The sequence below is a fragment of the Gavia stellata genome, chromosome 20 (assembly GCF_030936135.1).
Source record: "Gavia stellata isolate bGavSte3 chromosome 20, bGavSte3.hap2, whole genome shotgun sequence".
Lineage (NCBI taxonomy): Eukaryota > Metazoa > Chordata > Aves > Gaviiformes > Gaviidae > Gavia > Gavia stellata.
In genome coordinates this window covers 13,384,792-13,526,075 of record NC_082613.1, presented here as the reverse complement: position 1 = coordinate 13,526,075, position 141,284 = coordinate 13,384,792, and the positions used below count along the sequence as shown (strand labels likewise).

At 50.2% G+C, this 141,284-nt stretch overlaps 5 protein-coding genes across 7 annotated transcripts; 1 reads left to right on the top strand and 4 right to left on the bottom strand.

Annotated features, from left to right (window-relative positions):
- Positions 1-42,518: 42,518 nt before the first annotated feature.
- Positions 42,519-57,658, bottom strand: MYBL2 (MYB proto-oncogene like 2). Its single transcript, XM_059827074.1, has 14 exons — positions 57,639-57,658; positions 56,819-56,912; positions 55,593-55,664; positions 55,124-55,216; positions 53,149-53,369; positions 52,832-52,988; positions 51,798-52,067; positions 50,135-50,521; positions 48,352-48,491; positions 47,226-47,325; positions 46,486-46,599; positions 45,809-45,925; positions 45,432-45,578; positions 42,519-43,254 (listed from the first exon to the last, which is right to left on the bottom strand). The coding sequence occupies exons 1-14, from the start codon at positions 57,656-57,658 to the stop codon at positions 43,126-43,128; spliced, it is 2,061 nt and encodes a 686-aa protein (XP_059683057.1). The 3' UTR covers positions 42,519-43,125.
- A 1,148-nt stretch (positions 57,659-58,806) lies between these two features.
- LOC132318813 (uncharacterized) lies at positions 58,807-60,561 on the top strand. Its single transcript, XM_059827425.1, has one exon. The coding sequence runs from the start codon at positions 59,809-59,811 to the stop codon at positions 60,559-60,561; it is 753 nt and encodes a 250-aa protein (XP_059683408.1). The 5' UTR covers positions 58,807-59,808.
- Positions 60,562-63,819: 3,258 nt separating this feature from the next.
- Positions 63,820-74,199, bottom strand: IFT52 (intraflagellar transport 52). 2 transcript variants are annotated; one of them, XM_059827164.1, is made up of 14 exons: positions 73,972-74,199; positions 72,990-73,077; positions 72,596-72,725; positions 71,678-71,753; positions 71,525-71,590; positions 70,523-70,649; positions 69,341-69,427; positions 68,733-68,774; positions 68,571-68,639; positions 67,655-67,809; positions 66,534-66,621; positions 65,338-65,446; positions 64,677-64,822; positions 63,820-64,094 (listed from the first exon to the last, which is right to left on the bottom strand). In XM_059827164.1, the coding sequence occupies exons 1-14, from the start codon at positions 74,088-74,090 to the stop codon at positions 64,047-64,049; spliced, it is 1,350 nt and encodes a 449-aa protein (XP_059683147.1). In that variant the 5' UTR covers positions 74,091-74,199; the 3' UTR covers positions 63,820-64,046. The 2 variants fall into 2 exon arrangements, with proteins under 2 accessions (XP_059683147.1, XP_059683148.1); XM_059827165.1 differs by lacking the exon at positions 68,733-68,774.
- A 1,904-nt stretch (positions 74,200-76,103) lies between these two features.
- Positions 76,104-90,534, bottom strand: SGK2 (serum/glucocorticoid regulated kinase 2). 2 transcript variants are annotated; one of them, XM_059827140.1, is made up of 14 exons: positions 90,483-90,534; positions 85,139-85,208; positions 83,792-83,849; positions 82,899-82,948; positions 82,240-82,297; positions 81,550-81,633; positions 81,094-81,225; positions 80,152-80,264; positions 79,568-79,604; positions 78,907-78,993; positions 77,423-77,518; positions 76,978-77,133; positions 76,486-76,575; positions 76,104-76,259 (listed from the first exon to the last, which is right to left on the bottom strand). In XM_059827140.1, exons 1-14 carry the CDS (start codon positions 90,532-90,534, stop codon positions 76,104-76,106), a joined length of 1,239 nt encoding a protein of 412 aa, XP_059683123.1. The 2 variants fall into 2 exon arrangements, with proteins under 2 accessions (XP_059683123.1, XP_059683122.1); XM_059827139.1 differs by lacking the exon at positions 90,483-90,534 and adding an exon at positions 88,729-88,915.
- A 9,929-nt stretch (positions 90,535-100,463) lies between these two features.
- On the bottom strand, positions 100,464-102,909 carry SLC32A1 (solute carrier family 32 member 1). The gene is made up of 2 exons (XM_059827304.1): positions 102,532-102,909; positions 100,464-101,668 (listed from the first exon to the last, which is right to left on the bottom strand). The coding sequence occupies exons 1-2, from the start codon at positions 102,907-102,909 to the stop codon at positions 100,481-100,483; spliced, it is 1,566 nt and encodes a 521-aa protein (XP_059683287.1). The 3' UTR covers positions 100,464-100,480.
- Positions 102,910-141,284: the final 38,375 nt, after the last annotated feature.

The following is a 141,284-nucleotide window of genomic DNA, read 5'->3' as shown; positions in this document are numbered from 1 at the left end:
ATGAAAAGATTTTTGCTTAGAGATATGCCCCTGTGGCTAATCAAGAAAAACTATATTCTGAATTCTTCCATACCAAAATATCCAGCTTCAGTACTTATTGGCAAAAAAAAGAAAAACTCAAACTAAATAAAAATGCTGGCATTATAATATCAAAAAGACAGTCACCCCCAAACTGAGCAGACTCAACAAGGACATTCAAAATTTTAGTTATCCTTCAACAAAACGACGGAACTAAAACTTAAGCAAAAAAAAAAAAAAAAAAAAGATCCTGAAGAGGTGAAAAATAAATCAAGGGTTTCTTTTGTCTTCAGAGGGAAGACATACAACTGGGATAAATTTACACAAGTAACCTGAAACTTCAACTGAGAGCTGAAAAAAAGAAAAAAGGCAAGCAGGGAAAAGGTACGTGTAGGTGCTGAAGGCACACACTACTTCAAGGCTCTGCCTCCTATTTCCAAGTGAGAGAAACCTGCCGGGGTGGTAGGAGGGTGAGACCTTGTCCCTGTCCCCCGGCACAGCACTGGCTGCACTCTCGCTTGCAGGTGCCAGGGGGTTTTGCCCAATTCCTGGGCTCACCTTCCCACACAGATGTGCCATGCACAGGACTTCTTGCTCCTGATAGCTGCCTACAGCTATCCAAACGGCAGTTTCGAAGATGATTCTTCACTGTAGTGACAGACTGTAAATATTGATACACAAAATATAATGTCAGGCTAGATACTAGGGAAAAAAGGTCCCTGGAGACTGGCATAGCTCTGGGACAGGTCACCAGAGGTGGTGAAGTCTCCACTCTTGGAGTTTTCCAGGACATGGCCACACAAAACCACATCTGACCAGATCTAGTGGTGGTAATCGTCCTTCTTCGAGCAGGAGATTGGGCTAGAGACTTCCAGGTGAGGCTTTATAGAATCATAGAACAGAATCACAGAATCATTTAGGTTGGAAAAGACCTTCAAGATCATCAAGTCCAACCATAAAGCTAACACTGCCAAGTCCACCACTAAACCATGTCCCTAAGCACCACGTCTACACGTCTTTTAAATCCCTCCAGGGATGGTGACTCAATCACCTCCCTGGGCAGCCTGCTCCAATGCTTGATAACCCTTTCAGTGAAGAAATTTTTCCTAATATCCAGCCTGAACCTCCCCTGGCGCAACTTGAGGCCATTTCCTCTTGTCCTGTCACTTGTCACTTGGGAGAAGAGACCAACACCCACCTCACCACAACCCCCTTTCAGGTAGTTGTAGAGAGCGATGAGGTCTCCCCTCAGCCTCCTCTTCTCCAGACTGAACAACCCCAGCTCCCTCAGCCGCTCCTCATTAGACTTGTGCTCCAGACCCCTCACCAACTTCGTTACTCTTCTTTCAACAAAATTGTAGTTATTTTTGCTTTATCTTTTTTCTTTATCTTTTTTTTTATCTTTCACCCAACACATCCATGAAATAAGTCAACCAGGAGATTGGTTAAAAAGTCTGAAAAAATTCATTTGCTGCAGTATTTAAACCAAGTGATACCAAGAGGTATCTCAGAGATGCGGCACTTCATGCAGTGCTTACGCCATGCTTTGGTAACTCCACTATGGATAACTTATGAGTTTAGGAAAATAAGGCAGGCGTGTAGCAAAAAGAAGATAACTTGTAAGAGATACCTGCTCCTTCTTCCTTGCAAATAAACTGGAGATGCCAGAAGTAGAAGCTCCCCCAGACCTCCCAGGGAGCCGAACGCACTGGGAACCAACGAGGGGACAGCGGAGGTCCCGGCCACCTCGGGGTGCAGAGCCGTGGCTCCGGGGTTGCTCGGGTCCCTCCAGGACTGCTCAGTTGCAGAGCTGAGCATCCCCAAAAGCAGGCTGCGGCAGGAGGATCTGTAAAGAGCAAATCGCTACTGTATGAAGTGAGAAATATTACATAAATTACCACCAATTTAATGTAATTTAGAGGACAACCTTGTCCAAGGAGACAATTACTCACTCCTCAAAACAAAAAGGGAGGTAAACAGCCTAAACAATAGATTCTCAAAGCTGATGAGAGTGTGAAATCCCTCTTTTTATTAGCAGTATCATAGTATTGCAATTAAAATAATTGCCTGAAGCAAGGAAAGGGAAGTTTTAACCCAGGCTGTTGGATGACCCCACCACAGCTCTGGCAGTACACAGGGTCTCGCTGGAAATCCAGATCCTCAAAAAGGCACCGAGGGACCCAAGTGATGGTGATTTCCATGGTGACCACAGGCAAGCTGGCCAAGGCGGTTACAGAAAACGCCAGGAGAAGCAGCCTGTGATGGCCACGGACACCTCAGCCCTTCCCGACAGCAGGCAGCCAGGGACCAGCTAGGGACCTGCAAGTATGAACCAGAGCATGAACACCGGAGATAAAGGGGTGCTTTGGCTGACCAAGGACGTGCTAGTTACCTGAACCCCCCATCTCTCAGCTGATTAGCTCATTTGAGAGGATGGGAGCTTCTCCTTGCCTCGTCCTCCCCCTGCATCCTCGCAGGAAGCAAACCCTCTTTGCCATAATTGATGGACACAATTCACTGCAATTAGTATTTCAGCAGCAGGTAGTTAACCCTCAGGGCAGAGCGTGGTTGTCTCTATTTGGCATGCTCTGCCTGGCTGTGAATTTAGAGCAAGCTCTTTAGATTAATGTTTGCTTGCTGAGCCATCAGAGCAGGCAGCCCTCTCTGCTCCGCCGTCCAAAGAAAGCTCACTGGTCAGGGCAGCAAAACGCTCCCTCAATCCCCCTTGGCCACCAAGCCAGCCCAGCAAAAATCCGGGGCGACGATTGCCTGCCTGCTCTGGTAACGAGGCTGATTTCCTTTCCCTGCTAAAAGGAACCGATACAGGTCATAAATGCAGGCACTAATGCAAAACACCTTAATGGCCCCAGCACCCAGACTGATATTTAAACAAAAAACGATTTGTTTGTCCTTTAAGTTCCCAATAATCTGCATTTATTTTAATTGGCACTCATGGCAAAAGCATTTACAGACAGCAGCTGGGAAGGTATAATTATGTTACTATCTTAGGCATACGTACAACCTGAGGGTTTTCTGCTCATAGACGGGAAAAAAAAAAAAAAAAAAAAGACAAAGCAAAGGGACAGCCATGAAGCCGTGGACTTCTTGGGATCTGGACCAGACCCAGGCCAACATAGAGGCCTTTGCACATCGCAAAGACAATGCACCCAGTGCTGGAAAGAGATTGACGTCTACCGAAACTCCAAAAGCAGTACTGCTGATGGGGCAGTACCATCCATGAAACTCTGCAAGGGAGGTGAAAACGCGGCAGAGAACCTTGTGGGGATTAAGAAATGCAGGGATTTCCCTGGAAATAGTAAATGTCCGGGGGGCCTCTCGGGGAATTTGGAACAGAAACAAAAGTTGTGGAGAGCTCGATCACATGTTGCAGAATTACAGCAAGGAAGCAAAGTTTTGGAGACAAAGGGTTGGGTTTGGGGGACTCTGCACTCCCCTCTCTGCCACGCACCCCCGCCCGCATGATGCTGTCCTAAAAGATTTGTCACTCACTGAGACCAGGAACACGGCACCTACTCACACACCAGCTGGCTCTGGGAAAGAGCGGTGGTCAAGGCAGAAAATCCTCTAGCCATGCATTCCCAGATGCAGCTAACTCCCCCACCATCGTTTTGAACACTAGTCCTGTTCTCCAAGACCCCTGCAGCCCTCCCCAGCTTTGTCTTTCCTGCACACTTAGCTGTAAGTCCTTCTGCCCACACTACCCACAGGCTACCTGCAATGCTTAAGCACGGACACAAAGCCCAGGCTGGTGCTGCTTGCCTGCAATTACAGGAGCTGCACAGGCTGTTCAAAAGCTGGGATGAAAGAATCAGCACGACGCCCAGCCTCATGGCCACCCTCTCCATGCACAGGGCACAAAACCAGCCCTGTTCCTCTGCCAGCAATGCAGGAAAATACCAATATCTCCAATTTCTACCTCTATATTGTGGCTTGCTGGGTAGCGATCCTTCCACTCTCCAACGCAAACCACACAAGCCATGGTCCCCCCCACCACATAGACACTGTTCTTGCATCAAAGAAAAACTGCCCATAGGGAACATGACAGCGGCTGACAGACGCTGTTGCGTATCACCATCCCACACTGCTCGCTGCAGAGGTGGGCTGGGTACCCATCGGGTTTTTTCCAATTGTTTGAAAAAAATCTTCAAGCTTTCCAACTCATATTTTCCAAGACCTTCTGCGTTGGGTGGATGCGTGACAACATGCAAACACGTTATGGCATTTCAATGGGCTGCTATTTGTCAGTCGAGTGCTCTTGCTCCAAATGCAAGGTAAAGCATGTTGACTTTAAACTTCAGGGAAGGCAACTTAAGCCAATACCTTTGTTTTTTGCAGTTGGGTCAGTCTAAGAGCGCGCACAGAGCCCATGTGGCAGCTCAGCACCATGAGTGGCAGCTCATTGAGTTGCTGTTATCCAAACCACATTTAATCATGTTCACACCTTTCATATTTTAATAAGAGCTTGGTTTTCTTTTCCCCCCTCTCAGAAAAATAAATGGCCTGTCTTTACCAGCTTAACTCTGCCCTAGAAAACTTTTTGCCTGCAAATAATTTATATCCACAGATTGTTTTTAACAATATCACAACATACCTCGACAGCTGTCTTAAATCCTCTCTGTCCTGGATATATTAACGATGCAGCTGAAAGCCAGTCTGGCCAGGATATTTAAAACTCAAGTGGAAAAAAGCCCCAGGTTAATAATCAGTAACAGAACGATCACCCCGGACAAAAGCCATGGACCAAGAATAAACGATCACTTGCCCAAATAAATGAGAAGCAAATGCCAGCATACAAATGGGAGGGATTACCTGCACAAATGGCCTCAGCCCCGGCATAACAGGGCAGAGACAGCCCTGAGGCTTGCGGCCAGCACGGTGCAGCACCGAATACTGGGGCCAGCCTGCTCCGGGGGGTCAGAGGAGATGCCCCCCGCTCCCGGCCTCTCCTCCCCACCCAGCTCAGGCATCCTTGTGCTGCCATCGCGATGTCAGCCAGGCTCAATGGAGCTGACTTTCAAAGTGTAATTTGTTATTCTGTTACGGTCATTTTCTTTATTAATTTTATGCAGCATCAAAAGCCCTTTCATATGTTAAACTCTAATTCATATGCTAATACCCAATTTATGGCAAGGTAATTATTTTTTGTCAAATTTATTATTCAGCATTCATTGAGGAAGGGCGAGACGGGCAGCGGATGAATTTTGGCACTCCGCAGTGTGGATGGGCAGGACTGAGCCAGGTAACACCCTCCCGCTTCCCGAGTGTAAACCGGAGCAGGCACAACACTGCTGCCTCCTGCCAAAACCCACTCCTGTCTGATACGGGCATCCCAGTGCCATCTATTTAGCTCCTTACTTGGTGGTGCCTCTGGCAGAGAGCTTGGAAAAGTCTACTCCAAAGCTTTGAAATGGCACCACTCAGCCCGCCAGAGCTGTCCCCCCAAGGGCTTGGGCTAGGGACTTGTCTCACCACCCCGGAGCATGTGCCAGGGAAGTAGGGATGGGAGGTTTGCTGGGAGGATGGGATTTTCAAAAGATAAACTGAGGAGTAACAGAGCGATCCAGGCAGAAATCAGACAAAAATTAAACAGGCACCCACCTCAGCTCACATCACCCACATTTTTTGCACCATGCTGCTTTGTACAATAACCACGGAATAGCGGCTGCAGTTTCCCCGGAACAGCTGGCTCTCAGCTGCCTGTGACAGGCAGGAGGGGATGGGGACAGCCAAGGATGCCCCAGTCCCTGACCTGAGCACACAGCCCAAGTGCAGCACATTGCTTTACCCTCTCTCCCACTCCAGGAAGAGTTTTGTGTATCAGCAAGAGCACCCACACCTCCGCTACGGGCATGTGATCAGAGCTGCCTTCAACTGGACACACGGGAGAGAGTTCCCTTTCCAGCTTGCCCCCGTTTCGCAGCCTGCCACCGCCGTCCCCTGCCCCGGGTGGCACCATCCAGCCCGGCACCACTCCGAGGGGCTCGGCGAGAGCCAAGCGAGGAGACGTGCGGAGGGGGCAGCGGAGCAGGGATGGGGAGCATATGCTAAACATAAAAACCACGATAGCAGTTTAGCCTCCACCAATTTTTTTTAACAGTCTATTTTCTGCTTGAGGAAGCAGGTGCATTTCCCATCCTTGCAGCATCAACAGCCGACAGGCTGTCGGAGGTGTGATGGCTCTGAGACAGTTACACTGCCTCGATTTCACATTCCTGACACATCCGATAATTATGCCAAATGAGCTCACCTCATCTTCAGCCTTCTGAGCTGCACATATTAAATTAAGTGAAAGCCGTTAGCATCGCAGTCGAGAAAGGCAGGAGGGGAGAGGAGCCGACCCGCCGTGCAGCTGGGATGGGGCTCACGGGGCCCCCACCACCACTGCCTCGGCAGATGACCCACCTAAAAGAGTGAAGACCAAGCCTCTTCTTCCCCCAGTTCAAACTGCCACCTAATATCTACCAACACTGCCCATGGGAGAGGCGGTGCAAGCTCCAAGAGGCACCGCACTGCCGCTCTCCCCCTTCCCCAGGAGCCAGGCAGCGGCTTCTCCCCATCTCTCTTTTCAATTAACCCTTTTTCTCAAAGCCTGCACTTAATACCCCACCCCATCCGGGGGATTTTGCACGTATGTATTTTTGGTTCTCCATCTTACATTTTTAGCATAAAAACCCCCTACGATTTATTCCAATGATATAAACGAACTCCACTAGGCAAAATGAAGCTGTAACTCCCTCAAGCTAAACTCCAAATTCATTTCATAATCCTTAGATAAAAGCTTAGAAGCCACAATATTCATTACCAACCGGGGCTCCATGAGCAGCCAGGGTAGTAATGGAATGGAGCAGATTTGACACAGGGGATGTTACTACAGAAATTAGCCTGTCATAAGATTACAGGGACTAAGTGTTATTGGGTGATAAGGTGTGATGTGTTAATATTAAATTATCTCAACAGTTAAAAAAAAAAAAAGAAAAATAAAAAAAGGCACTGATGAAGCTCACATTTATTAAAAGCCCTGAATATGATATTAAAAGATCTCAGATAAGCCAGTTTATTTCTGTGCTGGAGACCAAATTGAAAGAATTCTCCAGGAGGGATTTCTTTGAATGGAGCATTACAACAATAAAACAAAAAAAGAGCCTTTAATAAATGTTGCGGGACTAAAGAAGACTTAAAAATTCCAGACTAATCTCTCCGGGGAGGGTTCATTAACCCTTCATTCCCTTTCTCATTGCATCAAAACAGGGATTAACTAGAGAGTGTTTCCATACGAAAGCAAGCTCTGTACATCCCGAATTCTCTCTCTCTAGCAAGAGGAGATTAACTCTGCCACTCTGTGTGACACAAGGCTGGGATAGGATGGTAACAAAGGTTTCTGGCAAAAAAAACCCAAACATACAAACCACAAACACAAAGGCTAAGTGATTTCTCCAAGTCACCGGGACCAGTGAGATAACAACAGGGCTATGTAGTATCTGGATTTTGCTTAAAAATTTGATTTGTTGCCACCAGACAGCAACAAATAACACTGACACCCAAGGCACATTTGTTCTGAAGCCGCACTGTTATATCCATCACGTACCGTCCGTACTCGTGCGCTCACCGGTTTAAGCCAACACGGTGAAGCCCGGAGTGAAAGGATTAGAGCTAAAGCACGGCAGAATTAATGGGGGCATTAGGATCGGGAGGGATTTACGAGGCAGCCAGGGAGCAGACGGGCTGCTGCGAGGGGACGGCGGCAGCAAGCCGGGATGGTGCTCCGGGGAGCGCAGCCTCGGTAGCAGGGTTTAACCCAGATAACCCATACGTATACACTGCAGTGAGTGCTGACGGGCTCTGCATGGGGACCCCCTGCCCTGCAGCTCATGCAGGGAGCTCCCGCGAGTGTCAACGGGGCACCAGCTCTTGCCTTGCTGGGGGGATTCGGCTGAAGTTACGTCTAGGTCGGAAATTAGAAGAGGTTCTCTAATCTCTTGGAGCAATAGAGCGAGAAATATAATTAGCTTTAAAAGGCTGCTAAGTTCATTAAAATAAAACATGAGCCAGTATGTTCAAGTAGGAGAGATGGAAGCTCCGCTGGCGAGGTCCCCTGGCCCCAGGTCCCCGGTGCCCACGGGCACTTCCCTGTCTCTCCTGCTAACAGCGAGTTGTTGTCCCCCAGGGCTCCCCCCGCTCTGGGGAGGGGTCTGTAAAGGGGGGTCTATAGTCCTAGACCCCCTAGATCCCTAAAGGGACCTCTAGGAAGGGGTCTATAAAGTCTTAAATGACCACTTGTGGTGTTTTCTCAAATCCCAGTCATTTTTCTTTTTCCCCTTAAAAAAAAAAAGCACTGTTTTCACACGATGCTTGAGCTGTCACCACCACCTGGTCTCTCCGTCCCATCATGTTGCCCTCTCTTCTTGTTTAATCCCTTGCCATTGTGCAGAGTTGAACCCAAGGCAGAGAACCCTCTCTCCTGAGAACTACAACCACCTTGGGTGGCTCCTCTCCTCCCGCCCATGCCCACTGCAAGCTGGCAACGGGGACCGCGTGTGCCAGCATCCCTCTCCGCAGCCAAAGGAAAGCCAAGGACCTTCCCCCACCTTCTGCCCTGGGGTGAATCGCAGCCCTTGGGCAATAACACAGCTTCAGAGGTACCACAAGTGGCATGTTCTGCCCATGACCCAGCCAACTAAATTATTCAAATCTTTTAAAATCCGGTTGCGTTACATCTCACTTCTCTTTGCTCTGATGCACTCAGCACAGCTCCGGCTTCATGTGAAGCAGAGGAGCTGCAGAAATGAACTCGCACTACTCCTGTACCGACTTCTGACCCGCAGATTATGCCATCCTGAGCTGGCTGAGAGCTGTCCTGAAATCAAACCGCTAGGAAAAAGAAGAGAATTTTTCTCTCTGGTTACAGCAAATTTTACAGCAGTGGGATGTTTCTGTTCTTTCTGTACAAAGGATTACACTTTTTTTAAATATTCTTTCTGTGAAATCTTTTGTGACCTATGAACAGTATAAAAATGCAACTCAGGGATGTCGAACAAGGCTATACATGCATTGGGGGATTTAGAAGCGAACACAGTGTCGGCACTTAACAAATAATAAATAACCTTCATTAATTATTGATCACAACCCCAGCTAATCAGATCTCACCCCTGTGGTTACCATGATATCAACAGACCCCTTTGATACAGCCTGCGAACGGCCTTGCAGTGCGCACTCGCCCGGCACGCAGCTCTCCCCCCCTCCACCCTGGGAGCCCACCGGCCGCTGAGCGGGGATTCGGGCAGGGGGTGGGAGCTGATCCCACACACACACAGCCCATCCGCCGCCGGGCTCCCAGAGGATGTCTGCACATCCAGAGCATGCAGAGATTCCAGGGAAGCGGAGCCACCTGCGACAGCATCCCGGGGCACAGCAGGGCTGTAATGGGGTGGGAAAGTCTGGAATTACAGCGGATGGTCTGCACTGCCAGGCTAGGCACCAAGCCAGCGCCAGCTTCAGCTGTGCTGGGGGGTTTTGGTTGTGCAGCCTGGGAACGGGTCCGAGAGCATCCCCATGAGAGCATCCCCATGACCTCGAGGATGCACAGCCCAGACTTGGCAAGCCTCTGCTCCAAAGCCAGACCCCACCACGGAGCCCCAGCCCCAGCCCCAGCAGCCACCACGCTGCTTTTGAGTCAGGACAATTTCCACAACGGGGCCAGACAGGGACTTGGCCCCCCCGCCGCCTGCCGCAGCCAGGCAAAGCCTCCGCTTGCTCTCTGCACATCAGCAGCAGTGGGTCCTGCTCCAGCCGGGAAGCAGGAAGGGACGGCATCTTGCTCCACCACTGCCTGACCTTATTTCACAAGCAATTTGTGAAAGTGTAATACAAGAAAACTCTACCTCGCGGTTCTGACAACAGATGACTGCCTGCTCCCTTTACGGGGACATTAAATCCTGTTATTAAATGCAAGCCATTATCAGGATGTCACCGGTGTCTCTTGATGAAGCTATATACCTGTGTAGACAGCTAGCCCATGTTTGCTTATTTACTATTCATTATAAATGCTCTGGATTGATTTTCCTCTTCTTTATCTCTCTGTGGCTGGAGGATTCGTTTTCTCTGTGTGAGTCCAGGGCACTAGAGCTTGCTCCCTCCTCCCCAGGGGACATGTAGGAATGCAAAGGTCTGCCATTGCCATCCTGCCCCAAAAACTGCCAAATATTTGGGCGGGTTGGCAAACCCACTGCTTCTGCTGTTTTTCTGATCCCTTGGCTGTGCAGGATTATGAGATCGTAGATCACTGGTTACTTCCAACCAGTATTTAAGGGCACTTCTCACACCCTGTCCTGCAAGTAACTAAGCAGCTGCCGCCTTGTCAGGGGAGTGGTGGGACCACCCAGAGGACACTCACCATTTGGGGTGACAAGAAAAAAAAAATCTCTTTTTTTGCTCCGGGAACCTCATGTTCACGTGTTTTTCTCCAGAGAGGAGAAAAGCCTTGCAAAAACGTTCAGGGCTGGAAGTCAGGAGAACAAACAGGGTCCTGCCAGGACCAGAACAGGGACCTGAGCTCCATATTCCTGCAGCAGGACATGCAGCAAACCCACCAACTATTTAGCAAATAAGAAGAAAAGCCAGAAACATTTGCTGAAGGAAGAGTTAAATTCATACCGCAAGTCCTAAAAGCAACATTTCTGGAAGCTTTGATAACTTTGCAAATAGAAGATAGTGCGAATGTTTTACCCACATTCGTATTTCCCAGTAGATGCACCCACCCCCCAGACAATTTATGAGCCTTCATCCAAACCAAACATCCATCTTTCTTTCCATGACATTATGACCCTTCCCAAAATCTCCTTGAAAACGTGCATTTCAGTGATTCTTCCTTGCTGGAAGCAACAATGTCAATTCCAGGAGCTAAGAACCCATCAATCAGACCTTCCCACAGTGCGTGGGATGGGGTTCAAAACCAGGAGGCTTTCACATAACTTTCACGAGTCTTCCTCTTCGGGACACCATGGGTTTGGTAGCAAGCCATTCCCAAGCGAGAGTTTAAGTTAAATAAATGCCCCTGCCACCCCAACCGCGGGCTCCCCTCCCGCGGGAGCGGCCGGGGCCCCTCTCGCCCCGAGCCCTGCCCCATCCTTCCTGCAGCGCTGGCAGGAGGCAGCAGGGCTGGTGCAAGGGCAGTGTCGGCTGCGGGTACCCGCTGGGGAGATGGGAACGTGCCAGTCCACATCCTTCCCTCTTACAGGAAAGGGCAAAGGCATCTTGCAAGCCTCATGTAGTTTTTAAGCCTCCCCTACTGATTTTTAAGCACCCACCGCTGCTTCTTACACTGGGGAGCACTCCCGACACAACACCAACCACAAGTGTGGCCACAGGTTTAAATTTGCTTTTTCCCTGGCTGTTTTGGGGAAGTGGCTTCAGGGGCACATCCCAGTGAGGGACCCAGACACAGTGACACATCCATCTCCAAGAAATCGGGACAGCGAGGACAGCAGTCCCTGGGAGAAAAGCTGCCTTCTGCATTATACAAGTTTTCCAACCAAATTGTATTCCCTCCCGCTCAGGCAACACGCAGTTGCTAATTTGTGCTGGAAAGAAGGGAATTAAGTATTCCCCTCCCTCGCTGCATGGGGAATAGCCCCAATTTCCCAGAAATCTCCCCTGACTTGTCCTTTAAATAAAGCTTAAATAAAGCCATGCTGTCCTTTAGGCAGCTTATGGCAGAATATTAGGAAATACAAACAACTATATACTCATATACAGACAAATATACATACAATACTCTCCTTCAAGCTGCCCAGCAAGCATAGTAGGCAATCGCACCGGTTTTCAAATACCTACAAATGAATACTGTGGGACAGGCCATTAACCCTTCTTTACCCCCACAGGATCCCAGACGGACCCTTTGGGCTCCATTGCAACGCTCCGGCCCTGAGCAGCCCCATCCCCACTCTCCCTCTCCACACATTATTAGCCACAAGGTCAGGCAAAACGCTATCGAAAATGTTCTAATTATTTTCTAGGAGGGACCATAAGCAGCCTTTCAGGCTGTGTGACCTATGAGCCTTATCTTCCATCAGATAGGTAATCTTTCCTAGCCGGAAGGAGGCAGCGAGGGGCTGAGACCCTCCCGCTCCATGGAGGGGGCCCTGGTCTACCCCACCTGGCTCCGGCTTTGCAGCCACGACCCTCCTTTCTGATAGACATCATCTGTTAAAGTTCCTGCAGCACCCCATACCTCTGAGTCTCTTCATAAAGTCTTCCCCAGTGTCTAACCCCACGGTGGGAAGAGCGCACCCCGGTCCCCGCAGGGGAGGAGCAGGGTGCTGGGGGCATGGATGCTGCAGGGAGGGGACGGGACGGGGATGCGCAGGGACCAGGCACCTTTTGCAATCCCCCTTCCTACCCAAGCCAGAGCATTTTACCCTCCACAGCAAGCCAAGCAGGAACGGGGATTTTTCCCTCTCCTCATGCCTTTTGTCCATGGTGCATCCCCAGGCTCCACAGATCTCACGTTGCTCCAGAGTTTAAGGCAGATTCTTGCTGCCTGACTCAAGGGATGTGGAAATAAGCATAAAAACGGATTTAGAGAGCAAAGCTGTTACTAGGGATAACCAAGAGCAGAACAAGGGATGCATGCCTCTTGAAGCCGAGGACCCTGCCCGGGTGCACAATGTGCCGCCGCCTTCTCGTGCAGGGGATTTCACATCAGTGCAACAAGGACACGGGGAAGGAAGAGGGCACCCAGGAGGGCATTTTCCCCAACCCACGGGCCAGCACCCTCCTGCCCCGGTGTCCCCGCTCAGCTCACACCAGGGGACGGGTGCCCACCAAGCCCTGGCTCCTGCAGGAGATGAGCAGGGAAGAGCCTGGTGTGAGCAGGCTCTTTTCTCTCAATGGCATTGATTATTTCTGTAATCAGCACCTTGCTGCCGAAAATGAACATCCATTATTACAGGATTCCAAAACAAAAGTAATCCAAGGGAGGGAAAAAGATTAAATTCAGAAGCTGTCCTGCTCCCAAACCATGCGCGTTGGGTCAGTGCCATCTAGAGGCAGCAAACCAGCCAAAAGCACCCAAAGCACCCAAAAGCACCCACAGCCTGGGATTGGCCGCGTGGCCCCAGCATGTCAGAGAGGGAGACCCGAGAGGGGATGCTGCATCTCGCCCCGGCGATGCAGAGCCACCGGACCCTCTGGCCACTGCCCCATGGGACACACGGGCGGGGAGCCACGCCACAGCCTGGCAGCCCTGCAGAGCAGGCAGCACCGCATCCCGTATCCCTGCTCCTCACGGCATGGCAGCGAGGGCAGCCACTGCCCCACGCCACCGAGAGTGAACCGAGGCGTAGCTGAACACGCTCCCCGCTCACAAGCAGCCCGGCTATTAATATGCATGCAGCTGTATTAATAGAGCTGGCTAAACACCGCCTCAGGCCAGAGGAATATTTCAGCATTTCGTTTTCATCCCAAATTAGACTGAAACAGCTAAACAGGAACATTTATTATTTTTTTTTCCACTGATGGAAAGTTCAGGAAAAATATCAAATGAGAAAATGAGATGAGCAAATATCGCATCTTTCCCATCGGTGGGGTCCAAGCTGGGGGTGTATCTGCTCATGCCACCCTGCCCCATGGGCACCATCGGCTCCTGCCTCGTGCTCACACACCTTTATGGCTGGTGCCCTTATTTTGGTGTGACAAACCTACCCATGGGACCAAACTGTCTCCCCCAGCCTGGCAATCCCCCCCGAGATGGCTGCAGCCACCCCTGGGGTTTACAGCCAGTCTGTAGATAAGGCCGGGACAAAGCTCGCAACAAACCCAGCTGCAGCCAGGGAGGGTGACACCAGCTCCAAAACTGGGACCAAACCCTGTGCCGTCACCAAGCCCAAAGGAGCCTCCGGCACAGCCCCGTGCTCCCTGCCTCCGTCCCCCCAGGAGTAGTGAGGGTCTCCAAAAGCATCTCCGCGGTACAAACCCTTCCATTCACTTCTTTCAAAAAATACAAATTTCTCTTCAACATATTTTAAGAGTGAGGAGCCTGCATAAAGAAAGAATAAAATTGCCTTCTATCCCTGGAAACCCTGCCCTATTTTGCAATGATTAACTAACTGTATTTGCATACTGTCCATTCCTGGTTAAAGACTCAGGGGAACCATTTCCAAACACTTTCTAATCTTGCACAGAGCCTGCACGCAATGTTGTCATTTCCTGACAAGCCCCAGCGTGGCTGCATCTGGCAAGCCCTGCTTTTGCTTCCTTTTATTAACATTATTTCATATTTCCATTGCTGGCTTGCCCACAGCCAGGGCCTGCTGTGCTGGGTGCTGGACTAATGAGAAGGATGATGCCTTCCTCACCATGGAACATTGCTACATAAATCAAACAGCGTTTGCACGAGCAGCAGGCTGCTAAGACCTGCGCCCACACAGGCACATTGGAGCATCGTGGGGTTTGCTGAGTTTTTATGCCCTTGCTCCCAGCTGGGGTATTGGGGTTACTGGGAATTGCTGCTGCTTTTCTCCCGCTGGGATTTGCACGCAAAGGTTTCCCAGGTCTCCCCACATGCACCGATGCCAATGGGCTCTTCAGACCATCCAAACATCCCAAGACGGTACCTATCTACTGGTACGTGTCAATGAAGCAGCAATGGGTCAGCCCGTACAACCCCAAATTACGCAACATAAACCCCAGACAGTCCCTCAAGGGAAATGCAGAAACTCTGGTGACTTTGGGGCTGGGAATGCAATCGGAAATCAAAAGGTTTGGGGACTCACTAATCACCATAGCAGGGTTTTATTAAGCAAATTATTACTGAGCAAGTAAATAAAGCAGCGGGAATCAAAGCGGTGATCGATAGCACAGTTCGATCCAGGGCAGCCTGAGCACAGCCTCACGCGTGATCCCACCAAAGCCGGGTGCCACAGCCAGCGCCGAGGCAGGGGACACCCCCATCACACAGGTGCTTGAGTGGGAGCTGAGTGGAGATTAAAACAATAAACACCCCAAAAACCAGCTAGACAAGCGCAGGCTGGGAAAGGAGGGGCTCAGGGGTCTTTGCTCTCTTTTATATCCCCCGTTATAGCCTGGCCCCATCGCTGCCTTTCCCACAACACAGCCCCCTCGTCGTGGCAGTAACACGGGGCAGCACCTGCACGCCGCAAGCCCTTTTTCTGCTCACAAAATCACCAGCAGCACCGATTAGCTGTCCTCTGCTGCAGCCCCCCTCGGCACAGGGCCATTCCCTCCCAGCATAAAGGGAAGGAGCCACGCTGCAATTTGCAGAGCTTCTAATCTCCCACAAAGGCTCATGTGTAGCACTTTCTCCCCCGTGCAGGCGCAGCGGCCAGCACAAAGCCCTGAGAAAGCCTCCCACCATGAAGGAAAGCACCCCACGGGCACCCGAGGGAAAGTTTCCCATCTCCGCACTGAGCCATGGTCAAATTGCAGCATCCTTGCAAATACCCCTTACAGTGCACGTACAGACCACAGCATGGGGTCAGGCACGGGGCTTTGCTTCCCCATGTGAAGAAAAAGCATCCCGCGAGCAAAAAGCATCCCACAGTCCCAGCCCGCTCCTGCCCAGTGGCCTCAGGGCTGACCCAAAACCCTCCGCAGAGGACATCACTAATGCAACTCCCCTTGGCATTTATTTATGGGACTGAAGGTGATCAAACCCCCAACATCTGTTAATAAAGCACGACAGAAGTGAGAGACGCCTCTCTGCCCCAGCGGGGATACATCATCGCTCCCTCTGACGCCTGGAATTTATGTTCTTGATTTGCACAGGCTGCATTACTCATTGGGGGCAACACAGAAGTGCGGCCAAGCCCAAGAAGATAACTCTGAGCTCAAGAAGGCTGTGCAGGACTGATCTGCGCCCACGGAGAGCAGCCCCGGACGGGGACTTTGTCACGGCAGGGGAACGTGAGCGCTGGCTGTGGACACGTTCACCCTTACAGCCACGTACCCACCGCCAGCCCAGCGAGGTTTTTTTTCCTATCTCCGTTTTTCTTTTGCCCAGCCTCCTTTGGCAAAGGAGACCAGCAGCCATGATCTCAAAGGGAAAGGGTCACTATTTGTCCCAGAACTATGCAAACATGGAGGAGAGTCCCCCTCGGCCCCCGACATGCACAGACGGCCCCAAGCTGCTTGATGCTGCTGGAAAGTGTCAGTGTCCAATATGTCCCGAATTTCCTGCTGCACCAGCCCAGCTGTAATCTGCTTTGGATTACCATAGTCTTCTAAAGTACCAGACTCTGAAAATAGCCCTTCTGTTACTGACTCTCTAAATCTCCCCAGTGACGCAGATGGTTTCCCTCCAGCAACCCAGCACCAATTACCAGGAAGTGAAAAGAACCCCAAAATAAATTTTAAAAAAGTTAATAATCAGGTAAAAGCCAGACGCTGTTGCAATGAGCAGCTGGTAGCTGTTTTTTTGCAGCAGCATGAAGACGAGAGGATATCGAGTGAAATCAGTCAGGAGTGGATTTAAAACTGACCACTTTCCCCTAATGTATCATTAACCTCTGGAAGACGCTGCCGCAAATTGTCTCTGAGGTTTCAGCAGTACAGGGCTCGAGCTGATCGGACGTTCAGATTGATGGCGAGAAGAGCCACGGCCACCTGAAACACAAGAGAAAAAATATCAAATGGGTTACAGAGGTTTATCCTTCAGGACATAGTCCAAGTCTTGTCTGAGCACATGAAGAATTTCCCTTTTATCAACAGCCACCATTTTTTCCCATCCTTCCCTTGAAGCCGCCAGCGTGCGTGGCAGTGAGAACATCCTCCGCAGCGGCTGGTCCTGCCCCAGTGTTTAGAGCTGCCTGGCGTGTACTTCTCATCTCTGCTTTTCCAGCAAGTCCCCAGAGGCTCCTCACCTGAGCTCCTTCTTCTACATCAGGATGCCCTTTGGTCTCCAGCTTCCCAGAAGGTGTCATTTTCTAAGCAGGGACGTGCTTTGGTGAGGAGCTGCACCTACACCAGCACAGCCCACGCGCCCGCAGGGTCACGGCACGCCGGGGCTGGCTCTTCTCCCCATCACGTATTGGAAAGTGGAGATCCTGAAAATCAGAGATCGCTGCTTTTCAACAGTTCTCCTCATTCCACTTAATTTGGGGTTTAAACAACCTTGCAGAAGGGTTTTCATCAGTCCAGTTGCCTCCAGTTGTAAAATTTAGGTCATGCAAGAAGGAGACAAGGTCCAAATATAACAGCAACAGTCAGAAAACAGAAATAGGTTAATGAACATTTTTTTAAAGTCTCTTTCTTCCTGCCAGCGTGATGCCCGGGGTGCATCCCACACTGTGGCCGGGGGTATAGGGCAGCTCTGCGCCACAGCAGCCGCCGGGGCAAACAGCCCAGGCGACAGAGTGGCACGAAAGCAAAGCCTGCCATCTCCCACTGACCTGGGACGAGGGCAGTGACAACTGTCCCCAGCGACCACGTTTTGCAGCACTAGCTGGTATTTAAAAGCCCTCATGTGCCTGAATCCCACTGCAATGCTTTGGGAGACCAGATCCTCGAGATGCTGGTACGGCTCGTCTCCTTAGCAGAATACAGTCACACGGGGACATTTTGGTACCCAGTGCTGTAGAAAAGCTTCACCTCCGGGGTCACATCAGTGCCCATGCAGCTCACAGCGAGCACCGCAGCCTTTGGGGGAGGGACACGTGGCAGGGCGACCGCTAACAAAGCGTGGGGCATCCCGGGAAGGCTCCTCCGGTGACCCTGCACTGGCCATTTGGCATCCTCGCTGCACACCGAGGGCAGAGGGCAGCCAGGAACAAAGACGACTTAACAGCCCAGCCAAGTGCAAAGGAAATAAAGGAGAAAAAAAAAAAAAAAAAAAAGAGTTGACAGAGTGTGGAGAGAGAAACTTTACAGGTTCTCGCTTTTATCTCTTTCCTCTTGCTGTACAGTGAATGGGAAAGGAGAAAGAGAAAAGCCCGGCGCCTCTGCGGGGACGCTGTGTGCTGCCTCTTGCCGTGACACATAGGCATCGGCATTGCCACTGCACATCATTTTCCTCCAGGTAAGTCAGCCAGTGGTTTTAAACTCTTTAACATTTTCAAAAGACCGATGCAGTAAATCCTCCAGGTCCCAAGCAAGGCTCCCACTGGACCCCACAGGAGTTTTGCCTGAATAATGCAGGAATATTATAACTGAAATATTTCTGTGGATTCAAATCTGAGCCTTTTCATATACAGCCTGTAGCTGCAAGTTTTTTCAGTGAATGGCCCTGATAAAGCCTTCCTGATTTTACCCCCATTTTAATATAATTGGTAATTCTCTCCCTGTAGTCCAGACAACTCCTTTTCTATGCCATTTCACACCAGTCCTAAGGATTTACTTTTTTCCTCACAAAAGGGAAAAATCAGTCTCTATACCCTGTGCCCCAAATGCTCCTTTTCCACCTGAACAAGCTCTGCTGCTCTTAAGGTGCCAAGACAGACCCAGAAACCCCAAAGCTGAGGTGGGGAGAGACCGGAGACCCGAGTCCCACTGCAGCCCACCCGCCTGCCCCGCTCCCAACGGGCTGGGAAACGCAGCTGGAAAAACAGGAGGGAGTTTTGTAGACACCGTCCACGTGTCAAATTGCTGCCCGACAGAGTCTGGCCATGTTGAGGTGTAGGAGCAGCCCTAGATGGGTTTGGGGGGCTGGGGTGACCCCAGGAGCTGCGGTGCTGGGTGAAGGACCCTGCCCCACGGGCTCGGGGCTGGGCAGTGACAAGGCAGTCCTGCCTGGGAGGTCGGTGCTGGGGACAGGGGCTCACCCCAGGCAGCGGTCACACTCTGCCCCGGCTGCTGTGGGTTTTCCAGCCAGTAGAATTGTGTCTATCCATTCAGCTTAGTGCCCTGAGCTGCTCAGTGGCTGTGCCAGCTCCTTCTGCAGGGCAAGGGGTGAGGACCGGAGGGATTACTGCCCTGCAAGAGATGCTGAAGCAGCGTCTGGAGGAAGCAACTTCTTCTTCGTAGCCTCTTTCATGTCATCGGCATTCACGACACCCCCTCTTAGTGATGTCCTGAGACATGCCATCACCCAGCTAAGAGGGGGAGCTTGGAAGTTTCCTTAAAAAATTGCCGTCCCCTTCAAATCCTTGCTTTCCCTGTGTCTGATTGCAAGGTGACACTATGGGGAGGTTGCAGCGGGTGTTCTCTTTCTCCTACGGATTGCCACAGTGGAAAATTGAGCCTGGAAGAAGGAAAATAAATTTCTTTGCTGTGCCGCACCAGGCTCTGGGAACAACCTTCACCCTGAAGGTGTAAGCCCGGCCCGGGGGGACCGTACTGTAGCTGTGCCAGCGCTACCCCGCTCCCCTTCCCGGGGCAACGAGGGAATAGCTCCTGTCAATACGTGCCAGCAGAGCCCCAAAGCAAACGGAAAGGAAGAGGAGTGAGACTGCAAACCCCAGGTAAATGTCTAAATCAATAGCACAGCAGCTCAATAGCATTTCCTTACAAATCCAGCGAGCCACACTTACAAATGCCTCCAATTTAAAGGCAGATTTCTCATCAACTCAGCTACCACCAATCCTCAAGGCACAGGCTCCTACTGAGTGGCCTGTCCCTGCCTGGGCTGGGAGAGAAATAGCAGCTGTAGTCGCAGAGATGAAGTCCCAGCAGTCCCCAAAGCTACCCAAGCACAAAACTGGAGGCAACCCTAATGTTCCTGCCCATCTGTATTTTGGTGCCCGACCCTACCTGGTGCCTCTTAGCCAGGAACTGTGTGGACCTGCTTCTGCCCACATTGCACAGGGCCATGTAGGGACTACCTACATTAATGCTGGAGGGGAGCGGAAAAAAGAGTATCCATAGAGGAAACGGCAGTTTTGCTAGCAAGTTGTTGTGGCCAGGCTGCTGCTCAGCAGGGTGTATTAGCCCAGACACGCTGGGCTGCACAGCATCCGATCCCCAAACTTGGTTTGAAGCTGGATAAGGTACTGCCCAGCATCGCAGCGAGCAGGATAGCACATCCCAAGGAGGGGGGATCGACTCTGGGTCTGACAGTCAGGTCCCTTGCGTGTGTGGAAAGGGGAGTCGGGGCTAGTCCCTGCTCCCGGAGGCCAGGCTGAAACGGGAGGCTGGTGCTCACCTCCCCAGACAGACGGCATCCCCCTGCTCCCCTCCCACTAACCATCCCTCCTTGCCATCTCTTCCCAGCTTGTTAAAACCAGATTAAGCTCTGGATTCAATTTAGTTTCAGTCCTTTGGTGACTAGTGGCAAAAAGTACAATGCTTCCCTTCCACCTGTAAAAATCAAACTCCAGCTATCACTTAAAACTTTATATTCCTCCGCGTTTCAGCAATTATGAAACACAGCCACTTGCGTGCTGATCCCCATGGCTGTGGGTGCCACACTGGCCACAACAGCATTCCTCTGCCCGCAAGGAGCATTTACTTCCACTGCACAGGGAGCCACGGCCATGAACAAGAGCTCCTTGAACACAGCAACACATTTCAGCCTTACACTTATTACTGCCGTACTTTTCAGCAAAGAGATGCTACAGAAACAAAGTGCTGTGTGCTCCAGGGCTCTGCCTCTATGCCTGAGATCCTGTGCCCCTGGTCTTTGCCCATGTCCCCCAGGGCATACCTACAGACTCCTTTCCACTACCTATGTTTGCACCGGAGTGAAGAGCCTCCCAAAAAGATGTATGGGATTTGATGTGGAAGAGTAGGGAAAAAACATTTGGAAAATTGGAAAACACAATGGGTGCTTCAAAGGGCTGCAGACCCCAGTGTGCTCCGGAGGCTGTGCATGGCCAGCAGACCGCTGAGTCCCTCCTCAGTGGGCAAATTTCCACCCTAGAGATGAGCTGTGACCACCAAAACAGTTGAGCCCATAAGATCTAGAAGGGTTGTTTATGGGCCACAAAATTACTCCACACTTGTCCAAAGAGGCTATACACAACTTTGATTTTCCTCAGCAGGGTGGAAAAACTGGGGTTAATGACACCCTGCAGCAAAAGGTCCTTCAATTAATTTGTCCTAAAATTGCCCACTTGCTCACTCAGTCGAGGGATTGCACATGTGCCCGCTGGAAGGGACCAAACAAGAAGAACTGGGGAGCTCCACCAAGCATCATCTCCTTCCTGGCAGGCGGACAGGAGGGGAACAGATGCTGATATTTGCTATGTCCATGAATGCACCTCTAGGCCACGGGATCAGGGACGCCATGCACAGAGCACTGAGCAACACAATCCCACCCCAAGGAGATCGCTGGCACGTCATCAGTGACCCTCTCTGCTGAACGGAATTCATTTTTTATTTGGTTTTATTAACCTTCACATGTCTAGCCACAAGGGCTACGATTTATAGCTCACACACAGTAAAATATGAAATCGCCACATCTCCCTGTTTAAGATGTTTGCAATCACGATGTGCGATCTGCCCCATTATTAAACGCCGGTCCCAAATCCACCGATACAAGGGAAGCAATTTCCTAGAAGGTGGGAGAGCCCAGCTAAGCCTCCACCCTTGCATCCAGTACACCACCCTCGGCCTGTTTGCAAAACCTCTGCACATCACCCTGCTTTGCTGTCTCACCAGTTTGGGCCATGATCTTATTCCTGATACAGGAAGCCATCGCAGCTGATTTATTGCACTCAATAAGGAGAAGGAATTTAAAACAGAAGGTCTATCCGGAGGTAAGCTTTTGAAATATTTCTGCATCTCTACCTTTGTCCCCGCCATCCCAAAAGCCTGTGACTTGTTTTGAGTGGAAGAGGTAATTTGGGGCAGTTTGCAGCTATCCCTGGGGTGCAGCAGGAGCCAAGAAACTGAGCTAAAGCGCACATTGTCGATGCGGCCTCACGCATCCTTTCCAAACACCTGCATCTTAATTACTTCAGACAACAAATTTCTGACACTGGAAATGCAGCTAAACTAGCTGGGGTGTCTCCTGTGCCTTCCTAGTTCATTTTGCCACTGGTTCCTTCAAAGCAAACTATGAAGCCAAAAACATTTCCTTTAATGCACTTGATAGGGGTTTGATGTGAGTGGTGGGCTCTTTCATCTGCTGCTTCTTCAAAAAAGGATGTAGATAAAAAGATGAAAAAAAAAAAAAAGGAAACCTCACGTACCCAAGTATTGCACTGAGAGACCGACTCGCTCTGCGCTTGCTCCTTTAGCACGGCCCACGGGCTCACGCGTCACGGTTTCACCTCACTGCTCCGCGCTGGGGGAGGCAGCACCCTGCCCGTCCTGGTGGCCTCTGCCGTGGGACACGGCTCCTCTGTCACGGCCACCTGGAACATCAAAGGTACAGCCAGGCTGGGGACAAGGCCAGCCAACTCGTCCTGCTGGGACAGGTCCCCAAGCATCTCTCTGCTGCAGCAGAGATACCAGGGGCTCTTGGGCACCGTGGCCGCACCCCGAGCCAGCTCGGGCATTTCCATGGCCCTTCAGCAGCTCGGCCATGCCAGCGCAGCCCTGCTCCCCCGAGAGCATGCCTCGCTGGCAGCCCAGGGCAGGGACCCCCGGTCCCTCACCCCCTCGGCCTTCCCCCGCAGCCTCTCAGGGACTCGTTCGCAGTTTTTCCCCACTTCTTTCCTCCAGGTCTAAAGGGTCAGCCTTACTGGCAGGAGAGGGCAGCCAGGAGGTGAAAGGAGGTTCTTTCATCCCCCTCCCGCTACTGAGCCGAGCGAGCGGGGCCAAACAGCACGAGGAGGCAGGTCGGGCCAGAGCAGGGCACCATCCCTGCCCCAAAGTCTCGTCTCACGCTGTTCCTGTCCGTGAGGGCTCACGGGACCCTCCCGTGCCTCCCTGCGTGCCCGGGGACAGCTTTCCCCGCCTCGCCACCGTGCACGCTGCCTGCACCGGGCAGGATTTCAAGCGTGCAGGCAGCAAATTCACCCTCGCCGTGGCTTTCGAGCAACAGCCTGGGCTGTGTGCGCACTATCTGAGCCCAGCAAAGGTCACAGGAAAAGGGGCTGCTTGTTTTCTCTGGCCTGTCCGAGCAGTGCCCAGCATCAGAGAGCTGCCACCCTTCCCACTAACCCTCCTGGGTACCCACCTGCTGCAAAGAGAGCATCAGCCCGGGCCAGGTATGCCCGTCTCCTTCCTAGGAACAGAACAGGGGAGGGAGAGGAACAAATAGGAGAGGAAAGATCAGGATGAGAAGATATGAGAGTTGACAGCACTCTCATCTATCACTGCAGGTCTTGGCCTCAGTGCTCATTAAAGCCCTGGGTCTTCAAGTCATGCGAAATAGAAGTGGTAAAAAAAAAACCCAAAAAACCAAAACAACCTCTAATGGAATGGTTTCTTGTAGAACAAAGAAACAGCACTTCTGTTGTAAAGTGAAGAAAATCTGTTTTGACTTGAAAATCTTTTGCTATTGTAAGTGAAACGGAGAGGTAAATACATTTCATTTAGGTTTTATCACTACAACTCATTTTGACATTTACATTGTATTAAAGTTTTAATATTAATACTGTGCTGCTATATAATATTTAATACAAAAATTAAATATATATATTTTAGTTAATATTTCATATGCTAAAATCCAAATGGCAAAATCCCTTTGCTCCATCAAAGATAAAAGTAGACAGCACTAATTAAAAGTTATCTGATGCTACTGAGGCTCAGGACCAAGAGCTGCACCAAATAAATCCCCTGGAAACACATCACAATGATGCCAGGAACGTTTGCAAGAGCATCTCAAGGGCTCTTCACCGACCTGTACTGATGTGGGCACCAGGTAGAAAATGACCCTACTTGCTCTTCACACCTTTGTGCATCACACACCGTGAAAGCAGAGCGGGAGTGGCACTGACAGACGTGGAGAAGTGGGACAAGGAGGGATGGTCGACGGTATTTTGCAGGGAAAACATTAGCTGCGTAAGCAAGTCACCTCCAGCCAAGGCTTAGCAGCTCTGGGGTATCCATTGCGCAGGGTCAGGGCCCCAGAGAAGGGAGTGCTGCCTTGGGGCAGCGGGTTTGGACCAGACACCACTGCTGTCCCCATTGTCTCCCCCAGGCCATCACCGAGATGTATTTCTTAACCATGCCCGTTAATAAGGTGAGCGGCCATGAAGACCACACAAGAAATCAAGAGGAAGTCTGCAATCCTACAGAAAAACCACTACCGGCTCCCAGGCCGGCCGGTCTGCCCTACGCACCATCGTGGCAAGCAGAAAAGGGAGGCTGGTGCTGAGAGTGGACATCTCAAACACCCACAACACAGACACCAAGCCATGCAAGGCTCTTTGGGTCTTAGAAGACAGGCGAGTGCCCACATTTTCTTGTAATCCACAGCTTGTTGGACACCCAAATGGCTTGGGGCTATCCAGGACTTACCTCCCCATGTACACAGCCACCCAACCTACAGCACAGCTCTCGGTCCTACCCAAGTCCAAAGAGTTCAGATGTTACAGCCCACAGACACATCTCTGAAAGTCAGAGAAAACTGAGGGGGACACAGGGTACCCTTTCATTCCCCCAATTTCTCAAGCCCCTGATCCAGTCAGCAATATTCTCCTCGTCCCCAGTTGTTCCAGTGAGCGTCACCTCCAAATCTCTCCTGAAGCCTCAAGCCCCTGGTCTCCGCCAGCCTGGAGACCACCCTGGCTTCCTTCGTGCTGAAGAATTGATCTGGGGTAATTCGCGGCGTGCAGGCAGGACCGTGAGCATCCTTGCCCAGGGCTGGCCAGAGGCTCGTTCCCACCAGGGAGGAACTGCAGATGCACAGAGCTGCTCCACAGGTCCCCCTCTTCCCACAAGCTCCCGTTCTCCAATCGCCTCTGCTTAATTGGAGGCCAGCTTTGAACTGCCTGTGTTTAAGAGGACCTAATCTTGAAACTGAATATATTTAACGGGGCCTGATCTTCATAATGGCTGTGTCTGAGGCCCTGGATTTCAAAGCAGCTCCACTTAACAGGGCTTTGTCTGGAAGCTGCAACCATATAATAGGGCCTGGTTTTAAACCAGGAGTGTTTAATAGGATCTGATGTTCAAAGTGCACGTATCTAATTGGACCTAATCTTTATAATCCTCCTTTCCTTCCTCCCCCTTTTCTGGCATTTATTCTCCTTCTCCAGCACCGAGACCCCCATCCCTGCCTCTGCCGGGAGCCCTGCCAGGGCCCCCAGCTGCTCTCGCAGGGACCGTCCCAAAGCATTTCAAAACCCTCCAGGGTTTCCCAGACCAGCTCCTAATTCCAGTGCACTCCCACTGCTCTCACCATCTCCTCCTCGGGGGCTTGCCCAGACCTGGCTGATCCCGGGGGTACGGGCACAAGCCCATCAGTAAAAGCTTGCTTTAACAGGAATATGAATGGTAGCAAAAAAACCAAACACCTGATTTGGTGAATGGAAAACATGTGGGGTTTTTCCATCCTGCTCTGCAAGAATCACCAGCCTCAGACTATTTTATTTCTGTACTGCCTTCCCCATTGCTATGAGACAAGTTGCACATTTTGGAAGGAAACTCCTCTCCCAGGAGTAGCCAAGATGGTCCGTTTCGGAGAGTTGTAACTAAAAAGCTGAAGCAACAATTTCTTTTGCCACCTCGTTTGTCAAACGGGAAAATATTATTTTAATTTTTTTTTAAATCAACGCTATTTCATGAAGTTCAGGCATGAGGAATCAGCACCTCTTCCTAAGAAGCCATAAATACACAGGCAGTGTTTCTACAACAGCTTTGAATAGTCCCATGCCCATCTACATCCAACTCTTGGAAGTGCCCACCTGTAAGGACAGCAAAGCCCCTCTGCTCACACTGCCAGAAACGCCGCACCTGCCGGGGCTTCGAGGCACACAAGTCATCCCATGTCCCTGCATGTAGTTTCTCTCACATACAGATATTTCAGGAGACATTTTTTCCTACGTGCTTAGAGTCCAAGCCTTCAAAATAACACAAACCAGGGGGGCACACTGCAATTTTTTCCACACTGACAGATATGAGAGGCTGTGCTCTTGGTCGGTACAAACCGAAGGAAGGGTCACAGGGACTGTGCCAGCAGCTGCTGTGCCCTACCCTCACATCACCTTTCTGCTGCTGCCATCCATTTCCAAAATACCTCTGAGGTTACAAAAGCTTCAATAGTCAATTTTAATACCTGCGTTGACTGTGCTTTAAATTGTACTGCCCACAGGTCAAGTATTTTTTCAGCACATCTCACATCTAAGGAAGGACACGGTAACCAAATCATAAAGTTTACCGTCCCCAGAGCTTTCAGCCGGCTGTGGATCACGGAGCACAAGGAACGAAGTTCGATGGGTTTCGTTCCCTGCCCAGCCTGATCTCTGCCACTAACACAACCCCTCTCTGTAAAGACTTATTTATTTCCTGAAGAGCCGCTTCAGGTCCCACGGCGCAGAGGGAAGATGTGCTCTTGAGCTCACCCCAAGGCTGCTCGTGGGTCACAGCAACCCACCCTGCACCTCGGCGGTTATCTGGCAGCTCATTAGGGATCACAGAGTTAAACGAGCCTATGTCCAGCACAGCCTCCTTATCTGACGGTCCCTGGAACTTGCACTTTCGCCCAGAGACCACAGACTGTCCCCGTGAAGTATTGCCCACGAGCAGAGGCAGGGATGCGGCCATGCACGAGCCCTGCGGGAGGTGGGACCCTAGGGAAGAGACCTGTGCCTCAGTTTCCATCGCCCACCCTCCCTGCAGCACTGGGAGGGAACAAGCCACAGAAGGACCTTGTACTTCACAGCCCATTGCCGTAGGACCTTTCAGCAATGCTCCTCAGAGCCATCTACCTGCAACGAGGAGGAAACAAAGAGAAAAATACTCCTGACCCCAGCTGACCAAGAGAAATTAAAGCAGAGAGAGACCAGGGTGTGGTTCGAAGGCCAAGGAAGGATGGTGTGTGCAGCAGAGCCAACACGGGGCAGCTCTCCTCCAGCACCTGCACAGTCTGAGCATGAGGACATCTCACATCTCCAGTCCCTCAGATGACCAATGAACCCTTCCCTGGAAATACGCACCCCTCCCACCTCCCATTGCCGACCCCAGCACCTCTCCGGATGGGGCAGCTCAGCTCAAGCCACGCCACGGGGTTAGGCACCCAGTCTGCCCCGTGCTCGCTCCTCCACCGTCATTCACTGCCCGCTAGGGACTCCTGCAGAATTAATTCGCCACGTTTTATTTGCAGTTGAATTGAGCTCTGGCACCGCCCTAAGATTTATGCTCCATGCAAGACTTATTGACAGACAGCAGGGTTGGGAGGTTAGAGAAGCAGTATTTCCAGAATTTGCATAAAACAAGGGCATTTCATAATTTAGCTGATGCAGATTTGGATTAGATGAAATTGGTGGCCATTTTATAATTAGATGGCTAATCATAAAATAACCTTTGCAAGTCATCAAAAACTGCTATTATACAAATGAATTCCTGCTTGGTACTAACTTTACCCTCGTCCTTGAGCATCAGAGACAGTAAAAGAAGACCTTTTCAGTAGAATTCATCCTGCAGCCAGCCCCACGTTGTTACTATGTTTTATGGATCACAAATGTTTAATCAATAATGCAGCACTTTCGGGAATTATGTTCTTTCTCATGTCTTTCTGTAGCTGGAATTGTTTGTCTGGCTGCTCACAGATCTTCTGACATGGATTCATTGTTTTGGAGATACCCTTCTCTGCATCTCAGGGCAGATTCATCAGCTGAGGTAGGAGGGGGAAACTTTATTGGGGTAAAAAGAGATGTCCTGGCAAGCAGCTAGAATCATTGCTCTGGGTTCGCTGGTCGACTTGTCAGGTTAATGAATGGCCCTAGGAAGCCATTAAGTATGCAACGCCTAGAAGATCCCTCCTTCAGCAAATAAAAACAAAGCCGAAGCACCTCTTCCCACATGCCAGTACTGCTTTTCTCAGACAGCCAGGCCAGGAAAGGTGATTCCTGCGAACGGACCGTCTCTATGCCCAGGACCCCTGTGCGCCCCTCGCTCCCTGCCCATCCCACCAGTGGTGCCGCTTCCCCCGCAGCGGACATCCCTGCCTGCCCCAGGACAGACCCTGCATCAGCACCTGCATGTGGAGATGGTGTTTTGCAGAAATTCAAGTTTTCCTCCACGGGGTTTTCCCTACTCTCAATTTTCTGCCCCGTTACAGAGTGGCAGACGTGTTGCTCCATGGTTAGAGCTGAAGACCAGCGCAGACCCCCACAGACCTCATCTCCCCTCATATTATAGTATTTCTCTGCCTTATAGGCTCGTTGTGAGAACAACTCCATTAAGTGGCTCGCAAAAAAACCCTGTGCCAACACTGGGGACTTAGCTCAACCCCAGGCGAGTCCTGACCCAAAACTCACACCAAGCTTCAGCAGCATCCAGACCTTGGGGTCCCGTTGCCACAGTCCTGCATGCCAACACCTTCTACAACTCAGTCTTTGCTGCAGGATCAAAGCTTGAGGGAAGGAGGCACTTTGAGCAAGCACAACTGCTTGGAGGGGGAAAAAGGAAAAGAGCAGCTGGTTGGACATTTATATGTCTGCAGGCAAAGCAACAGCCATGGTCTGCAGGGCAGCCCCGGCCCAGCAAAGGTGGTAAGAAACTTCCTTGGGAATAATCTCTGGAAAATAGAGAGCTGTCTAATTCCTGCCTTCTCTGTTTAATTTCCCATGCTCATTGTAAGAGGAATTATCCATTGTCATTCACCCTTAATTTGTGTGCCAGTCTGTTTAACAGGTGTACTGACCATGTTTGACTTTGCCACCTGAGTAAATGTTGAATCTGCTCAGACCTCATGGAAGGGCAAGAATGAGAGAAGAGCGAACTGGGGTCTGGCTCATTATACAAACCACCTACAACTACATTTTTCCCTCCAATGATCCCAAAGTACTTTGGCAAACAGTGATTAAGCCGAAGCCCCCCACACCTCCGGCATGCAGCTGGGGGCGAGCAAATAGCCAGCTTACAGCAGGTACTGAGGGACTGGAGTCACCGAGGAGCACGAGAGGCTGCAGCTCCCCGGCCACCTCTTTGCCACTGCTAGCTCACACCCTGATCTCCGCCCCACGGAGTGGCTGGGTCAGCCTACTCCTCCTGGATATCGCACCCAGCACCTTTAAGCACAATGTCAGTATAAACTGAACTGAAAGCTTATCTGCAGCTCTGCTGCAAGGGCTGTAGCCGCTGGGATGAACCCAGGTAGGAGTGGGACTTCCTTCACAGCGGCACAAGGACCACCAGCGCTGCAGGTCGGGGAGCCAGCGGCAGCGGGGCAGGCCCACGGGTTCCCGTATGTGCAGCACAGAGTTACTGTAGAAGCATTAACTCTCTCTCATCAGCTATGCAAACAGTGCATTTCAAGGTCCATTGCACAAGCACCTTCTCACTGCAGTATACTTATATTTTAATTAGCAGCTTATGCACTGATTACCCCATTGGTATCCAGCACACTATGCAACGTGGCTGGCTCGCTCCCAGCAGGCAGGCAGGCTGCCCGCGCTCACTGCCTGGCAATCGTGGCAGGGTGCTAACAGCACCCCTTGCCATGCGTCACTCGGTGCTCCGGGGTCTTCTTCCCCGAGGGTGACGGAAAGTTGTGGCATGAGACAGGCAGACGGTCTCCACTGGGGATGCAGGAAGGAGCTTTCTCAGAGGGGCTGAGCTGGCCGAGCTCCTGTCTGAGGATTACCCTTATGCTGCTGAGGTTAACGGCATTCAGAGGAAAAGAGAGAAGCAGTTGGTAAGGATAGGGGAAAGGAAGAAGTGATGAAGATGACCAGGAGATGAAGGGGGTGGGAAAGGTCCCCATGGCAAAGACTTGATGATACAGCTATGCAGAGAAGGAGGCAGGGTCTTGCCATCTCTCTCTTCTGCCAAGCAGCTTGAAGAGCAGCAAGGCGAGGGGACTTCTTGCCCTCCACCCACAGCCCACCAAGGGAGCAGTGGCTTGTGTTAGACACGTCAGCCCGGGCAGCAGGATGAGAGCAATTATCCATGTCCAGGATAGGTTGGCAAACCTTTGCAGTGTAGGGAAATGATCGGATAAGTCAGGCTGGAGGTGTCTCATCCAACCTCCTGCTCAACACAGCATTAGCACTGGCTTCAGACGAGGCCAGGCTAGTATAAGCATCAAACATGTCAGGAAGGTGCTGTGCCAGCCTCAAGGTACTTTACCCTTACACAAACACCATCGGCAGAGCCCAGCACCCACAGCAAGCCTCTTGCTGTGTACTACAAGACAGGAGGAAGACGTACGCCCTGGTTCAGCAATTAGATGCAGAGTCCTGGCCAGCTCATCCAGACGATTCGTCTCCACATCAAACTACTTTCAGAAAAGACAATACATTTAAAACCAATCCTGCTCCATCACTTCCCTACAAAAAAGCCACCTGAGACCAAGGGGCTCACCAGGCATGACTCTGCAGGCAGAGCTGGCCCTTCTCTCAGCCTTCAACATGGCAGATATTCCAGTCGTCTCTTCTGTGGCTGCTACAGGGCTGGGACCCCGGGTTGAAAAGCAAACTGAGGGGTGCCATCTCCGGTGAGTCCTCTGTTATTTGGAGCTGTATGGTCTTATTCTAAGTTCATGGAGAGCGAAAGACTTTGAGGGCCTTCCTTTCCTTTGACCCCCAAGTGAGGTCACTGCAAAATAGCCTTTAGGTACCAACCACGACAGGAGCTGGAGCTCAAGATGGGCCAGTGTCCACAAGAGTGTCACAGCTGCCCTTGCAAACCAGCACATCAGCACTGCCCAACCCTCTGCTTACATTGTCTTCTGAGAGGAGCAGACCTGAAAAGGCAGATAGCACCTCTACAAAGGAGGGACTTCAGTGCAGACTGCTTTTTTTCTAGCAGTAGGTTACATCTGTAGAAATGAAAGCCTTTAGAAAGCATCTAACACCAAACAGCAGAGTTTTTAAGCTGAAGTGTGAAGACTTGCACCAGAGCAGAGTCCACAGCTTGTCCAACCCAGGATCTGCCCCACGACGAAGCCACCAGGACATCACAGGTTTCCCGAACTACAGCTCGCACGTGGAGCTCCACTGATTTCTGAGTCTCAGCAACCCTCTGTTGGGACATGAGATGCCACCAACACCTCAGCTGCCCATTTGCCCTTGCAACACATCAAGGAGGCAATTCCTAAAATAATGTGAAGTTTAGGAGACTGGGTCATCTCACCCAAAACCCATCATTTACCTGATAAAGCAATAGTCTTTGTTTTGTCCTAAATAAGAGGGATTAAATAAGCTGGGGCAGGTGGGAAAGAAGAGGATTAACTCTGTAACCTTCATATCCAAGAAATAAATGCTTTTTTAAAAAAACTTCAAAATGTGGGTCATATCATTTACTGCAACCTATCTGCCTACATCTGCACACTGCAGCTCAGACATGCATGTGATCCTCTTCTAAACCTGGTGTTAATCCTTAAAGCCTAAAAACTGTTGACCCATCATTATTAATTAGCTTGCTGGTACCAAAACACACAAGAAAGATGATTAATTTCTGTGCAACCTGCTGTGATGCTGTCTTGGGCAAGCGGAGCTTGACAGAAAGACTGCGAAAGGATTTCCCTCCCACACCCTGGCAGCACCCCGGGAATCAGCTGCTCGCCTGGAGCAGAATTCCAGCTTGGCTGCAGTCTCATCCACAGTGCAGCACTGTGTGTCACCACAGCAAGTGTGCAATAAACATAATTATGGAAGAAACTTATGATTATTCAGACGCATATGTGGGCAGAAGCAAGCACTACGTGATGTAAAAACATTTGAGTAACTGCAGCAGCGCTTTCAAAATCTCCCAATTCCATATTTTGTCAGAAGAACAGGGGGACACATGGGCAGAGGATCTAACAGACCTTCCTCTTTAACCTCGATACTGCCACCAAAAGCCCAGGCTAAGCAGGGTTTACTCCCACCTCCTGCTACGGATGGCTGTCCGAGCATCACACAGTCGATGGCATTCAGCTGTTCACTCCCAGGTTTGCTTCCAGAAACTGTATTACTTCTGAGAAGAAGATGCACTGATCCCTTTCCACTTTGCTTTGCCTCTCCCGCCACCCAAGGGAGAAGCTCCAATGGAGAGCAGGGCAAGCAGCAGCATGTCCTAGCAAAGCTCGTCTGGGAGGGTCTCCTGCCTGCGAGGACACCAGCCTGTCACACAGCCCTTCCCTGGGAGCCCATCTGGGCACACTGGACCACTTTTTGGCCCATGGTTTGAGCCTGCCTATGAGCCCCGGCAGGCTGATGGTGCGTTTGATTCACATTATTTACGGCTTGGGTGCTACAAAGCGTTACCAGACATATACTCTGTGACACCAAGAGCTGATGTGCAATGCCTGGGGCATGTTTCCTAACAGAGCTATTGTGGATTTAAATGATAGCATTTTCCAAGCACTTGCACCAAGATGCTTTCAAAAGCCCCATGTGCTAAGCCTTAGCTGAATAGCTGAATGATCTCTTGCAGAGATGGCGACACAGAAACGAGGAATTTAGTTGATTCTTTATCAGTAATACCCAAAATGGCTTTTTTTTTTTTTTTCCTTTTTCAAGAGAAGGACCAGGACTCCACTTATCCTCAGAAACAGTGGCTTTGCCTTCCTCACCTTTGCTGGCTGATACACAGTTGGAGTTCTTTGTTCTTATTAAGTTATTCTGCTGTGTGCTCACCAGCTTCCCACCCCAACCGGGCTCCTGGTCATCTCCACCTCCCAAAGTCATTCTGATGTCCTGGCATTACCCTTGTGCCAGGGACATGGCCCCAGGGGCAGGAGGGGCGAGCAGCCAGCCCAGAGCCAGATGGGCACCGGTAAACCCCCCAACTAGAACCTTAAACAAGATAAGGGAGAGAGGTGGGGAAAGTTTCATATATCATTGTGAGTTGTACCTGATAACAGAGGAAACTTAGAAGGTCTCCAGCCAGCCACAGAATACTCCAACACACCCACAACAGACACAGCGTGGCCTTTTATCAAGCAGAAAGAGAGTTCATCTCCCTTCGCTTTATCTTGAAAGACACCTCTGGAGGTCACTTACCCAGAAAAAACAACAGAAGGAATAACACAAACATTTTACACTTAAGTGTGTCTTTTCTAACACAAATACCACTCATTAATCCCCTGCCTCTGATGCAAAAGCAGGGCAAATTGCTTGGGGATGATCAGCAGAGAACATCTCCCGGGCCACTGATATTTGCAGCCCAAAATCTCAAGGCAAACCAAAATCAGCACGTGGGCAGTCGATTAGCCAGCTGCCCTGGCACAACCCATCCTCCCCGGGGTCACGGACTGCTCAGGCAGACCAAGAGCCAGCGCGGTGCCGGATCAGGCCCTTCTCAGGATTTCACAGTCCTCCCTCCTATCGCCTGTGGGTGGGAGGAGGAGGACAGGGAAGAAATAGGATCTCACTGCCTTCTCCTATGTATCACACAAAATAAATCCATGATGGATTGGTGACCTACTTTGTCTGAGAGGCAGTAAATAATACGTAGCGCAACTGATTGCCTTTCAGACCCACCAGCCACGTGTAACAGATAAATCTACCTGGACAAAGGAAGCTTTCCCACAGCACACCGCTGCCAGAGCACAGCCCTGGTCTCAGAAAGCCCCAAGGAATGGACTGATGAGAGGTACGTGCCAGAGACAGGCAAAGCTGGAGATGCTCAGCAGGTCCAGGCTCTGCCAACAGGAACCGGGAGAAGCAGGAGGTGGGCTAGATGGAGGTATCTGCCACGCAGGCACAGCTGATCCGAGGTGTTGGTGTCGGGACTGCTGTGCTTGTGCATAATTGCCTGACTTCTAAATAAGGTCTGTCAACACAAAAGAGCTTTCAGTAGAGGATGTAGGGTATCAATGTGTACCACAGCTCACGCTGTCTGGGTAACGCACAAGGCGGCACCAACACAAAGCTGCTCTTGGCTTCACTGGGCCACCAAAAAGGCTCTATGTGATACACTCACAAGGGTCTGGGAAAGACAAAGGCAGTTCTTAGCGAGATTTCCTCAGCGTCTCCTTTCCTGAAATGCCAGCAACGTTCCCAAATCACTCTATGGCCAACAGCCAGACATGACCAAGCCAGGTAGCCAAGACACAGAGGGGCTCGAGAGTGATCCACAGGTACAAAGCCTCTCCAGGGAGCTCACCCCACTGCCACCAGCCAAAGTGGGGCCCTACAAAACCCAGCAGGTCCCAGCAGAGCATAGCACCCTCAGCCACAGCACCATCCCTGGTCTTCCACCTCCCGCAGCGAGGGAGTCACTACCCCAGCTCACGCCAGCCCAACCTGCTGCGTACCACATCATGCAGCTCCATCACGGGGGCTGCCCTGAGCCCCATGCCCCAGCACACTGACCGGAGGTCTGCCAAAGCCAACCAAAGCCTTTTTGGGTGAAATCAGCCCCTTGCCATCTGCACGATGCTGCTCCGTGACTGGAGCTGCAGGGACTGGCTACGCCTCCCACCTGTGGCCAGGAACTGGGCCTTGAACATCTGAACTAAGGTTATCCCAGGTCCCAAACCTGTGCTTGGGTAATGCTCTGATCTCTGGCTGCCTCTCCTGCCTATCTAGTGCAAACACACAGGAGCTGCGGCTGTCCTCCCGCTCAGACCCATCACATCTGCACTGAATTGCAGGTCCTGCCGTTTTTTGTGGGGATGCGTGGATGTGTGTGCATAGCAGGGGGAGATTTGGTCTCCAAAGCAGAACAAACACAATTCAGCCATTGTTTCACAGTCTGGGAGAGACAGAGCATGCAGGGAGGGCCCCGGACCCTCAGCAGACCGGCCAGGGCTGCCACCGAGCCCCAACAAGCAAAACCTCTGGGGCTGGAGGAGATCCCTGCTGCGGGACGGGAGGTGCTGGGCTACAGGACTCTCCTCAACTTGCAAGGCAAAATCCTTGTGTATAAATGGGTGGGTGCCCTCGCCAAGTAGCCTCACACCTTCCACAAACACCTTTCTTTGGCTAAGCTCAAGGCAAACAGTGCTGGAGCAGGAGCAGATTACTAAACAAGCCTATGGGGCCAGGACCGAGGACTCCTCCGGGGGAGGCACGGCTGCTCCGCCACGGGAGAGGGGGTTTGGATGCCAAAGTGTGGGAGCGCTGGGGTCTGGCTGGGTTTGACCTGGAAAATACTGGTAATAGCAATCTGGAGGACTGTGTTTTACAAGAATATTGTTGATGAGAGCCATAGATGCCAGCCCAGACACAGGACAAGGGTTGGAAGCGATCAGACCCAGGTCTTTGGCCCATAACCCAGTGGGTCCCCGGGTAGTGTGAAGGGGGATGCGAGCCAGAGCCCGGCCAGACCTGCTCACCACCTCACAGCTGTTAAAAAGCCCCTGGGTGCTCAGACCCAAAAGCAAGCCAGATGCAACAAGCCAACCCATAAACACCAGCAGCCCCGGGGCAAAACCCAACCGCTGCTGAGGACTCTGATTCACACAGGGCAGCGGGGACCATTGTAGCCCTTCGTTTTACACCAGCATCAAAAGCAGCAGAAGGTTGTGCTTGAAGGCAGCATGGGATTACACCTCTTTCTCCCTCTCCCTCCTCCTCCTCCTCACCTCACCTACCCCAGGAACTGGAGGTTTCTGCCGGTGCCACCGCTCACACGTGCCAGCTTTGAAACAACCCGTGGCAGAGCTCGCCTGTCCAGTTTACACACAGAGGAAGCAGCAGAAACGCGTTTCACAAAGAGCTGGCAGATTTTCTAACCTGCTGTATTTTCCTGCCCTCGGGCTCTGCTCCCACTTTCCCGCTTGCGACACAGATATGGCAGCTCCTTCCCGCACAGAGCACCCGGCACAGTGGGAAGAGCTCTCGGTTTCATGGACAAGTATTTATAAGATGTTTGCGGTGGAGCCTGTGCTTCACCTACCTGTTTTATTTTTAAACTTCATTTCATAGAGCTCAGACAATTCTTTCAAGGTTCGCGTGAATGATCTTTATCCCTTCGGCAGCTCATTCCAGTTCTGTGAATAAAACCCCTGGGTGGCCCTGGAAGAAGAAGAGAAAAAGGATGACATTTGAAATGAAGTAAGAAACTGAAAACAGAACATACTTTTAAAGAAAACTCACAACTCTAACCCCAGCAAGCCATAAACAAGCATGTTTGGCATCTGTAGATCCCAATAGCCTTTGTAGGGAGAGGTAAAAAAGTTACATGAACGGGGTTATCTGCATTTCATAGGCAAAGGGACTGGGGTCCTAACGAGGGAAAGGGTTGAATACATATACATCTCTACTGTATCTCACAGGGCAGAGGAATAACTTTGAGGTCAACTGGAGCACGTAAGTTATGACATGAGCATCAGACCGTATGAAAGTGCCCAAAAGCAGTGATCCTCAAACTGCCCTACCCTAATGAGTCACTAAGCCCCGTTTTTAACTCTCTTCTCCAGGTGGGGAGGGACCGCTTCCACCACAGGCTTTGGAGCATTTCTCCTTGTCTTGATCACAGGATCACTAAGGTTGGAAAAGACCTGTAAGATCATCAAGTCCAACCATCAACCAACAAACCCCACCATGCCCATTAAACCATGTCCCACAATGCCTCGTCCACACGTTCCTTGAACACCTCCAGGGATGGTGACTCCACCACCTCCCTGGGCAGCTTCTTCCAGTGTCTCACCACTCTCTCAGGAAAGAAATTTTTCCTAATATCCAGCCTGAACCTCCCCTGGCACAACTTGAGGCCATTTCCTCTTGTCCTGTTGCTAGTCACTTGGGAGAAGAGACCAACACCCACCTCACCACAATCCCCTTTCAGGTAGTTGTAGAGAGCGATGAGGTCTCCCCTCAGCCTCCTCTTCTCCAGACTGAACTCGTTCCTGTAGCAGGAAAGCCCGTTTCACCAGACTGCCAAGTGTTCATCCACCCGCCTGCATCCTCATCATGCTCTCCCACCTCTTCATCAGCATCTATCCTCCTTGGGCCTCAAAAGGCTTCCTGGGTCAACCAGTCTCTCTTGGTCCATGTTGGCAAACCCAGCTGGTTGCAAGGGAAGGGTGATACATGCCCTTATTGTACAAGAAGGGTCTGAAATTCAGGTCACTCCCCTCTTTGATATCAAACAGGAGGGTATTTACCCTGCCCTGGGGGATGCTGTGGTGAGCCCTTTGCTTCTGCCTCTCCCACCGCTCCCGGAGGAAGAAGCGGCTGTGAGTTGGGAAGGGGACCCGGCTGCTTCGGCCACGTCCCGGCCGTGGGCTCTGCGGCGTGGCAACACTCCCCCTTAGTGGCAGGAGCTGAGAAAAAGCCTTCACAGACCAGAAATAACTCTAATAAGGGACAAAATGATCTATCCCCTGGCTCAACATGGGTCCGGTGTGCGAATCTGGGTATGAAACCAGCTGCGTTTCCACAGCGTGGTACTTACCACCGCCTGCTGAAAAAAGATGCCTGACCGAGAAAGGGAAAAAAAAAAAAAAGATTTTCTTCCTTGCAGGGGAAGGATGCTGGGCGCTCCCCAGAAGGCAGAGCAGGGCTTTTTTTGCAGGAGAGAGTCAAGCAGCGGCCCCGGTCCTGGGGGTAAGGCAGGCTTTTCGCAGCTTCTCCCTGCCCCGGCAGCCCAGGATTGCCAACCAGGAGGGAGCCGCGGGGCAGGATACGGCCCCGTGGCAGGGAAGGCTCCAGAGACCCACGGCTGCAGGGATTATTAAGCAGAAATTAATCTGTAAAGAAAACTTAGCAACAGTTAGAGAAAATATTGATTTTGTGTTTGCTTCTGCAGGGCCTGAGAAATGGCAGATTTAGACATTAACTGGGGCTGTTTTGGCTTAATTCAAACCTCAATTTACACTAACCCTGGGAACAGACAAGTATGTCAGTGAAACTGAATCTAAAATTACTACTTCCCCCCCCCCCCCCCTAGTCCTTTTGAGCAGATCTGACACCAATTTTGTGCAGCAGGTAACGGGTGCCAATTACAGATAACGGGCTTTATTTTTACAGGGCTGCAGATTCTAATGTGATAGCGGAGTTTTTAGACCAGCAGTCTCCCTGAATGGAGGCACGTGGCAGCGCTGTCCCCAGCCGCTCACGCCAGCGCCGATGCCGTGACATCTTCGCAAACGTAGGATGGTAAAAGCACAGCTTTATGCCCCAGAATTTGCATTCAAGCTCCGGCTGTCGTAGCGAGGAGGGGAGCAGCGGGCAGGGAGGCAGCTTTGCTCGCCTGCGGGGTGATGGTGAACATCAGCGCAACGCTGGAGCATCTCCTCGTTCAAAGCGAGATGCTGCCCTGGGTCCTTGCCCGAAACACAGCCGGGCACTGGGCTCTCCTTTCCTCGCTGGATGGATGCGGGTGCTTTCAGCAGCACAGTGCCCCTGGCTAAACTCAGGGCAGGACACACTGCATTTGCACTAAAAAAGGAGAAAAAATAAAAAAAGAAGGAAAAAAAAAAAAAAAAAATCACACCTTAGGAGGCATCACTGTACAACAGCGATGCAAAGCAACCCTTCCCCTGGGCTGGCTGCCTCACTCAAAGCCAAAGCTTTGGGTGAGATTTCCAAAACCAAACAAAAAAAAAATCCCTAGGGGAATTCGGAATGCAATTCCTATTTATTTTCCTACAAGATCTGTCTAGTGTTTTGGAAAAAAATTAATAAATAGAACTAATGCATTTACAAATAAAACCCCTATAAAAGCATTAAATTTGCCTTTCACTAGCTATTAGATCACTAGGTCACATACGAGCCAGGTGACGCTTTTGACCTCTGCCAGCTACTGTGACAAGGGGAGGTGAGCCTGCGCTCGCCCCTCGGGCAGCTCTGCTGAGCCTTGGCACAGCGGGGGTTTTAACTCCCCGAAATGTCTCTTTTCTAATGTTCTCCAAATGGAAACATTCATTTCCTCACTCTGAACCCTTCAGTTTCCACAGCAAACCGTTTTCCCTGACCTCATACTGTATTTTAATCTTTTATTATTCTGTACTGCTGGAGATGAAGAATTGCAGTTTCCTCACTCCAGGAACGAGGGAGGAGGAATTTTAAGGTTTCCAAAGCATAATTTGTTTCCTGTCCAGCTGCAGCCAGCTCTTAACACGAGTGGTCTCCATCTCTCACAAAATCCAGGAGCTGCTCAGCTAATCCTCAGCACGTATCTACCAGGCTAAAATTGTCCTTTTAATTTCCTAAGCCTCTAAACCCGCAGGTTAAAGAGTCAAAAAAAGCGCATGGGAAATTTCCCAAGGTTTTTGCTTCGCAACTGCTCAATAAACACCATAAGCAAAGGTGGGAGAGGAGGCACTTTGCTGCTTTGAACAATCCCCAGGGTCAAAACATTGTTTGGCAAAGCAGAAGCCCCGGCCATCCACCCTGACCTCAGCAGCCCCTTGCCCCCACCGCAGGGTCCAACGCGGGGTCTAAGGCAGCCTCCCTTCCTGCACCGAGCCGCGATAAAGCTCATGAAGCATCGTCAAGGGGCAACCAACTCAAATTTAGCCACCAATGGGAAATTTACTTTTTTTTGCCCCCAAGGCAGCATGCCTGCAGCCCCAAAGGATGCACAGCCCAGGTAAATCCTGCTACCCGGGCAGGAAGGCAGGAGAGCAGGGATGGAGCAGCATGCCTGCACATCTTCCGTGGAGCAGATGGCTCCCAAACAGGAGTCTTTGGAAATCTTGGGGGCTGAGATGTTCCCGGTATAGCCAACAGCCCTGCTGTAACACAGGACCACATTGCTGCTCCGGGAGGACAACCCCACCGGACACACTCCATGCACACCGCAGCCTCACCGCGCTTTTGTGAAAACGTCAGGCAGCAACAGGTTATGCTCAGACGCAAACCTCCGTATCACCGCTAAGCAATTATTCACCGTTTCATGCTCTGCAATTCACTTTGCTCTACGCCATCACATTAGTTACTAAGTACCGCGCATCAGCAAGGTCAACAGGGCAAGTTTGGGTTGCGCCGGTAATTGCAGCCAGGTTAGCAGCTTCTGCGGCCGCAGCTGCGGTGCTCGGCCCTGCGACCCCGGCCAGCGCAGCGGCACCGGCAGAAAGCCTCTGCCTGGGAGCAGGCAAAGCACTTGCTTTACCAGGGCTGGTTTTGTGAGCGAGCTGGGAACGGGGTGCATCACTTCAGTTGCCTTTTTATTTCCTTTAGTTACAGGAAATGCCTGGATTAGGAAAAAATATTTTATTCACTGTTTGCATCCCTCCGCGGCTGCATGCAGGGACGGCTCTCCCCACGGGTGCTGTGCCAACAAGCCCCCTGTGAGCAACCTGCTGTTTGCACAGCGCTTTAGCAGAATTAGCTGTGAAAACAAGATAAAAAGGCTGGGAAATCCCTCCAACCAAAAGGAACAAGCCCAGCAGCAGAGAGCCCTTTGAGGGACACGCAGCAGCTTCCGCACTGGCAGCCGTGGAGCTTTGCGAGCTCAGGACCACTCCGCTCCACCAGGCACCACCCAGCTCCATCCTCAAACAAGCCTGCCAATAAAAACCCTGGGTGTCCTCTCTTTTTTTCCTCCTTACCCCAGTATTTTTGCTCTTGCCAGCTTTTCCAGGGCTTATCCCGGCTGGAAGCAATGTCCCACTTGCAGTCTGGGCACTGCCATGACCCAGGAGCTCCAGCTGTGCTCTTCCCTTCTCATCCCTGCTAAAAATCAATCCTTTTTCCATGTCTGGATTCAAACAAGGGGTCATCTGCTCTGTTGAGGAATGCAAAATACCAAAAGCAAATCCCAAGTTTAAAATCAAGCAGCAGCCTGGGGTTTCTGCAGCTTTCCAGCAAGCCAGGCCACGGGAGGGGATTCGTCCCCCACACGGCAGAGGCTCCTGGGACTCTTTCATCCTGGTCTTTCATTTAAAGCTGAATTCAATTTCCAGGTTTCTCTTTGTGAATGAGGGTTGTGCAGCCTGAGAGGGCTGTGTTACTGCAGAGGCTTCAAAGGGACAACAGCCAGGGACACCGCGGGGACACGGAGCTCCGGATGAGAGGAGTTTCCAGCAAAACTCCCTCCCGGGGTCTCCAGCTCCAGCCCAGGGACTCTGGAACCAGTGGGAAGTTCAACTTCTACGAGGTTTTTACTGGAAATAAAGCAGAGCATCCAAATTAACAGAAAAACAAAGCAAGTGGGGCCTTTTTTCCCCACCTGCGGAGCAGTGCCAATTCCCAAGCCCGGGGACAGCCAAGCTGTGCTAGTAATGTCCACACCAGAAGCAGCTCTATTTTCCAATTAAAAGCTAATTGTCTTTTTACTCATTAACCATGCTGGGCCATACGAATTTCCCTCAGTATTTTTCTGCCCTTCAATCTTTCTTAATAAGCACTCCGCAATGCGGGACACCCGGCGCTATCTGGATTTACAGCAGGAGAGCAGCAGTTAATACTTCTCAACCTCATAATCCCTTACTTTGGGGGCAGCTCCCAAACATACACGCTGGGCTCCCGCACCAGTTTATTCTCCAGCAGACACTGCCTGCTCAGGACTCGCAGCTCACGTCGGCTCCGGGAAGGAAATGCAATTCTGGACTTGGTTTTGTAAAGTCACCCTGCACAGGAACGGCCGAGCCCGCCAAAGCCCAAGTGGAGAGGGATGGTTTTATGATGATTTCTCTTAAAATAACAACAGAATGGAAGCAGCTAGAGCCAAGCTTTCAGACAAGTGGTCCCAGCCGTCTTTCCAAAGCAAACATTGCAGCACTGAGAAACAGAAATAAAAATGACTTCATGGATTTGCTTTGGCCCTGAGCTTGTAGAAATGAAAAATGAGCCGGGTTGCAAAAACTCCCTTGTTTCCCAGGATCCAAGGTTTTATTAACAAGTTTGTCAGTAAGGATTTTTTGACTATTTCCATTCTAAGCCACAACCTGAAAAAACAGTATTTATGCAGCCCTGTTCTGTTTCTCCACCCCGCAAAGGGACAGCAGTAACTCTTAAGAGGCACAGGGGTGACCATGACCAGACCCTCTCATTTGCACCTTGCTGGGCTGCCACCCAGACAGAGGCAGATCTGCCACGATGGCTTTGGTGGCTTACAAAGGATGGCAGACTGCAGCCCCGAACAGAGCTCACCCAAAGAGCTGTTCATGTGCTGGTCTAACCGGTGAGTTGCTATTTGTTTTTTCCAGCACCTTTCCAAGTGCAAACAGCTAATATATTGCTAAAATCGCCACATTTCATCCTTGGCTATGTCAAAACAGGACACCATACTACTGTTACTGCACTGGAACAGCTACATGGATGCAGCTTTGGCCTCTGAAGGAAGGACAGAAGAGGCTCTGCTACATCATGTGCTCCTGGTGCTATTCTCCAGCCCACCGCTCTCTGCAGCCTCCATCCACTCCTGCAGCTTTGCAGAGATCCCAGCCACGCGAAGCTCAGGCACACTCTGACACCTTCCCACAAAGTAGCCAAACCCATTTCTGAACAGCTGATGAAACTACTAAGGGTGGGGGGGAACCACCCCTTCCCCCCCATACTGAGAGGCTAACAGGAATTCAGCAACTTGCCGGGAAAGAACAGATCCCACATGAAAAGCGGTGCTTTGCTGCATCTCGCCACCCCGGCACAGCGCTGCCTCCCTCCCAGCGTTGTGAGGCCCCAGGCAGAGTCAGAGTCCAAGTGACAGGGTGATGTTAGCACCATGGTTTATTTGAAGAGGGAGCACAGCCCTGGGGAGAGGCGCCTGCTGCTCCCCTTCCGCAGCACAGCAGTACAGAACAGCCCCGCCGGGAGCAAGGGGCCAGCTCCGAACACGGGTCACCCCAAAGCATGTCTCCCACGAGTGCACAACACCCTCCCTCCTCCTAGAGCAAGGAGAAACCACTTCATCCCCCAGGGAAAGCCAGGAGAGACACAAGACATGCAGGAACCTTTGCAAAAGCCGTTCCCAAGGTACCAGAGCAGCCAGCACAAGATCCAGGCCCATCTCCACCACCTGCTGCACACACTGCTCCAAGACGGAACACGGCTATGTGCTTCTACTTTTGCAGAACCCAGGTCTTGCAGGGAGAGGTCTTGCTGTTAGCTCTCCAACCCTCCCTCGTTTGCCTTTCCACAACGATCCCCAAACTTGCATTCCACACATTAGCCAGCAGTTAGCCCAATTTATTACAATATAGATCTACCTGGGAACAGAAGGAAAAAATCCACCCACACAGAGGATATTTTCTCCTGTGGTTCCCCCTCCCCTCTGCTTATAAAAAAATTAAAAAAATAAAATAAAAAAAAGCAGAACAATCCTTCATGATAAGATTAAGGTCCTTGATGTGTGACTCTGTTTCAACATGCCCAAAAACTGTCGCGCTTTCTCCTGCATGAAGAGTTGGTCTCGGGTTCCACCACAGGCCACCGCTTTCCAAGCCCTGGTCATCTACGGAGGGAAAAGAAAGCATGTGTACAACACAGTCAAGGGACAGGACAAACACAATATCAACATCCTGTTTTAAAAGACTGCAAAAAATAAGTAAAACTAACAACTATTTGCTACCCAAGGGACATAGAACTTCGGACTTTGGAGCATCCATCTTGCAACCAGGAGGAACTTGCACACCGCCAGTTACTCATCACAGCTGAGATGGTCATTTCTAGCAAAGGGGGGTTACATTCAGCAACTTCCCAGGCGAGTGTTCCATTTCAGGACGACCCACGTGCCCTTTCAGGGCTTTCCCTTACTTGGCTTCAAACAAAAACCCCAAAGCACAAACCCACTAAGGCTCCTTGTGCTAAAGAAGTTACAGAGGGATGGAAAGAGTTCAAGAACAGCTTTGGGGTTTACTCCCAACCAGTTCAACTCCTACATGAGCTGCTCAGCCCCAGGTCAAGATTGGTCAAAGACCATCCTTAACAGCAGTTTGGTGCCTGTAGTTTCAGCAGGGCCCTGCAGCACACAGGAAGAGCTGGAAATCAGGTGTGCTTCAGTCACTGTGTGCAGAAAGGGCTCCCATGAGGTGTTTTTGCACTCCAGGAAAACCCCTGTGAATCCTCTGACAAATTCAGCCAAGAGATACACAGTGCCCTGAACCGGAAATACCCGTTTACATGCATTGGAAAGAACCAGAGCTTGAGCTTCAGTGTTTGCTTACAGTAACAACGCCCCATGCAGCCACAGCATGGCTTTGGGACCAATTTAGGTTCAGCCCACAGTTAGGTGAGCTTCCTTAATAAATAACTGCCTCTGCTAGCAACACCAGCCTGCCACACTAAATCCTGAGAGCCCAGCAACACTGCAGACAGCTCTGCTGTCTTTGGGCAATGGGATTTCACTGCACACCTGTACTCTGTCACCACGCAAGCTGCCTTATGTTACCTTCAAGTCACTCGCAAAGCTTTATTTATACGGATCTGTTAGCTCTCAGAGCAATACGACCCTGCTTAGGACAGAAGGAGAAATGGAGGTGTTTAAGTAGGGTTTATTTTGAGAAGGGGAAGGAATTACTCTACCTGAGGAGTACTTATTTGTCAGAAGAAAGAGCTTTCACAGCAGACATCTCTAATCCAGGGACAGATGATACCCTCCTTGCTGCAGCATTTTGTGAAGACTGAGCCAAGGCTGCTCAGTGAAGACAGCACTGTACCTGGACTCTTCCTGGGATCTGAAAACACCCCCACACTAGCCCCCAGCTGCATTTTCCACCCCCTGCCAAGGACAGCATGTATTTCCATCCTCATTCAAGCTACTAGAGAGCTCCCATGATCTGGCCCAAGCAAATATCTGCAAAATCATGGTCCAAATCCCCTTCTCTAAGCCACACTGCCTAACAAAGCAGAGATACCCCCCTACTAGTGCACTCCGCCTGCAAACATACCAAATAGTGAAGTTTAAGGAGAGCACAAGAAACCATTTATGCCCCAGAATGCATTTGTAGGCTACTGTGACTCCAGCACAGCCCAGATGTGCTCCAGAGTGTGCAGCTGAGGAACAGGGTAGTTGTAACACCAACCTCAGCACAAGCTACAAAGGTACACTGTCAGCTGGAGCTCTGCACTGCCACGGGTTCAGGTGAACAGCAGGATAAAGCCAGCCTATGCTGCCTATGGCACACAGCCTTCATCACAATCTAGAAACACCCTAAAAATCACAGGGGTGGGAAACATCTTTTTGTTTAGCATTTATACAGTACTTCACAGACTTGCTATGCCCAGAGAAACAAAAAAGATAAGCCTACTGTTGCCCCCTCAAGGAGTGCTCGCTGGAAAGTTTACTTCACTGCTGGGTCAATCCTCTAAATTCCCTGATGGATTAGGAGAGGATATGGATTCCCATGAGGAAATCTGGGGCCAAACAAGCAGGCTACAGCTCTGATCAGCCACGGGGCTTTGAGTAACAGCAGAAGGGCAGGTTTGCAAAGAGACAGGAGGGAGCTGTAGCATGACACTGCTGGCTCAGCATCTCCAAACCTCGGTGCAAAGACAGCCCTGACAGCATACAGGTGCCTGTGTAGGAGTGCACAGAGCTTTGTCCCCTCGCTCCTCCTCCTGAGGAGGTAAAAGGGCTGCACTACCACCAGCTATCCTCTTGACTGGGAGGGCAGTGGCTGCAGGGCTTACTGGTGCTGGTGGTCTGAAATGGCTCGGCATTTTCCTGTAGGACATCTTCTCTGGCTGCACTTGCACAAAGGCTCTGTTGAGCAAACCACTGTCGTTCTTCCTGCTCGAGGAGGAAAGGTTCAGGGACCTTGACAGGAAATTCACAGGCTGCAAAGGGGGGAAAAAAGAGAAGTATAAAGGAAACAAGTTAATTTGCCCTAACAGTGCTGATACTTGGGCTGGCCAAAAGGCCAGCTAACAAATCCAGCCCTTCATCCACATTCACATGTACTGTTCAAAGGCAGCTGCAGGTAGCAAAGCTCCCACTGCTACCTTGCACAGGGTTTCTCTGGAGCAGAAGCCAGCTCCACCCCTGCTCTGAGCACAGCATCTCTCACCTGGGCTCTTTTGAAACAGACAGTCTTGGGGAGGGCAGGCATATTTTGCGTCATATCTTCATCCACAATATCCAGGGCCAGAGACTTCCGCACCTTCTTGATAGGACTCCTGCGCAACTGGGAGACATAGAAAAACCAAGTGTCAGCATGAATCAAGCCAGTGATTGCCACGTTAAGGGCCCAGGGTGCACACCAAGCCCATGTCACCCCAGGTCTGCATTGCACCAGCACCTCAGGAAGAAGGCGTGCAGAGCCTTCCCCACCACAGGGCATAGCAGCTTCCAGTGCTCTCCTCCTGGTACCAAGAGCCACTGATTTAGAAGAGGAAACTCCTTTCAGTAGAAAAGGAAAGCCACCAGGGCAACTGAGCCAAGAGACTTTGCATACCAGCCCACAGCCTTCTGGGAGCCCAACTTGCCACAGATGCTCCAAGTGTGCCATGGGTCTCTCCTGTAGGTTAGGGACACAGCATCTCCTAGCATGCCCCGAGTTCACCATGAACCAGGACACAGCTGGCCATATTTTAAGCAGGCCTTAACCTCTTGCTGATTAAAAGGCAGCAGCCACAGGCCAAAAACTTTTTGGCATCTGCAGCAGGATGAACAGAACCAGCCAAAACACCCATCAACAGCACAGGGCAGCTCAGCAGCAGGTACTGGATGCAAAAATCAACTCACCCCCTGTTTCCTTTTCTGTTTCTCAGGCTTCACATCATCCTCTATGATAAGTTCAATGCCAGCTTCACTTCGGAGCACCTCTTTCAAGTCTTCTTCCAGGTGAGGAGTCTGGGGCTGGTGTGAAAAGGCAAAGAGAGAGCACAGGAGAGTCAAAATCTGTATGCTGGGCAGACTCATGAGCATTTCCCTCAAGGGATAATGGGGTCAAGAGAGCCCACAGTGGGAGGACAAACAACAAAGACTACTTATTTACTTCCTAGCTGGAAAAGATATGAGAAGATTTCTGCTAGCTTGACAGATTTACAGGATCTCCAGGCATGAGACACTCTTATCAGCTGAACCCCAATGTGCCGTCAAAAGACCAGTATGCACAGAAGGCCTGGGATACTGGAAACTGCCATCCCCACAACACCTGCACTGAGAGACGCAGTTCCTCAGGGATGCCTAGGTATATCGTTCCCTTGCTTTTCCTCAAGGACATCAGTAGCCAAGCACTGCAGCCTAATTCAAGGGAAATTTTTGGCATTTTTAGCTGGTTTACAGAGGAGCTAAAAGTCCTGTGGCTACTTACCATGACAAGATCCCCTTCATCCCTCCCATCTCAGCCTGGCACTACCAAACTGTACCTCGTTACGGCACAGATAATGGCTGTCTCACAGCTCCACTGCACCTACCCCACATCCCGTTGGTATTCATGATGTTTCTGCCATCGGCAAGTAGCAGACCTGCCCAATACTTACCAGAGGCCTAATTGGTCCATATTTCTCCAGGGCGTTTTTGAAAGGTGTGGGGGTGTGAGGAGTGTTGTCCACCACATACTTCTGATCTGGTGTGACAAACCTGGCAGCAGAGAGTGGGAAAGACGAAGAATCAGACATGCTGTAACCCACACAAAGTAACCTCCGTCCTTCTGAGCCCTCTCATTACACGAGCCACCTGCAGAATCTCACATGGTGGCAGCAGAAGCCACCTGCCTGGCTGGACTGCTCCCGGGGTGCAAGCAGGGCAAACAGGCACAGAAGAGCCTTTAGCAGGGAAAACATCTTTCAGACATGCCAGCTATGCTGCTCCACCCTGCCAGCTGCCAAGCACCCTTGTCAGAAATCGGTACAGCACTTCGGACACAGGCGACACGCAGCTCTGCAGGCCAGCACTACTCTGCAATGCTTCTGCTGGCGGATCTGCCCAGGCCCAGCCTGGGCTTGTGACAGTCACAGCTGGACCAGCAGAAGTCCTGGGTGCAAATGCACTTAGAGCAGCCAAGCCAGCTTGCACTGCCTGGACAGGGGAGCTGCTCTGGACCATGCCAGCAACAGAGTGGTTTTACTAGCGCAGCCAGCACCCCCAAACACTGCTGCTTCAGTGCAGCGACAGGTCTGCCAGCAAAACACCCCCTGTGCAGACCACCCTCTCTCACCTGCCTGGTACAGTGCCTTGGGTAATCATTGCCCTGCACTGCCCCTCAGTTCACAGAGTGTGAAGCAGAGAGTGCAAAGCTAAAGGGATGGATCTGAACAGCTCTTGCTGAGAAAATCGAATCCTTTCCCTGCTGGCACACGGCTTACAGCACAGCAACATTTCCCAAAGACATGCACAGAAGGCAACAGCCCACCCAGCAGCTGAGCACAATGGTGGTCACTTGGCTGCAGCCCCAATCAGATGGGATACTTGTTCCCTGCAGCTCAGAGAGCAGCTGTCTTTGGGGGGAAAACACTTATTTAAGGAAATCCCCAGCCTGCCCTGTCCCTCTCTCAGTAGTGCCAGTACAAGTACCGGGGGAGGTATGTTTGAATTGCACCAGACTCCTGCTTGGAAAAAGACACTGCTCAGGTGGGGATGGGGGAGGAGAAGGAAGAAAGGACTTACGCTGAGTTCTTCTGAAGCAGAGGGGTCTTGTCCCTGTGCAGAGGGGTGGTAACAATCACCTTCTGACTGCACACAGGCGTGGAGGTCAGAGACGGGTTCTCCAGTTCTAGGGTATCCTGTTTGGTCCAAAAGTTTAAGAACTGCACAGCACACGAAAGAAAGAGAAGACACTCAGTCTCAAGCATCCCAGCATAGTATTGTAAGTCATTACTTTTTCCTAAATACGAGGGAAAACATGAAGTAGGGACAATCTTCCCATAGTGAGTTGCACAAGAGGGATCTGTCCCAGTATGTAAAAGTCATGCTGGTTTAGACTCATACAGTCCTTGACACGGACACACACGTGAAAGTTGCCAGAAGGTGCCTCACACTTATAAAAGTTATTCACTTCTGATAAGGGACTAGCTGATATGACTACAAGCAGCTACAGGGTGGGAGAGGTGTCTCTCCTTGCACTGATCCAAATAAGAACAAGCAAAATGATGAGGGAGGGGTAATGCCAGCCCACCAAAGGTCTATTCCAATCTCAGGTTGGCAAACACGAGGGAAGTTCACGTAACACAACAGCGTACAAGTTAACAGATTTTGCACTTGAGGTGTCTTCAGCCTAAACTGTGAGAAAACCACATATCGCCTCATCTCTGCTAGGATTTTCCTTCACAACAGCTAATAAGTGACAACTTTACTCCCATAAGGAACAAGGTTTGTACTCAAGAACCTATCGGGAGAGAAGAGGGGTGTGTGTTACATTCACTGATAGTTGAAGAGAGGCAGGACATGCCATTTGCCTTCTCAGATTCACTCCAGGCCTTCCGGCCTTTCACACTCTGCAGAGCTGTACATTTCAGGTGCCACTCTGAATTCCAAGTTCTTGCTGGCCTTGCACTCGCAGTCCACTTGAACCTAGGTATCACGCTGTCCTGTGGTGCCCTCCCTTGTGCCTCCCAGGGCTGCAGAAACAGCAAAAATAAAGGCCTGGAAGGCACGGGTAGACATGGTCTGAACAACAGAGCAGCTGTAGGAACTGTGCTGGAGAACACAGCAGCCTTTATTCTGTTTTATAGACAGAACTCCACCACATCAATATACGAGACACCAGTGGGTTTGAACACCACAGTGCTCCAAGATGATTATGTTGGAAACCATGTGTGCACACCTGTGTGGACACTGTAGGAGTCATGACAAAGGCTGAAAGATCCTGAGTCCCTTTTGCAAAGATGACAAGCCCAGGAGCATTTTCCTAAGCACAGCAACTCAGAGATCTGCACAAGGTATGTGCTGATGAGCCTGCCTGCGTGACTTAGCTGGAAACGAACAGGGAAAGCCACTTTTCACTATTGCCATGCTGCTACCCACAGCTGGGGCAGCAATGCCATGGGGACAGAAGCACTGTGTTCTTCAGCAATCCTGGAGTGGGCAGGCATGTAGATCCGCACAGTGGTGCTCCTCCCTCATAGCAGGCACATGCCCTACCCATCACAGAGGGCAGCTGGGCTTTACCAACACTGCAAGCACTCGCAGAGGCAGACACAGGCTGCTGCTCCCACAGGAAGGGCAGCACTGAAGACAAGCAGTGCCAGAATCCAGCTCTGCACCTTGTTTTAGCGAAGAGACACACCTTGTGCACTGGCACTGCCTCATTCAAGGGAGGAGAAACACAAAGTTGGCAGAGCTGATGGGAGTACATGGCATTAAGGCAAGCAGATAGAGCACAAACATGCTTATTAGCTCATGACCAAGCCCAAGCAGGGGAGCACAGACTGGGCTCTGCATTGCTCTGTACCTGAGATGGAGAGAAGGGCAGCGTCTTGACAGGGGTGCTCTTGGGCGTCATGCTGTTGCAGGAGTCAAGGAAGGAAAGGCTGGTGCTGGTGGCATTCTCCGTGACAGGGGAGAGGGAGATCTTCCTCTTCTTCTGCCTCTTCAGCACAGAGGGCGGTGTGCCAAAGCTCACCTCTGCATGCGGAGAGATGGGGATGAGCTCCCCCTTGCTGCTCTTGCTGAGGTCGGAGATGGTGTGGCCGTCCAGGCGGTACTCGGTCACATTGGGCAGGGATGGTGTTGGCTTGCTGGGCGTTTGCCTCACGGGGCTGTTGCTGCTACTGCTGCTGTCAGCAGAGGGTTCCTCAGGCAGGTCAAACTGGGTCAGATCACACCACCCGTCGGGGTCCTACACACAAGGAAAACCATCAGAAGCAGCCCAGGAAGGAAAGCTGAGCAACCCACTGGTGCAGATGCAGAGATGAACTGGGAGGTGAAATATGTGGGTGCGTGAAATTGCACTGGCTTTTGCAAGGAGCCTGGCTAGAGGAGAGCTCAAGCGTTCATCCCCTCTGCTGCCAGCACAGCTGAGAACCAGACCAGGGAACTGACCCAGCTGAAAGCTGCTGCTTGTGCATAGGGCAGATTTTTCTTCTATTTACGCAAGGCTGGTTTCCCAGTTCGGTTCACAGCACAGCTGCACAAACACCTGCACCCCCACACAGAGGGGACAAAAAAAAAGCAGCTGGGGATGGGTCTGTGGACCAGGGCTGAATGAAATGACTGTCACCCAACACCAAACCACAGCCTTGGCCACATCAATACAGCTGGATACAGGGCTCTGCTGTAACACGCACTGCTGAAAGCAGATTAAAAATAAGCAGACCAGTTCAGAGATCAGCTGCTTCACAGCTCAACCCCACCAATACCCAAAGTACCACACAAGCAGGCCCCTAAGGACCCACAGATGGGCCATTAAGCCTTGGGCACAGACTCTCTGTCCTCCTATACACATGCAAAGTGGATGCTTCAGAGATGATCAGCTCATAAGCTCCTCAGCCAGGCTGGGGACTGCAGAGACATTTCCCTCTGATGGCAGCAAAGTGCTCTGTTGATTCTAGCCAGCCTCCCGCCCTGGCATGCCTCACCCTGGGGACCTCAGCACGGCTTGACTGGCCCAAAATTACTAGTTTCAGTGATGTTACCTCCACTGAAAGCAAATAGTGGCATCATCCCAGCGTGAAGGGGTCTGTCCTGCATACTACAAGCGGGCCTGGCCTATTCCCAGTCTGTCCTATCCTATCCCATCCCATAACAAGAGGGAAAGGAAAGCCCATGAGCATGGGCCTGAACCCTTATGAAAGGAAGAGCTGGGGACACTCTGGATGATAAAGGAGGGCTTGAGATCAGGTTTGCCAGCATCTACAGCCTCCCACATCAGCAGAGCCCATGCAGAAGGACACCCACCTACAAGAATTTGCAAACCTAGAGCAATACTGGCAGAGTTGGAAAGGCCTAATCCAGCCCTTGAAAAGAGACGGTAGGAAACTGCAAGCCAAATGACAGACCCAGCCCTCCTCAGGATGCCCATGGTGATGAGCAAGGGGACCCAGTAAGTTCACTCAAGGGAAAAGCAGGGATCAGTCTCCCTACATTAGCTGGAGGAGCAAGGGTCTGTTACTTACGGATTCAATCATGTCCAGAGCTTCATTGAAGGCTGGCACAGATGTTGGGTACAAATAGTTGGCAGCTTCGACAACCCATTTGTAAGGGGATGTGACAAATGAAGAGGTATCCTCAGGCACTGCATCATCTGGGGTCCCCTCAGCATTATGCTCTGCCAGTTCAGCAGCTGGCAGCTCCGAGGCTAACTCCTGCACACCCGTCACTTCCTCATCACTGACATCCTCTTCCTTTATTTCAGAGATATCAACTGGCCAGTTCGGCAGGACGTTCTTTGCACAAACAAAGAAAGTCCAGCCGTTAGTAGAAACCAAGGGAACAATGTCAAGTCCTGGGGACAAAGAGCAAGGCTCCCTGGACACATTGAGCTCTACCTGCCATTCAGTTTGTTTCACATCCCCGTTCTTCCTCACTGCTCTGTCCCATACACCATCTAAGCAGGAGGCCATGCAACATAATGAGCACAGGACCATTTAACTGAAGATTTCACTTAACAGTATCCCAGGAGAAAGGCTGAACGAAGGCTGAGCAGGTAGCACTAATTCTGCATTTCCTACTTTTCGAGAGCCTGCCTTTGAAAACTACATGCTTTCTTCATGAAAAAATAACTGGGTGTACTTCCCCTGCTTCGTTTTTTAGAGAAAAGGAACGCAATACCTCTTCACCATGCCCCCCACACTGTCTGGAGCAGCCTCCTTCTCCCACCAGCAACAGCACAAAGGAGCCAAAAAAATCTTCAGTCTCCAAGACAGACTTGATGCTGGGATTGGCACGATAACAGCACTAGCAGACTGCTGTCCTCCGCCTGGATAACACACTCTGACTCACGTTACATCTCTAGCTCCTGGAGGGAGAGATCTCCCAAGAGTCAGTGTCTTAGAGAAGGCTGGGGGATGGCACAGACTGTCTATGTAGACACCACGCTGTGGCAAAGGCAGCGTGAGAGGCAGCAGAAGGGTGGATGAACAGCTCTGATACGCATTAGCAGAGCAGGGGACTGACCCAGCTGCCTGCTGCAAATGTGCTGGTGCAGTACCTGGCTCCCAGCTCTCGTTCGACTTTGGCTCTCCTTGTCATCCACCTCCACGAGCAAGTACAGTGACTTGGACTCCTTAGTTTCATTGAGGAAGCCTCCTGTGTCCACCTTCCGCTTGATGGTGGAGTTCCAGTGATTCTTCACAGCATTGTCGGTCCTGCAGAGAAAGAAGAAAGAAACAGAAATCACCATTTACAGTAGCTTTAAAGCACAGCTAATAGCTCTGACACACTCTCCAGCCCCATCCTGCAAGCCCAATACATGGATCTCCACGGGCCACCCAGCTGTGAAGGCACCAGTGAGCAAAGAGGTCCTACCTCCCAGGCAGCAGCTTAGCAATCTCCGCCCAACGATTCCCCAGGACCTTGTGGGCCTCAAAAATGATGCGATCTTCCTCCTCTGTCCACGAGGACTTCTTCACCTCAGGGTTCAAGTGGTTATGCCAGCGTTCCCGGCACTGCTTCCCTAACCGCCCTTTCAGGTGCTTGGCTATCAGGGTCCATTGTTTGGTGCCATATTTTTTAACCAGTTCAATTACCTTTGAAGAGAGCAGGAGGGAAATAAGGAAATGGAATAAAGGAGGGGAAGGTCAATACAGTCATCTTCAGGCTTTGCTCTTCACCTCTCTTGGGACCAGATAAGGGCAGACACAGAAAGGCCCCTTGGGAGAAAAAGCTGGAGGGGTTCAGCACTGACAATCAGGTGTACAAACACTTGTGAGAGCAAGGATTCAGACAAATTTCTGAAAGAGGCTGTTTCCATGCAGACATTTTGCCACATGGCACCTGTGAATGCAGACGACCACTCACAGAAGATGAAGTGGAGACTGGCAGGTGCACCAGGGGCAGAAGGGCCCAGATTTCAAAACACATGCCCATTTCTGAGCAAGGGCCAAGTCCCACATGCTCCAAGGCTCCTCTGCCCTCACTCCCACCAAAGACCTGGCCATATGACAACAGTTCCCATCAGCTCTGTGCTGGTCTGCCTGCTGGGACAGAGGGGCCCAGCCTCCCTTTAACAGAGGGTGCTACATCCAGGACACGCCAGGGCCTGCAGCTTCATGCCCCGCTAGCACCAGGATGCGCAGTGAAAAGTCCCAAGCAAAAATGAACAATATTCACTTAAAAGCCATCCACTCTGCCACTTGCCCTTCACCCAGGGCTTTGTCACTTCTGCCTGAGGCTCAATGCAAATGCTCCTGGGCAGGGAATCTGTTCTGAGCCCCTGTGATACGTCCACAGCACAGTCAAGATGAAAGTCTACTGCCTGCAATGTTCAGCCAAATCTTAAGAGGCTGAAGGGTTCTCAAGGAGCATTTCTGCCCTGGCCAGCTGCACTCAGCTGAAAGGTTCGGGTAGCCAGGTGATGCTCACGCTGCTCTTGGCCCATAACAAAGTCCCTACCGCAGACTCCTGCCTATCAAGCACAGACAAATGGACCAAAGACACCAAACAGGTCAAGGAGCTGGAGTGCTTGCAGGGCAAAGTGCAGTGTCAGGAAGAGAAAGCTGGAGCCCAGCCTGGCAAGGATGGCAGTGGGGATCATCACTGGGTAGGCTGGCAGAGTCAGGACATGCAAAAGGGGAAAGCAAGCAGCAACTGCTCTGCTGTAAGAAGGTGGAAGGACATCACGAGAAGCTTCCTTAGGACGTGCTTGATATAACACACAGATGGGAGACAAAAGGGACTGTTAACAGCCTGTAATGGAACCAAAAGGGAAAGAAATGGGGGAGCAGAAGTGTTACAAACTAGGAACTTTTGCAGCAGAAAACCTTGGAAGAAAAGTTGGAATGAATTCCAACTTCTAAAGTACATCAAGCTGATGAGTCTATCTGAGCTGGCCCCTCTCAGCTCACTCTGGAATCAGCAGAGAAACAGGTTTGCAGAAATCATGGTTCACCTAGCCAACCTCAGATATCCACTTTAGGCTGTCTACTGTGGCACAGGAAATGCCAGTTTTATTTTCTCTTGGGTCCAACATGGCCAGGTCAGGTGGAGATCTGCCAGCACACAGATGAATCAATTCCCTTTTCTGCTCTCTCCCTTGGCACCCTACTATAGCAGTACTGCGTGAAAGGGAGAAGGTGTTTAGCTGAAGAGGCCTAGACCTGCTTCTGCTCGTCGTGACCACAGATGCATTAGGCATCAGAACAGGTCAGAGTGCTGCTCTTGCGGATATCCACCATTGGAAAGAATTACCCACAGTTTACAAAAAGACCTGAGGGTCTGACACCTCCATCCTCTCCGCAGAGAGTCCCAGTTCAACGCTCAGATCCTCTTGGCCCTGACTTACCTTTTGGTCCTCCTCTTTGGTCCAAGGGCCCTTAACCAAGTCTGGATTCAACACTCTCAGCCACCGGTACTGACACTGCTGATCGCTGCGGTTCTAGAAAAAGGAATGAGAGTAGCCGTGTGTTAGACCGGAGGCTCCAGAAGCCCCTGTAGCAACAGCAGTCCCCCCACACACAGGCTGTCCCACGGAAAACCTGCAGAAGCACATACAGAATACATACTATGACTAGGGCACGGGGCACAGAGACAGGAACCTCAATTTCTCACCCCAGCTCCAACAGACTCGCCCTTGAAAGTCCTCTATACAAGCAGGATGTCTCCCTGAAGGAGCACTGTTGCACAGCCTGGAGCTGCAGTCACAGAACAGAGTCCCACTGTGCAAGGTGCTGCACGAACAGAGAACCAGCGCAATGAGCACAAGAAGCAACATGCAAACACTACAATTCCCATCTGGGCAAGAGGTCACTTACAGGAAAGTGACTGGCCAGGAACTTCCAGTCATTCTGCCCGTAATGTCTTACTAACATCTTCAGCTGCTCATCCTGCAAAGAACAAAGACATTCACTTTCACATACACTGAGGTAACACACACCACAGGCACCCCTGGGCTGATGGCATCAAGAGAACAAGCTAGACGTTTTGAACTGTCAGGGAGGTTTTTTTGGCATTCTGCATTCAGGAAAGGTAGCTCACACCATCCTTTAGCAGTGCTCCAGTAAGTGGAGCCCAACTGGAACAGACCATTTGGTTCTGGGCTCTGTACTAGGGTGAGTGTACAGTGAGTACAAACCAAGAGCTGAGCTCTGCTCCAGTATGGTCTGGTTCAAACCCTGTGGCCAAGGCTACCTGCTTATCCAGCCCCAGTACACCCCTGACCAGACAGTCTGTCTCCCAGCTCAGCCACTGCTTTTGCCTGGCCAAGAAAGCTGACTGGTTTAGGTCTATCACCACTAGCCCAGTGGGCTACTGTCTTTCAGTGCTACTGGGCTCTACAGCATTTCTTTCATGAACCTGCTATAGCCCAGGTTTGCTGACTCTTACAGCTCACAAAAAGCCTGTTTTAGGCGTCCTTGCCTGGGTGCTCTGGCTGGGCAAACAGAAGCATGAAATAATTCCCTGCCCAACACGAGCCTGAGGCTTTGATCTCTGCACAAAGACCACCTTACTTGGTGTTCAGACCCCAGGGGAGACAGGATATCTTGTAGTTTTTAAACAGAACAAAGATGATGGAGGAACTGGGAGGAGGGAAAAGAATATCCCAACTAATTTCAGACTCTCAGCCAGGATGACTAAGCCATGATCCCAACAGTCTCAACACTCCCTGCTTTTACTACAGAAAAGGAAGGACATTTCCACTGCACAATTCAGCTTGCCAGAGGACTCAGCCATCCTCTGGAACCCCTCTTTGCTCACAAGAGTGCTGCAGGCAGCAGATGCCTTGCTCAGGGCTCACATGCTTAAGCTAAAGTGGTTAGAGCTCCTGCTCTCCAGACTATACTTCAAGCTCCCCTGAACCTCCTAGCCTCATTAAGACCTCAGCAAAACAGGGACAAGGTCTTCTCCAGTAGCAAGACAGCAGGAGGTGGTGTCGTGGCCAGTGGGAGACGACTGGGGTGGAGGCACCCAAGCCCCGGGTGCCATGCCAGAGGCCTACCCCAGAGCACCTGCTGTCAGCAAATGCCGGGCTCTCACTCACCTCTTCTTGCGTCCACTTGACTTTGCACCTGCCATCCCGCTGCTCCGGCACATCCGAGTCGGTATCCTGGTAATGCAGCTCATCCTGGTCCTCACTAGAGATGAATAAACGAAGATTATAATTTCTACCTCTGATAAAAAATGCAGCAGAAGGATCAACCTGCACCATGCAGAGCAGAGCTCCAGATCTACTCTATTCCAGCACTGAATGCTGACACCTCAGACATTCACCCAGACACCCCAGGTTTAAAGGGGTCCCTCAGCTTTGGGCTCCCGATGCACACTAGCAATTTTTATGCTGCCGAGAGCAAGGCAAGGAGCATTACTCTTGATTTCTGCTCCCTTTTTCCCCCTGGGAGGACTTCGTGTCTAGGGACTGGCACCATTTCCCCTTCTTACAGCTCACCACTCTCCCGGGCTGCCGGAGTAAAGAGAAGGGAGGGGAGAAGCAGCCAGAATCCAGCCAGCGCGGCCCCCGAGGGCTCGGCACAGCACCCGCCCGGCCCCCCCCCGCCTGCCCTGTCACCCCCCTGCTCCCGAGCAGGCAAAGCCAGCCCCGCGCCCAGCCGCCGGGCAGAGTCAAGGCGAGCCTTTAGAGCGGAGCCCGCGGAACACGGAGCCCGGGGCCGCGGCCCTGCCTGCAGCCCGCCGCCCCGCTGCCCGGCCGGAGAGCGGGAACGGGCCGTGCGGGGCGGGGGGGGGGCTGCGCGGCGGAGAAGAGCCTCCAGGAGGTCCCCGGGGCTGCACTGCACCGCCCCATCCCGGCGGGAAGGCGCGGGGCCGGTAGACGAAGCCCCCGTGGCCGTGGGCTCCGCACTCACCCGCGGCTGCGGCGCGCCATGGCGGGGCCGGGCGGCGGCGGCGGCACTTTCCTATCTCGCGCCAACGGCGCCCCCACCCCGCGCGGGGCCGGGCCGCGCATGCGCGCTGCCGCCTCCCGCCCGCACAAAGAGGCGCGCGCGGGAGGGCGCCCGCCCGCCCCGCCCCCGGGGCCCCGAGAGCCCCCCCCCGCACCCCCCTAACGCAACCGCGGCCCCCCCCGGGAAGGCGGCTCCGGGCGGGTTTGGGGTGTGCCGAGGACCCCTCAGGGCACGGCTCCGCCGAGCTCCGGGCAGGGGCTCGCTCCTGCGGTCACCTCAGGCCACAGCCAGCCAGCCACGGGACACGGGACCCCGGCAGCCGCCTCCCATCGAAAGGGGCCAAAACCAAAAAAGCCGATTAAAATCAACCACCTTCCCAACGTCGCTTTTCCAGAGCCTCCCGCTCCAGGGGTGCACTATGGGGTCCCCTGAGGACAGCACAGGCCTGGTGCTTCCTAGGAGAGAAAAGAGGCGGTCAGCATGGCAAAGCGCAGCTCCTCCCCGCATCCCGGGGCTGGGCAGCATCACCGTCACACCGCCGGCGGGAGAGGGAGAGCGGTGGGAGCAGCCACCCCGTGACGGCGGGTCCCCAAGGCTCCCGGCCTCCCCACACGTGCATCGGGGCCTCCCGAGGTTTTCGGGCTGCCTGGGCACACCTGCTAGCGCCCATACGTTACCTATACTGTCCGTGCTCAGCCTGTGCACGTGGATGCTCCCGGTCAGCGCTTTGGAGCAAACCACACAAAACTGAAGAGAGATGTCACCTTGCTGGGGACCCTCCCTGAGTGTCGTGTGCGGGCAGGAAGGCTCCATGTGTCCTCCTCTTCCTCCTCCGGCAGTGGAGCATGGCTCCTGTGAACACCCCGCTGCTCTCCGGGGCGGCCCGCTGACAGGCTACGAACACAACCCAGCCCTTGCGGGACTCAGTTTACCTGCAGCAGTCAGCCACAGCCACTACCACTGCCCCCGTGCTTCAAAAGAAGCAAACAAAAACCCCTCCCTCTCCCAAACTAGCTTAATTAGGAAATTAGCCTGTTAGTTAATTACCAGAACTATAAAAGCGCTATAAGCAACACTGACAAAAAAGGATCAAGATCTTGAAAGTAGCCTCTATAGAAGCTGAAGGTAAGTAGGGCTTTTTAGTCTACCCTTTTACCATGTACTTTTTATTTCTCACATACTAATTTATTTAATTTATCTTCAAGGAAAAAGTATTTTAATCTCTTAAAGAAACCTTTCCCTCTAGACTGACCATCCAGCCCCCCCTTTACAGTAAATTCAGGAGCTTTTTATCTCCGCTTTTAAGGCATTTAGCATAAGAAACAGTTTCAGACCATAGTAGTTGCCTTCCCCTTCCCTGACCTGCCTGGTTCCCTCTGCGGTGGCTGGAAGGCAGCTGCTGATGGGAGCTGGTGGAGAGAACTTCTCCCCCAGGCAGAGGGGGAAGCACAAAAGCAGCTCCTGCCCAGGGAGCAGAAGGCAGGGGCGTGCAGCACGAGAGCAGCCAGGATGGCCTGTCCCTGAGGACCTCCCTCGGTGCCCTGTGTGGGCTGTGGGACCCCCCAGGTCTGCGGGTGGGGGCTACTATGTGTGGGACGAAAGGTAAGAGCAAGAGCTGCTCCTCAACCTCTCCCATCCTAATTACAGCTCAGTTTTAGTGCCTCCATCTCAATGGGACTCAACTCTAACAGGTTAATGGTCCTCTGACTCAAGGAGCAAGGATAAAGTGTCTCTTATCTCTGGGGAAAACCAGCTCCATCTTTGTACTGTTAGCAGATGGGAGGTTTACTGAGACTCTTTACACCCAGGGGTACAAAGCTAAGAGTAGTGGTATACAGGCTGAATAAATACTACTCTAGGGAGGCTCCATGATGACCTCTGAGCAACAAACAGGCCATGGTGCAATTGTGTTGCTCTGGGAGACAAGAGCAGGCTGGATGCCCACCCACCTGTCCTGGATCCTGCTCAGCTCCTTGCTCTCCTACGTGAGACTGAGATAGGATTTTGCAGCAGATCAGTGCTGCTACTCTAAGTTTGCAAGTCGTTAGTGAACAGTAATGAACAATAACATCTTTATTCTAACAGGGACATCCTGGTCTCTATAAGCCTGACAGTGGTGGGATTCTGCACCATGCTGTCCACCAAGAGGCACAGTACCAGCATTCTGACCATAAAGGAAATCCTGGAAAAGGGGTTTGTGGCTGGGGCTTCCAGCCATACCCCTTCTTCTCCTGTCCACAGTTATTACATGGACAATAGCAGTGCCTCCAAACCAGACACCTGGGAGCTTCTCATGGACTTGGACAATGCAACAAAAGGCAGTTCTCTGTGTGTTGTCAAGCAGTCAGAGTCTCTGAGTAGCTGTGTGAAGACTGACCTGCACAGCCTGACCCAGGGCATCTCTGACCTCAGTCTTGTCTGCTTCTGCAAGACCCACCATGGTCAGGCCACCTTCGACCTGTCCGGTTTGCCTTGTGAGCACCCCAGCAGAGCCGGCTGCCTGATGGATGTGGCATCGCAGAACACCTCAACACCGTGCAAGAAAGAAAAGCACCCCAAACTGCTGGAGAACCTGCTCTCCAAGAGCTCTGAGCTCGCTGGTGACCTCTCAACCCTTGGGAAGACGCCAGCACCCAGATGGGAGATCTCGGCAATAAAAGCCCCCCTGGATACCAGCCTGTCCCTTGATGTGAGCACTGAGGAGTTAAGGTTACTGGGGTGCTCCAAACCAGACACACCATCCCTGGAGACCTCTGTAGTAGTTCCTCTGGCTTGGCCTGGTGCTTTCAAGAGGCACCCTACACTGATCCACAGGTCTGCCACCCCTGAGGCCCAGCTGAGCGACCTTGAGCCTGTCCCCGTGTTTCTGCAGCAGGCTCTGTGACGCTGCTGCCCTGGCTCCACGCCGGAGTCCCACCGGAGCGCGGTGGGCTGCGGGGTGCCAGCCCGGGGACCTTCTGTGCTGCAGAGGAGCGCGGTGCCCAGGGCCACCATCCACGCTGCAGCACAGAAGATGACGGAACCCCCTGCCCTGCACGAGCCAGGGGCTGGCTTGCTGAAGGCATCATCTGGAGAAAGGCTGCATCTCCCAGCCCGGGTGATGGAAATGGCAAGCTGCTGGGGACGCTGCTGGCTGGGGGAAGCTTGGGCTGCTGACGGCGGCCCCTGAAAGCTAGCAGCGGCCCTACTGGCTCCCCCCTCCTCCCCGATCGCTGTCTTTTGTACTAATGCAATAAAGATACAAATTTCACTCTCTGTGTGGTCTCTGGTGCTCTCTGCCTGGCCAGCCCTGACCGCCCGCCTGGGCTGCGGCTCAGCTCTGCTGAACACGGCCGTAAGGCCGGTCGGGGCCCGCGGACGGGCCCGGGGCTCCAGGCGGGCTGAGGCCGGCTGCCGGCAAAGCCCCCGCCGAGAGCAGCCACCTCCAGCACTTCCCCACCCGCGATGGGAGCCCCGAGCCCGTCCGCGCCTCCTGCGGGGCCGCCACGGAGCTCCGCGGCCCGTGGGAGGGGGGCTCGTCCGCGGCCGCCTCCACCCGCCTTCCACCGCGGCCGGCCGAGGAGGGGCGAGACGCCGCGACAAGATGGCCGGGCCCTGCCGAGCCCCGGGCGGGGAGCCCCGCGGCAGCCACCACGCCGGCCCGGCCCCGCTCCCAGGTGCGCGGCCCGGGGCCGCCCCGCCCGCCCCCGTTACCTGGCAGCCGGGCCCGGGGAGGTCTCGGTGAAGGAGGCACGCCGGAGCGCGGCCCTGGCCCTCGCCGCCGGGCCATGGCGGGGCTGCCGGGGCCCGCCGCTGCCCACGGGGAGCGCGGGCAGGGAGGCGGCGGCCGGGCGGGAGGCGCCGCCGGGGCTGGGGATCCCTCTTCTGGCACAGCGGGAGAAAGACAGCCTGGGAGCGGCGGGCCCGGGCCGGGCGCTGCTTGTCGCGGGCAGCGGGAAGAAAGCGGCTTCCCCCGAGCGCCCGCAGGCCGGCCGAGCCACGTCCCTGCCGCCGCTGGTTTTCGGCAGGGTTTTAATCGTCCTCCCAGCTGGAGGAATCCAGCACCGCGAGCATTTGCCGACCCAGCGAGCTGCAGGGACAGCTCACTCCGTAACTCCCCAGCCTGGACCGAGGGAAAGAAACGAGCCCACCCCCATCACACCCCACCCCTGTCACAGAGTTTCTTGCTCTGCTGTTAGAGCTTCCACCTGCCACAGCCACTCGCTCTCCTTCCTTTTTTGCTATTCCCCTCACTACTAACAACGACACAAAGACGTGGAGATTTACTTGTTAAAACCACTTTCCAGGGCATTTACAGTTTGCTGAAGAACTAATATACACTCCCCCCTCTTCTTTCAGGGATAGATTAAGGGATGTGAAGTCATGGTGCATGAGAGGACAGAGAGAAAAAAGGGAAAGCATTGTGAATTGCAGCAATAATTTCCTTACTATATAAACTCCATGGATAGCTGTGTGCCTAACCTTCCCGTGGCCCAGCCTCACTTTTTGAAAGCCCTCACCCACTTGTACTCCTTCAAAATTCTGTCAATCAGCCGTAAACTTTACATGTATCATGCTCCCAGGACCAAAGCAAGCACTTCTGTTTACCAAATAAGTTTAAATACTTCCAGAGGGCCAAAGGGCCAGCTTTGAAAGAGAGATGCAAGCTATTGCCTCCACCTGTATTTCACACTAGAGCTTCTGGGCAAAAAACCAGCCATTCAGGGAAAAAAAATCTGATTTTTTACTTTAGCTGTCAGAGTAGCACTACAGACAAACAGTAAACAGGGAGCTGCTTGTATTCTCTGGCTGCTCAGGTGACTTTTTTTCTAAACCATGTTACAACATCAGGAACAGGTGACTAAAGAACTCAGAAAAGGGGCCTGGAAAGTATTTACAGTTTGAAGTATAAACACCACAGAACAGTACAAACCAGATCCATAATTAGGAAGAGGATCACACAGTTGTTTGGTCCAACTGAAGTCTGTGCCGGTTGACTGATTGGTATTGATACTGCAGAGGAAAGATTAAGCTTATTGTGTAAATCTGTAGCTGGAATGTACAAAGTACTCTGTGTGACAAACACAACCATGCCATTAAACAAAATACATGAAAGAGGAAGAAATGAAAAATTTCAAACATGCTGCTGTGAAAAAGGCAGGTCTGCAGCACAAGCAGAGATACAACCGCTCTGCTAACATCATATCAGTGCATCTCAACTGGTCAGTAACTCAGCAGGCACTTTGGGGCACCTCCTTCAGAAAAACCTGCACCACGCTGGCATCCAAAGCACAAAGCAATGTAAAATGAACTGACTTTTTGTGGGATAAATGATGAACGGATCTTTTGCAAAAAGCAGCTCTGACATTAAAAAACATGGCAGAGCAAGATGAAGCACAGGTGTCACAACTGCTGCAAAGAAGGCTTGAGTGGGGGAAGAATTCAAGTTTCACAGTTTGGGTGTCAGATTAAATACAAGATTTTTTGGATGTCAAAGTGCAATGTCAGTGTTGATATAAAAAAAAGTCCTTGCAACATAGACACGCAGTGTTAATGATGTTGACAAATCTTTTCTTCTCACCACTCATATCCTTGGCTCTATTTTTGCTGTGCATTGAGCTTCAACATTTCATGGTCAATGAATTTCACTTGAATTTCCATTCTTGTGGTTTATCTAGCTCACTATCTCTGGGAACAGGCTAGATAGCAAATAACTGTAAGTAAAAAATATTCCTGAGTTTCTGCACAGTATCACATTTTCTTAACAATGATCCATTAAATCTTAAAGTCTTTTTCATCCAAATGCTGTCCCTTCTTTTCAAAATGATGTGTTTCCAGTCTTATATGAGGCAGCGATCTGCATCAATGTCGTTACTGCTTAATTTTGAATCTTCCTCTCCCTTGGAAGAAATGTTTTCCTTCTACAGTAACAAACCCTCCTCTCCTTGGTTCACTTTGGCATAGAGACAAAAGGAGACTGCCTCAGGGTGACATTCTAGCATATTTTCAGCAGCTCCTGTATTTTCTTTTCCACAGTTCACAAACCAAAATAACAGTCTTTCCCACAGTGCAATTAAGGACTACATATACACCAGGAGAACCCACAGTAAGCCTTACTACAAGAAAATAAATACTGGAGCCAGAAAGAAGGACCCAAACCACATTTTCTTAGTACAAGATTTTTTTTTTCATATATTACAAAATTACAGTTTCAATAAAGAAGTAGAAAAATAGGAAATCATTTGGAAAGTGCTTGCAAAATACAAGCACTTCCACAAAAGGCATTAATTATCCAAACTACCACACATACGTAATCTGAACATTCAGTGAACTACATGGAAAAGTATGTTTTTACTATAAGGTCTGTCTCAAACTGGGGAAAGCCAGGTCTCAGTTACCATTCTGGAATCCAGCTTCACTTGTGTCAGTATCATGTTCCTTAGGTAAGGGAAGAGGAGAAAGGAAAAAAAAAAAAGAAAAAACTTTTAACTATAGGGTAGAAATGTCAAATTTTTGTCTTAACTAGACTATTTGAGAAACAGGGAATACTTGTTAGTAGAAACAGCTGATCTGCCAATATGCTCCAAAGAGACTTTGAAGCACCAAATTTACTATGAAGAATTATTTCAACACAGTACTGCTTGTGAGTAACAATGCTGGTTTCACACCTACACTGTAGCATGAGCAAGCGCTGTGAACATTCATGAGGGCACACTGCCATTACACAGTGCACCAGTAATGAACTGTATTTAGCTGAAATTACCGAAACTACAGTTACACATATTAATCCCCCAATTAAAATAAATGAGAGACTTCATAAATGGAGCACTACACATTCTATACAGATGAACAGTCGTAAGTATTCTGGACCATACTTCACTGGTCTAATTTATTGTACAACAAACATCTTAACACATCACTGTACTTCTTGCCTGTGACAAGTGTACCCGCTACAAAGATATACCAGCCTCAGTGCTGATAATACCAACTATTCACTTGTAATTCTGTTATTAAAAATACCTGATTCAGTTTCTTAAACTCAACCACTTGGAAGAAGATGTGCTCCAGGATATGTTTGGCGTCTTGCTTCTCCTTCGGGAGTTTACTTGTTACTCCTAAGATATCGCCGCATTTTCGTACATAAAACTCCAGGTCATCATCAGTACCTAAACAAGCATCCCAAGGAAGAAGGCAGTGGAGTATCACACATATCCGTATCAGCTGGGCAAAAACGTACTACGAATCTCATTTGTTGTTGGCATTCTGGAAGGTTAAGTCCTGTAACTAAGTTCAGTGGACTAGCCATGATCTATTCTTGCAGCTAGTACTTTCTCATCTTTTTTTAGATTTAAGGCGTGTTTAGAAGAACCTTAACATTTTAACTTCAAAGCATAAAAAGACGTGAAATAAATCAGCAAGAGTGCGCAAAGCAATTTATGCACGATATAGGAAACAGCAGTCAGAAACATAATAAAATACCATGTAACAAACAAAATAAAATGTCATGGTACATAAAGTCACGTTATCAATTTCCAAGGCCTTCCAATTTCTTAGCCCAGGATGACAGCAGTGGATTTTCATAAATGAGGACCATGTTTTAAAATTAAATATAACAACAATTTTCCTCCAAAAACTTGGACTTTATATACAAATGTGTAAACAACCAGTCTGCTCTGCTTACATTTGTTTGTAATCTCTGCAAGACGAGCTTTCTCAGAGGAAAAAGTTTCATCCAGGTCAAACAGCTCCAGAGGGGGAGGAGGCAATTCTCTGAAAGCAGGTGGAAAAACCTTGAAGAGAAGAATTACCATGGTTTATTGCCAAATATTTTTCTTATACTTTACAGATTTCTAAGACAATAGTTTTGGACTTAGATTGGACTTGAAGAAACCTTTTATAAAGTCAAAATCAACTCTAAAGCCCACAGTACAAAGGTACACCTTTTTAAAAGTTCTATTTATATTTTGCAAAAATAACTGAATATTCCAAAAGAGTTTAGTCACAAGTATGCCAGAATTATCACCTACCATCACAACTAGACATACTGCATTCGCAGTTTGTTTTTAGTTTTGCTCCACGAGATCCAGGTGATAGCTGAGATAGCTGCGGTACTAAGCTCACCATTAACAGCTCCCCTTGGAAACCTATTCACACTAATTCTGGTAAGAGTATTTTCTTTTTCATGCAGTCACCACTTATGCCACAAATTGGACTGTGTTTTTAAAGAGCAGAGCATGAGACACTACTTTTGGTTGCACCTTGCAGCTACAAGGATCCCCGTAAGGTTTCCTCAGTGGCCAAGGTAAAGAAGGATGGAGCCATGATGGCAAAACTCAGAGATACTCAAAGATACCTGCTTTTCAAAGTAAGTTTGACAGCACTGTAGCTCGTGTTGTTGCTGCCCACCCAAACCTCTGCTGGTAAAAGTCTGGCCAGCCCATGCTGTAAAAGGCCGACTCTCCACTTTCTACTTCCCCAAAGGACATGGGAGATGGAAGAAGAGTGGGACAGACTGGCTCCTCCCCTGGCAGCAGTCAGTGTATTATGCACACCACCACCGCTTTCTGAAATACCACATTCTGTTTTCACAGCGAAGGCTGAACCCAGGACTGGGAGCAGCTACTCAGCTGAAGGCTTACATACGCAAGGCATTCTGCTGTGGTACCAGATGCTACATTTTCAAGCTCTGTTGATAAAAATTAGAAGCATAAGTAAGTGTTCTTTCCTCCCTGCAATGTATTCAAATCCCAAGTGATTAATTACTACAACAGCATTTCTCACTTTTTTTTTCTCTCAAAAGAACTATGGAAATGACACACAGAGGTTTTACATGAAACAGGACCCTCCATGTGCTGTATTAGCAAGGAGATTACTCACAGCTGGCTGGAGGACAGGTAGTGGAGTCTCAAATTGAGGCTGAATGAGTTGGAGGGGTTCATGCTTCACATTCAGCTGTTCATAAGCTCTGCAGCACAGAAAAAGACAAAGTATGAGAGAAGAAATGATACAAGAGCCATTTCCACTTGCATGCAATAAAGGCTATAGAGATGAATTTTTATGAAGACACCAGGGTCAACATTATGCACAGTCATAGCATTAAAAATGGGATGTCTAATTTTAGAAGGACCCCAGAGAACTACGTATCAGTAATAATTGACTTCTACAGCAAGCAAGTTAGTTAAAATTATGACAGAGAAGAAGATGATGATAGGTGGATATGTAAGATGATAAAAAAGAAGGAAGTCACACCTCAATTCTTCAAGCAACTGTTAAAGGGATAAACATGCACAAGGAAAAAGTGATCCAGTTCAAAAAGAGCAGACATGGAATTTCAAAAAGGTTTTTCAGGAAGTCCATAACCAAAAACTATTTTAAAAAGTTATTTGTTACGGGATGAGAAGGGAGATCCCACTATGAATTCACATCTAGCAAAAATACAAGAAATACAGAGTAAGAAGAAAGAGTGTCTGCAACAGAGTGGAGTTTCATGGAATCTGTCTTAAGCCTGCTTCTATTCAATGTGTTCATACACGATCCAAGTAACAGATGAGTTATAAGGGACAAAGATGCTAGTGATACAAAGCTGGCAAAACTGAGCAGCAGATAAACCTCAAGACACAATCATTTTGAAATGCAAAGATGAATGAAATGCAGCTTCAGTAAATCCCAAGTAATTCAAAAGTGGAAAAACAACCAGTTATCACTGCAGAAAGTGCCAAACATCACTGTAGATAGTTCTACTAAAAATATCAGTTCACTGAATCAGCAGTAGTCAGAAAAAAGGAAAAAACAATGTCAGAAACTACAGCTAAGACAAGAAGCAAGAGAAAGTATCACTGTCACACCGTGCAAATCAATCTTCTAGTATAAACATGTTCAGAATGCTACTTACAGCTCAGTCCCTTCTGCTCTTAAGCAGACACAGTTAAGCACAAACAGAAAATGCAGAATACACAATGGAAAAATAAATAAATAAAAAAAAAATCACAGCTGCTGACTTGATAACTGAAGGGAGGGCAGTTGTATCCAGCTGATAAAGGGATGTATCAAACAGCTTTGTGAAGTCTCTTGGGTTCTCATCTCCTTCTTGCAGACATACTCGCAGTTGCTCAGACAGTGCAGCTGTATCTGGGAGCATGGTATAGTCTGAAATCTGAACACACACAGAGATACACACACCTATGATTTAAAAAGACCAGCCCATTGACATAGTCTCTTTCTAGTTTATATGTCACCTAAAATCTCATCTAGAAGTAATTATTTCACTCTTCACCAGGTATGACCATTTGCAGTGCAGCTTACTAGATTGGTAGACTGTGCAAACTCCATTCTCTTAGCTGTAAAACTACTTGCCACATGGACACTGTACCTGGGTTACTGTTAATTCTTTAAAATTAAGAGACAGCTTCCTAGTCAACTGTGGAGGACTGTTGTTCTTTTTATGCACACAGAGTATACAATTTTATCATGTATGATATTTCCAAATAAAAATAGTATTTGCATACATCAGTGAAGAAGGCAACTAAAACTGATATGCAGGTCAATCCCTACTCAATACACAAAAAAATCTGCCTTCACTTCATGCATGTTCCTCTTGTCTGAGAGCTCAGAGTGAAGTGCAAACTTACTGTGCTGGAGCAGCAAATGATCTCATAAACACAGACAAACTGGAAAGAGACTTTCACAAATGAAATCCAATAATGAACAGCAATCTAAGTCTGACAGAGATACAATACCATTATTTTTTATGCCTAATCCGTCTGTCTACTCAATCTCAGACCCTGAATAAAGGGTCTGCAACAACTGCAACATCCATGTAGCTGTTAACTATTTTGTGCCTAAATACTTGGTTTGCCAAAACTGGTGCTGCTGGATCACATTATTATTTACTCCCTTGTGATGGATCTCTCTTACCTCAGGGTCCTCCATATCCATCTGGTTTAAATGGATATCTGATGTTGTGAGCCACTGGAAAAGCACATCCTGGACAAGGGCAAAACTTAATTAATTTCTGAAGGGTCCAAGCAATCTTAGCTTATGCTTAAACATTCGTATTAAATTTATTAAATACCATACCATGAAAAGGAAGAAAAATATAGGTAATAAACCGAAGAATATCTAGGGAGGAAATAAAAACTTTATTTGTATTTACATATGGAAGCAATGAGTCATGGCAATAAGCATACTTTGTACGAGGTGCATACTTGCAGGAACACCTCAGCAGGAAACTCCCCTTCTTACACATAACAACGTTACATACCCCACCTTGGAAAGTGCATTACAAGCTCCGGGTATCAGGAGATATATATGCAAAAGTTTATTATTAATTGGTAGCCATAATCAAGCGCTAAAGAAGCTAAGAAGAAGTAGTAAACAAACAAAAAACCCTCTAATGAATATTTAAATATTGATAACAATAAAGTAGTGAACAGAAGTAGGAAAAGCTTTTCTGAGTCCTATAACATAAATAATAAACTATATCTTTAAAAATGCCTTCCTGTTACCTGTGCTCCAACAAATTCCTCAGATGTTAGTATAGGGTTAGAATCTCCATGCTGAATCCATTTCATAGCTCTCTTGCTCTAAGATGAAGCTAGTGAGCTTGGAATGCTTTGTAAGTGCTGTGAAGATCCACTAAGGTGTTTTTTAAAAAAACAAGAAACAATTCAAAAAAAACAACTTACCATGATCTTACCATTATCTTCTTTATCTAAATATTGATCAGTGAACATGTGGGAAGATCCCAACGCCGCCATCTTTCCACCTTGACTCTAACAGCAAAGAATGAAATATAGGAAAACATCCTTCCAAATTGCAGTTTTAGAGGCAATTGTTAACGCTGTCTAATTACAAAGTGATTTAGAGAAATAGGAAAATTTTGGAATAAGGAGTGGCAAAAGCAGTTGCAAACTTGGCAAGCTAACAAGAGTGGAGGATTATTATAAGACTATATGCTCTTAAGGCTCATAAATTTATTAAAAATAGTGATCTGCATTTCATAAGAGTAGACAATTGGCTGGCAGTCAGAAAAAATACAGAGAATCTCATCAACAATAGCTGCACTTAGGCTATTTTTGCAGAAAAAGAACACTCTCTTTTTCAATCAAGTAAAAAAGAATCAAGTTAAATGAGTGCATTATTCACTTCTGACAACCCATTCTTCCGTGTTCCAAATGTAAACCTAGAGGCCAGTGACATGCATGCATGTCAATATAGCACATATTCATGTCAGGTAATAAGAGGGGAGTTTGGTAATTTTATTTTTTGTAAGATAAAATGTAAAATATGCAGGTCATTATATTTTAATTTAGCTAAATTAAACATGCATGAAAATGCATTCATGAAACATCTTTGGAATTCTCCTCTATCCACATTACTCCTTAATCCTTCCACAAGGACATATTTAAGAAATAGCAAGTTTCCAATAGAACAAAAACCACTGTAATGCTCCCTGCCCCAACTGTGAGACTCACAGCATAATATAACCATGAAAACTGCTGTAACAAATTTGAAGATACATCAAACAAAGCTCCAGTTTGTTTAATGAAGCTAACAATAATCTTACTTACTAAATGATCACTAAAACAGTGGAAAAAACCCCAAATAATAAAACTTTAAAGAAGAACTAAAAATATCCATCTGTCAACCAAACAAATATATAATCTTTGCTGACCATCAAGTTAATTCTCCTCTGAACCCCATGCAAAGAAGTTTTCCATAAAAGGAGGCAGGAGTCACTAGGCTCATCTGGAGTTTGCAGGTGCATCAAAAATAGAAGTGGGTTTGTAAGTACTCCCAGAAAATACACTCGCAATTTCTGTGTGGGGTGGGGAAGAATGCATGGTTTATTACATGCAGAATCATACCTCATGCTGATAGAAAGCAAGAATAGGCCTGTTGAGTGGGAAGCAGACAGATCCTGTTGATAGAATAGCCACTGCTGGTTTCATCACATTCAGCGTGGCACCAAACGGATACACGAAAGTGAGGGCTCTGCAGGAAATACAGAAACTCCGTAAGTATCTGCATGTATCAGGTAGGCTGGACATACTTATAAAACTCAGTCTGCCTGCCTAAACTGCCAACTGTAACTGTGTGCTGGTGGTGGAATGCCAAGAGGCATGCTTTCGAACATGCAGATCGTTATAATGACATTTTAGTCTCTCTCTCTACAGGTTTTTCCAGGGTGACGATTTTCTTAAATAAGGAACAAAGAACACTCTCAATTTCTGTCTGCATACTCCTGTATCTGAGAGAAGGGCAGTTAACTCACAGATTAATATATATTCTGGAACAAAACTATGTAATACGTTTTTACACTTACATTTTTCCTTGTAATGAACCACATGGTCATTTATTAGTCTAAAATCTAGCTGCAAGGAAGAATACAAACATTTATAGTTATTTATGGAAAAGCTGTATTCTTCTCAATGCCTTTTCACTCCTCTGCAGCACAGAGGGATGGAAAGCTAAAAATTGCAATAAATGTGTATCTTACCCTGGATTAACACTCTTTAAAAAGATGCAGGGTTGCTCATGCCTGCAGCCAGGCTACTCACTATTTAGAGGTTATTCATATTTACATTGTTTAATCAAATTCAAACCCGCAGACAAGGGACAAAAAAGATCTGGTCAGGAGAGTAATAATTCCCTTCAAAACCTATCACTCCTGCTCCTTCGTTGGTTATCAAGCACTACTAAACAGATTCTCCTTTCCAGATATAACCTTGAGGAGCAAGAAGCTGACATAAGAAATACATTCGAAAACCTCAACAAAAGCACAACAGACTCCTGCTAGATTACAAACCTGCAAATTCCGAGTTATTCTAAATCTTTGTACATCAACTTCCTCAAAGGAAAACACTTACTGTGAGTCACGTCCATCTTCATCTGTTGTCTCAAGAACTGTTTTTCTTGCAGCTTCACTGATTCCCCTACAAGATGTTGAAAAGCAAAACTTACTGAAAACAATACACATTATAAGAGTTTACTGTAAAGATTTATATACCCCAAATATATACCTATTCAAAACTCCATCAGAGATTAGTGCTTCTTTTGGGTGGTGGTACTTGTAATATACATTTCGTACTACAGCATCTTGAAGAAAGAGAAAAAAAAATAAATTTACATCTTAGCTGATCAGTGTGCTAGATATAGCAATGAAAAATGAGTTTAGCTCTTGGATTCCCTGGGTGTTTGCTTCTAACACCTTAAAGCTGGCAAGTGGCTCCCCAAAGAATTCAGATCAGCCTTCTGTACCATTTGCTTTTGGACATACAAATTTAGAACAGGAATATATTTGCAAGTTCAAATAAAAATAAGCACATCTCCATGTCTTCTGCAAAGCAGAAGAGGCAAAAGGATCATCCAGTTACAAGAATACGTATCAAGTTTTACAAGTTCAAATTCTTTCTTTATAAATCTTCTAAAAGCATGATGAATCTAATACTGTTGATGCAAAAAAAACCAAACAGTCTAGAAATGCCACCAAAAACCCTAAAAACATTTTATGTACACTGAGTCACAGTTGGGTTTTTTTCGCATTGGCAGTACAAAACCTAATTTTATTGGTCTGCTAAAGAAAAGTGTCACTGTTTATTCAGGGTGAGTATGGAGTGATTCAATCCATTACAAAGCATGGAAAAAAAGTTTGAAATGAAACTAGAATTAATTTTTGTTAGTAAGTACCATTAAAATTGATAACTACAGCAAAGGAATCGAGATGGCCAAGTTGTTATCAAGGTACTATGTCCATGGAAAGCCCTCGGTGGGCTCCAGTGTTACGCTGCCATGTACGTGTAGATTTCAAGAAAAACATCTCTTAGATCAAAAGGTACTTTGTGAGAGGGATCTGCTTGGCTTATACTGACAAAGGCTGAACCTACTCTTTAGATTTTGCCGAAAATGGAAGAATAAAAGGTATCAGTAAGCCCCATTACCATTATTGAAAACGATCCCATATTCTTCTAACAAAAAGTTAATATTGGTGCCATATCGGGACTCTCCACCTTCTCTTAGCATCACCAGGATGGCTCCACCATCCTCCAGGAATTTCTTCAGAACCGAAAACTAGAAGACAGCAAAGATCCAGAAAAAATACACGTGAAAGAAGCTACATACAAGGCTGTAGGCAGTTGTACTGAGATGAGGGAAGGTAAATGCTTCTGACTACCCGCAATGAACTTGATCCTATCAGAAAAGCATTCAAATTTCAATTTGTTTGAATTCATATAAAGCAGCACTATTGCAAATTCTTCCGTGTCGTTCTTTTCTATTTCGCATTAAACAAATCTTGAAACATAACTAATTTGCAAACAATAATTGACTTCTTACCTCAGCAGCACTGAACTTTTCTCTTGGCCCTGCTGTAATCCACAATTTTACCCCAAACAGTTTCTCAGATGTGATCTCATCTTTTAAGCTATGAATAGATTAATAAAGAGGCATTACATTCTTGGATATAGTCCTGAACCACAACTTTCTTCCTTTTTTTTAAAGGCAGTAGCAAATAAACACAAAGCAAATCACTTCAGTCACTTCACATCCTTGTATCTGGGTTTAAAGTTGACAATTCAAGTGAAAATAATCCTTACAAGTTTCAACCCATTAAATAGTAAAGCCCCTCTAACAAGGTACCATGGCAGATCCAGAACTGTTACAAACTGCCATAGCTGCTATTAAGCTTTGCACCTGATGAGCTTCCTCTTATTCTTGTTTTCTTTTTACTCTGGACACATTTTGTAGTGGACAGATAGGCAATATCATACGCATAAGGGCTGATCTCTTTTTATCCCAGATTCTAAGTCAAGGTAGACTTGAGTTTCATCCTTATAACTCACGCTTTATCATTTCCACAGATAAGATAGCTGAAAGCTCCAAAGACAACTCTGCACAGCATCCAACTGTGAAATCACAGCTAATGCCACAGAGCGCAATCAACGCGAAAAAGGCATTTTAGCTTAGGATACGCATTCCCAAAGACAATTCGGGTATCCAGCGCAGACCATTCCCAAATTTCGGGATCTCCCTGCGGACTGCAGCTGCCCCAACCCGCAGGCCCCGGGGCTGCACAGCGGGGAGGGTGAGGCAGCCCAGTCTCTTCACTCGGGAGCGGCCAATCTCTCCCTCGGAGAGAAGGTGGATGCCCACCGCCGGGGCCGGCTGAGGGAAGGCCCGTCTCCACCAGCTGCAAGAAACCTAAGCGTGCCTTCAGGCCTGCCTGTAAGGGACCCTCAGGCCACAGGAACACGGATTCTCACCCACGCCGGCGCTCCAAAACAACCTGCCAAGAGTCACTCATAAAGCTGCCCCTCACCTCTGTATCTTCCAGTTACCGCGAAGCCTTTTGCGCAAGGATTTGTAGCTGTTGGGGAGAGCGAAAGTCTCCCCTTTGGACGCGTTGAAGACTATAGCATTCCGCAGGCCCCTCTCCATAGGGTTACCCGGGGCTACCGCAGGGGACGCCGAAGGTCGCCAGCTCTCGGGACGTGAAGAGAACCACCAACGCTCCTGCTCCCCGGCGGGCCCCCCGCAGCGGGCCCGGGGGTGGGGGCCTGCCCGCCGCGGCGGCCGGGGAGAGCGGGAGCGGCGGCCGTTACCAGGGCGCGCTCCGCCTAGCAACGCGCCGGCCGCCGAGGCGCATGCGCAGAGGTCGCCACCCCGAGTGCAGAGGTCGCTGCGGTGGTTTGCTCCATTTCCCGGGAGGGAAGGGGGGCGGGACGGTACCACTGCGGCGGGATGGGAGGGGAACGGGGCTCCGCGCTCCGCCCCGCACGCCGCAGGCGGGCAAGTCGGCCTCACTGTGCCCGGGCCCCGCGGCCAGAGGCACCGCTTCCTCGGCCTGCAGCCACGGGCAGTGTAACCTGCTCCGGGCAAGGCCCTCTCTCGGCCAGTGACCGCTGAGGCCTGCGCCGGAGCAGCCCTCGCCTGTCAGTGGCCCAGGGCGGGTCTCTGTCCCCTCAGGCAGCTGTCCACCCCCACAACAGGTTTCGGGGCCTTGGGCCCAGGTAAAAGCAGCAATCCCCCTCCTTCTGTTAGTCTGAAGTAGGGACTTCTCATTTAATAATAAGTTTCAGTGACTTTCTGCATGCAGCCAAGTGTTGGGGTACAGCCCCTGTCAGGCACAGCATAAAGCCAACAGCCACCTCCCTGCCCACCACCCCCATACATACAGGACAGAGATGGAAGCACATCAGCGTATGCACTTTAATATAAACCACATCATACTTCTGATGACTTCAGCACATACAATATAAGTCCGATAAAAAAAAAATTGTTCCAGCACAAGCTTCCCCACAGCGTGAGCATCACACGGTTTCTACAACACCCCTTGCTTACCCCCTGTTGCAGTTAGAAGCTCTTAGCCCCCTTTCTCCTCCCCACAGCAACAGAACAAAACGACTTAAAAAAAAAAGTGGGAAGTGACATTCAATGAGTATGCCAGCATTTAAATTAAGGCAGAATAAATAACTGTTTCACATCAGTGACAGGCAGTTTGAGAGGGGTGCTGGAGGCCGGAGGAGCGCTGCGTGCGAGGGCTGAGCGCTGCCGGCTGCAGAGCTGGGCTCAGGCTCCCCTCGCTGCGTGCTGTCCTGTGCTCCACCGTGCTCCGGATCATGCTCATTTCACTAGTGTTGGTGTGCTGCGGGCAAGTCAAGCACATGCTGTGAAAGGATCCCTCACCCCAAGCAGGGTTTGGCCATAAGGTTATTTTTATTTTGCCAAGCAACTCAGCCTCTTCCCCACCCATTTTGTCTGGGATTTCCCCACACACGCACTGGCTCCTACATAACAGTCTCGTTGTTGCTTCAGCAGCATCCCAATCCTGGACCACAGAGAGATGATCCGCTCACCCTGGGGAGGGACTGGCATGAAAGGCCACAGCACAATTCAGGATTTACAGACCTGCAGCTGCCTTTGGAGCAACAACTGATGACCAGCTCCTGAGCCCAGCTCAGTCCAGGATAAAGGGCCTAAGTGGCACAGTCTGCTTAAAGGAAGGAAGCCACTGCCTTTAGTAGTGTGAAGAGTTTCCCTCTCTAGTGGGGGAATGGGGGGCACAAAGCAGTTGGACATAGCTAGCAGAGTTAGCTCCACCAAAAAAGAAGTGGCCCGTTAGAGGGATACAGCTGTTGATGTGAAATGATAGTACATACCTCAACCATAAATACAACCACAGAGTGAACACAATTCTGCCAAGTAGCACAAGACACTCGTGGGAAAATAATAATCATCAGTGTCCCACTTTCCCTGCCAGGGGAACAGTCATTTAGAGGGAAATCCACCAAACAGCAAAACTTAAGAGCTCTGTTCCATCCCAGACAGTTAGTGTATTAGTCCCAATTTCCTTAAACCATGAGCAAAGGACCAATCCTTTCAAAAAAAGAAAAAACCAAAACATAAAAACACATTCAGTTAAAATCTGGCTTCTCGAAGCCTTTATAAAACCTAGATGCCCTCTTCAGTTGGTGCATAAGAAAATCCTAAAAATGCATCTGAGGCACTGGAGCTGCTGGCTGCTAGGTCAGGCGTGTGGGTGATGGAGGTGGAGATCGCTTCTTGGGTGAACTCTGGATCAAAGTGTCGCAGGTCAGCTGGACCGGCCTAAGCCAAGGAGCAGAGATACACATAGTCATTTCAAGTGAGCAGACCCCGGCCAACCACTTGTGTTCGGACAGTCTAACTCAGCTGCTTTTCCAAGTGCGTTGTCACCACTGCATTTGCAGTTCGTAACCTGCACTTCAGCATCCCTCAGTGTCAGCATAAGACATCTGGAGAGGATTCCTTTTGTACCACTATATAATAGATACCAACAGAAATACTCACTTACCACATTGGGGTTAAATGGAGGAGTAATCCTCTTGTGGTACAAGTCATCCCAGTTTATTGGGCTGAAGAATACGTGGTTCTTTATCTCAAGCTGCATAGAAAGTGGGGGACAAAAAAAGAGTCATTCTTCTGCCAACCCTCCTTTTCCAGCACCTGCCAGCTGGTTTCATAGCATTAAGTGGTTGAAGCAAGACTTGGAGCTACCACACATCCATGTAGGGCCCATGTAGCAAATCCTCAATACATGAGGGTCATGGTCCAGTAATCCCTTGAAGGGAGATGACACCATCACACACACTGTGTCCTAGCTTGTCACCACACCTTTCCCTTTGGAAATCCAAGTCAACCCCATGAGCCCCTTTTAGGAGGCTGGAGAGACATCAACCTGTATGGAAAGCTTTTTCCAAGGCAGTGCTGTTATCACTAAAGAAAGGCTCAGAATAGAAAGGTTTCCTATCCATTCTCCCTCCTGATTGTAATGGAGGCCACCTACAAAGTCTGTCTTGGCACCCAGCCTCCTCTTCTGGTCCTTGTGGAGAAGTCCTTGGAGGATGTCACAAGCTGCCACAGTCTTGCTTCCTTGGATCTGGAGTGGCTTGTGCAGAATGTTGTCATACATTTGCGACACATCCCGGCTGTAAAAAGGAGGCTAATTTGAAAGAGAGGAGAAGCAGCAGGTAAAACATGAGCTACCATAAGGAACTACACATCGCAGGTTGAAGCAAGTCCTGCAGCAAGTAGGTGAGGGAGACCTGCCATATCTCAGATATCAAACAGATATCTCTCTGTTCAAAGGGCAATGGTACAATTGAAACAGGACATCTAATTCAGGATTCGATTGTCTGTGTCAGCTACCGAACACCAGACCAACCTCACATCACAACTTTCAAAAACGAGTTCTCCACCATGCAGAGTAAAATGCACAGCTTCCAACTTACCAGTCCAAACAGCATCTCGTAGAGTACAGCTCCTAGGCACCACCAGTCTACTGTCCTGTCATACGGCTGCTTCTTTAGCACCTCAGGAGCCAAGTACTGGGAAGAGTCAGAAGTAAATATTTGAGTCAAATTATAAAAGGAAGGGCTTTGTCCTCATACGTACACAAACCTGGCTGCAATTCAAGCTAAGCAAATGCATTAGGAATCACAGAGATGCATTTCCTACTATGCTTTGATAGACTCTCCACTTGCTTCAGAGCAATGAGTTTGAAAGAGACCTACCAAAACCCCCAAAGTGTTTTTCAGGGCTAAAGAAGGTTCTCCTCCTATAGAGGACTTGTACAAGTGTTTACCACCCATCATGACTCAGCCAGCAAACCTGTCCTGCACTGACACATTACACCTCTAAGAGGCTCATGTAGTTTTGAGAAAGCTGCAGTTTTCAGTCCCGTTAAGTCTGTTCAACTCAGTGAAACTACCAGTAACCACCAAGGAGCAACAGGGAAGAATTCAAGTGGCCTGCAGAACAAGCAGCATGTCAAGCCTGGTCTCACACAGGATTATCTCTGTGTACCATCAGGCTCCCTATCTAGGAAAGGGAAAAAAAAAAAATCAACACACACTAAAAACACAAAACAAAGCTCAAACATTCCTGCTTTGTTCATGCTGTACTATTGCATAAGTGGTCCCCACTGAAAGCCAAGGGCTAGCACCAGGAAATTCCTGCCTGCTTCTACTGAGCTTGGATGCTGAAAGGTGTCTTGTTTACAGTTCCTTCTTCAAGCTACGTGAGAAAGGGCAGCCGGACAGCTGTATTACCTAGGCCAAAGAGCTACCAAAATCCCCAGCTCAGTAAGGAGCAGGAAAAAAGCCTCCAATAAGCCAACTTGGAGACAGTTTTTAGCAAAACGTATTTGAGGTGCATTGGAGAAAAGGTATTTCCTCCCCCCTAAGCAGTGTTCACATTCCAGAGCAGAGCCTGCTCCTCTCTTCTGCACAGGGTGTTTTGCAGCTCCTGCATACCAAGGACACGCAGAAGGGCACAACGAGGTCCTGTGCATGGCAGTACCAGCAGGCTCCCTGGTCGGCGGCTTCAGGGTATCAGAGCAGGTAAACAGCCTGGTCACAGGCTTGCTCATGGGCTCCCAGGGCCAAGGTTGTCTCCACAGCCACCTGGAACAGCCCCACTTTCACAAGACTGGCCATTTCTGAGTGCAGGGATCCCTGCCCCTGAGAGCACAGCAAATTTAAAGTACTAATTAGCTGTTACAGGTAAAACTGTCCCTGCTGAGTAGGGAAGGTCTTATCTGAACTCCAACTAGTTGGTTGTCTGGGCTGACAACCTCAAAGAGCCCAAGACAGTCTAATTCCCAGAGCTCGTGTTTTGAGATGCTGAGCACCCACACAAGTCTGAGGCCCAGAGCAGCAAGTCTCCGAAGGCTTTCAGCCCCCAGGTCACAGTGAAACCCCAGTACACGCTGTACCTCAGGAGTACCACAAAAAGTAGAAGTTGTCTCCTCTTGCTCCATTCCTTCTTTGCAGAGTCCAAAGTCTGTCAATACTATGTGTCCCTAAAGCAGAGAGAGAAATTTCAGCTTGGGCCACTCTTTCTGGAGAGGAGACAGGCTTTCCAAGCATTGCCTTCACATCACATCTCACATATGTTTTAAGTTCCCCACTGCTCATCTGCTTCCCCTCCCTCACCTTCTTGATATCCTATACTATAAGTACAGGAGCCTATAGAGAAAGTAGAGTCTAGATTTTTTTTTTTTAAAATTCAACTACAGCTGCATAGCTATGAAGAGATCCAGCACTGCGGTGCTTTGCCACTGATTTGTCCTAGAGCCAGTTTATATGGTGGTCACCCACCAGAGTAGCAGCAGTGACTTGCTCTTAGCATCCCTGATCCCTGCCCACGAGTCTGGTCCCAGCTTTTGGGAACAAGCCGGGAGGGCCCCAGCGTGCAGTTCTGCAGAGAGCAGGCTCACTCCCTCTTGCAGGATCAGCACTGAAATGCAGTGGTGCATACATACAAAATCCATGCAATGAAGTGAGCTATAGCCCAGCTTGCAGAACCATAGCCCTCTGTTTATAGTCCTGACGCTTTTAAAGTCAGAAGAAAGGCAGTATGATCTGTGAACCTACCTGGCAATCCAGGAGGATGTTCTCAGGTTTTAAGTCCCTGCAAGACAGAAGAGTGCTGTTTGAGCAGATTTGGCCAGATATTTAGAAAAGCCTCATCTGAAACAGCATCAGTAAGAACAGGAGCTAACAAAACTTCCCAATCCATTTCACCAAGACCTTCCCAAAGTGCAGATTCCCATCACTGTTGGTATCAACATACAGCATAGGCAAACACAAAGACTGCTGTCATACAGGATCAGGTGTTAGCCTGCATTTCCCTGCATACCTGTACATAAATTGGCACTGAGAGACAATTTTTTCCTTCTTGTGCCAGGTTTATTTTAGATCTTTTCACCCAACCACTCTCCTTCCCAGTGTCAGGCTGTGAGCATTTATTGTCTATCAGCTCCCATGCAGACAGCATCCCTCTTGCAGGGTAAAATGCCAGCAGCGCACTGTCTTGTCTGGGGTAGGAGATTCTTCAGCTACTCCGGTCCTGCATTTTGCACGGCCCCAGAAGTCGTCTTTCCCCTCCCCAGCACTGCACACAGCCTGGCTGGGCAGACTTGGTGCCCCTGTGCTCCCCAGCGGGAGACGGGCCTTACCTGTAAATGATGTTTAAGGAATGCAGGTATCCAATTGCACTAGCGACTTCTGCAGCATAGAATCGGGCCCGGGGCTCACGAAAGCAGCGCTCCCTTTGCAAGTGGAAGAATAGCTACAAACAGATCATAAGGTTGATCATTTCTTCTCTAGAAAGCTGAAGGATATCTGGAGCAAGCCTGAAAGCTAGCTACTTGAGTGAAAACCAATTTGCAGCAAGTGGCACATGAACAGCACCAAATAAATCCAAACCAAATGACTTTAAGCAATCTAAACACCTTTCCAGAAATTGCTTCATTTGTCCTCCTCTTACGTCAGCATCTCACTTAATTCATTGTCCCTAAACCGGTCATCTGCTGATCTAGTTAAGCTTTCTAGCTTGCTACAACACACAGGCTGTAGTATGGCCATGAAGAGTGGTACATGCACAGAGCTGAACCCACTAAGATCCCCCTTATGAATTAGACTTGGACAAGACATCCGTGTTAACAATATCACCCAGCCAGTTTCAGATAGCACAGAAAAAGACAGCTGAAGAAAGAGGAGCTTCTACAGGATGGAAAAAGAAGTCTAACATGCTGCAATGGAATCACCCAAGCACTAGACTGGAATCCAGAGTGGCCCACAGGTGGGTTTTGCCTAAACCTCACCAACATCAGCATTTCCCATATTCTCCGCAGGATTTTTAAATGCCCCAAGCATGTGTTTTTCTCAGTGTCCTTGCCTTGGGAATCATCTGACACAGGTCATATCCAGCAAGATCTTCATTCAACTTACAGGTGAGATAGCATGCCAGCCACTCCTAGCTGGCCCTTGCTAGCAGTCAAGGCAACATTATAATTCAACATTATTATCTTCTGACAAGAAGGAGGTTTAGGCACTAGCACAGCATGTTTGGGAAGGATCACACAGAGGATTAAAATAAAGCCTGTATGTGCACTCACCTCTCCCCCATTTACATAGTCAAGCACAAAGTAAAGCTTCTCCGAAGTCTGGAAGGAGTAATGGAGTCCCACAAGGAAGGGGTGCTTGACGTTTTTCAGGAGTACGTTGCGTTCTGCCATGATGTGGTTTTGCTATCAAGAAGTAAGCAAGGCATTAGAGTTGCAGGCCAGGGTCTGGTGCAGTCCACCATATGGGCTCACTGCTGTTTTGAAAACAGGTGGAAGCTGTGAGCCCAAGAGGGTCATCTCCAGCCCCAGAAGGGGAACCACTCTCTCCTCTCTAATCTGATTAATCTCAGTTCTTCTTCATTTTCCCATGGCACCAAGAAATCCATGTTTAACACTTGACTTGCCTGAGTGAATGCTCACTCAGCCACAAGACACCTCAATTGCATTACCAGGATTGCTCATACACTGACCGCTATTTGCAGAAGTAGCCAAGGACAGCAAACATACCTCTTTTTTCTTTAGGATGGTTTTCTTATGCAAGACTTTCACAGCATAAAAAGTCCCATCACACTTGCGTTTGGCCAGGAGAACCTGCAACAGAAGGTCCTGGTCACAGGTTTCAGTCTCGCCTTCTGCCACTTGGTTAGTGTTTCCTCATTAGCTCAACACTCTTGTGAGTCATTATACACAGAGTACAGCTTCAGAGGGTCAGGTACAAAGTTTTAAAGACCAAGGTCAAGCCCACTGACTTCCCAGCACTTTCTCATTGCCAGAAAAAGGCACGCAACATCTCCACATACATCTCTTACACACCCAGTAGAAAGTAGTTTCGGAGCATTTGGGGATAGTCCCATTTAAAGTGGATCCTCACTATCTCACAAGGTACAGATTTGTCTAGAGATCTTCTGCTAGCTGAAGAAGTCTAAGGCTTATTTTGAATCCAGTACTGCTCCTCACCATCACCACCCTGAGCATGAAACACCTCACAATTCTGTCCTTTGAGCTGTCCTGCAGCCTCTCTAAGTAAGAATGGACTATGAAAACCCTATCTCAGTGCTCATCTGGTCTCAGTCCCACTGAGGCCAAATGCCTCCAAAGTGGTGCAAGCAAAGGACACAGCTAGAAACTCCTTCAGCAAGGAAGTCTCTTTCCAAGCTGCCTCTAAAGAGCACAGCCCACCTGTACAAATCCACTTACTTTTCCAAAGCTTCCTTTGCCAATCACCTTCAGGAAGTCAAAGTCTGTTGGCTTGGCACTGTTGAGTGAGAATGAAGCAAGTTAATGTTTCTAGGAGAGAAACACGCAACAGCAGCACAACCATCAAAGCAGAGATCCTTCTTGGAAACGTGAGTGTTTGTGAAAGGGGTTAAAGGGTACTGGACGGGTGACCCTCACTCCAGCAGGCAGAGGATTCACACTGTGTATGCCGGTGCACCCGGCAGAGGATGAGCAATCCCTCAGCAATCCACCTGCTGAACACGGCAGCAGATGAAAGCACCTGTCTGGACCAAGTGGCACCTTTACAGGGGACACAGTTTATCCCTATTTCTGGAGGAAGATAGTCAGGGAGTCAGCAGTGATGAGGAATATCTTCCCTTACTACCTGTCAAGAGAAATGGGACAAGGGGCTGCAGACATAGACAGGAGAGGATGATTATGATAACAGGGACCAGCTATAGCTGAATGTCTTGAAAGCTGGTGCATTGGTGATACACACAGTGTTAAAGGCCAAGCAATGTAATTGTTAGGACTTTTGCAGACACCACCCCTGCAAGACACAGGGACCAACTGCATTCCCCTGCTAGATCTCTTCACTGCACGCTCCACACCCTACCTGGCTTTTGCAGGGAGCTTACTTTGGGTTAGCGGAAGGTCCAAGGTTGATGTTGTCAGTTGGCGTTGGAGGCTAGAGAGGATAACAATAATATTAGTCACAAGGACCACACTGCAGGTTGTGCTTTCTCTTCCTCATTACGGTATCGCTTTGCACAGAGCCTTTGAGAAACACCCACAGCCTTTGAGAAACACCCATCAGCAAAAGACACGGTGGATGCTTTGGTAAACTAAGTTGGGGAAAGGGAGAACAGAGCTACGCACTAAAGCAATAGTAGAGCTGGAGGCTGTACTAAGCTAGAGTCTCATCCCATACTTGCACAAAGAAGAAGAGAGTACTAAAAGACTGCTTGGCTTCTGACTTGAGGCTTTCAAGACCTGCTGTGCTGCCACAGGAGAAAGGCACTTCATGGCTCAGTTGCTCACCCCAGCACTGAGACAACAAGGCGCTCCCCGCTGCCTGTGCTAGGCAAGAAGCCCTGTGCACACATCTGCAGCAGGACATCAGCATCCTCCCCAAACCCTGCAGCTCTCTGCCCACTCCCATTAACCCCTAAAACTGCCAAGTCTGGAGCCTTGGAAGTGGCCTTATAACACCCAGCACCACAGGGGTGCTCAGCCCTCTTCCCAATGAGAAGGAGGTACATACATAGACACACATGGTCTTCCTCCTCTTCCTGCACCCCAGGAATCTTCCCCTCCCCAGACTCTGGGAACATTATGCCTTGTCCAAAAGGCTATATAGGGCCTCTCTGTTCTCCTTTTTCTCCACCCAGCATCACTCACAGGGACAATGCGGTAGTAAGCCTCCCAGCAGACTAACACAGGCTCTTGTCCTTAACTTTTCTCCTACAGACACCAGCCCCTCTCTTCATCCCAATGGTGAGGACTTGCCATCTCAGAGCCATGATCTCACCTGGGTGCTTTTGTCCGGGCTCCGAGAACGATCCATTAAAAAAGCAACTCGTTCAGCACTTGGGAAAAAGAAGAACCCAGTATTGAAAACAAAAACCAAGAAAGAAACAGCTTCACACCATTAACTTGTGAGGGACCAGGACAGACCCCAGTGCACCCTCAGAGGAGACCTCAGCTGAGTTCCCTGGCTGCCCCCTTGGTAGCACTGCTGCTCCCAAGGGGTAGGGGTGCACATGCACTGCAGGAAGAAGGGGACAGTGGGTGCACACCAGCAAGAGATGGTGGGGGGGGGGGGGGGGGGGGGGGGGAAGAGTTCCTGGGTGCATGAATGATTTGTACAAGCACCAGTATATTAAATGCCACAGTTAGCCCTTGATTTGCAATAGCAGAAGCTGGTCAAGGCACCAACACATGAAGGCCAGCACAGCCCAAGCAGCAATGCAGCATCAGGGCCAGACAAGGTTGCAGCCCTCCTGTCCATGGCCAGACCCCTCCCTCTCGAGGCAGACACAGCTCCCACCCCACCACACAGGGATACTGCAGCACCCAGCGAGTGTCCCTGCAGGGCAGCCAGGCAAGTCCAGCTGGGCTGGCAGCAGTTAGAGGCTGCTCCCCAAGGCCAGCGCAGAGCAGAGCAGTTCAGGGCTGTTGACATTGTGGGGAAGAGAGGCTGGGCATGGCAGCCAGGGCGGGCTCAGTGAGCAGAGACATTAAAGCACAGGGCTCCAGAGCTCTTGTCTACCCAGTGCAGCTGCTGCTGGGGCTGGAGAAGTTGGACTTGAACAGCGCTTGTTGGTTCAGACCCACCCTGCTCAAGCATCACTGGGGAGGGACGGGTCCTGCCACCCCAGGGATTCCTCCCCTTGGTTTTAAGGGTTCCCCCACACTCCTTGCAAAAGCCAGGATTAAAGAGATGAGATGAAAAAAGCTCTGTACCCTTCTCCCCTGCCCCAGAGCGCTTTGTCCATCCCCCCCTCAGCCCCACCAAGCTCTCATACACCACAGGGAGACTCTGAAGGCTCCATCCCCCCCAGCCACCCTCCACCCTTCCAAGAAGGGAGCCCAAAGATCCCACCAGCCTCACCCACATCTCACCTGTGGGTGCTCCCCCTCTCCGTCCCCATGCACGGCCAGGCACAGACCCACAGCCACCCCCGAGCCCCCCTCCTCCATGGCTGGGCTGACCATGGCAGAAGATGCCAGGCAGCAGCGGGTGCTGGCGGCTGTCCCCGGGGACTGCCCACATCTGGCCGGTGCCAGCCAGCTCCATTCACCGCAGAGCCAGCCCAGGGTTATCAGACTGAGCTTTTAAAGGGCTCTCATCCCACTGGGAGGCTTTCATACTCACTACGAGCAGAGCCTGGAGCCGGAGGCCTTGATGGTTTGTCCTATCCTCTCGCGGCCGTGCTTGATGAGTTCTGTGAGGAAAGTTGGAGCACCGAAGCCGATTAGCTGGCGGCGCGATCACAAGTGCACAGAGGCATGTTTGTTCTTCACTGACCTTGCTCTTCTCTCCACAGCTGCCCTCCTCCCCCTTCCACCCACATACCAAAATAACCAGGAAATTATAGGAACCAGGACAGCTCCCCTCCCACCCCAGCCAGGAGCCCTCAATAGCTCACAGGACGGGGAGAAGTGCCACAAAACAGACACTCTCTTCCGTGGCAGAGGGGACTCAAGCTAAAGCACCACCGTCAAGCCTCCCTGAGCCACCCCTGGGTCCCCAGGAGGGACAAGGAGAGTGCTCACAAGGACGATGTTGTACTGGGATACGTCATGCGCTTGGCACATCCACTGCCCCTTTCATTCAGGACTCTGCGAGTAATTAGGGACATGAATGAAACCTTTCAGGGCCATGCAGGAGGTAAGCCAGCACACACACATCGCAGCAAGTAAGTGACTTGCCCAAGGACACGCAGCCAGTGCCAAAAGCTGGGATTCCCCACCATGGAGCATCCCTGCTGCTCAGCCGTGCAGGTGGTTGCCACCACCCATCATCATCACCTCTCCCTTTGCAGAGAGGCAAAGTCCTGAGCCTGCTCCTCCCAGCACAGATGGAGCAAGAGAAAAGCCTGAGAAGTGTAACCTGTATGGAGGAGTTCCTTGTTTTGCTTAGGAGCAGATAACAAAAATATTCCAAGACTCAGTCTTGCTCCCTGGCTCAGCCCTAGTTTTGCTACTGGAGGGCAAGACAAATAATCGAAACATTCACAGAAACCTACACCACCCCCCACCACCACCACTCCCCCCCCCAAAAAATGTGCCTTTGTAGACACAAGCAAGTTTTCATCCTGAATAGCTCTTCTACAGACCAAGGACTTGGCAGCTGCCAAACCCCATCTCCCCAGGCAAGGAGTCTGTAGGACAACGACAAGTTTGGAGTAAACACAAGCCCATTTACAGAGCCCTTCCTGCACAGGTCTTAAGATCTGCCAGATGGAGGGACCTGCACACTCCAGAGAACCACAGAACCGGGCTCCACCAGCAGTTCTGGGACCTGGGAGCAGATTTGATGAGGACACATAAGCCAGGCTGTGGTTTTAGAGTCACTGAATAATGACAGGGAGGAAAAAGCAGGAATTTAAAGAAAAATCCCACAAACCATTCAGCGAGTGAGCTTACAACATCAGGCTGGTCTGAGACCTTGACCTTGTCCAATACTTTGCCCTGCAGCAGGTACCAGAGCTTGTCCCAGCAGGCACCCACCAGTTAGGGACAGCATGCAGGCAGCACCCAGACAGATCAATCCCCACCTCCTCCCACTGGGCATAGTCCTTATTTCCCCAGCAGTCTGGCTCTCCCTGGCTCACCGAGGTCTACTGAAGGTCATCCAACGCCTGCCTCAGGGCTGCATCTGTCCCACAGGCTGCTCGACAGACCAGCCAGATATCATGGTCACAGCAGAGGGACATCAGCCCTGCCCTCCAAATCTGAACCCTCACAAGCTCGGTTTTGGCCCCAGGGGCAGCTTGCTGCCATACATACTTTTCTGATCCCGGAGTCAGGGGAATATAAAAGACTCCCTTCAGGCACAGATCAGCATGTTACAGCTTGGGCATCTTGGGGAGCACGTGGGCAAGCCATGGAAACATATCCATCTGGCTCAGAGGTATTTGCTGGCAGCACACGATGCAGGACAAGTTCCTGACGTGCTCAGAGAGGCTTGGACAAGGCTGCTTTAGCAAGGTCTCCACAACCTGCAGCTAGGCAGGAGCATCGCTGCTGAGCAAAGGCTGTGCAGCTCTTCCAGGGCCACAGCCTGGCAGCCCATTCATGCTTCCCTCCACCAGCCCCATTCTGCTCCACTGCTTCTTTGCTGGAAGTGAAGCTACTCAACAAGTCCCTGCTGACCAAGGGCAGTGTTTTGCAGCGGAGCTGTTTCATTGAATGCACTTGCTCTGAGGCAAGAGTCTGTCTTCCTGCACTGAAGTACCATGCATAATTTTAGGATGCGTATATCCCCATCCCGTATCACTTCCTATTCAGGCTCAGAGCCACCTTCCCCAGCCTGAGTCCACCTTCAAAGCCAGGTTAGTTTCTACTTTAAATCTCACGAGCAGTCAAACAGGCTTTTCCTTACCACTAACAAACCCTACTCCCCCTAAAGCACAAAGATTTCCTGAGCGCACACACACACTGAACAACAGAATCAGAAATAGGTCACGAAAATACGCTGGAATCCTTGGTTGTACATGCCCGGCTGCATCCCTCCTTGTGCCTGCTGGGGCAGCAAGGATGCTCCAGGCACAGCCAGGGCCACAGAGAGCATCAGCAAGCAAGACTAAGAGTTTCCTGATATGATGTGACTATTACACACCAGGAAGAAACCACTGCACCCCACACCCCACTCAAAGACCATTTCACCCCAATGCCCGGGCCAGAGGCATCCCCCAGGCACCCGCTTGCACAACATAAAGCTGCTACTTACAAGTTAGAGTAGTTACTGCAGCTAAATCTCCCCCCACCAAACATCCCTCAGTAACATACGTTTTCTTCCCAGCACAAGCAGCTCCCTCTTCCTTCAACAGTTCTGCCAGCAGTGACCCACATTCCCATGCTAGCCCAGCGTTATTTGCTACAAACACATTACTAATGCAACGCGTACCTTGCACGGAGAGGCAACCTCATAGACTCGTCATCTGCAAGCTGCCTCCCACCCTCTTCCCTGATGTCACCGCTCTCGGCATCGTTTCCTACCTAACCTAGATTGCAAACCCCTCCGAGCAAGTGCCTCGTCCTATCCCGCTCTGGGAAGGGCTAGTTGCCAGCATGGAGAGGCAAGGAGGCCTGGCAAGCTGTCACTGGGACAGCAGGCGACGTTTTGGAAGCAGCACAGGGTTTGGAGGGGCAAGGCTGAGAGAGGGGCACCTAAGGCAGCCCACAGCTTTCATCCAGCACAGGGGCTGCACACAGCATAAGGGGGAGATGCCCCAGTTTCAGCTCAGAGAAGGAGCACAGGGGGAGATGGGAAGGAGAACTCCTGCAAACACATACTTTTACTAGCAAAAAAAAATAAAAAGCTCAAGCTTTCCCCTGCTACAGATCTAAGAGATAGCTCCAGGCCAGCACTGAGCTCCACTTCCATTCACACTGAGACACTACAGCACACAGCAAGTCCAGGAAAAGGTTAGGAAAGACTTTAAAGGACTTCTTCACTGGGGGAAGCTTTCTTAGCTGCCCTCTGCAGAGCTCCTGGCTTGTCCAATTTTCTCTTGGGGATCATTTCCCCTACACCCCAGGGACACTGCAAACCAGAGCAGGAGCCCCAGCCAAGCAGCCCTGGCTCTGAGCAAGCTGGAGCCCACAGACAGGCAACCCTCCAGATTTTAGAGAAAAACTACATGCAAAGCTGGAAAAAAAACCCAGCAGGTGACTAAAGCTTGCAGCATTTTGCAAAAAATAATCCCATGAAAACAGAGAACAAAGCATCAAACACACCTGGGAGCACATCTACCAGCAGAGGCTGTGTCCTGAAGCAGGGGAAGCAGTCCACAGCCAGCAAGCACAGAGACCCCACATTCCCTGCATTTCCCATCCTGGCACCAGCCTGCCCTGCCAGACCAGAAGCCCAAGGCTCCTTCCTAAAACTCAGAAGGGAATAGCTTTGTTTCCTGCAGCAGTTCATTTAGCCCACGAACACCCCCACCCTCTCAAAGTAACCATACCCCTGCTGCTGCCTCGCTGCAGCCCTTTAAGGGGAGCAGGAAAAGCTGATCAGCTGCAAAAAATGAAGAGACACCTGCTAGATATACCCAAGGAGTGAGAGTTTAGGTGGGGATGGTAGTTTTGGATGAGGAGGGAGGGGTGCAGGTGGTGGGTAGGAGCCAATTACATCCTGGCCAGCATCTCAGGTGTTCAGAATGATTTTTTACACATGGTAGTAAGCTAGAAATTTGTCCACTCTCCTGTGGTCTGGAGGAAGGTCCAAACTGTTGTTTGGTTCAGGTCAAACCCAGAAGAAGCTGCTCCTTCCAGCATCCTCCAGCAGCCCTGGGAAGACTGCAGCCCGGGGCAGCCAGACTGGTGCTTTGCAGCAGTATTAAATGGAAACATAAACATGTGTGGAGGGGAAAACCTGGTGTCGGAGGCATGCAGTGATTTGAGAGAACAGAGACTAAGCTGTGACCAAAAGGAGACATTGGAGGAGGACTGGTGCCTTCTCTCTCTCTTCATTAAAAATAAAGCATTCTCTTTTTGCTTCCGTTGTCGTTTCCTATAAAATCTCCTGTGTGCAGCTGCAGCAGGAGAAAATCCAGCTTCCCTGGGGGAGCGGAGAGGCTGGTCGCCGTGGGACAGGTCCGTAACCCCAAACTACAGCTACCAGGAGGAAAACATCTGAAACAACCAACGTGCTCGTTGCCGTGTGTAACGAGAGAGGGGAAGCAGTGTGTTGCTTGAAATATCGTTCTTTCTCAGGTCAAAGCCTGAATTTTTTGCTCACCCAACATCCTCAAGCTATTAGCATTGTCAGCTTCTCAGAATATCTCCTGTTATGTTTTTATTTTCTCTTGTTTTGCCTCTACTTGCATTGAAATGGTCAAGTTTCAGAATACTTTTGGCACCTAACTTACATTTTCAAATCAGTATCTTCTGCTTTTGTTTCTTTCAATAAAAACCTCAGTATTATCAACAAAATCTACTTGATTTTATTTTCCACAGAAAGTCATCTTTAATTGAAAACCCATTTTCTATCTGAAGAAAAGAAAGCAGAAGGATCCTGGAAGGAAAAATTTTTACCAGCTAGAATACATAAAATATCTAATCTGGAGTGTGGCCAGTGATGATGATAGGCAATGGTTGGGTTGCTTTTGCCCATCCTGCCCCCACTGTTTGTAAGGGTCATTGACACTCAAGGGCTATGCACGTGCTGGCTGTAGCTCAGGGCCAGGCGTGCGATGCGAAGCTGCCGCCCCCCCTGCACACAACCACCTCCTGGGCCCCCTGCGCATCCCATGGGAGCTGGGCTCCGTGCAGCCCTTGCTGGGAAGGGTGAGCCCCAGCCGGCCGTGCCTGCGAGGCTGGGCTGTGGCACGAGCCAGCCTGGAGCCCAGCCGCAAGGCGTGCAGCGGGGCTCTGCCCTCTGCCAGCTGCGCCGCAGCCCAGCGCCAGCGGGACACCTCCGTGGGAGAGCCTCCTCCATGTCCTCACCATCCCCGGGGGGTTAGTGACACCGTACCAGCCAGGAGCATTACCCTTCGTCTTCCCCAGGGCAGTGGAGGAGGGCTCCATCCAGGCCACGTACATAAAGCCAGCCGAAATAGTCCCTTCTCCTTATGGCTGGGGCAGGAGCTCAGCGACCAGCACTGGGTGTCCTCGGGAAGCAGAGCACGCAGAGCCCCGATGTTTCTCCAGCTGCAAAGGTGAAGGGCACAGGCGTAAGAGGAGAAACAAGCCCTCGGGTGTAGTGCTGGCTGCCCGCCAGCCAGGCACGCTCTGGGATGCAGGGCCAGCTCCCTGACCCTCGTCTGGCCAGCACCCACCGGCACTCCGTCTGGTGGAGATCATCGGGGTGTTCTGCCACCACTCCAGTGTCCCTCTTTGCAGTCCTCTGGAAAGTGCTTTGGGACTGGCAGATGGAGGGCACTGGAAGAGAGCTGGGTGGTACTGGTTGGCTGTTTGACTTCTGTACAACAGAAGAAATTTTCCCTACAACTGTTAAATTCACAGATTTCTGCTCTCGGGAAAAGATTTTGTTGTTTGATGCTTTTGTGGAGCTGAGACCCAATTCGTCCTCCCTGTACCCAGAGTGACTGCCCTGGCACTGGTGGCTCCCGGGCACTGGTGGCTCCCTGGCACAGGAGAAGACATTCCCTGGAAGCACAGGGACACACGGACCACCAGTAAATCCCCAGCATGGGGCAGGTCCTCACCTGGGGATTAAACACCGGATGCCTGGGGCAGCTGCAGAGGGCTTTGCCCAGGAGAGCCCCGTGACCCTCCCTGGAGAGGTGCCCTGGGTGAGCGCTTCTCCCCGTGATGGAAGGCATGGGTGGGACAGGTAGACGTGAGCAGGGTTAGCCTCCAGCATGTTGCCCACCCGGGCAGCCCTCCCCATGTGCAAGAGGTGAGTCTTTCCCCCTTGCCCTGCCCCTCTGTGCCCACGGCCACGTCCAGCAGCAGCCTGCAGCAGCTCTCGCCCCTTGCCCATGACAGGACACATTAGTGCCACGTTGAAGGGGCTGCTGGACGTGGGAGCGCTTGCAAGGCACATACATTATACAGGCACGCATCCCTACAGGTACTGCAGGGCATGGCCCTGCACTGGGACTGGGCTTGGCCCATTCCTCTCCCAGCATCCACACACTCCTAAACAAAATTAAACAATTCTAGTAGAGCCGGAGGCCTGCTGGTGTCCGTGTTGGGTTTTGCCAGCGTTGCTGGTCTTCTCTGTGGGGGGTGGTGTTTCCCTGCCCTCCAGAGAGCACATATATGCCAGGAAAACCTCTGGCTGGACCTAGGTTCAGCGGTGATGAGCAGCTCTCGGGTGATTTAACCCCTTCTGTGCATGTCTCCTGCCTGGGCTGGACTTGGCAGACCATGGTGGGAGCAAGTCCTGGCCGCAGAAAGGTGATTTTTTTCAGCAGTGCTGGCACAGCTCAGAGCCTCCGGACATTGCCTGTGCTTGCAAACATTTTCCTTTCCCCTCCGAGGCAGAGAAACTGCCTTCACTTCCCCGAGCCCTATAAGGGGTCGAGGGCTGCATGGTCCTTTGTGGTCGAGCCTGGTCCCTCCCGGCGGGGCCAGCCCTGGCCAGTGCCGCTCACCCCGGGGAAGCCACATTTACAGCCTCTCTGGGGCAGGATACATCCAGCGGACAACAGGTCCAGTCTGTTGCCTCTACATGCAGAAAAGTACCCCTCTCTATATATATTATATCATCTTACATGCTATGCATATATGCTCTTTTATAGGGAAAGGTGTACTATCTTAATCTCCCTATCTAGCAATATCCATAACCATAATCATAAAAGTATCACTGAAGTGGAACGACACAGTCCTGAGCAATCGGAATTGCAGGGAAGGGTCCAGATAAGATTAAAACAAATATTTCTCTAGAGAGCACAAAGCAAGTTTCCATCGACCTGCAGTGAAAGGTAACCTGAAATGTTTGGCTACTCAGTTATCTCTGTGGGGTAGGAATAGGATAGGATAGGGTAGGAATAGGATAGGATAGGATAGGATAGGATAGGATAGGATAGGATAGGATAGGATAGGATAGGATAGGATAGGATAGGATAGGATAGGATAGTTCTTTAAAAGGTCAGAGCCTATTTCTTCATCTTAAGAGGATTCATAAAAGACTAAATAGACTATTGGTGATGACTGGGGTTCTTTAAAATATTTTTTTTCTTTTTTTTCCCTTTCTACATTTTTGTTTTATCTTCAAAAAGCCAGGGCTCTGCTTCAGGCATTGCCCTTGATTTTGCCAAGGGGTCCCAAATGGGTGCTGGGAAGTTTCACATGTTTTGGTGAAAGGAGCCAAGAGGTGGCTGCTTGGGATCAGGTTTTTATTCCGAAGGACAGCTAAAGTGAGTTTGAGAAACTCTTGCAACTTTCTGTGCCTCCATTTCTACAAATCTGAATGTGGCAGAATATTACTGATCTCTTTTAAAGCCTTTACATCTTCAGAGGAATAAATGCCTGATTTTATTATTGCCATTAAATTAGTTGGCTGGGACTTTCTTGCTCCCAAGTGGTTTTTAAGTGTAGGCACAGTCTCAGTGAATAAATAACATGAAGTTGGAAGCAACCTGACTCTAAGCGACCCTTCCTCTCCTGGCTGGCCAGCATTGTCCTTGGGGAAGGTGCAATTCTCCTGCTTGCTGTCCTTTCCTTCTCAGCAGCACTTCAGGACACATTACAGCCTATGTTTTAGAGCCTTTCTTAAAGAAAAACCAACTGTTTTTGGGGGGTGAGCGCCTCTTTTCTGCTGCAGCGCAGTCAGCCTGACGCAGGGTGCACACTCAGGGCCACCACCCACAGCTCAAGCCCCGAGTGTGACCAGCCTGGCGGGGACAAGGGCAGAGAGGCAGTTTCCCAGCCGGATTGAGCAGGACGGCTCGGAAAGCTGCGCTGCCCAAAACCAGGCCCCTCGCTGCTGGCACGGCGCTGGGTTTGTTAGGAAAGCTTGTGGGCAAAGCATCCCTGGGAATGCCTCCCCTCTGCCCTGCTCCATCCTCATCCCATCCCCGTCCCCGAGAGCTGCCAGCTCCATGGCCTGGGATGCATGTTTTCACCCCTTTTTATCCACATACAAAACCTGGGAGGCAACTGGTCCTGGCACAGCCAGAGATTGTCTCCAGCAGAGCTATATAGACTGGATCCAGTGGGCAGCCCAGACCAAACTGGGCCAAACGCTGCTCAAGGCGTTGTCAGGACCCGTGAGTCCCTGTGCAAGAGCAGCAGCTCTGTGCTGAAATCTGCTGAGCCCATCTCTGTTCCCCTGCTCCGGCACTGAGCAGGAACAGCCCTCCCTGTCCTGCCAGCGAGGGAGTTGGGGATGCCCTCTTAGGGGGATGCCCTCTTAGAGGGATGCTGGACGCAGCACCCCTGAGCTTCGCCAGGCCCAGCCTGGCCACAGAGACACAGCCCAGGAGACCACAGCCAAAACGACCTGAAATTTCTGGTGCAAACCTCACCCTTCTGGTGCTGGCTGCAAAAGCTCAGTGCAGCCCAGGCCTCCTTTCCCCATGCAGGTGGCTCAGGAACATGGAGGGGGGACGACACAGTTGGTCACCGACTACCTCTGCTGATCTGCCAGCTCCTGAAATTACCCAGGGTCAGAAACACTTGTGGCTGCTCCCCGTGGGAGCTCACCCAGGGAGGTGAGCTGATGTGGGGCTGCGGACGCAAGCGGGGTGATGGAAGCTCCTTGTGATGGGAGTTTCCTGGGGGGGAGGCACGGTTAATGCAAGAAACCTTTCCACCTAGTACAATATTTCCAGGGGGAGCAAGAAGGCTGCTCTTCTCCTCTCTGGATTCCTCCACAGCTGGGAAACAAACCCACTGCTGGAACTCAAACCCCCTCCGCTTCCAGCTGCTGACCCTGAGCCAGACCCCCGGGGAGCAGCTCTCCTGCGGCCAGCCGGGTCCCTGGCAGCAAGGGACAAGTCCTTCACCTCTGCTTCTCCCAAACGGATTTAAGTCCTCATTAAGAGAAGGGAAAGTCGTGATCATCCCAGAGAAAGCAAATCGGCATTACCTGCAGAGAGCGAGGCGCGGGGAGCGGGCCTCCTGGGCTCCGGCAGCAGGGCCAGCGGGCACTGCCACGCTCCAGCTGCGGGAAGCAGCATGTACCGTTCTCCCTCCCGTTGTTTTTATTTTGGCGATTCGGTCTGAAGGTCGAAGGAAAAGTCCGAAGGAGTGGCTTGTGGCAGGAAGTAAATGATTACCCCGCCAGCGCTCTCCAAGGGGACCGAGGCACGGGGAGCCGCGGTGGGAGAGGAAAATCCCTCCTTGGGGGGGATTAGAGGGCAACTTGCCGGCAGGGAAGTGCAAAGGGTCAGAACAAAGTGCTCTGTTCGCCGGAGGCTGTGCCAGGTCACATGCCAAGTCCTACCAGAGGTAATGAAGCATGGGTCACCTCCCAAACGCCAGCAAGACCTCCACATTCACAAGGATGTGGACATGACCCATTGCCGATCCACCAGCAATCCACGGAGCTTGCCAGCAAGGAAGGAGCTGGGCGAGGTGGAACCTCGTCCCCTGGCGGGAGATCCAGGGACTTTTACATGCTTGAACTTTGCAGGTGTGACAGTCCCACAACCCCACCTGGGTGACCCTGCTCTGGCTCCACGCTCCCCATCCCGGGCCGCACGTATGCAGGAACAAGCACCTGAGCAGCCGATGAGGACTGAGCCCCATGGGCACATCAGAGCTGAGCCTGGGGGAGCCCTCTTGGAGCCAAAACCTACTGCCCTCCATTCATCCCCTCCCCTGTTTGCTCCCTGTTCCTCTCCCTTCCCCTCTGCAGGTGCTCAGCATCGGTGGTCACCACATCCCTGCGTGACTGGGTGCCCAAACAACGGTTTGGTGGCTGAGTGTGCTGGTGGAGTCACTGCTGGTCACTGGTGGAGCCTCCAGCTCACCCAAAATACAAACTTCATATGCAGGAGGCATTTTCTGATTACCCAGGAAGGTTTCTTTCACCCCCAAAAGCCCTTTTGCACCTGCCGCTCTCGTGGGAGTGGACCACGATGTAGTTGGTCGATAGGTCCCACAGCTCTGAGAAAACACGAATGGCGGCACAATTCCTCGAGCATTCGTCAAACTACTGACCTCTCGCCATCGGCACATGTCTGTCGCAGTTGGGCCTGTGAATCCCAGGAGAGGAGAGAGAAAAAGGGTCACTGGTTGGGAAGGCCATTACAAAAGCAAAAGGGTGAGCTGAGGTGGCGTTGGAATCCATAGATGGGTGCAAAGATGTGTAAAATCAGATGATGGAGAACATTGGTGCCACCATCAAAATAAGCATTTTCTGGAACAGTCTGGAATACGTGTTTTGGAGCATCCAAGGTTCATGAGGCCAAGACACCAAACTGCCACCACAGCCAAGGTCTCCAGCTCCATGTGTGTGGGGAGAAGGCAGAGCCATACCTGCCCCTCTGGGAGCTCCAGCACCAGCGGCAGCACACGGAGAAGAACGGGCTCAGCCCCCACTTCGCTCCAGCTCCCAGCAACGGTCCCGTTGGGCGGCACAGCCATGCAGGTGCATGAGGATAACAGAGATTTGATGTCTCGGGGAATGAACCCAAATAGAGGTCCCTATTGTACTTGAGGAACTATAAAGACACAGAGAGAGGAATAAATCCGGTCCCTGCTAGTGCAGAGAGGGCCTTTGTTTGTCTCGTTTTCAGAATGAGAAGATTTAGAGGATTGCTGCAGCACATGACCAGAAGCTATGAAGCTGCAGACAAAAGCCATTTGGAACAGAGATCAGACTTTGCCATCGTGCTGGCTTTTCAGAAGATTTCTGTTTTGTCCAAGTTAAACCTGCTGCTATTTTGGGGTTTATTTTGTTCACTCCGCTGCATCCCCTGCTTTAAAGGCTGCACATCTCCCACAACACTGGGGTCACATATGCTTTCACTAGCATCAGCACAGCATCAAAATGTCTGCTGCGGCAGGCCGGAGGGGGCTGCCTGGATTTCAAGCCCAAGTCACAAGGGTTGCACCAACAGCTGCACTCGTTCCAGCCACGGACAAGTTTAGAGGACAAAGCCTCGGCTTATTGCTCCAGCTTGCTGAGCGGGCTCATTTCGCAAGCTCATTGCACGTCAGCCGTGAGCGTGCGTTGGCACCCGGCAGAAACACGGACGAAAGCACTTGAGCAGAACTGACAGCGAGACAAAGCCTGTTGGGGCTCTCTGGATAATCGCTGGCTTTACCACAGCTGAAAACTACAGCGAGCCAAAAGCTGAGGTGCCCTGTTATCCCTGGGACCCGCACAGCCTGCTGCCGGGCGTCACAGGGGAGGCAGAAATGCCCCGCAGAGTCCCTCCGGCCGGGCAATATCTCCGCTCCCCGGGAAGCAGGGGCTTGGGAGGGCTGTGCCTAGGCAGGACGTGGGGATTTGAGGTGCCCTTGCAGGGGCTGAGGGCACTCCCTGCTCGTGCTCCCCTGCTCTGCACCCTGAGGGACGGGGTGGGGAACGAGCAAGGAGCCCTCGGCTGCCCTGACTTGCCCCCCGCTGCTACAAAAAAGGCACAAATCATCTTACAGCCCCGAATACACTCGAAGCAGGGGCCATTTCTGTTCACAAGGGGAAAAAAAATGCTGAATTAAGTTTAAAACCTCTGCAAAGTTAAAGCTTCTTAAAAAGGTTTCCGTCATCATGTGCCCTGAACCAGAGAACCTTTCGCCCCTGAAAAACACAAAGACACGGGACAGGTTAGTCTGTGAGCATCCCGCATCCACGCACAGGCAGCTGCCCGCAAGGAGAGGCGAGCAAGCTGCGCTACGCAGGGCCATGGCAGCTGTCCCGGCTGCCCCCGTCCGCTGCCCGCAATCCCGCGGGGGCACAGGGAGAGGAAAGGACCCTAAAACCACCGCACACAAAGCCGATGCAAACCACAGGTGTGCAGAGGAGTGTGGTAACCTGCCAGGGCTCCTCAGCTCTCCTCTTCCTCCCGGGGTCCGAGGGCTCGTCTCAGCCCCGCACGGGGCAGGGAGAGGATGGGCTGGCTCTCCTCCCATGCTGCTCAGCACCCTAGGGAGAAAACAGGGCTGGAGCGGAGAGCTCAGGGCAGGAGAGGAGGCAGCAGGCACCCATGAAGGAGGAGCTCCTCGCCCAGCTCCGCCGGCCGGGCGCTCTCCCCGCAGCGCGGGCGGGTGGATGCGGTGGCTCCCGGGCCGCGCCGCGCCGTCGGGCGAGGGCGCTGCGCCGCCGCCGTGGCCCCGGGCTGCGAGCGGGCACCGCGGCCCGATCGGGGGGCGGGCGGGGGAGAGGGCGGGTCGGCTGCCGGTGCCGGCCGGTGGGGCGGGTAATCACCTGCACCGGGATGGGGATGGGGATGGGGATGGGGATGGGGATGGGGATGGGGATAAGCGTGGGGACGGGGATGAAGGGGATGAAGGGGATGGGGATGGGGATGAAGGGGATGGGGATGAAGATGGGGATGGGGACAGGCGTGGGGACGGGGATGGGGATGGGGGTGGGGATGGGGATGGGGACGGGGATGAAGGGGATGAAGGGGATGGGGATGAAGGGGATGGGGATGAAGGGGATGGGGATGAAGATGGGGATGGGCATAGGCGTGGGGATGGGGATGAAGGGGATGAAGGGGATGGGGATGGGGATAAGAGTGAGTGTGGGGATGATGGGGATGGGGATGAAGATGGGGATGGGGATAGGCGTGGGGACGGGGATGAAGGGGATGAAGGGGATGGGGATAGGGATGAAGGGGATGGGGATGAAGATGGGGATGGGGATAGGCGTGGGGACGGGGATGAAGGGGATGAAGGGGACGGGGATAAGAGTGAGTATGGGGATGATGGGGATGAAGATGGGGATGGGGATAGGAGTGAGTATGGGGATGAAGATGATGAGGATGGGGATGGGGATAGGAGTGAGTATGGGGATGATGGGGATGGGGATAAAGATGAGGATGGGGATAGGAGTGAGTATGGGGATGAAGATGATGAGGATGGGGATGAAGGTAGGGATGGGGATAGGGGGGAGCAATGGGGGTGGGGGTGAGGATGAAGATGATGAGGATAGGAATGAAGATAGAGATGGGGATAGGGATGAGGTTGAGAGGGGAGGTGGGGCACAGCTGCATACCCCCAGGAAGAGGGGCCGGCAAGGAGGAAAACGCGGCTAATCCGGGGGACAGGCGCCCCATCACGGTGCCACACGTCCCTGTCCCCACACGGAGTAAGCCCCAGAGCTCCCCTGCGCTTTCCTTTCGGAGGCTGCCCGGGAAACCGCCCGAAATGCTGTTTTCTCCGGGAAGGAGCATCACCCCCTCCCACCCGCCGCCCCTTTCCCCGGCTTGTGCCAACCTCCCCCCCCGGTACCGCATTGCGGAGCTGCCCACTGCCGTCGGGGGCAGCTCCGCCAGCTCGGGCCGGGCAGGAGCGGGGGGACCCCCAGTCCCTACCGGGGCTCGACACGATTTGGGGGCAATAAAAGGAGCCCCACGGGGATGTCTCTCGCAGCCGGGCTGCGGGAGCGCTGCCGGTGGGTGCCCCCCCCCAACCCCGCTGTGCAGCGGCAACGGGCGGACAACGAATTAGTTGTTGTGGCTTTTAAATCGGTGTAAACCGAGGTGTTTTCGATCACAGGTGCAGAGGGAGTTTGGTTCAAGCCGGGGGGTACCCCCAGCCCATTATTTCGTTTATTTCCCCCCCACTTCCACTGCATTTGTTTGTTTGTAAGGGTTTTTTTTTTCCCCTTCTTCCCAAGAACAAAAATCTCGGGGTACATCTGCAAACTCCATCCATCCCCGGGGGCTGAGTGCTACGGGGTAAAGCAAAACTGGGAGGGGGGGGGTGTGTGAAAGCACCCCTCCCAACTCTAGAACGACCCCTTCCCAAAATATAAGTGTCCTTGCAAACAGCTTAATCCCACCGGCGGTGACAACCCAGCGTCGCCCCTCCGTTACCACCGAGGCCGTGCGGTACCCCCCGATGCAAGCGGGCACGGGGAGGGTGAACCTCCCTCTGCCCCTGCCCAGCTCCTCCGAGCCCCCCACGAACCAGGCCAGCCTCATCGACTATGTTTTCTCTTTATTGTTCAATATATTTATGTACCACATTATATGTTAAAGATAGACTTTTTTTTCTTTTTTCTGATATACATTTTTCATCTTATTGACCACAATGACACCACACGTACATTGGAAACAGCTCCACAGATCTGGTAGATTGCACAGAATGAATTGTGTTGTTGTTTTGTTCCTGTATCCTGAACAATGTCAAATCCAACAATATATTATTATTTTTTTAAACTTTTCATAGTTTAGAAATAACAATCATTAAAACAAAACAAAAGTCACCGAGAAGTGGACTCCACGTCTGCGATTTCAACCAGAGGCAAAATATTGTATTCAATGGGAAGCGCCGTTCCCCGGTGCGAATTCAGATGGAAGAATTAAGCAGTCCTGACATCTACATGACTATGGTGTAAACATTGCAGGTAACTGGCATCGCTGGTCATCAGCCGCTGCTTGGGCTTGTTGGGCTGGTCGTACAATCTAGGACTCATCTACATCCATCTCACACAGTGTAGAACGAAGGTCCCTGCTCCCAGCACCCACAGCTGGTTTGCTTCCGTCTGTGAGTGCAGAAACCCAATCCCATCGGATCGGCACCTGTGTTTCAGCTCCTGAAACACTGAATTGCATATCTGTAAGGAGTATTGAAAACTGCAACTGTTTCCCAACAGGTCATTTGCGGGGGGCCAAGCTTCAGGCAACGAGTGAGGAGATAGGGGTGGGGCACCGGATAATTTCCTTCAAAAAATTCTACATAACAAAAAAATATATTTAAATCTTAGCCTATTTAAAAAGACAGCAGGGCGAACACTTTAATCTCTTCTTATTTCCTTTAATTTGCAGATTCTATGACATAGAATTTGTTGGATGCACGTAACGAAAATAATGACTCTTTCCATTAAAGGGATGCAGAATTATTTGGCTATGCAGATGTTCAATGCAATTCTCTTACTGCAACCGACTCTGACCCCTCCTTAGTCTTCAGCGTTGGTTCTGAAGGCCTCTATGAGGCCTTCTAAAGAGTGGATGAACCCAGAGACGCTGCAGATACCACCTATAACAAAAATGGCGACATCAAAGAAGACATGGTGCCACAAGAGCTTCCTCCACAAGAGTTTGAGGTGGAAAAGACTAGGGAGCAGGAAACAGAGCCCTGCGCCTGTGAGGCTCCCAGTAAGACCCATCAAGAGGGCAAAATGCGGGACATAGATAGCCATGAGCAGGGTGAAAACTACCAGGGCACATCTGAGGGTGAGTCCCCAGGATTTGAGCCGCCCGTCACCCCCGTAGCAGTTGGGGAAGAACGCCCTGCTTCCATCTTGGAAGAGGGACCGCTCCAGGACTTCCACAGCCGCAAAGAACGGTAAGGGGTACGAGAGCAAGGCTTTGGCCACCAAGAAAATGTTGACTACTGCCCTAATGGTGGATGGCAAGTTGTCTGTAATGACTTCCTTGGTCTCATCAGCCCAGGTGAGATAGGCAACCAAGGCAAAGAGTCCCTTAAGGATGCAAGCTGCTATGTGCGTCCAGTTCATCATGCAGTGGAACTCTTTGGGGTTCTGCATGTTCCCCTCCAAGGAAGGCAGAAAGATCTGAGAGGTGTAGCTGAAGACAATGATGCCAATGGAGATGGGAAACTTCTTCACATCAATGTAAAACTTGACTTTGTCCCAGGCCCAGTCGCGTGCCCTGGAGAGGCAGTAGGCGATCACCAAGATGTTGATCACAAAGTGGGCTAATGTGCAGAGCAAGCTGAACTTGGAGACTGCCTTGAGGTTCTTCAAGAACGCGCAAGGCAGGAGCACTGCCGTGGCAATGATGGACCACGACTTCTGGGAGACGGGCAGGTTGGGGAAGCTGTTGTACATCAGGTTCCCACTGACCACCACATAGAGGATGCAGGTCATGACCAGTTCAATGATCTGAGCCACGTTCACAATTCTGCCTCCGAGGGTGGGGAAGCGGGGCGCGCAGCACGCGTTCGCTATGTCCACGTAGGAGTCTCTCACCCTGACTATCTCCCCATCCTCATTCTCTTCATAAAGACAGGCAATAAGGATTTTACCAGTGTAGCAGCAAACCACTGCAGCGAAAATTATTAAAAAGAGTCCTAGGTATCCACCATGAAGGATGGCATAGGGCAGGCCCAGAACAAACATCCCCTAGAAAGAGACAAAATGGAAACCGTGTTGCTTGTCTCACGGAGGGGACCAGGCGGGCGCCCGTACCCGGGCACACGCAGTCGCGCAGTCGCGCAGTCGCAGTCACATGCACTCTCGCTGTCTCGCTTGCACACCATCACACCCACGCAGTCGGTCACACAGTCACGCCACGCAATCGCGGCCACACGCCATTGCACACACCCCCTTTGTCTCTGACGTAGCACCCCCCCCAATCAGACCCCCGCAATCACACCCGCACACTCACGCACACCCACATAATCTCACCCCGGAGCACCCAGAACAAGCGAGCGCAGTTTTGGCGCCCGGGCTTTGCCCCAGTCTCTACCCTCTCTGTCTCCCGCCCCTCCCAGTGCACCAAGACCCCCAGCTCCAGGGACCCCCCGGAGAGGCCGGCCAGGGCCCACCCCGGCGCAGCCCCACCGCCAGCCCGGCCACCCCCCGGGGCCCCCCTCGTCCCCTGCCCATGTGCTGGGGTCGTCCGATGGGGACACCCGTGGGGAGGCCCGGTCCCTCCCTGGCTCTGCGCCCTGTTCTGGGGCTGGGGGGCAAAGCAGAGATGCGGGTTAGGGTTTTTTCCTTTCCTTCTTTTATCTTTTCTTTCTTTTTCCTTTTTTTTTTTCCTTTTCTCCCCCTATTTTTTCTCTATCTTTCCCCTATTTTTTTTCTTCTTTTTTTTCCTTTTCCCCCCCCTTTATTCCCTTTTTTCCCCCAAAGTGGGCTTGCGATCACCCCGGGGCTACCGGCGAGCCGGGCGCGGGGCGGGGAGCGGAGCGGGGAGCGGGGCCGGGCGCGGGGTCGCTCCCCGGTGCCCGACGGCGGCGGCGCGGCGACGGCGGCCGTACCTGGATGGCGTTGGTGACGTTCCAGCCCGCCTCCCAGGCCGTGATCTTGGGCTTGCCCTGCCCGGAGAGCTCCGAGCAGACGCCCGCCTCCTTGGAGGCGGAGGGGGGCAGGGGGCCGGTGCCGTCCCGCTGGTAGTGGATGTCCCCCTCCAGGGGCGGCTCGGAGCCCTCCTCGCCGCCGTCGGACTTGAGGATGTCCATCTGCAGCCCTTGCCGGTGCTCCATGTCCAGGTCGTCGCAGTGGGCGAACCCCACCGCCTCCTCGTCGGTGGCCGCCTGGAAGCCCATCCTCGCGAACATGCCGCTCATCTTCGCCTGCGACTTGTTGGACACCGAGGTGGCCACGTTGGAAAGCTTGCTGCGGAGGAGGGTGGCCATGGTGGCTGGTGGGACGGCTCCGCTGCTCGGGGGCCCGCGGGGACGGAGAGACCCGACGGGGCGGGGGAGCGGCGGGCCGGCGGACGGGACCTCAGCGCCCGGCGAGGGGCGGCGGCCGCTGCGGGGGGTTGGAGGGGGGGGCCCTGCTCCGAGCCGCTACCTCCGCGCCCCGGCGCAGTGCGAGCGGCTCCCCGCCGGGCTGCCCAGGGGCATGACACCGCTGCGGGGAGGTGCGGGCCCGCACGCCCCGCCGCCCGCTCCGCGCTGCTCCGCGCCGCTCCGCGCCGCTCCGCCGGCCCCCGCGGCGGGATCGGGGGGCGAGCCGGGCCGGGATGGGGGGGGCTGTCAGCAGCCGGCGGCTGTCACCAGACGGGCAGCGCAAGCCCCTGGCAGAGCGCGCCGCGTCTCCATCGCAGTGCGCCCACCTCGCGGAGAGAAGAGGGAGAGGGGAGAGAATTGCTGCATTTCTGGGGGAGGTACCAGCCTCCCCGGCCAAGCCCAGCCTCCCCCCGCCCCACCCACGCCCGCCGGGCCCCGCCAGCAGCGCCGCAGCGCGGACCCCCCCCACCCCCCCGCCCCCCGGCTCCGCAGCCCCTGCGCTGCCCGCCCTGCCCCACACCCTGCCCCACACCCTGCCCCACACCCGCGCCGCCGTCTCCGCGGCCGCCAGCCCCTTCCCCACGGCGAAAAGAAAGAGCCCCATTGAAGGGGCGGACAAAGGGCACTCCGTCGATGCTTAACGGAATTTTCCTGCCCGCACCCCCTCCTTTTTCTTTTTTCGCCCCCCAAAAACGTGCGGCCCCCTCGGAGGCCGGGGGCAGCAGCGGGGGCAGCTCGGGCAGCGTGTCCTGCCCCAGCTGCGGAGCGCAGCCGTGTGCGGAGATCCGCGCAGGGGGAACGAGGGCTTAGCTGTCTGGAACGACTCGTGCGGTCTGGGTGCTCCCACACCGCAGGGAAACGGGTTCCCGCTCCCCGCCGGGGCCCGCAGCCGGGCGGCAGCGCCTCTGCCCCGCGGACCCGCACCCGCACCGCCCCGCAGCCGCGGGGTACCGGCTCCGCGCGGGGATGCTCGGCTGCGGGTTTCTCCTCCTGGTCCCCACCATCTCATGTAGAGATTCTCCTTCTTTTACAAAAAATACCCATATTTTCGTTTTGCTTCCAAACGCTTATACTTATTTGTAATTAAAAAGCCTTACCATTTTTTTTCTTTATTTAAAATATTCCCGAGGTGAGCAGCCAACACAGCAAGCAACCGCAACGAGAAATCCCCGTCCTGTGCTGTGGCAAAGACAAGCCGGGGGTGGCAGGGGGAGCATTGGCGTTTTGGGGCGGTGGGTGTCAGGGCACGTCCCCCTCTGCTGCGGGGGGACCGTTTGAATCGTTGGTTTATAAAAAAATAGATGTTCCTTGAAAGGGCTGGGGTGGCAATCTGCGTTTCGTTTGCTGCTTTGGAAGGTAAAAAAAGAACAATTTTTTTTTTTACTACGATGAGCGGAAAAGCCAGCCCTAAATTATTTCCTGCTCTCGGTGTTGAGGGAGCGGGGAGGGAGCGCTCGGGCTGCGGTTGCAGGCGGGATGCGGCACCGAGCAGAGGCGGGGAACGACCCCCCGGCTCCTGGGCAAAACCCCTTAAACCCCCCCTTCCCCCCCCCCCCCCCCGCCAGAATCCAAAAGAAAATTGGGTGCAAAGCGGCTGAAATGCGTCCAAAAAAAAAAAAATTAAAAAAATCTCCCCGGTGAGGGCTTTAGGAGTGAAGGGGGTCTCTCGGCCGCTGCTCCCGGTGCGGCGGGTGCTGCTGCGGCAGACGGCCCCCCGAAAATGGGGCTTTGTTACAGGCACCGCTCCTCTGCCAGGGGAGGGGGGCGGCTGAGCGCGGCGCATCCTTGGCTTTGCGGAGGAATTATTACATGTCAGTGCACAAATAGGTCGAGGAAGCCGAGCGGGGCACGCTTTCGGCCCGGGTTTAGCGGCGTCCTGCCCGCCCCCGGGGCGGCGGCGGGGTCCGGGGGGGCTGGGGCTCACCCGGGGCAAACGGAAAGCTCCCGGAGGAGGAGGCGGAGGGCTCGGGCCGCCACCGCTGCCGCGGCCGCCGGTTCGCCTCTTCGCCGTCCTGGGAAGGACTGCTACGGTGAAATCCTCGGGGGCTTAATTCAACGATTTTTTAATATATATATATTTTTTTTTTTTTTTTAAATCAGCTTAAGACAAGCTCACTGTGAAAGAAGACGGGAAGGAGACCTGTTTCTGGAGGCTGCAGCGGGCATCAGGGAGGAAGGAACGAAAATTCACCCAAACCGCTGTCTGGTGCGTGAATATTTCCTAAAAACGCCCCGGCACATCCCCTCCCCTGCCCCGGCACCCCCAAATCTCCGCCCTGCCCCGGCTGGGAGCCGGTGGGGCACAGCCGCAGCCCCCGGGCAGTCCCAGCGCGGCCCCGCTGGGGCCCCGCACCGCACCCCCCCCCCCCCCCCGCCAGCACCCCTCGATGCCGGGGAGGGGAAGGGGGCCCCGGCCACCGGCATCATGCCAAGGGTGGAGGAGACGGGCTTTGGGCTGCTCGTTGAGCATCCAGCGGGTTAGGGACGTGCTGGGCTCGGGAGACACCTCTTAGGAATAAAACAATAAAACCAAACCCCCAAAACCCCAAAGCAAATTAAAAAGCCGCACCAAACCGAACCAACCCAAACCCAACCAACCCAGACCCAACCCAACCAAACCACCACAACAAAACCAAAACTCCAGGGAGATGGAAAACAAGCCCAGCTTCCCCGGGCCGGTGCGGAGAGGGGTGCCCGGGGCAGGGGCTCCCCTGCGTGGCCGTGGGCCCCCCCGTCCCGCCTGCGGACTCGGGCCGTTTCTCCCGGCGGGGGTGCCCTGGGGGCGGGGGGGGGTGTGTGTCTTTTTTTCCGCTGCTGGATGCGGTATTGCCCCCTCCTTGCCCGAGGGACACCCCCCCACCCTCACCCCCCCGGCAAAGCCTGGGCTGGCACCGAGGCGAAGAGCAAAGCGGGGGGGTGCGGGAGACGCGGGGGTGCCGGGGGGGTGCAGGGCACGCTGAGGAGTTCAGGGGCTGCAGGGGGGCCGAGGGACAGAGGAGCCGGGGAGCGGGGGGTGCCCACCCGGGGATCCCACGCCCGGTTGTACCACTGGGAAGCTGAGCCCGCACCCAGCGCGGGTGGGGCGCACCTCGGGGCCGCCCCCGGCAGCACCCTGCCCTGCTGCCTGCCTAGAAGCACCTCCCCGGGCAGCCCTCTGCCCCCGGGCCGGCGGCTCGCTCCGGCCCCGTTTCCAGAGGAGGGAGAAAAAGACTTTCTGTAGCAGCGGCTGGAAAAAAAAAAAAGACCCCCTGAACTTCTCCCGGCGGCTAAACCCGGGGATGGAGCACGCAGAGAGGGGCGGGGGGGAGCAGAGGAAAGAGGCAGGGGAAGAGAGGAAAGCGAAGCCCGGAGAGATGGAGGGTCGGGTCGGGGCATTTACCTCGGCTTGTCTCCCCATCTCCGCCCGCAGCGCGCCGCTCCGCCGGAGTGGAGCGAGCAGGGGGGCGGCTGGACGGACGGACGGACGGACGGACGGACGGAGGCAGCCACTCCTGGGCTCCCCCTAACTCCTCATTAACCCAAGCAGCATAACGGTGCCAAACCTCATCCAAAAGGTTAGCGGTTCTCCGGGGGGGGGGGAGTGTTTGAGCTGCAAATGGTTTCGGAGGAAGCTAAGAGGAGAGAGCGAGGAGCCGCAGCCCCCCCTGCCCGGGGCTGGGGGGCACTAACCGCTCTCCGGGCAGCCGCTCCCCGGGGCGGGCTGAGGGTCTCGTCCCCCCCCGGGCAGCCCTGGCAGGGCTGGGGGTGCGCAGCGCTGCTCCTGCTCGCCCAGACCCCCCCATCCTCCCCAGGCAGCGGCAGGACCGGCCAGAGGAGCGACTCTGCCTTATCTCTGCAGAGCAGGCTCGGGGGGGGGGGGGGGGTTGTGGCTGGGTCTTCTGATTAATAAACCGAGGGAAAAGAGCTATTCATGCTCAAAAATCGTTTAAGGAAAGCAGGAAAGGCCAAGCCCAGGTGGACTGCCTTTCTACAGCCCTCACCGACAGCCCCTCTCTAGGCTGCTGGGTGGCAGAGCACAGTAGCAGTTGCATGAAGGTGCGATTATTTGGGAGCAGGACGAGCATCGCTCCTAGTTCACTGCTCAGTCAGGCTCCCAAATCCTAAAGGATTTGGTTCTCATGGGCCTCGGTGGGCTGTGAACTGCCTCAAACACACTGTGCTGCAAATCGTGTCCGTATGAAAAAGGGGACTTGCAATTCCTGCACACTCAGCTTCATCCTCCTCTGTAATACTCACGAAAAGCGTGGGTGTCCGAATGCAGGCGTGCAACTCTCTGATTCCTGCTCAGCCTCCTTGCTTCTGCCACAGTATTTCCCCACACCCCTAAAACCTGCTGCTGGGCATCATCAGCAGAGCTGCAGCTGCAGAGCCGAGAAGGTCGGGGGGGCACCTTCCGCCTAACCAGCCAAGAAGCTTCCCCAGCCACGTCCGCCCAAGGACCAGCCTGCCCAGCGCAGCCCTAAGGCATATCAGCCCGGACACTCGCCCTTGGAGAAGCAGCCACCCCACCCAGACATGTACGTGTGTACCTAGAGATGCGATCGCAGGAGTCAGAAGCGGTCCACCTTGCCCCCAGCCGTTGCTAAAAGCACCTCCTGGGTTTATTGCCCAGGTCGTTACCATCCCCGCAGCATCAGAGATGCACACGCTCATCCTCCGCTCTCGACCACGAGTGGCTGCTCAGCACTGAGCTTCATCCCAGCTCTGCCTCCCCGTCCCCCCTCCGGCACCGCGCAGGGGAACGCTGACAGGATAATAAAGAGTTGCACAATATACTATAAAAAGGCAATTAGATAAACTGCTGGATTGGGACCAGCTCCCGTGACCTAGTTAATAGCTCTGGGAATTTCAGGAGGGTAGGGAAGGAAAAGGCATCGGTGTCAGTACGCGGCGCAGGGCGAGGGGGTTTTGGAGGGGAGGAAGGGCTGCGGTCTGCAGGACGCACCCTGGAAGCGCACTGAGAACGCAGCCCCAGCATCGTGGGGCAATCGTCCCTGCCTTGGGTTCTTCTCCTTCTTGCCCATGTTCAGAGCGTGCCGTCAGAATTTAGGGTATCAAGTGAAAGCGCTGGATATAGACCCAATTCTCGCCCAAGCTGCTGTTCGATTTGTGCTCTGGATCTTGAGGCTGAATTCATGCACAGTGTGGTGTTCAAGACAAAGACAGTTGGAGCCAGAATGACAGATGCTTTGCAGTAAGATAACCATAATGGAGTAAAATCCAAAAGCAAAGTGTCCAGGAGAGAGCCCGCAATGGATGTCCCCTCTTCATTGAATTTTTTTTCCTGAACACGAAATGGATGCCTAAATTATAGAGACATAAAACAAAGAGCATATAAAGGGCTGGGAATATCATAAGTTTAGATTAACATGGGTTGCAATAAGAAAATTCACCTGAAGAATGCATGAAAACTAAATACAGGCTTCTTGATTTAACCTCACTATTCCTAAAATAGATGACTTCTGATCTGTCATTTGGGACACAGTTTGTACATGAATTTCTTTGATTTTCATTTCCCAGAAGGGAAGAGCCCTGATAAACCACTATCATCTATAAACTAAAAATCCATTTGCAGTTTGACCACGACATGTTCTCAAAGATACTTCCAAGAAGCTGGAATTAAATTTAACTCATAGTTTGTCTTTACTGTTGACATAAAAATTAGGTGATAGCCATTGGTTACTTGCAATGCCAAATTCCCAGCTCACTACACAAGTAGTATTGTTCCCATGAGCTTAACAGAATTTTCATTGACTTATTATATAAAGCTTCATCACTGTCAAATTAAATATTCATATATGTACATGCTCTTGTATTTCATAGGAAACAATTATGGACTAGGAAAGGAAAGCGTATACTTTGTACATGCCAAGATTTTTAAAGTCAACTTGCAAATAAAAAGCCCTTCTCTCCGGCTACAATTGTAGAGTCTAAGTGCTGTTTTTCAAAATTAGATTATCGAGCTCCCCCGTCCTAGATTGGCTGTTTTCCTCCAGCATAAATTGTGGGATTTTTTGTTTTTTTTCTTTGTGATTTTAAACAGAATTGGGGTCAACTTGCAATGGAAGTGCAAGTTGCAGAGAACTGAGCATTACCTATAGCTCCAGGCTAACCGGTGGTGATGGCACAGGCAGCATCCGTGCCTGTCTCACCCAGCCCAGCCCGGCACGTTCCCGGGCAGAGCAGGAGCGCAGACCCTGCCCGGGAGGGTGCGTGTTCGGCCACTCGGCTCGGTCAAGGGGCAAACGCTTACAATGTCCCTCGCTTGCTCTGCCGACCCTGACCCTGCTCCCCGCGGAGCGCTCAGCGCCTTACGCAGCAGCCCCTGGACTTGGCTGCCTGGCTCCGACCCACCTCCCCCGGTCCCATACCTGGTCGTATCCTGGCTGGTAAATGATGCTTCAAAGCACGGAATAAAAGCCGCTGTAATGAACGGTGACTGGTTTGTACAGCAAATTTCTCGCTAAGCAGCCTGTGGTCAGATGGTGCCACAGTACTGGAGAGTTTTGATATCATCTCTATTTTTTTTCTTATGTTTTTTGTCTTTTTTTTTTTTAATTTTTTCTTTTTTTTTTTTTTAAAGTCAGAGCAGGCTGTGAGGAAGGGCCCCTCAGAGCAGAGGGAGGGCACTGGCAGCCAGCTCGCCTTTGGGGTGTTTCTTGTCAGGAGGGCTCAATCTCAGCCAGCTCCATCCCCCATCTGTCCATTTTCCTCCTCTATTTTTGTGTCCGTTTCTGATAAAGGTGGGTCGACGACACGGACAGTTACTCACATCTCCTGCAAACATCTCCCAGCCCCATCCAAAAGCCAAGACCAGCACACTGGGAAAAACTGGCTCCCGCTTTGTGTTATTCCTGGCAATTCAGCCAGGGCTAACAAGGGAAGGCAGCAAGCACCAGCATGTGTATTTTCCTTTAACAGGACCTCGCTCAGCATTTTGGAGTGACACGAACAGGGTATGCCTAAGCCAGGGCCTGGTGCTACTGGCAAAATTGCAGTCAGGTCTCTGAACCCGGCCCCCACATCTCTCCGCGGAGCCTCCTGCACGGGGGCTGCTATTTCCAGAGGCAGGATTTGGATGTGCAGCTTCTGCGTGCTGATATCCTCAATTAGTTCGGGGGTTTTTTTGCCAGAGGCCAAAAATAAAAGCCACGTGAAGGATACAGTCAAAATCTGAGCTGAGAAAAACGTCGCGTGAGGCTATTACCGTGTCGTAGGGAAAACCAAAGGGCAAAGCAAGGTGCATCATTGCTCGATCCCCAGGGAAAGACAGCTCAGCCCACAGCAACACTTCCAGTGCCGCTGCGGCTGCTGCTGGAGAGGATGAGACAGAAAACCTCACCTCGTGCTGGTGTTTGCGAGTCTTCCGCATGCCCACTGCTAGCTACCGAGGTACCAGTGCTTGCGGGCGAGGAGTGGATGCTGTGCTCGACTCTGCTTCCTTTGCTCTGCAGTGCAGGCAGAGTCCTGCTCTTAAAAAAAAAATAAAATACAGCAAAGCAAAAAAAAAAAAAAGCTTTTTTGACAGTGCTGGGGAAACACGCGACAGCCCGAGGAGGCTGAGAGTGCCGGGCTTTCTGCAGCCAAAAGGGACTCCATCGGGCAGAACCAGCCTTCCTGGGACTAACGGTGTAACTGAGGGCAAGTGCAGGGAAATACAGTTTACCCGTGGCTAACGCAAGCAGGGGAGAACCTGCTTATTTCTTACATGGCTCAAAGAGATCAGCTAATCACGGCGTCTTTGTTCGCTGTTGCATTCTGCTTCTGCCAAGTGCCTGATCCTCGATACACGGGAGCAGTGGATCACCTCACGCTGCAGACAGCTTCTCCATGCTGACTCTGGAGCTGGTCATGGGGACAGCACGTATTCATTACAGTCTAAATGTAGCATTTCTATACAGTTGATCAAATACCCTGTCCTGGAAAGCTTTCCTGACAGCACTTCAGATTCGGAAAACTGGGACGGGGTAATACTTACTGTCCTTACGAGCAGGGGAGCAGCCAGCCGCGCTGCAGGAGCATTCCCTGTCCCGAGGCACCAACGGAGTCCAGCCAGCACCGAGGCTCTCACATCAACCCCACGTGCAGAAGACCAGACCACTGCAGAGGCTTTTCTTCTTTCACCTAGTGTAATATACAGAAAGAAAACAGATATTGGGGCATGACTGAAATTATACCTTGCCAGGAGACAATAAGAAGGGAACAGACCGTGAAGTGGAAATCACAGCTGTGGCAGAGGATGTATTTTTTGTGACGCAGCAGCATACGCTTCAACTGTGCAGCTCGCATTCACCCACAGCAAGTATTTCAGCAAAATACGACTTTCACCTGTTACCGCTGCCAAAAGCCCCCGGGAGGTTCGCTCCAGGCTTCCCGGTGAGCCGCTCCATCCCAGGGAGAGGCCGAAATGGGCCCAGGAGCGCGCAAGGTGCAGCCAGCCGGGGGTCTGCCGGGCTGCTGCCAGGAGCCCAAGGGTGTCTGGTGAATGGGTGTTACAGGGACAACTTCTGTGCCCTTCCATGAATTTAGCTTAAGCCTTTGAATTAAGAGGGGAAGGCAAATGGGATTAAAAAAATATTTACAAATAATAGCGCTTGGCACCCTTCCCCCCATTCAAAATTATCATATATGCACACATACATAAAAATGTGCATACACATGCATATAGCTACTCATCATGCCACGTACCTCCTTGCACTTGCAAAACCAGGCAAAAACACTCCTATTACCATCGAGAAAGCTGAGAAACCAAGAGCTGACACCCAGGGGATGCTGACTCCCAGCTCCCTGGCCCCGTCCCGTGCTCGCTCTGCCCAGAGGTGTTTTTATGGCCGCCACCCCAGCGGTGCCCGGGCTTTCCACAGGGACGGCTGCATCGTGCTCCCGGCGCTGCACCGTGGGTGGGAAGCACTATTATTCTGCCTTTCAGACATGGTAAATGGAGGCATGAAGAGACATGTACAATGGGCACATACGCATCTAACTCCCACATTACCCCCTGCAGAAAACTGCAGTTAAGCACTTCGTTACATATATACGTTTTGGCCTGAATTACTAGTACAAACAGAAATCTCTTTTCCTGATGCCAGACATCACACTAATAATGCCTGAATCCCAAGCTTGTGCCTATGTCACAGGAGCATCCACTTTATGCTTTAGCCATTGGCTCTGATTCCTTTTTAAATGCTCTGCTCTTCCAGCCTGAAAAATCTTCTTTTTTAAAAAAATTTTTTTGGGGTTGTGGGTTTTTTTTGTGTTTTCTTTTTATTGCATTGACCCTATTTTAGCCTTCAAGACCCATCACAGCAAACAGCCCACTGAAGCAGTGATCGCACAGTACCCTGGAGTACTTTCTGTGCACTAAAGCAGCATTTCTCCTGGCTCTCTCCATCCTTGCTACTGAGCAGAGGGCGGCAGCACGGGGTGGCTGCCCGAGGCTCAGAGATGCTCATGGTGCCAGCGAGGCCACCGCCACCCCTGCGCTGAGCACACCAGGAACCCAACCCAGCCCAGTGCATCTGCTTGGGACACACCGTGGGTTTTGGAGGGGGCTTTACCCCTCCAAAGTGGGTAAGCGCTGCTGCTCTTCCACCTTACCCCGCGCTGCAGGCTCAAGTGCTGGGGAATCTCGCTGCGCTGATCTGCTGTTCCCCCCCACCGCTTTCTTCCTGGGGTAGCTCCTCATAGAAGAAGGGGGACACGCTGCTTCGTGAAGCACGTCGTTGTGTCCCGTGAGAGTGCACCAGCTGGGCTCACTGTGTTTGGGGCTCAGGGGCTTTCCAAAACCGGTCCATGACCTTGTAGATGTCCACATGGCTGGCAAACCGATTCGGGACTGGCTATGGTTGCCTGGCTTCTTAACACGGATCACTGCTCCGAGCAGCAGGCTCTTAGCCTGCCAATGACCATGGAGCCTGAAGGCTAAACAGGGCCTGGATTCACTCTCAGGGCATATTTTCAAGGACCATAGGGTCCATCACCCTAAATTTATCCAAATGCTGCTAATGCTCAGGTGACTAGATGGGCTTGTGTGGTTTCCTTGGCCAGTTCCCGGAGGAGGAAAGGATTTCCCAGCCCCTTCGAGTCTCCAGTTCTGCTGGAAACCCCGAAGGGAAGGAGGGGTAGGAATTTATTGACTGCCTCATCTCTCCAGCATCTTAAATGATGTCTCCATCATCTTAAATGATGTCTCCATCATAAAAGAGAATGAAGGGCAGAGATCCCAAAGTGCTAAAGACCCAAAGCCAAAGTCCAAAAACCAGAACTTTGATTTACCAGCGTGTGTGCGGTCTAACCACGTTGACCCACCCAAGAAGCAGGGCTCACCGGCTTGGGTGTTGTGCTGGGCTAACACCCAAACCCTGCTGTGGTAACACCTAAACTAAAGCTGCATTGGATTTGATCCAAACTGTTACTGTCCTGGCAATGAATGTCCACCGAGACTCCAGGTACCACTCCTGCTCTGCATGGGGATCCAAGGGTCTTCAGCAAATACAGCAACCAATCTTTTAGCCACCTTTATAGCTTCTCATCCATTTGTATCTCAGTTTAGACCTCTGTAAATGCATACCAGAATATTAATCTCACAGGGGAGTCTTAAGCGTGGTCAAAGCCTTTAAACTTTGAAGAGAAGATAGCAGCCCGTAAACTCAAAGTATTAGTATTAAACAGACAGTTCTCACAGTAAACCGTTTGGCATTGTAACACTATCTTCTTTTAATAGAAAAGTACTTCTTAAGCAATTTAGTTAATTTGATTTATGAAAAAAGAAATTTGGAGAGTGTAAAACCTCAGGAAAAGAACAGCAGGGAAGGGAGCTCTGTGATTACCTCCCCCTGCACACATGTAAAGTGTGGCTGAGGTAAATTAATAATGAGACTTAAAGTTACTACTTCTCCACAGAACACGTTGGAAAACAGCGTGAGAGATAACTGCAAGCCTGGGAAAGAAGAGGGCTGTGCGGGCCGAGCGCGGCACTGTGATTCAGGACCTCTCTTCCAATACTAAAGCACCTAACCTTAGGATTAACTTATTAAACATGTTTTGGTGATTGCATGGGGTGGCAGACCCTCAGGACTTGTTCCTCAAGACTTGCAGGTGTCGTTATGCTTAGAGCTGAGCACGGCACCCACTCAGCCTCTTCGGGAGGAGCTGACACCCTTCTTGCCGTGTCCGAGGTCTGTGGCTGATAAAGCTGGAGGCTTTGTTTTGCCAAAAACTCCTTTATGTGGTACGAACCCCTATGGGGAAGGGGCCAGCTGGGATCCCAGACTCTACCAGCTTGTGCAGAAAAGCGGAGATTCAACTTTCTTGTTCCCATCTCAGTCACTGAAGCTTTGTCACTCTGGATAAATCATCTGAGCCCGATTCAGCTCACATCCCAGCTGGTGATGGGACAGAAGTGCCCGGAGGTAAAGTTAAACTAGAGGGTCTCACTTTCCATGGTCTGGCTAGGTTTAACTCTTTCCACAAACCAGGATGCCTTTCTGGTCATCTGATGCCAAATTTCCCTCTGATATTCCCTCCAACACCTCGCCAGCCGCCATCCCAACAGAGCCCTCCGCAGGGACCCCCTCCTCGCCCAGTGGCTCTCTCTGCCTGGCTCAACCCGTAGCCGTGCTGGAAGCTTGTGCACATCCCAGTTTATCCTCCCACTGTCACTTCTTTTCTGCCCCAGGAGGTATCATTCATGATGTCCCTGCTCCTAACCCGTGCGAGGTGACCTGAGTGATAACTGCTAAAGGTAACAGTGACTTGCTCTCATTAACAGGTAATTACTGAGGGGTCTGGAGCTGCCAGATCTGATAAATGGACACTAAAATATTCCTTACCTTCTTTCATTTTTTAAGTTTCACTCAGAACAGGGCTCTGCTCACTGAGTCCCAGTCTGGGAGGGCTGAGGGTGACCTTACCAGTAAGTCCCTGTACCATAGACAAGACGCTAGAAGCAGCACCTCCTCTTGCTTTGAGTTGAACCTAATATCTATTCAGATCATCACCCGTGGCTTCTCAGTTGTGTTTGCACCCATCAGTCAAATCTTTCTGAGGCAATTCAATCTTTAAAATTATTTTTCCATTAACCTTCACCATAGAAAGCCACCTGAAAGAGCGGTAAAACAGTCACCTTTGAAACCAGCTCTCAGAGCAACCAAGCAGCTGCTATGTGGCATCTCTCTGGGGCAATGTGAGAGGCTGCGGCAGCCAAAAAGTGACCATTACTGAAAGAAACTTCTTGAAAGCACAGTTCCAAAGCAGGGAGGAGTTCAGAGCAGATAACCCCACATTCCCAGGAGCTCAGATGGTGCCCCGCAAGGAGACAAGGGTGTCCGCAGAACCATCGCTAAGGCTGAAAGCAGGGAAATAAGTCAATAATTGTGTAATCAGTGGCATCTTACTTTTTTAATGAACCCATAGGATGAGGATTTCCCCCCAGCGCCCTCCCTCTCCTCTTTTCCCAGAGCTCATCTTTCACTTTGTCATGCAATTCCCAGCTGGCCAGCTGCAGCCTGCCTCGCTCCCTTTTCCATTACACACTTGGCTGAGCCGAGGACGAAAGGGCCCCTGGATTCCAGCGAGAAGGTAATTAATTGACTTTCTGCTCTCGTTGCTATGCGGCAAAGGTGGAAGCCGCAGCAGCTACAGTTCATTTTTAATCCTGGAAGATTAGTCACAAATGGCATCATTACGGAGATGATCAGCCGCCCACAATAAAGACACTGGCTCAGCTAAGGGGTGCTCTCAGGACGACAAGGGCTGTGATGAAGAGACCAGGAGCCGTGAGTAACGCACACCCCGTTAACCCGTCAGGCAGGTACTAGTACTCGTAGCTCCTCTCCTGGGTTGTCTTTCTCCTTTTCATCTTAAACCTGTCCTAACCTCCAGGTTGGGCAGAGATCAGAGCCACCACCGCTTTGGTGGCTGGTGTCACCCCCCAGCCGCGCACTCCAGGTAGGAGCAAAAAAAAAAAACCCAAACCACTTTTTGGAGCTGTAGGTAAAAGAAGTGGCTGATTCTGCACTGTGCCCAGCTCAGGTGAGTGCCTTTCCCCGGTGTGACAACAGTGCCGTGCCCTTGGAGGCACAGACATCACCCAGATCAGCTTCTTAGTGCGATGGAACAGCAAATTCTACCAAAATTTGTTAGAAGATCATTTTTCAGCTCTGAATACTAAAAACTGTTATGTAGCTGAGACAGCAGGACCACTCACATGCAGAAAGTTACACATATGCTGAAAATATGTTTGAATTTCAACTCTAGACTCACACTGGAAATGAATTCCTCTCTCTTCAGCAGCAATGGGTAACTGCAAAAATAAACCCATTTTGCTACTGGAAGAAAAACTATTAATCCAGGGGAATGCTTCCATTCTAAGCTTTATAAAGTTTCTAGTAAAACCCAGTAAAAGCAATTGTTTTTGTTAATTGTGCAAAAGAGAGAGTATTCTTCGAGAGTTATGTATTTGCCTGACGATTTTCAACTAAGCTGCTCTCCTCTATCTGCCAAGTCACCGTTTAAGCAGTTCCTCAGTAATTATGTTCCAGATTTAAAGCAATTTGATAAGGAAAAGCTACCCCCGGGGACAGGGGACTCGGGGGCACTCCAGTATCACACGGCTGCCCAAAAACCGCTCCTGATGGTGCCTCCAACCTGTGCCAGTACCCCCCTCCCGCAGCCAGCGCCAGGCGGGGAAAGGGTGGGCTTCTCTGGCCAGACCTCGCTCTCAGAATCCAAGGGGGTTATTTGGGCACATTCACCCAGGTAAGGGCTTCTCACTGCGCTGGAATTTGGGGAATTCACCATGGCTCCCCTGAGCAATCAGCTGCTTCTCTACAGCCCTGGCTCGCTTTCGGTGATTTCTCACTTCCCCGCAGCGCGATGCCTCCAGCCCCCAGGGCCTGGCGCGCTATTTGCCTGAGAAGGTCAGCGGCAGAACAAATATTTGCCCTTCCTGTGTCTCATTCAGGGCTTTATAAGAATTAAAGTTTTATTTTATGATGAAAATCTGTATCTCTCTCTCTGTTTTTTTCTGGGTTCTTGTTACTCCGGCATCGTTTCCTTCAATTTTTGGTTAGTACTAATGCCATTTTGCCAGCGCACACGCACACAAAACCTTGCCAGGCTCTAAATCTATGTCTTAGTGACAGCGCAGAAAAGCATTGATTTAACCTAATATTTCTGGATGTCAGAAATAAGATTTGAGCCCTATACACAGCTTTTATGGCCTGAAATAGAAGCAAACCCGCTTAAGCAGCAGCATTTACGGAGATGCCCCGTGGTGCGTGAGTACAGCCGAGGCAACGGCAACGTTAGGCACAAGGAGCGAGGGGCGTCAGGTCAGACCGGAGAAGTCAGGCTATGGACAGACGATTAGAGTAAGCGGGTTACTGCAGCAGAGTAAGTCACCACACATCACACAAATCTCAGCAGTCAGCTGCGTGGCCATCCCTAGCCCCTTCCTGTTGTGCAACAAAATGTGTTGGCTTCAAACATCACCGCTGCAGACCCGATGGTTCACAAGCACCTGCAGCTGCCTTCAAGCCACTCCGTACAGCTCTCTGCAGGGTGGTCCCGACATGGGGCCAGACCCCGCGCTCACAGCAATAACCACCGAAAGGCTTTTTCTACTTGCGTGCCTTGTCCTCAACACCGGGCTCAGCCCCTTCCACTCACCGGTGTCCTGAGACAGACTCACCCGTGGATGAGGGCTGGTTTCTGGTCAACCTCCGCAGCACTGCATGAGGAGCACGCAGGGGTTCGCTGTGAAACGCACTGAGGAAGGATGGAGAGAGGGTTTACCAGCCACGAGGTGAAATCTGTCCCTGGAAACAAGGCAGAGATCCTCTTGCTTCTGGTCAGGGCCATCACCAAATTTACAACACCTGTAAAAGCACAAGGTTCACTCCCCTGCCAGCATGCCCAGGAGAGCCGTCTCATTTCACCGAGGTGGCAAGTCCTCTCCCACATGGACCTGAGCGCAGACATCACATGCAGAGAGCTGCGGAGGGGCCTCAGCTGCAACAACACCAGGAGTAAAAGCACATTGTTAAAGGTGTCAGTTTACGGCATACAGCTGGGTCAAGGTAGAGATTCATTTTCACCTTTCTGAAATCATTGCAAGGCCTAAAAGTAATCTCTTTCACTATTCTTTGAGTGTTGTGAACTGCCTTCTTCACCCCTATGTGGTGTTTACTCTGAAACTTAATGAAGGTGACCTGCATGTCCATGTTACTTGCAAACAGCTGTTCTTCTGTGATCCTCACAAACCATGTGGCTGCATAATCAGTGGTACAGCAGCAAGAAAGTGTGCGGACAGTAGCAGCATCCCAGGAAGCTACTTTCAGATGTTCCCAACCTCCCTTTCGATCACCATGTCCAAGGGATTTCTGCTTGCGTCATCAATAGCATTAATATACTTACCTGCATAATAGCTGCGCTTCCCCCTTCTCCTCCCCAGCAGTCTGCTACCAGAAACTGGAATACAGCTCTGAGGTGCTCTGTAGAGTGATACTGAAGAAAATTAAAAGCTAAAATGTGTTTTACTGTTTGAACCTTTAACACCTCACACGGATTTCATCAGCTTTGAATTTACAACCCGCTGTATGTTTCCTATGCTCGAACAGGCATGCTGTGAGTTCTGGTTTGCATCCAGCTGCACAACCGGAGCACTTCCCTGTGCCCACGATGAGACTGGGGAGCTGTTGTACCATGCCTCTAATGTGCGATTTCCATCAGCAAAAAAACCCCAAAAAACCTGAGGTCATAAAGAGGTGTTTCTGAATGGGCACACACCCTTCAGCAGAGTACTGTGTTATGAAAGAAGTAAGTTTATTGCCTGAGCCATAATAAAATTAATTGTCTTTTGAAACGTGGAGGTGGTGAAATGTACGGGTATGCCCTGTACGTAGATGTAACTGCTATATATGTGAATACAGTGGCTACAGAAGGTCATCTTTTTTCCCGTGGAGTTACAGTAGGGCGTGATTTGGTTTCTCTTATGCCCTTAGATTCTCTCCAGGGCACTTTTCTGTAGGTTACTGGGCAGATGCTGGAGGTAGAGCCACTCACCAACACCCCCCCGTACTCATTCCAGTTGCCCCTTTGCTCAGGGAATGAGGCTGCTCTTTGGGGGCCGGTAGCAGAGGAGCAGCCAGCTGCGACTCACGCCTTTCGAACCGGTTGAGCTGAGTCGGTTCAGAGCAATGAACCCAGAACATTTTGTTGTGCTGCTGATACGCTGCGCGGGTATTGTTGTGACGGACCGCCAAATGCTCAGCGTACACAGAGCAAGGGGCTGTGATGATGTAGATAGGAGGCCCGAAGCAGCAGGAGGCAATGGGGAATTATTTCTTGCCTTATCTCCTTCGTTCAGCGTACGTCATCGTTCCCCGATCTGGCAGGTCCCAGAAGGACGCGTCTGCCAGTGCTGCTCTCCCGATAAGGGAAGCTCCATCCCGTGCATGTACAGTTTCTTTCCTCACGTACTTTGCATAGCCACAACTGTTATTCTGCGTTTCTTAGATGTACGGAGATATGGAAGAAAGCACATGCAGCTAACTCTAATTAAAATGCATATATTGGCTGCTGGTGTCACAGCATTCACAGCGGAGATCAGACCTGGAGGCCTGATATTTGCATGTCACAGTGTAACATGCAAATTGACGCTGAATGCCATGATGTTTGGTGGGAAGCAATATCATAATCACCCCAGAAAAAATTGTTTGCACAAAAAGGTGTGGTGCACATTTCCCTCCCTGTCTCTCCCTTCCCCATATTTTAACGGCAGAGGTGAGATTTAGCATAGGCATTTTGAGATGCTCCATACAGAGCAGCCCATCCCCAAGGACACCATTTTCCCTGCCCTACCTGCAACACCCCCCCAGTCCGAGCTGGAGCCTCTCGTTTCCACCCGCAGTTGTGTTATGCTATAAATAAAAAGCAGAGCATTTTAAGGTACTGTAACCTCTTCCCCTGCACATTCCTATGGCCAAGGTGATCTCCACCACCACCGACTCAGACATCAAAACCAAAAAAGCAGGCTGCGAAACAGAAGGTCAAATATTTATAGTTATGGACATATAGAAACCTTAACCTATGCACATACGTGCATGGGAATATTTACCCACTTACCCAAGGGTATTTACTTGCCTAAGGCCATCAAAATACCCCCTGTGCAGGGGATCTGCTGTGCCCCACGGGGGAACGCTCTCAGCTACTGCAAATTTTGACTGTACGCAGTGGAGATGTCCATTTTGCATCGGTTGGGATCTGTATTTCTAAGAGTCCCTGTTTATATCCAGGAAAAAAAAGGGTCAGCTTGCGATATCACCTCAGCTGGAAAAAAGAGAGACTAGCAAAGAAGTTTCCATCAGCTCATTTAGCGGCCAAGGTCTGATTCACAAGCGTGGCTCTTCTTGGGCTGGAGCCCCCAGCCAGCAAACTTTGTAGGTATCGAAGTCAACGTCTGCAGCATCAGGCGATAGCCCTCAGCTTTTGTGCTTCCTTTATAAAAGGAGTCCAGGGTGAAAACATGACAGTATTACGGGAAGTTAGAGGTCCAGGTCTCATTTAAGTAAGAGCTGATGGCTGGGGAAATGCACACCATGTAACAGCGGGATATTTTCTGCCTTTCAAAACTCTCCTCTCTGTTGGAAATAGACTAAAAGCAACTTCTGGACATCAAATTAGGAAAGGAAAAGCTATGGACAAATACGATATGCCTATTTATTCATAGAAAAGAAAAACTCCATATTCACTCACTTTAAAAAAAAACACATGGCAAAACACCCTACATTTTTTTCTGTCTCAGCACACCTATTCAAGAAATGGGAATGCTAAACCTCATTTTATTCACAGGTTTTGGGGAAGGATCATTTGTTTGTCAAATATTTTTAAATCACTGTGCCCTCAATATTTGTTGCCATGCACCCTACTCTGATCCCATTGCAAGAGGTGGGAGAATTTCTATCGCTTTCAGGGGGAGGTGGATCAGGCCCATCGGGAATTTCAAACCTGTCTCTCTTCTGCATTTCAGGCTTGTGTGTTTAAGAATTGGCTTATTGTCTAGCCTGCTAATGTTTTCAATTATGTGAAGCCCAAATCAATATCTCTACCTGATTGGGAGGCAGCAGGAGTTGGCTTTTTGTGTTCTCTGACCTAGAGCTGACTCCATTTGCTGCCTATCTGACTAACTAGTGAAGCAGAAAATGCACACAATACAGCACAATTAATGACAGAGTCTGAAAAACACACCAGATCCCAGCGGAGAAGAAGAAATTAGGTTCTTGCACAGTGAAGGAGTTTGTTGATGATGTTTTTCTATTTATAACATTTTAAAGGGTGGCGGGGTGAGCTAGGCTTAGTGGAAAATACTGACTTTTTTTTTTTTCCAAAATTAGCTTAATTTTTTTTTTAATTGAAGATGATAATATAAAAATTCACACCAGCTGTGTGGCCCTGCGGAGTGCCAAGAGAGGGAGAGGGTTTTTCCGGCCTTTAACAATCTGTCTCTTTTGGCAAATATGGCAAAGTGTTTAAATCTACATAAAGAGAAAAATACTCTTTAAAAATAATTGCCAAGCGATATAGCCTGCTCCTCTGCTATGCTGACATACTACCATTAAACTGGATGTTATGGCAAAGATATGTATGAAAGACAGCATAGTTTGACCCTTTACAGTTTTTTGCCCATCCAAACTAAACCAGAATTACAAAGTCACACCTACTTTTGTCCTAAACTGTGTTTGTTGTGCTATATTGGAGTCAGCCAACTGTTTCTCATTATATACCCTAGAAAAATGGCAAACCTGGCACTGCGTTTGTTCTGCTGAGTTACACACGTGCGGCCAACCCTCGGCCAGATACAAGAAGAGACACAAGTAGGCAACAGCTACCTCCTGTCAGCACCACTTCAGCCACGACTCCGACTGTAAACACCTCCGTTTGTAGGAAAATACTAACGCTGTGTTAGCAATCACTAATTTCATTAAGTTCACTAATGGGATGGGTCTTTTTAACTGCCTGGTCTTTAGCTCTTGCATAAAACATGCCTTAGGACACTCTGAAAGAACCAGTACGAGCAGCATAAGCTCGTTAATGTGATGATAATAGAGTAAACAGGACCCAAGGTATCAAAATGAGGTGTAACAGGAGGAAAGAGCGGACAGAGCTATCTCAAGACATCATCTTTGAAAAATCAGGAATGCACTGCTGTATTTACACCACCCTTCTTTTCTGGCTACTTTACGAGAAGCAAATCCTACTTCTGCAGATGTCAGTGGGACACGGATAGTCCTCACTAACCTTTTTTAAATGCTAGCTGCCACATTTAAATATTCAATCTAGATTTTTACTTCATTTTATCTCCCCGCCCTGGAAAGCTGCCACATGCCCCGTATTCTCCCACGGCGAGGGTTGCCTTAGCAGGGCTGTTCCCACGCTCCGTTGTCCTCACCCGCCACCTGCGACACCATAGCACAGCACCCGACACATAGAGGTGACACAGCTGGCAGAGGATACCGTGGGCTGCAACAGCGTCGGACCTCTAATGCTGTTGGGTCCGGTGTAACAGCAGGATCGAGGTGAAGAAGCTGAAAACCTCTCCGCAGCTTCTTCATCAGCTATCCCAAGGAGCAACGATGTTTTCACCACATCTACAGCATTCGTGTTACTTTTTAAAATGGAAATACTTTTAAAAAAACTGCACCACGTCTAAGTTGTGAGCCAAGATCTCACACAGCATTAGGATTATTAAATAGTAGCTGTGCTGCCTCCTGAATAAACACCGACACACCGCCTGTCAGCTTTCACAAGGGATGGCAAACAAAGTCCAGTACCATTTTCTCTCTAAACGCGGGGAAGTACACACAGACCACATCCACGGACGTTGGTGATCATTGCAAAACGGAGCATGCAGGAGACCGAAAGCATCAGAGTTAAACTTATTCCTACAACCTTAACTTAGCATCTTTAAGCAGATCCAGAATTCACCCTTCCAACCAACACACATCTTTATGGGTCCTGCTTCATATTTCACAGGGACAAGGTAGCGCTCCACGAGAGAATAAACAGCAACATTTTCATTTATTATACTCCTCACTGCGTGGCCACAAGCTTCCTTCCTTGCATAGAGGTAGGCACTACGCTGGATGTATGAGTGTTTGTTTCCCCACAGGCCATTCTTCACGGCCAATAGAGCAACCAGATTTTTCAAGCACTAATAAATATATCTGTGCAACAATTCAGTAGGACACGGCAGCATTATTCCCATCTTACCTATGAAGTACAGTGCTTAATTGTATAGTCAGCTTGAAACACACAGGATCTCATTTTTTTCCAAAGGAATTTAATATTCTTCAGCAAGTGGTATCTTCAAAATCCAGACCCTATGGGCTTTAACTGCAGACTGGAGGAGTTGGACTACTGGAAAAATCAGGTCTCAGAGTATCTAGTTGTTAAATATTAACATAGCTCTGCATGTGTTCTTTAATGAGTAGTTTTTGAAAAATAAATATTCTTTAGCTTGATAACATTTATTTTAATGCCAATATCTTTCATTCATCCTCTCTGGGGAACAGACAGTGCAAGCACTCAGCACCGTGCCAGGCCAGGGCTGCGATGAGCAGGAATGTGCCATTTGTCCTCTTCGAGCTTTACGTCACTTGCGTATTTTGGCAGTGAATTTCTAATTCTCTCCTCTTTACAAGAGCTGTAGAAGTTTGTTGGGGACTTTTTATTAATTTTTGGTTTGTTTATTTTTTTTTAACTTCTAATTTAGTAATCGATTTTTTATTTTAGTACAAAAAGATTGAAAATATTTCAGCAATGCCAGTTCCCCTACTGCTTTTCTGCACTTCCCAGCTGTTTATTAGGGAGACTTCTCACTGGATCCAAGTGGCAATACAGAGCCTCAAGAGAGCTTGCAAATGGATTCTAAATTGATGTTAAAAGCCTTCTTTTTTCTACATGGGAGAGGCTAATGAGTTTTAATTCCTTGGAAGGTCAGCTACTTCAGTAAAAAGGGGTTTTTCTATTACTAGCAAGTCATTTGGTTTGGAGACTGGTTTACTTATTTATGTATGTCCTGACAAAAAGCATTTGATTAAGGCTGTGTTTTGTCATTCAAGAAATTATAAGGAGTACTGCTGGAGCAGGTTCTACTTCATAAACATTCAAAAGGAAGTATAGGTGGAATGGAATAAACGTATTAGCTGAAGGCCAAAATTTGGGCATTTCTACCAGCACCCTGGTATATAAGCAATTTTCATGTGCTCAGAGTGCAGAAAACCACCCTACAGAGAGCGGCTTAGGAGTGACAAGAAGAACAGCAGCTAGGTCTTTCTTCCACGCTAAAGCCAAGAATAAAATTTCAGATTTCAATACACAACTTGGGCTCTTTACCTGAGCGTTACCATATCTGCCCATGGTCTGGGTTTGCAAATCTCGCGTTATTATCCAGCTCAGTCAAGATTCTGCTGCAGGTTATTCCAATGAACATCACCAGGTAAGGGACCAGCAGAGAAGGGGGCAATCTTAGGGGGACGGGTCACATGGCACTTTTCTAATTCTCCCTGAATATTTAGAATTTGGACAGTCCCATTCCTTATCGCTTAAAAACGTGAAGCCAGAAAAATGAATATCCCCACTAACATTTAGTCAGGCACAGGGATTCCTGATGCACACAAGAGGAAAGGCTGGTGACTGCTGCTTTCTCCGTGGAGAGATTCCAGCCACTGCAAATTACTTAGTGTTCTGCCCCAGATTAAAAAGGTGGTACTATTGCTTGGAGGAATTACGCAGCTCTGATCAGCCATACTCCAGCTAGGGGAGAATCAGTTATTATTTCACTGGTTTCCTGCCCCCAGTCCAGAGAGGATGGTTCTCCCCTCACCTCAGCCCCATCCTTTATAGAAAAGGATCCCCAAGGCAAGAGACTTTTTCCCAGTTTCAAGAACAGAAAAGATGACATTTCTGCCCCTTGCCACCTTCCTTGGGAGGGAACCTGGAACATCAAGTAAATGGGGAGAAGAGAGGAAAAACCTGCTGTCTGCCTTAAGCAACAGCGAACACTGGAATACGGCTTGGTGGTCTGGACAGCTTTCAACTGCTGATGGAGCACTGGAGAGCCACGAAGAACATGGTGACGGGGGGGCTGAAACCCTTGATAGCATATCAGCAGAAGCGGAAAAAAAGGATAGACCTGAGGGAAGGACAATAACCTGTGCTGGAGCCCATGGACCCTGGGACTGTCCCCCACTAGAACTCCCTCTTGACAAATGTGGTCCAAATGTGGTCCAAATGTGGTCCACGCAAAGCTTCCAAGCTCCCTCCCAGGCGCTCTGCGGCTCACTGCCAGCAAGAACGGGATGAGACAAGAAGTTTTGCTTTCCAGTCTTTGTGTCCCCAAAGGGCAACCCTCCAGCAATAGCTGAGCACAGGTAGAGGCAATGGCAAAGCTGGAAGAGACCGACCACGGAGGGATGACGCGACACACCTCTCCCACCCATGCTCACCGCACGACTGCTGCGCTCAGCGTCTCACGGCCGTGGTGCTGCCTGGTGAGGACCCTCCGTGCAAGGACAAGGGGTTCTGTTGGGTGCCATCCCCTTCCTTGCATAACTGAGGAGCTGCAGGGGAGAAAACCAAAACTAGAAGCCTCAGGAGTGAGATTTATTGCTTGGTTAATAACATCCTTCCCTTCCCAATGACCCCAGTGAAGAAAGGAAGGGCTGAGTGGCTTTATCTTTATTCAGTGCCCTGGTCCTTCTGGGACACTTGAACGTGATTGCATCGTTTTCAGTGTCAGACTTGATAAGACGCTGATTGTGTTTCCGCGTTTTTCTGTGGCAGAGGACTCCCCCGGCAGCCTGGATGGTTAATGGGAACTGACTGGCTCTCCACGCTCGCCAGCCCAGTTCCCTTTGGCTTCCTCCTGTAGCACATTAACACAACAAATTAACATTGTAATTGCCTTTTAAGTATTTACCACTGTGGAAAAGGGAAAAAAAAAAAAAAGAAAAAAGGAAGATCACAGGCAACGACCCAAGAGATAGCGTAGGAAGGCAGGTCTCGGTCTGCACCTCCCTTTATTTCTATTTATAGCCAGCCATTAAGTTATGCTAAAAAACAGCCAACCACAGGGTATGGCAAATCCCTTGCTCAGGCGCAGAAAAAGCACTGAATTAAATATATTCAGCTTACCCAACTCACAGGACCGATGTGACTGCTACCAAAACCACAGGGATCCAATAGCAGCTTCAGCGGCTTTCACTTAGGTCTGCTCACACAGCAGAGCCGCTGCGAGAGTATGTACATTTGGCATATATACATGTAAACCAAGCACAGGATAAATAAAACAAGGAAATTCAAACAAAATACCCAGTAGCAATGACTCAGACTTAATCAATTATTTTGGCAAAGGACAATTCACTGCAGTTCATAAACTGATTCATCTGGGAGAGAGCAGCCCTTTTATCCAAATCGCAACATAATGCATCTGCCACCAATTTCTCCAGAGCAATTGCATCAAGAATAGCATTTATTCGAACTCTCCCTCACATACAATTGGTTGTTATGCCATTTTCATGTATATGCAGCAGTTTCTAAAGGGGTTTGCATCAGGTCCTCACATAACCTACATATTTAATCAGATCATCAAATTAAATAATACAGCCTTAAACGATAAGTCTGCTATTCCCTCGAGCAGTTCTGGGAAAGCTTTCATTGCTTGTTCTTGTGCTTAAAACGTACTAGCAGCACTGTCTTCCACAGCTATTTTTAGGTATCCGGACATTTGTAAAGCACCATCTCTAATTTCTAGATGCCAATACCTTGTTTTCCTCATCAAATTACAGCACTCAGAAATGTCACGTTAATCTAGAAAGTCACAGAGCACATAAAAATAACGATGGGGGCTTTATCTTTTCTGATTGTGAGCAAACACAGGAGGAAAAAGTGATTGCTGCTGATGGGATTTTTGTAGAGCAGGGGGGGAATCCCAGCAGGGTGATGTGATTGCCGTCCCCCGCAGGGCTGAGGCTTGTGCACCCTTTGAAACGTGCCAGCACGTACCTGGCAGAGGAGCGGCCGCGGAGGCTGGGTAACCTCTGGGATGCCCTACGACTTCTCCAGCAGCCGTCATGATGAGATGTTGTGCGACGGATTCGGTTCTTGGGGAGACTGATCACAATTCAGCCCCACTCTGGGGGCCAATTCGGCCCCATCCCGGCCGTGGGACTGCAGCAGCTCTGCTGCGTGAGCCAGAGCTGGCTGCGGGTGAGTGAGCCTTCCCTGCGGGCAGATGCTCCGGGTTTGAGTTTTTCTGCAGCCTTTGGAACAAGGATATACAGGCAGGAAAATGCCTTTTATCAGCCCTGAGCAGAAAATCCTGGACTTTGCAAATCTCCAGGAGGATTTCACACGTGGAAGGTCATGGCAGAGCTCTGCTGCAGAGATAACTTCTTCCAGCAATAAACTCTACAAGGACAGTAACACCTCTGCTTATTTTGCCTCCTGGTCCCCATCGTGGTAAGAGGTATTGCCTTGCTATCGATTTACAGTTTAATCCAATGTCTCCAGATCGTTTATTTTAGCAATGATTAAATAGGTCACAAAATACTACCGGCAGAAAGGCTGGGAGGTGTTAGAGCACAGCGGTCTCCGGAGCGGAGGAGGAAGCAATGCAGTGGTTCAGCACCGCGGTTAAGTGAACACAAACACCAAGTGTTATAACGCGGTGTTTTCCCAAGGGCAAAATCGGGGAAAAGTGACAAATTCAATCTAGACTGAGCACACGGAGCAGACCGGCTGACCAGGGACTGCTGGCTACCGCAGCGCCGAGCTCCCTCTGAAAAGCATTCGCGAGGTCCAGGGATGTCAGCACGGCAGCTCCGCTCGTGTGCCCGGACGGGAGTCAACCATGAAGCCCTGACAGTCAGTGCTTGGTGCTCAGGGGTTTCTGCCAGCCTGGCTCTCCCAAAGTGCCCAGGCTTGGGCACGTTCGGAAGTGCTGGTCAGAGCCCCAAAACACATTCAGTGTTCAGGCACCAGTTGCACAACAACCATATGAACAGAGTCGGTTCCCTGTGTATGCCACTACCAAGTAAAACAAATGATTCCCTGGCTGCTTTTCTCCATCCCTGATGCTAAAAGGCAATAAAAAAAAATAATTTGGTTAATTAAAATACCTGTTCCATTTCTTTTCTCCTCCCTACCACCACACGCCCCAGTAAAGCAGGTGAGAGGCATTCACCCCTGCGTCAGCTCTCCGACATTCCCAACCCTTCCCTTCCTCCAGAGGGCAATTGGGTGGAAAGGGGATATTTTGCAGTCATTAAAATTTCATTTTATTTTTAACCAGACATGCTGCCATTTCAAAAGCTCCCCGGTGAGAAGGGGATTGGCAGTCTGGGGAAGAGAGCAGAGGAGGTGGGGGCCGGTCGGGATGCGGGAGGCATTCAACGCAGCAATTGTAGGAGCAGCGGAGACGCTGTCGGCACAGGGAGGGGTTGGCTTCTTGCCAACCTGCTCCGCGCTCTGAAAAATAGCAAAGCTAATAACCTCAATTACAGCCCAGCCTCTCTGGGGGTAGCTGATGATGCCTTTGTTTATCTGGATCCCAACGTGAAAGCAAAGATTGTTTTCTGTCTGCAGGGGCATATGTTGTACAGACACCAGAGAAATAAGGAGTCCGTGTAAGGTCAACTACACTTTCTTCCAAAATTCACCTTAGATGCTGACGGCTTTAATATGCCTTAAGTTCTGGCTCCTTTGGGCTCCCAAATATTTTAATTTGGCAATCAGAAAACAATAAGTCACCTGGAAGGTGGGTACTGATGTTTCAGCCTTGGCTGAAACACGGCTGGGCTTTCACCCCCACCCGCTGCGGCTGTACCACAGCCTGTGCTTCCACTGCGGCACTCATCGCAAAAATGGGTCTTACGGCTTTTTACAGAAGCTTGGAACTATTCTGTAACAGTATGTGGGGACTGATTACCAAAATATTTCTTTTATGAATGTATTAGTTAGACAGGGATGCCTAGAAGGAATAGGCAGAAAGAAAACAGCTGTGTCTGTTGAGGTAGGGCTCTGTTGAGCCGTATCTCAAAGAATATTTGAGGCTTAAGCAACATTGTTGGACTTCTTGCAATTTTCCTCCTTGGTTACAAATCTAGTCTACATGCAGGAAATCTGGGAGGATCAGGCAGAGAAACCACTGCCTTCATCAGACATGGGACCAGAAAATGGAGCACACAGCATCTATGCAGGGACAAGAAAAACACAGCATGTTGTAGAGGCGAGCTCTGCCTGGATCACCATGACGAAAAATCAGCTACAATAGATTTCATAGAAGATGACTGTCCTATAAAAACCTTTCTCATATTTAAGCACTGATCCTGCTGATAAAATGAGCAATGCTTTTGTTTACGCATGGGCTCCCTCTGCGTGTCACTGGACACAGAGCCCTGCAGGCTCAGTGATTCAGCTGGGTCTGCCAGATGGTCCATACGAATGGTCCTACATCACAGTTTTAAGGTGGGGGCTTACTGTGCTGCAACTTCATTTTCTTTTTATATGAAAAGCCACATAAAGGCTTGTCAGGACCAGCAAAGCCTGTGATGTTATTTAGTTACAGGTTCCCCCCAGTCTGTCGGCACACCCAAGCAGACCTGCCACCCTAAGGTGCTTACAGCAAAATGCCTTCAGGTTGCATTTGTATAAATTTCAATGTGGGTGATCTTACGTAATGGAAGTTAAATTTTCTCAGTTCCCTTATGAAGCAAAGGCAATCAGCCAGCACTCACGGCCATGTCACGAGTCAACTCTGTGCTCTGTATACACACACGAGAAACACAAGTCTTGTCCATCTGCAGAAATCTGAAAAGACATCTACTAATTCCCGGTTCCCACTCACCAGATACTAGATGCAGAGAGACAAACCGCTTCTTCCTGGTCTAGGTCAGTAAAAGTGTACAATGTCACCCATTTTTTGGCAGCCTGAAGTCGGACGGGTTATGGATAACTTGTTACCGGGGTGTGTTAGATCAGATTTACACAGTTTCACTAAAATCCATCACTCCTCGCAGCAAACACGGATAGAGAGGTTACGCTGTCAATATGTTTTGCTTATGAAAAACCAGACTCTAACAAGTGATGTAACAGCTCAGGTTAGATATCCCTGCCTCAGGCTAGGAGTCAACTCTTCCCTTGGCTAAGAGAGCCTTGCAATTTAACCTTTGCCCGATCTCACACATGACTAGCTCTTAAAAAATTACAGCAGAAGAGCTGTGAAAAAAAGGAAGGGAGAGTTATTGTACCTTTGAGCTTGTTTGCTCTCATTAAGTAACAAGACATGGAAGGGTGGAGGCTGGGGTCTAGCACAGCCAGGCTAAACCTCACCACGGGCTCACGCCGCTTTTCATTAGCCACAAAGGCACATTGGAAAATTCATAGGAACCAGTCATACAAGACCCATAAAACAAAGCAGATGTCATTGTCTCGTCCTCACTAGGGAGCTGAGCATCACCCGACCGCAGGTCTCTGACCACGCTGGACCAGCGCTGCATTGCGCACCAGTGCCTGGAGCCCTTACAGCCCAACAGCACAGGCTGTACCTTCTGACTTCAAGTCATCTTCCCTCCTTTAAAGACAGCAAAAATTGCACAGAACTTAGAGCTGGAGGTTTACCCTGCACATATTACCTGATTTTTTCAGTAAAACCACAGAAACACCAAACACACACTTAGGTTAATCAGCGAAACGCTCCCTAGACACCTCCAGTCCCCAGGACCCCAAGTCCTCTTCTGCCCCCACGCTCCTGCAGAAACACTTGCTATCCCTGCCACATTTTGGCACAGTGATAACAACTGTGATATTAATGTCCCAGGCAAAGACAGCCAGAGCAGCAGAAGAAATAGGAGTGGCGACAGGAATACTGGAAGAAAAGCTGGCGTTTGTTTGTGTGGTTCTTTTAACTAACTAATTCAAGGAACATCAAGGTCAATAGAGGCTTGAAAGGGTGTGCTTAGCACAGGTTACCTACTCCAGTTCAAAATACCTGTCTGGGTGATGGAAGAAATTACAATTTGGCCTGTCCTCCTGCAGAAGATGTAGTTCTCACTACAGCATCTTTACTCCTGCCCTTTGCTGAGGAGTTGCAGTTTCTCATACCAGACCCTTGGCACCTGCAGAGGTGCTGACTGAGCTCTGCGGGGCACCCCAGAACCAGGTCACTAACGGGGAGGGTGACCCAGAGGTGACACCAAGCAGCCAACGACTAGCCTGGGGTTCCAAGGGAAGAGGATTTGCAGCACGTCCCCTAAAGCGGTGACAAAGCCAGGGTGGAAGTAGTGCTACACCACCCAGCGCCATGGTACAAATACTGGTGTTACTGGTGCCAGAGGGAGATCTGACCTCCATGTTTGAAGACTATGTGGATAACTGTGTGCCCCATAACTCCAAATTGCAGTAGCTCTGTTCTTAAAAATAAGGTTCAGCTACATGTCAATGTAGCAACTCAATGAGCATAATAAATTGTGCTTCAATATTTAAGCTTAGCGAAATTGCAGACAGCAAAGGATGCTCCCCCCCCCGCAATAAGATGAGAAGGAAAAAAAGCAGAGGGGACAGTGCAGATACTGTTGATGTTTCTGGGAGATCTGTGGGCTCGAGGCTGATTAGCAGCTGACAGTGTCCTTTCTGTGTCAAGAGAAGATAAGACGGGAGCAGAACACTGCAGGCAGCTGATAGCAGCAATTCCCACATCAAGGCTCGTGGGGGCTGAGGATGCGGAGCAGGAAAGATTTCCCAGAGAAAACAACTTGTGATGCTGAATGGTTCTGAAACTTGTGAAAAGTGCCTTGAGCCTACTAAATAAAAACATGTCACTGAAATCTTCTTCTCATCCCTACGGAAAACAATTTTGTTTTAAACAGAAAAGCTGTATCTCCCCAATTCAAGCCCAGATACATTTAAAATGTAATTAAGTTTGCCAAATAACAACTCCTCAGCCATCGCTTGCAACCCTAACTACTTAAAAACACGCAAGTTTATTCTTGAAAACATCATAAATCTTGCACCGCCTCCCCATACATTACCCTTATCAATAAAGGGACACAGACTTCTTTAAAACAAAAAAAATTCGTTTTAACACAAAGCAACCACTCATGAACTCTCTGGAGGTTTACATGGGAGCGTAGGTGACTGTAAGGACCTATACATATTTGATTTTTTTAGCCTATTAAAAAAAAGCTTTAGTGCAAAGCTTTAAAGTAAAATTAAGCAGTTTATTTGTGTAGCCACACCACTGTACAGGGGCGCAGAGTATATGTTGGTGGTTTCCAGATGACGGTGAGGAGGCTTCTGTCGCTTTTTGAATTTCTTTCCAAGAGTGTTGTGCACGTTACTGTATTTTTTTACAGTCCAGAAGGTTTAACCAAATCTGATGTCCCTTTATATACACGCATACTCCTGCAAAAGATCTTATAATGTGCACAGACAAAATACACTAAAGGAGTATTATTATCCTATTCAATACATGGTATCAGAGATGCTGAGAGGGCCAGTGATGTGTTCCAGGTTGTAATGACAGTTATAATAAAACAAAGCGAAGTCCAACCCTTGCAACTCATCGGCCTCATCCTGTTCGCTCAACAGGCGACTCTCCTCCCCTGGCCCTGCTCACCGGTCCTCTGGGGGAGGATCTCGTGGGTCTGAGCTATGTCAGGTTTGGTTCCCTCCCCTTCCTTTGGTTTGGTATTTCTGAGCTTTTCAAGGAAAGCAACAATTCAGATAATTCAAGTCCTAGCCCCACAGAGTGCTTTGGAGCAGAGGCACAGCGCCACAGACGAGGCAGACACAGGGAACTTGGGAAGGGGTTGGATCAGCACCAGGGATGTAACTGCCCTCCTGCATCAAACACACTCATCTCCTGTTCACCACCGACAAAAGGACAAAGAAGGAGCCCCACCAGCTCCTCCTGCACACGAAGCACTGCAAACCCTTAGCTGTCAAGGAAAATAAAACGACGGAGAGTTGCCAAGCCTCGCGCAGGACCAGTCTCCCCCAGCCAGCTGGGCGGCGGAGGGGCTCTGCATCTCAGGCAGAGCACCAAGCTCATTTCTGTGTAATAGCCCTATAATTCAGATATCAAGCCCAGGCCAATGAGGGCTCAGCAGCCACAATCATCGCGTTTTTAGCCATGCAACCTAGCACAGAAACCCTTCTGTAATCCCCTTTTCCTAGCACATTATCTTTAATCATAGGCATAATAGAGATTCAATTTGAGCCCTCAGCTGCATTTTCTTCCTTATTATTCACAGTGCTGTGCCTTCCTCAGCAATAAACAATTTTCCCCCATTCCATTTTGCATTGATCTGCCTCAAAGTTCAAAGAGAGTCTTTCAAGGTTTTTACAGCTCTGCGTGGAAGCTCCTGGCCAGTAATGAAGACAGAAACTCAGGGCTTTTACCCAGAAAATTGAATTGCACAATGCAACTTCCAGGAGAGCACCCGCTTTCTTTGTTCTCCTTCAGATAACATCCCTGGAAATTTGACAATTATTTGCATCCATTTTCCAATACTGTTTTCATCCAAGAGCCCAAATCCCACCATCAGGGATTGCTCCAGCGTGTGCCCTGGCTGTTCAGTCTGACGCTCGGTCTATCCCACTCCCAGAGGAGCGTCGGCAGAAATATTTTGTTACCAGAGGTCTGTGCTTTACCTCTTTCCACTGGTACCTTCTCCAGTACTTTCTGAAGAAGAAGCCTCTTTAAGCAATATGAGTAGTCTCAACTGTTTAAAAAGAAAGTTGCCAAAACATGAAATTAATCCAGGCTGTGTAAATACGCAGTTTCCCCTTAATTGACTCTTTAAATGCACCTGTGTCAATGCAGGCGCCCCAGCGATGTATCAGCTTGCAAGACTGAAAGGTCTGTTCCCCCCTAGAGGCATCCAGGCTAACATTTCATAAATTACAATCATGTTTTCCTTTTCTGTTAATATTTTCATTCCAAAGGTCATTTACCACACACACACACACACACTCACAAAACAGGGGAAGGTGATGGAAGCAGCTTGATTCCCAGACTTGGGAATCACAGTGACGCCATTAATAATGCAAGTCTACAAGCTTACCACAAAGATGTATCTATCTACAGCCGGTGCACTCACCCAGCAAAAGCTCCGTTCTTTAGATCTGCATGCGTATGCACATCCAGGCTACGGGAGCAGGTGTGAGCCACTTCGCTACCTGTACGTTGGGCTACTGAAGGTGTCGGATCATCTCTTCTGAAGCTCAGCGCTTGAGTTGGGCACCCTCATCCTACGCTGAGGCAACCAAGTTTCGGTCACTAGCCTTGGATGAGGAGCAGCTGCAGCCAGGCTTGCTCAGGAGGGTCACACAGATGATCTCTCTTCTTCCCTGGGGAGCAGAAAAGACCAGGCGACACAGCAGCCATGGATCAGTACCAAAAGAGGGACCCCAAAGGTGACCGGGGTACAGAGCCTGCTCTATTGCCCCAGCGTGAACTGGGGGTCTCTGACAAGGGATGCTCGATCCCAGGAAAGGAGCCATTGCCTGAGCAGCATTTGGGTGAAGACAACATTGTGTACACACACAGACCTGAAAGCCTTAGATGAGCGGTTAATTCACTTTCTGAAATATCTAAGGAACATAAGATTTTCTCTTACTATTATCATATTAGCCTGAGAAGGTTTGTGCGCTCCACCCTAGAGGGTGTCAGAAGCTTAATATTAATTAAATAGCAGATTTAAGGTTATTGCTCATAATCACAGCTGTGATCTGAATTATTGCTTGATGGTATTCCACTTTTGCCCGCTTGCTGCTTTTGATTGATTATTTGCATTTGCTGGTTTATAACGTGCTTCGAACAGAGGCATCTTTTCTGATTCCAACTGCATTACATTCTCTGGTCAGATGATGGATTGGACTTTTGAGCATACCATAAACACCAGCCCTTTCTTGCCAGCATGATATGTATCTATATTCCATATTCACTCTTCAGTGTATCCTGTATTCAATCATCCTTATATTCATTTCTCCTGATATTATTATTATTAGCCTTGGGGAACGTGTTTTATAGGCTATTTAGTTTGAATTAAGCATGTATGTCAGTCATTTCTTGTTTCTAAGAGAACACAGATGATAAATGATAGGATTTATGCCTAGACTCAGCTTTGGACTAGTTTCCATCTTTACCTGTATCTAAGTATTACTGCTATTAGTAAAACAACGGCTAGATTCTTTGTCAAAACCTTCCATGCACACGTTTTCACGGGCTTTTTAGTAGATTCATTAGACACAACTGGAAATTGCTTTTTCTTTCTACCAACTTTCTTGTTTAATTGGATATGGTCTCAAGAGAAAAAGGTCTTTTGCCGTTTTTTCTCCTGTAGGGCTCACTACCACTTCCCAAAACTAAATTTGAGGATTGATCAAGTATTGATTATATTTCAACCATGTTTCATCTTCATTTTAAGCTGTCTATATATTGAGATTTATTGAATTTTTTTTTTTTTTTTTAATTAACACACTTGGTCATCTCTAGAAATAAGTGAATGTGTAGACACTTACTCTGGAGAATGAGATCAAATTAGTGTACTGTTAGTGTAAATTGATAGGCACACAGAGTCAACCAACCCCATGTGCAAGTTACAATGAAATATTCAGACGTATAATCAGACCTTCCCCCACACTCCTCTTGATACAGCTTCGTTAGATTTTAATGCTTTATCCCCTTCCCACAGGTTTTGTAGCAAAGCACACCTCAGACGACACGATGCTCAAATTGTTCCCCACCATCCCTGTGCTTTCGCCTCCCACAGATGACTCATAGAAGCGTCTCTGGGGATTTCCCGAGTAACCGGCACCCTTTGCGAGGGAGGGGAGCATGCTGTTGCCTGCTGCTCTGCGCCCCTTTGGAGCAGGAGTGAGTCACCGGTTCTGATTTTTAGCTTGAAGCCCACAGATCCCTCTAATGCTACGGAGAACGGTCACATTGCAGGTGCATAGCACGGGGAACGTCACTCCTCTGCTCTCTCCCTGGTTACTACACAAACTCAGTGACTTCTCTTCACCGTGATTCATATAAAGTTTTTCAGGGTGATATCCATGGGTTTTTTGTGTCTTTTTGCTCCAAGTTTCCAACTCATACTAAAATCGCAACAACGCATTTACAACACGCTCACTTTTTGGAGGCATTTGCTGTAACATGACAGCCCTTTGACTTAGGCAGTGCAAGCCGGCGCGGTTGTGTCACATACCATTGGACAAAGCCATACATTAGTCAGCCCCAGATCTCCAGGAATAGAAGTGAGCAGTCTAATGCACAGAAGCGGATTATGAAACTATTTTGTCACATCTGCACTGGAAGATTAAAAGCTGTCAAATGATTATCATCATGGAAATGGGTTCTCTAGCAAGGTGAAGATTGGAAACAGCTGGGACGTCACCACCAGAGCTGAACATTGTTAAAATTGGCAGACTATCTGTTTTCTCTATCATTTTTACATAGGCTTCCAGCTACCTGACCAGAGATTAAGGCAGGGAAGCCTTAAATCAGGTACAATTTTTCAGACAGAAGTTTTCCTCAGCCTTCAGTATGCAGTAGACAGGATATTTGGGAAGGAAAGGCAGATAAAGAAGTCTTATCCCTCCAAATCTGGTTAGAAAGCAAAGGACATGTGAGCCAAAACATGAACAGGAAAGAAAAACATCAGCACCCACAACCGAAGGCTATGCCTGAAAACATGACAAACAATTTAGATGACAATTCTTGCTCTCTACAACTCTGTAAGTAGCATGAATCCCCACACACTGCCAGAATGCCTTTAAATCAAAGGAATAAAAAAAAAAAGCAGCCAAGAAGCTGTCAGCAATGCACGCTCCCGGTCACCCGATGTAACAGCGGGCATCCCTTCATGGCATACTGCAATGCAACCCTTGGACTGTGCTGGGGACTTAGTCAATGCCCCTGCAGCCAAATTCATCAAGCGATGACTCAGAAATGGCTTTGAGAGCAGAGACATCCTTGCGGATAGGACTGCGGGAGGACAAGGCATAACGCATTCTTTCCATTTCATCCTTGTCAGTGTAAGCAGATAGTAGGACTCGATTTATCACGGTAGCTTTAAAAAAATAAAATCCTTTAGCCACCAGAGAAGCAATATTTGTCCCTGCGTATTGCATCTGCATCCTGCTGTCGGTATTCACACGTGCATATGCCCATACCCAAGACGGTGCGGGCAGAACAGGAGGAACCGTGTGCACTGAGCAGGAGCGGTGGAGGGGATGAGAGTTCAAGATGAATTATGTTTCTGTCTCATTAGTCTGCCAGCTGTAGCACTCTGATGGCAGAGATACTTGCCAAGAGTCCTGATTCATTGGGTCGTAGAGATCATGGGCTTTAGGACGGAGGGGAGGAAGAAGGCGGGGGTGAAGATATTTTTATGCCTGACCTTTCCCAGAAGGTCAGGAGTTAGGGGTTTGTTTGTTTAAAGATCCAGGTCTTGATCTCAGAAACAGCCTTACTGAAATGCTACAGCACTGAGAGACAGCATTTTTTGGTACTCATGCTTGTAGGGTAATGACACACCAAGTGTCACAGGCAGATCACTGTCCAGTATAAAAATCATTATTTGTGGTAACACAGATTGAAGTCATGAACGGGCAGTGATGGACCTAACTAGAATGTCTCATTAGCTCTTACAGACATATTTTTGGATTTGCCCGTACCATTATGCACACAAGCACTGGAGACTGTGCTACCCATAGCTCCAGCGTCACCCCGACCACCATTGCAGACCCTGGTTCAAATAAGAAACTCCGCATATAAGTTCATCAGCAGGCAAAAGACTCCAAGATTTTGGTGCAGCTCTTTCTGCCGAGCTGGAGAAGGGGAAGGTTAGTGTGGGAAGCCTGTTCAGAAACAGCCTATCTACCCAGGACCTGCAGCTTCCACTTGTGAGCTTTATTTAAAGTGCACAGATACATAAAACATCTCATAAATTCCTGGGGATTCACAGTGTGAGCTTCTAATAAGCGAGCACTCAGGAACATTATGAAAAAGTTAGGACTCTTAAATAAACATTCATGCTGGGCACCTGATTTATAAATGTACTGTTCAACCAAAATACAAAATACAGAGCCAGCTCACCTCCCTGGGCAGCCACAGCGAAACCTCCCAGCTGGGCTCATAACGAATGGCAGGAACAACCTACCTGCTCAATTATTCACACAAGTTATCCAACAGATACGTCTTAAATATTAGTGAGATAGATAACACTTCAATCAAGCTTAATATTTTGATTAGCAAGGAACAATCCACAGCACTTCACACTCCACAGAGAAGAGAAGGGGGTATCCTTCTACCAAGGAGTAAGCTGAAAGGAAACTTCACCAACAGAACCAATTCCCAATCCCTGTATATTAACAACAATCTGGCTATTCCACCTTTTGAAGCTTATTTACATTTTAACCTGCTACCCTGAACATGGTGGATGCAGAAGACAAGACCTTCCTGAGCTGGAGAGCCCAAAGTTTCCAGAAGTGGAGCAGGACGCAAAGCAAATCAATTCAGCTTGGTTCTTCAGCATGCACCATGCTTCAAAGGGAGATAACAGAACTTAAAAACACCAACGTCCCTGCTTGAATATCCACAGAGGGAAGCAGGAGATAGGTGAATGTTGTTACACATTCCAGTTGACCTGCTTAGTGTCCCACATGGTTTGTAAAAGGTGTTTTCAACAAATAGTATTAACTCACTTTGTTTCCTACAAGATACCGATTTCCAATATTTTTAACAAGTCCTTTGCAACACACTGTGATGTGTGTATTTATTGCTTGAATAGGTCTGAGGTCTCAGGTGCAAAAGACTGCCTGGGGCTACACGCCTCTCTCCACCACAAACTTGATTAAAGGAAAAAAGCAGACCGATACGCAGAACAATTTTACAGTTCCAAGAAACAAAACTTGGATGAGAGAGGAGCCAAATTTTCTCCCTTTTGCCATATACATCTCCAAATGTTCACTTGCTGCCAATAGCTCAGCAGGAAAATATTGATTACAGGAAGATTCGGTTTCTCAAACGAGCCTTTAATTTGGTGGACCTAAAAGCCACGTTATTCTCTGCACTCCCAACTGAACTTGCCTGTATTCTTTTCTTTGAAATGAGCTCTCTTCCATGCAAAATCTGCCACACTGCCTTATTTATTATTGACCCGTCACAGTTTGGAAACACAGCTTAAAATAAATGAGCCTGAATGCCATGGCTGTAGAGTTATTAAACTGCCTGGCATTGAGGAAATTGCTTTTCATAAAGATCCTGAGCTCCTATGTTTTTTTCTTAAAGTGTTTAATACAGTGAGAGTCCAAGTTAATCTGAATCAGTCTGCAAACTGAATTGCTAATGAGAAGGGAAGATGTATTATTGTTCAATATTGAAAGACTGAAGTTAGAGGACAGAGCAAAGAAAGGAGTTTCACAATATAGAAATAATATTCTTCCTACTTGCTGTCACTTGATGCACTAGCTAATCAGTGGAAGAAAATTATTCCATTTTCTCGGTAGGTGAGACCGCATAGAGGATGTTCATTTCAGGTCTCCTCCATCATGGATCCCAAATCTCGCTGCCAACAGCAGCACCCTTCTGCTGTTATCTGCACACCCTGGCAATACAGATGTTAACAGCTGAACAAAAAATAAGACAGTGATTTCCACATTACTGTACAGAGCCGCCGAAGCACAATAAATATTCTGTAGTTGTTAATTCCCTATTTAGTATCTTCCCTTGGTAGCACTCAGGCGTGCCCTTTCTGTGCTAGCACGCTCTTAGGCACCCAGAGAGGGACGTACAAGGGTAGGTGCTCCAGTCCACGCAGGTTTGTTTGGAAAGCCAGATACATTGTCCAGATGAACGGCACGTGGACAGCGTGCTTCTCTGTACTGAATCAGACTGAGGACAGCAGATCTGGACGGATTCATCAGGGATGCCCACATCATGCCTCAAACAGCCCAGTTCCTCTTTCAGAATGGAGCTGCCTCTACCCCACTGCTGTTATTACACAATATACACCAAAGCTGAAGTTTGAAGAAACTCTTTGCGCCCCTCCTGTACGAAACAGCTAGAGCTGCAGAAGGACGGAGAGACGGTGGGATACCCTGTCCTACCCGTACGTTTGGCAATCCCACTCCTCAGGGCTGGGACTCATTTCTTATTTGTGCCGTGTATTCAAGCTACGCTTCAAAACAACCCTGGACAGTCTCCGTTTGCCTAAATCTCACCATCTAGGATTCCAGACAAGAAGCGGGTTGGTGAACCTATTTCCTATCCATACCTCCATCTCACATCCAATGCTCCTTAACAGCCCCACAAGTATTGCGGATTTGACGGGGCTCTGAAGCCTGACCACTTCTCCAGCCTGACACGGAGATGCGGTAGCAGAGCCACCCCCCTTCTGCACTTTGCTCCCCAAACAAGGCTCAGAGGGAACACAGTTGCCCTTTTCACCTGTAATAATCAACATGATACCAAGGAGGGCTCCCTGGAGATGCCTTTATGTCAGGTCTGAAAGGAGCAATGAAATTTCCAGTCCTCATCGCACTCTGAGCCCCAGCAGGACAAAGGGGTGAAAAAGGGCAGCTGAAAACACAAACAAAACCTAGGTTGTCCCAGGTCCATTTAACTTGGGAGTCTGCACCTACACGATGCTAGAACGAGACCAACACCACCTGCCATCTCTTTACGAGATGTAAAACCTAACTGAATCCTTCGTCAATAATGAATTCCTGTTTGCAATGCCTCTAAATTGAGGAAAATGAGTATTTCTTTTTTCTCTCGGAAAAGCCGTGCGGTACCCCAATCGGGGTTGCTACGCAACCACCTCCTGCACATGGCTGATAACACTCACGGCATTATTTCCCCGCCTGACTGCGCTGTCAGAACAAAGCCCGGCTAATGAAGCTTTCAAATGCTCTTGGCTCTGCCTTTGACGGTTCAACACGGGTTTTCCTTGCATGTATGTGACAGCTACAGCAGCGACTCGACGTCCCCTCCAGCCAGGGACATCTCTGGAGCTGGATGGAGGAAATGCCTGATGGAGAGCGATGGGCAGGGTCGGAGAAGAGCGGCAAAACGCCCAAAAGATGCAACCAGCCTCCAAAATGGAGGGCAGCCTCACACGCCACGAAACAAGGCGGTGATGACGAGGCCTTCTAAAATGTTGCAGACATCCTCCAGTGCCCATTTATCCATCAGCCATAATACC

Excerpts from the sequence above, each read along its gene's own strand:
- MYBL2 (XM_059827074.1), bottom strand. The coding sequence starts at position 57,658 with ATGGCGCGCCGCAGCCGCGG. Across the intron at positions 52,989-53,148 it reads GCTAAGCTGCTGCCTGGGAG|GACCGACAATGCTGTGAAGA; the intron begins GTAGGACCTCTT and ends CTTTCTCTGCAG. Across the intron at positions 45,926-46,485 it reads AACAGAAAAGGAAACAGGGG|TTGCGCAGGAGTCCTATCAA; the intron begins GTGAGTTGATTT and ends TATGTCTCCCAG.
- LOC132318813 (XM_059827425.1), top strand. The coding sequence starts at position 59,809 with ATGCTGTCCACCAAGAGGCACAGTACCAGCATTCTGACCATAAAGGAA.
- IFT52 (XM_059827164.1), bottom strand. The coding sequence starts at position 74,090 with ATGGAGAGGGGCCTGCGGAATGCTATAGTCTTCAACGCGTCCAAAGGG. Across the intron at positions 73,078-73,971 it reads GGTAACTGGAAGATACAGAG|CTTAAAAGATGAGATCACAT; the intron begins GTGAGGGGCAGC and ends ATCTATTCATAG. Across the intron at positions 67,810-68,570 it reads TGGATATGGAGGACCCTGAG|ATTTCAGACTATACCATGCT; the intron begins GTAAGAGAGATC and ends GTGTGTGTTCAG.
- SGK2 (XM_059827139.1), bottom strand. The coding sequence starts at position 88,915 with ATGAACTGCTGCAGGAAACAAAGCTATTCCCTTCTGAGTTTTAGGAAG. Across the intron at positions 82,298-82,898 it reads GGACCTTCCGCTAACCCAAA|TGCCAAGCCAACAGACTTTG; the intron begins GTAAGCTCCCTG and ends CTCACTCAACAG. Across the intron at positions 78,994-79,567 it reads ACATCCTCCTGGATTGCCAG|GGACACATAGTATTGACAGA; the intron begins GTAGGTTCACAG and ends TCTCTGCTTTAG.
- SLC32A1 (XM_059827304.1), bottom strand. The coding sequence starts at position 102,909 with ATGGCCACCCTCCTCCGCAGCAAGCTTTCCAACGTGGCCACCTCGGTG. Across the intron at positions 101,669-102,531 it reads ACGTCACCAACGCCATCCAG|GGGATGTTTGTTCTGGGCCT; the intron begins GTACGGCCGCCG and ends GTCTCTTTCTAG.